The following is a 125,162-nucleotide window of genomic DNA, read 5'->3' as shown; positions in this document are numbered from 1 at the left end:
AGTGAATTTAATACACCAAGTTAAACATAGAGTAAATTGTAAACTTACACCTATAACTATACATTTCAATTTGATAAGCATTATGCCTACTTTGTTCGAAATATTTTTCCATTCGTTTTAAGAAATAAAGATGCGCCAAACTTTCCCTCCAAAAATGAATACTTTGTTTCTACCAAACAAAAAGGTTTACTGAAAACATCGAATATGAAATGTTACGCATGGATGATTGAATCACGTGGTAATATATTTATGATGATATTAAAATATTTATAAACTCCAATAACGGATATTTCGCGTCTGGAAATCACCGATGATTGCTGACCTCTCTGATAAGGTCAAAGAAAAACTATTTACAAGGAATAATACACGCGACCACGAATGATATTAATAGTGTGTGTTTTACAATTACAACTTGCCGAAATGGCAAAAACAAATGTTTACACTGTAAAAACCTATTTCTTTTGTATAATTGATTGTAGCTTCACAGTCGAGTTTAGGCCAATGTCATAACGCGCATCAATATTCATAGTCCCATGGTATTGGTAATAAAATAGCGACAGTCTGCGACTAAAATACTTATACAACTTTGTACAATACCAGCCTAGATTTTACAGTATAATTATTCTTTAGATTCAAATAGCGGGTTTTATTTGTGTTTAGTATTATATTCTTTGTCTAACGTATTTCTCCCTAAAGTAAACGGAAAACGTTTTACCAAAACAGTACCGTTAATAAAATAACACTACATATATAATTATTTTTCCCAAGCTAAATGTATTTGCTTTTCTCTCAATTGTTGCTTTTTGTACAGTGTCTCACCTCAATTAATTTAATTTATTGTGTTTTATTATATCTTTGTCTAACGTATTTTGTCCTGCCAAAGTAAACAAACATAAAAACCGTTTTTTAACTATAACAGCATTACTAATATTTAATTGCATTAAGAAATAAAACTATTTATAGTTATTTTCCTGCAAGTTAAAATTATTTTTGCCTTTCATTGTAAACTAGCTTTGCTCTTAAAGTCACGCCTCACCTCACTTTGTTTTAGAGTAAACTAATTTTACTCTTCCCTATAAACCCAGTAACATAATTTGAAAAAGATCGAGTTATCTGTATTCAGTCCTTTTTTGTGTAAAATATTTGCATAAGTAATAGGCCTATAATAATAAATAACTACCATAAATAACTTATGACGTGAGAGCGGAAGATCCAGGATTTTTTTTAACGGGGAGCGCTAAAGTATACCGAAATATTAATAGTCTGTCCAAAACAAATATAAAAAGTAGTTCATAATTTAATGTTGTCGCCAAAGTGGGTGGAGCCTCTCTTGTATTTTTAAGTCTTATAGTGCAACTGCATTGTCAACTTGACATGCATTTTCTTTGATCGAACACTACTTATAAATAAGACCCAGCATCTATTACGCGTTCTTTCTTGTTTTCCTGATCCTAAGACCAAAATATAGGACAGAGTCAAAGAAAATATCGTTTAAGGCGGCTTAACTATTTACACGGTTTTACCGAAATAACTCGCGGATTAAAGAAGGCCTTTACAAATTGAACAAAATATGCAAGATTTCTATTTTCTATGTTATTCGCTTGTAATCCATTCAAATATTTCTTTCGTTTACATCTGTCTTTGGCCATCTTTGAATACAATGATCTCAGCCATGGGGTAGTTGGAACAACCCCTATTCACTATCACTTTAAAAAAGTCAATTGGTTCTAGAATTGTTTAAGAAAAGCTTGCGGCGTCTCATACCAAATTAAGTTTATTTGCACACAGTATTAATAGCACTAACGTCAAAATACGATGTATCTTTTGTGTGCACTTCATCCAGTGCTATGATAGATTCCATGGGTATTTAACCTAAATCTTACTTAGTTTTACCCGAGTCTAATTTATTCATGCCTTTAAAAACATAAAGAAGTTTTGACGGGTATATCAATAGAAACAGTAAATAGAAAACAGGCTTTTGTTTTACCTATATCCGTAGGCCTAAGTCTATTGTCCAAATTTAATTTGTTTTTATTCAAGTTGGGGGTATTTTGGCGATTTGTGAACCCTTTTCATCGATCTTTTTACCCTTGCGTGACCATTCCTTTCTTTACCAAACTCATATAATCCTGAAAATATGGAGTTACGTAAAAAACACTGATCAGTAGGCCTAATATGGTTACTGGATTAAAATACGAGATTTAGGACAATTAAATCGATCATTATTTGTTGTGTTTGATATCGATTGTTGTAGGCCTACTGTATAGGGAGGTCGCGAGTGATCAAGTCGCGTGGATGGTGCGTTATCACCGGATTAGCAAAGCCATTGATAGTTTCTCAATACGGATGTTACAGTAATAAAGTAATCTACAAAGGAAGATGGTGTACAGTATGAATTATCAATGGGGCATATTGATTAGTTTCCACTATTTTTAAAGAAAAACAAAGGCTAAATACAAAACGGCACTGTGTATTACAGTGGCTTGTTTAATTGTCGGGATAATGCCTATTGGAAAAAATGACAAATTCGTCAAGCTCGTGCGGCGCTAAAAAAAGCCCTTTATGAGGTAGGCCTACATACCACACAACGAAAACATAGACACTGTAATCATATTATATGGACACCTATTATTATTGAGGACACCCTGAGGGGAAACCTTTCCGTGAAACGAACGGGGGAAAATATACTTTAACACTATGAATCAGGGGACACTCCTATGAAGTGGAACTTTGTTTGGTATTAAATGTGTCAACTGTACATGCTTTCTGTATTACAATATTATTTTTTGCACATTCACCTTAAGATAAATAAAATGTCATGATTCGTGTTTGTAGGCCGATGCTTTAAACTTTATTTTAAACCAAACAGTACGTTTAGTATCAGACGGTATATCATCAAATCAAAGTAGTGATGGTATCATAAACCTGATATTCAATTGAAGTTTTGGTTATATTACGTAGGCCTACTTTCTCCAGGGCGGTATATGCATTCACACTGCTTCACGGACTGTTTAAATGTTCTTTTGGCTTAAAGCACTTGATACGATTTACAAGTACCGTACTAAGCACAGTATTATTTTTTAGACACGCGTGTCATATTGTATTTCTACGCGCAGCTGCCCCTTCAATTTCCCCGCGTAAAATCTGATCACGATTTTTTGTTTTTTTATCCTCTTAATTTTGATTGTCTTAATAGACAATTAACACCTAATTAGATAGTTTAATAATACCTGTATAGCACCTGTATAACACCTCGGTATACGGTGTGAATTTCTACAAATGAAGGGTACTCGATTGATTGCACTAATGAGATGAATAAATCGTATCAAGACCGATTTCAAGAAATCGTACGCGAATCAACGTGTGCCGATTTTAATACCAAGTTTTTGTTAATGATGTTAGGTTACTCGCTTAGTACATAGTAATAACAAAGGCATAGCTAATGTAAAAATAGTGAACCTACACCTACGCGATTACAAGTACCTTTGTTGTGGCTTAGATGTGAATGTCCGTATCGTGATTTTAAAATGTGAGCATCACTTTTTTTTATTGTGAAATATAAAAGAATAAACGTCATGACCAAGTGTATTTTGTTTTGTAGGACAATTGAAAATATGCATTTTAGAAATGCATACCACATTTCAGGGTAAACCTTTAAAAAACATAGTAAACTCCTGAATGTGAAAACAATAAAACTTATCATTAACATCAACATCATCGTCATTATCACCATCATCATAAACAATATCACCACTCCCTCCAAACTCATTCTCGTACTCGTAGTCTTCATCATCACCATCGTCATCATCATCGTCGTTATCGTCGTCGTCATCGTCATCATCAACGTCGTCGTCATCGTCATCGTTGTCGTCGTCCTCATCGTCGTCGTCGTCATCATCATCATCTTCATCATTGTCATCATCATCGTCGTCATCATCATTGTCATCGTCATCATCATTGTCATCATCATCATCGTCATCATCATCATCTTCATCATTGTCATCATCATCATCATCATCGTCATCATCATTGTCATCATCATCATCGTCATCATCATCATCGTTATCATCATCGTCATCATCATCTTCATCATTGTCATCATCATCGTCGTCGTCATCATCGTCGTCGTCATCATCATTGTCATCATCATTGTCGTCATCATCGTCGTCATCATCATCGTCGTCATCATCATCATCATCATCATCATCTCATAAACAACATCATCAACCTCATCATATAGTACTCGCCATCTTCATCATCTATATATAAATTTACGTAAGGGCAAAATTCGATAAATGGCGGTTTATTTCTAGAATTTTTACTCGATGGTATATAAAGTTGGTTCGTACTTTCGGTACTGATTTTAACCACCTGATGTAACCCTGTTTACTAATTAAATTGAGTTAGATAATTAGTTATTGACGATTAAAACGAATTTAGGTTCAACGATTTGCCCCAAATAGGGGTGTTTTCCGATCGTGGTATACACTGTCTAATGGATGTCCAACTTGAAAAATACCCGCACACAATAATACTAGGACGCTTCGCATTTTCCTATCTCCTCCTACGATAATTGTTTTTAATAGCTGAAAACCGGTTGAACTGCCCGAGTACAGCATCATAATGTTGAAGACAGGCCGATTTTCTTAAAAAAATACTATTTTGATAGATTTAATTTACGTTTTTACAAATGTATTGATTTGCGATGAATGGAACATTCCAATCTTTCAGACTCCCAGTTTGTAGGTAAATTAATGAGCCCTTGGTTTAACACAAGTAGGTAAATTTATGGGCCCTTGGAGAATAAAACTTATATATATAGTATTGCAATACTTTGACAATATTGTAAATACTGTACGTATTAACCATTTTTGGTCGCCATTTGAATCGAAATTGTCTTACTGTGAATGTGGTTACTGCCCGGTTACTGTTAGATATATAAACAAAATATACAAAGAACATTTATTACTGTGACTGTGGATAGATTACTGACAGTTGCTTCTCAACGTTTTTGTATTAATTAATAATTATAAAATATATAAACGTCGTAGTGGTGTATCGTTACAAGTACTTTTTTGGAGGGAAACCTCCAAATTTTATTACTTTCTGGGTGTTGCCTCTTAATTATTTATATTTAAATTGTTATTTTGTTTACTTTGAAATGATAAGAAATAAATGTTATTATGAATGAATGAATGAACTTTACTATTTCAATCGACTATAACAGAGACAGTCTTAAAAAAGTATTATAAATCGTAAATGTTTTACTGTGTTTAGTGGTATAATATTGATAGGCCTATAAAACATTTAAAACAATATTTCGTTACTGAGTGGATAGAGAATATATTTAAAAATTTTTCTTCCCATCCTCTTCCCCATTGGACTCAATTTTAAGACAAGGCCTAATTCCTAGCGTGCTAATTTTACATAAATCATCGTGTCTTTTTATTCGTTTCTGTAAACGACAATGTACTATAGTCCTGCGGTACGTTCATTTTTGACGCTGAAATTACTGTGTATTCGAGAACCATATGTGGATACGACCTAGATGGTACGCGAGCGAAGCGAGCGTACCATCTAGTCATTATAATTATCAGCATGTTATCATAATTTCTCATCCACCACCTTCCTCAATGAATCGTATCAATCACTATCACTAACATTTGTGTTGTTTTTCACAAATAAATAAAAAATAAGCTTGCATCATTTCTTTACCCCTTAAAACAACAAAATATATATTTCAATCATCATCATCATCACCGTCATCATCACAAAATCATTATCATAACCACATAATTTTTTAACTTGACACAAATTACATATTTCGTAATCATTTCCCGACATGGCTACCCTGCCACATCAATCACTTTTTTTTTATCAAAACCAATTATATAATGATTATGTATCTATTGTGAGCACCTTGCCTTTGGATCTCCGCAACAGTAAACTACCAAGGACACATATACATATATAGAAAAATAAGATTCAGCGGACCTTTAAGATACAGCACCGATAAGATTTTTTTCTGCGTAGAGGTGAGGCCCAATTTTGAACCGCGTCCCAAGAGACCTAGGACTTAAACGATGAGACAGGCATTTAGGACCAGTTAACCTTGAGGATAGAACAATTATTTAGTCTTGTTTAACCGTTGAAGAATTACTATAACAATTCATGTCGCGTGCGGCTAAATTTGTTGATCAACAAACTGATATTAAGCGACCATATTGTAAGAAAAGATTGGCTCTAAGAAACAATTGAAAACCATTAGGCCTACTAATAAAGTTGAGTTAGATAATTTAATTTTTATTGACGATTAAATCGATTTTATGATTTTCCCCGAATAGAGGTGGTTTTCACAAATTGTTTTACATTATATAAACATACACGTCGTAGTGATGTATCGTTACATGTACTGTACTATTTCAATCGACTAGGACGGTGATAGTTTCAACAAAGTGTTACATAGCAATGTTTTACTGTGTTTAGTGATATATTATTTGTAAAACATGAAAACAATTAATATTTCGTTACTAAATGGATAAAGAATATATTTAATATATTTAAAAATTGTTTCTCTTTGCACCCACCCTCTTCCCCATCCCTCACCCCTAATGTTACATACAAAACACAAATTAAGTTTGTTTAAATTTGACTTAAACAATTGGTCTCATTTTGTGACAAGTTTCTCTTTCGGAAGTAATTCTCAGGGTGCTAATTTTAGTTGAGTACATAAATCAGTGTCTATTTATTCGTTCCTGTAAACGACATGTATTATTGTACGTACATTTGAAATCGCATCTGAAATTATTATGTATTCGAGAACCATCTGTGGGCACGACCTAGATGGTACGCGAGCGAAGCGAGCGTACCATCTAGTATATATAATTTTATTTAAGTCGCAAGTAAGTTACTATAATTCGGGAACTGATTTGTAATTATTGCAACATAATTTCCCAAGTCACTCATAACATTTAAATAAAATGATTTAATATTTAATACATTTTAAATGATAGTTTGAGTATCCTGTTTGATCTTCACCCTTTAATAGTGACATGATGTTCCGATAATCATCATAAATGATCATCTTCTGTATTGCATATTTTGATAAATATTTAATCAACAAACTACGTTATGAATTTATTTTCTTAATTTACAGGCGGTGGTTTAATCAGGCCGTTACATCCTCTGTTAAATAGGATTTTACAAAAATAACGCGCCGCACGTGCCAGTATAATTAAGCCGTGGTTAAAGCACATTTACGACGTATTGAATGGTTTAAACACAAACCTACGGATTAGCACGATTTACACAACACTCGCTCAACAACATCATAATTAGTCCTCATCGGGGTCAATGATTGTGGTTAAGGTCAATTTCTATTGATGTACTATTTCCGGTGTTCTAGTCTTATCGATTTATGATATTATGCACTCGTGGTTCCCTAGGAATCAGGACTTCGCTAGGCTCAAACCTTTGTTATACTTCTCTCTGTGATCATACCGTTTTTTCGGGGTTTTTTATATTAATGTTGACCTGGGAAAACGATGAATATTCATAAAAAAGTCGGCACATCTCTTTAGATAATTGAGAATTTATAGGAATTTAAAAAGTGCAGTTGAACTGTTGAATATTAATGTGATACGTTCAATATTTACTTTATAAAGTGGTGCCTGGAATACTAGGGTAGGGTGACAATATGCAACATAGGCGGATTTTTAAGAATTAAAATGATATAGCATTATGCCCTTCCTCCCACCCCACCACTATTTCAAAGTCCTGGACCGCCCTTCCAAGTACACGTAATCACGTGGCCATTATTCTAGCAACCAGTGATAGTGAATCAGGCGTGGTGATGATGACGACATCATTGACGGTGTGATGTCATGTTGGTTTTTTTGGAAATAGAAAACAATATGTATAGGCCTATTTGGGGGTTTTCACATTACCTGCTGCTTTTGTGGAATTTAGGGTTTAACATTATTAAATAAATAATATTACCTGACTTTTTAGTCTCTCTTTGTTCGTCTTTGCGTTTTGTTTGTCTTTTGTCGGCATCGTCAGTTCGCAAACACCATTAGATATTGCCCTATTGTACTGAAAGCGTCAGGCTTATCAAGAAGCCACGCGAACAGTGATAAACTGAAAATGCTTCTATACGTACTCAAGTGGTCGTTATCAAAAACAACCCTTTGCAGTTTGTTGTAATTGTTGACTGTAGTAGTAAATATATAGTTATAATTTTAGTACTTAGATTGGAGGATAATTTGTAGACCTTTCCTACAATGTAGATGTACAACAAAAGGGTATTATTGGGTCACCATCATGAAATTGGCTTTTTTTTTATAAATACTTGTTCAGTATCATTTATATATATGTCATGATGATACAACGTCATAGGGGCCTATGTGCGTCACACGTCACGTTTTTTGTAAAAAATACGGGTATAGGATAAATATAACGTCACGTGATCTTATGATACGGACATCACATGTGATATTCATAACGTTAATTTTTAAGGTAGACATACTAAACACTAAACAATAAAATCGATTTGGTTGATTGTGGATGTGTCTATATTCTTATCCATCGTCTATATTTGTATAGTAGACAATGTAGGCCTAACAACTCTCTGATGAGGTACTGTATATCTTTCGGGATCATTTTAAGGGGCTTAGTTATCCTGGTCGGGAGGCCTTATTATAATAAGTATGTTTACATAACTAATTTCAATTTACACAAACAAGTACAAGGTCTAGTGTATAATTGTTTGTATATATTCAATTTAGGTCTACATGCTTGTATTTATTACCATGCCGCCCCCTTAATATGTGTCTTCCGCGCTTAGATATTCCGGTCGTGAACGATACATTTGTCCACACGTACACTATAGTATGGAACGCCGTTTACGCAACATTTCGATGATATGAATTTTATGACGCGATATGTGAATGAAATGCATCGGTATGAATTGAATGGCGTGATATATGAATGAAATGTTTTGAATTGAATGCTTTGAATTGAATGTTTTGAATGAAATGTTTTGAATGAAATGTTTTGAATTGAATGTTTTGAATAAAATGTTTTGAATGAAATGTTTTGAATGAAATGAAATGTTTTGAATTAAATGTTTTGAATGAAATGTTTGAATTGAATTGAAAAGTCAAACTATTGGCGGCGTATGTCATTCCCGCTCGCGATTTTTTGTCAACCTCTTAATAGGCCTAACTTCATGGGTACCCTCATCTCCTTTCAACGCTGTCATCAATATGAATCCTTTACAGAGAGACTCCCTAACAGACCTGAAACATTGGAATACATATTTCCGAACCCAGGTATGTTAGGATTCTCTGTAAAGGCAGCGTGGAAGAAAGGAGATGAGGGTACCCAGTTAGGCCTAAGAGGTTGAGAAAATAATCGCGAGCGAGAATGACATACGCCACCAATAGTTTGACTTTTCAATTCAATTCAAACATTTCATTCAAAACATTTCATTCAAAACATTTCATTCAAAACATTTCATTCAAAACATTTCATTCAAAACATTTCATTCAAAATATTCAATTCAAAGCATTCAATTCAAAACATTTCATTCATATATCGCACCATTTAATTCATATCGATGCATTTCATTCACATATCGCGTCATAAAATTCATATCATCGAAATGTTGCGTAAACGGCGTTCCATACTATAGAGTTAAACGACGTGCTTAGAACCGTTGAGCTGACCTTTATAGGCCGTATAGTGTTAATCCTGCTCCTAATCGGTGTCTGCCGCACTTGATTTTCCGGTCGTAGAACGAATACATGTGTTCACACGAACTAGTCGTTAACTACGACAAAACTGGTCTTCCGATAGATGTTAGAGATAGACCTATGATTACACTTTTGAACGCAGTTAAACCGGAATATAAAATGATACAATATATTATAATATTAAAAAAAAACACGTGACAGGATTTTAATGACGTATGAATAATTTCGATAATGATCTACAGGCCTGATCAAAGAAATCTACCGTCAAAAGATTAGATTTAAATAAAGATCTGCAGAAGTCAATAAGTAGATTAATACTTAGTATTATTATTTCACCTTTAATAAGTCAACACGCGCTCTGAAGATTAAGTTGTTAGGTTGTTATAAACAATAATTTTATAATAATATTATGTAGGCCTAGTTATGATGAGACGTTTACCACAGGAAGAGGGAGATGAACGATATAAGTAATTATTCTCTGTACACAGGCCGAACCATTTTAATATTTTATATCGAAATATATGAAATTGTTCGCGTATTTTTTCTGGGATGCATAAATAACTTCTGAGAGTTTGTGAAAGTAAATCGATAGGCATGTGTCTGTACAGACCATTGTTATTATTCATGTATTTGAATTAAATAAAAAATGCAATGGTTTTTAAACATCAGCATACCATTAACATACATACTTATTTGCAAATTGTTAACAGTAAATTAGAGAAAGAAAAAATATCGATCCTGCCAGGACTCGAACCTGGAATCCCCTGATTCGTAGTCAGATGCCTTATCCATTGGGCCACAGGACCTGTTGTGGGTTAATTTACACACTTTGAATAGGCCATTTTGCAGTTTTAATGAAGTTGTTCACTTCCATAAGAAAAAAAACGGGGGACAAAATTATTTCACCTATAAAAAGACAAAATAAACAGTTAAATTACCCAAAAACTCATTGTCTTTCTGACAATTTGACCATTTTTTGCTTTAAATTACATTTTTCTCAGGTAAATAAATGTTGTTCAGACCCAATATTTTGTGAGAGTGAATAACTATTATGTGACATTAAAATAACATATTCAACAAAAAAATTTAAAAAAAATATTTTTTTAGGGGGACAATAAATCTTTAACATACATACTTATTTGCAAATTGTTAACAGTAAATTAGAGAAAGAAAAAATATCGATCCTGCCAGGACTCGAACCTGGAATCCCCTGATTCGTAGTCAGATGCCTTATCCATTGGGCCACAGGACCTGTTGTGGGTTAATTTACACACATGTCAATTATTAATTGACATTACCAATTTAAAATGTGTTTAATGTTTAACTTTTAATATTATGAAACAGTCAGCATTCATTGTATTACCGTACTGTAATTTAATCACGATGTGATGTATTTTGGCCCAATAAATAATGCATATGATTTACGAATCATGGAATTTCAGGTTCGAGTCCTGACTGGATCGCAAGATTTTGGCATTTTTTCGCAAAAGGAACTGTGGCTGAAACTGCAAGACTCGAAGATTACTGCACTTCAATGGTGCCCAAAATTATGTGTGGTCCACACCATTGCCACATTATTGGATTAATACCCAATGCAGTTTATTGGTATGGAATAATTAGAGAAAAAAAATTCGATCCTGCCAGGACTCGAACCTGGAATCCCCTGATTCGTAGTCAGATGCCTTATCCATTGGGCCACAGGACCTGTTGTATTCAGTGAGGTTTATAATGTCAATATACGGGATTTAAAGAAATTAATTATTAATTAATTACCAGTAATTTCATGACAGTTTGGTTAGACGTTGTCTGATTAAGCAGAGTTCATGACCTAGCCAAGGAACTCCACAGTTTTCCAAACCGTTGTTTTTTTCTGGATATTTATCCAATTATATATTTTCGAGTTTTTCTTTTTCATTATGTATGTTTTAACATTCGTTACTTTAATTACTTTTAACTCTAAATCGTGTAACTGGGCCGTTTTGAAAAGCAGTACTATACGTTATTGAAATGGCAATCCAGTCAAAAGAAAAAATAAGTAAATAATAGTATAATGAAATAACAGGTCCTGTGGCCCAATGGATAAGGCATCTGACTACGAATCAGGGGATTCCAGGTTCGAGTCCTGGCAGGATCGATATTTTTTCTTGATTAAAGTGCTAATCAAAATTTATTTATTTAAAATAATGTTTTCACTTCACTTTTTTACTTCATTAGAAAATATATTACTATAATAAAGAGTTTTTCTTATATGTTATACAAATTTCAATATTGGTAAACCTTTCCGTTGTGACTCCTATTCAGTAAAATGAACAAGAGCATTTATGTTTAAACACTAAAGCCAATCCCAGTTATCAGGAAATTCCTCATTAAAAAGGGACGTCACATCGTTGGGTCCTGAAGGTGGGGTATAGGCTACTACTCTAACTATAAAGTCAAACTCAATGTGAAGATGATGACGAAACATTCTACAAGATAAATAAAAGTAGGTTCTAGAATAATAATGAATGTATCAAATTTAAAGTAACACAATCTTTTAAAAAATAAAAACAAAAACGATTTTATTACACGTTCAGCGTTAATCTAAGAACCTCCCACTAAATCATATTTCACGCTTGATCTACGCCCAACGGTTATTAATTTAAGACAAATGATATTTAATCTTAATTCTACTAATTGATAATCGCTCGCGTGGCGGCAGCTGCGAAAGATCTTGCTCAGATTTACGACAGTCATAAAGTAAAGTTTATGAACCAATAATGCTGTAAAAGTTAGAAACCTATAACTTAAACATTTCATACATCATACATTAAATCAATTTATCTGGTTCCAACATACATTTCTATAACTAAAATAAGTGACGTCTTGTCGACAACCTGTCGACTTCTTTAAACTAATGTCGATAGTTTTTTTAATTTCGTAGAAAATCAATAGGCATCAATAGGTCATTTTATTTCTACATCGATAGGCCTAAACGCAAATATGTTTGGCAATAAGTTGTTCTACTTACAAAATAATAAAATAAAAGTACGTAAGTAAACTTCAAACGATTTACAATAGGCGTATGTATGCCTATAGTTTTTTGTTTTGTTTATCAACACTGCATAAAATCAGAAAATGTCTAATTAAATTGTAGACTTACAATCAATGTGCAAGGCTTTCTCAATTCGATTTATTAAACGTTATGTAACCAAATATATGATGTGTCCATATTGTACATGACGATGTCATAAGCCTATCACTACTATAATGGGATACCACTTCCATATTTGGGTATATCACACTTTTTTTGTCAATCTGGTTTGATAGTGTAGAAAAATAAAAAGTACATTGTTTTTTAGTTGTTTTTTTTTTTGTCCACAAACTTTTGTGCTGTGCAGTGCTGTGTGATGTAATATGAATAACAGAATAAATAATAATAAGTCTCCTAGCAACACAAGACCATACGCAAAAATCAAATCCGCTACCACGCTTACGAAACGTCAAGGAGTCCTTATAACGTAAACAAATGAATAAAACAAGCGTGATTAATTAGCGAAAACAAACACTTTCGACTAATTCACTTGCTAAACTTTGTCACACTGCAGCTGGGTAGGTAATATTCTTACGATCTATTATTCAATAATCCCCCATAGGCCTACGTCAAAATTATTATTATGATTATTGCCAAACAATTGCTTTTAGCGTATGATGTTCATGTCACCTCCACGTGAAACATAAATCATTGTACCTGACCCCTACCTCAACTTCTTTTAAATTAGGCTAGTTGGATATATTTGACTATTACTATTAGCAATATTATAATAGTATGAATCTCAACACATGCTTGTGCCCTGGTATGAATTGTTACCGTTACAATGATCAACAGTGATATTTCTGGGCCTGTTCTCGTCTAGAGACAATACACAGCCTCGAAGTATGTAACTCTTACATAGTAGGCATACCGTGTATAAACCCACTTACTTTAAGAGCAGTTTCATTAACCAATCCGTTCATGTTTTAATAGTAGAAGTTTCAATAAAACACTAAAAACATTAAATCAAGAGAAATTCTTATTTGCACCATTCACTTATAAGTGAGGCTAAGTGAAAAACTTATGGCCTACTCTTTTTTAAAAAGTTAATGTAATACTTGAGAAAATCTTTATGACTTCAATAAATTACCGTACTAGTGAGTATTTAAGAAATATATAAGAATTTTGATGGGTGAATATAATATACAATAAATCTTTAAAGTAAAAAAAAACCGGGAAAAAAAATGTCATCAAACAATTTACCGTCCTGTTTTTCAATGTAAATGATATATAATAACATACACTATTTCTGAATAGAATTTTATTTATGCTTCTTGTCTATTATTGGAGACATTAGAAGAAAAAAAACCGCTAAAAGATGATTTAAGCCTAATATGTAATGACAAGGTACCGTTCGATTAAACGTTGTCATTTGTTAAACTCATCAATTTGTCGAAACGAATGGTTTTGAAATTAACCTGAGTTTAGTAATGACAGAGCCCGAAGCATCGTCATTTCTAAGGTGACTGACGCACGTCCCTGTCAACCTCGACCTTCAGATATTATTTTATGAAAAGCTCCCGATTTCATAAAGATATTTTGATAACAGTTCCACACAAAGAAAATGACTCTAATTAACAACTTTCTGAAATCGGCACAAAATAAAGAACACATTTTTAAATAAAGATTTTATTTTTATAAAAATCACGTACTGCTTTATAGTTATAGTTTTAGTTATTATTGTAATACAGTTTGATTCTCGGGACACAACAAAGTGTTTTCTTATTAGGAGTGTCCCCTGAAATGGTCATAGGCCTACATCATTAATACTGTCCTTCATTTTTGCGAGAAATTGTCACCTTATTCGGGGTCTCCCAAGGAGGACTCCACTGCAAAAATAATACATCACAGTAAGGTATGTATTTCAAACATAATTCAACCAAAATTTTATGAATGAAGTAATATGGCAATAATATAATCTTTAATATGAAAATATTTAGAGGTTTTGAAAAATAAGAAAATTCGAGGTTCAATTCTCTGTTTAGCTCATTCTTCACGTGCACAATCGTTACAGCAACATTGAGAGCAGCATTTCAAAATTGTCACTTTTTCTCTTTTTTTTACGTCACTCAATTATATAGTGACACTCTCTAGAGGCCCATAATAAAAGAAACCTGAAATTGTTCTCTGTGTTATTTCAATTCAGTTTCATTAGAAATATATACCTGCATCAAAGTATATCGATTAAAATAATGATAATAATAATTAATAGTTAACGTTCTACATTTGCATAAATGTAGCGTCCCTCATTGCAGGTAGTGTACCAGGAGCGTGTGCATTTCAGGGGTTCAACTCTTCGCCGCGCGGCGTTATAGCGGGCGCGTGCTGAATGAACTATAACTCCGCCCAGTGTTGTTATGTATGGAGGTTGGGTGTCACCGATTTTATCATATTTGATTTTCAACGCTATGCGGTGAGATCAAAAGAGTCTTATCAACAAGGTATAACCACGAGAAGTTTGTCCATCAAAAAATTGATACCTAACGCTAACCTGTCGTAGAGGCAGTATTTGCTTATGCCACGTGTACACGCGTGCCAATGTATGTCTATGATGTTTTATCAAAGGGTATGTACCTTTCCTATCACTTCAAGAGGTACCTCACTTTAGGCTAAGCAAATACAAAAGGACGCTACAATCCCATCCAAAGTTCACCTTACTGGCGCTGACTCTAGCGTCTCTTTGTCTTACATCGCTCGTGGCTTATCCAGGACTCGCGTTTCTCTACCCTCGCTTCCTTGGGGACAAGATTATTCTGGAAATGTAAGCCAGAATTATTCTTGAAAAGAATGTATATTAAGAAAATACGATATGTCTGTCAATTAAAGATTTGAAGGCTCGTATTCAAACCCTTGATTTCTTCTCGCTTTTTATGACATGAACTCAACTTTTTCAAACAACCGTTATAAAAGAAACAACCAGAGGGGTAGATACATTGGGAGAAAGTAGGCTACCCTGGTTTTGATGTTAAGTACCTTCGTAAGTTTTAACTAGAGTAAATAAAGTAAAGGTTTTTTTTTTCTCTTTCGCGGAGTTTGCAAAATAAAGTATTATATCAATTAATAGGCTATACGTTTACACGTCGTGGCTACCGTGGCACGCAATTCGTAAGGAAGGAATCCACATACAGTCATTCCAGTTGTCCACACGAACGGCTTTCGTTATAATAATAAATGCCAGTAAATGCAATATCGAGGTTCATGTGTTGTACTCAGACATATAAAAATAATGTATATACATATACCTTTTTTTCAATCCATGTGGATAGGTGGTAGTGGGTAGTAAACCTAACACAAACTGCTCCCGTTTCTCACTAAATTATTATAGCCATTTCTCCGATTTACCATAAATTATTAATTTTGAGGACTTTGAATTTTATATACATTTGAAACTCAAATATCTGTATCTAATACACAAACATTGTCCCATTTACTATATCACTATAATTTAAGGAAGATTTATTTTGTTATCACATTTTTTAAACTTAAAATATTGTGCCACTTTAATACACGTATTTTTCACAAAATAATAGTTCATGATACTTTTATTGGGATGAAAATTCGTTAACTTAGCTATGCAGTAGTAACCTACCTGGTTACTCAAATCTGTACGGTAGGCTAATTACTATACACTGCCTAGTATTGGTTGGTTCAAATTCATCCAATACCCGTTCGTGTTTTTGATACGGTTTTAATGCTGATAGGCCTAATATTAGTTTATATAAAGTGAGTGGTCTAGGCCTAATTGAATTATGAAATTAATGTTCTCGTAATAAGGGTACTAAAATTATATACTTCATCGCATTTCCGCTTAACAAGGTCGTGTGAACCTGGAAGAAAACCAATATATCATCGATTGAGGATTGTTCGTACTGCAGTAAACTACAGCGATTCTAAGTAGAACTTAGACCAATCATTTTAATACGAACTTATGGGCCCGTATAAACAATAATACAATGTCGAAACAATTCTTAGAAAATGTATAATACTATTAATTAATATAGGTTCGTTGTTGTTACAGTTACAGGTATTTTTCGATTATATTATAAATATTAAATGTATGTTGGTTGCAATTTGAGTGAACGTGACGTCAGTAACATCATGTCGTCGGCTACTTCACGGTGTGGAATGACGGTATACTGGCACCCGGTCATATAATATACACATTATTGAACATTTTTTTCTTTGATAGGTTGCATCAATTCAAATTCTTTATTCATCCCACGTGGGGCAATTTCAACAAAGACTGAAAATACATTTTCAAATATACATAGTAATAATCAATTAAAAATACAAAAATCAAATCACATTTAAAGGTAACCTCTTAATTAAATCTACAAAATCCATCTTATAATGTTGCTGATTTGTTGTTAATAAGAATAGGCTTCTCTAATAATGTCCACATCTTTTGATATTGTCCCCTTAAAAACAACATTATTACGTAGGACATTTTATGCCACAGTAATAGTTTTTGACCTCAATTGGACCAGGTACTGATTAATTAATGCTCATCCGGAAGCCGGTTGGAAGTACAGTTTGTGGGTTTAAACGTTATTTTGAGTAACTAACTAAATTTATACTTTAAAAAGGGGCCTATTCAAAATTGAATTTGTATTCATCTTTATCTTTCATATTTATGGGTGCAATAAACGATGAGAGGCCATTTTTATTATCCAACAAAAAATTATCTTGAAGAAGTAGAAAAATTAAAATGTAAACCATTTCCTTATTTACTCTCCACGCATAAACAAAGACTCGGAGTAAAGTTCATTTATAATTTAACAAACAATATCTTTAATCAATAAAGTTGTTATTCGTTGGCAGAGTGCCATTTATATTCCTTTATTATTAGTTTTTTCTAATCTGTAAGTCAATAAGTCAGCCGTGAGGCCCTTCCAGCGTGGATTAGTTTCCACGGACATATTCAATATTTATTCTGTGCACTAGGCCTATTCGTTACTATTGGGTTATTCATTTTCACACTCGACTCGAGCTTCGAGAAATTTAGAAAATTCTAGGTTACGGGAGGTTAGTATAAAGAATATACTTACTTACCAAGCCCTCCTTAATGATTGTGTAGGACTAAATGAAAAATATTAGGGCTTATATTTAGGCATATGGAGGTCCTTATGATAAAAATACTATTGAGAGCCTATACATGTTCTTGACATCCCAATGAGGAATATGAATGTATATTTATTTCCTTCAAACCAATAGCCTACTAAAATTAATATTATATTTAAAAAGGCAGATTTATTGTTTTAAGAGCATAGGCATATAACACAGTTTGAAATAGTTATAAATAGTCATGATAGTTTATTTTTAATTTAATATTTTGTTTAGCATAACAGAGCTGTACAAGCATCTATATTCGTTCACGTTTTTTCCAGTCAACCAAACAACAATATCAACAATACCGTGCACGTGACATGGCGCCAAACGTTATGATATCGATTGCCGGTTAACGATAACAGGACATATAATGAGAAAACGATATTATCGATTTTGCTTTAATTGAGAAATATTTTTTTTTGTTCGTGTTGTTTTCGGTCACATTTTACCACGGTTGAAATTATTTCCAGCTAAATTATACTAATTTGATCGTTCGTGAGTAAATAAACTCCGTTGAACTGTGTTTTTTCAATTTTCTATTAAAAATCCATCTTTATTGCAATTTTTTATCTTTATGAAGAAGTGTATGCCATATATACAATATTTACCATGCGGAGAAACTTTTTTCTATGGATTAACCTATACCCGCAAAAACTTAGCGGAAGGCAGCTAACGGAATACGGTATCACTTTGCCGGCGGAAAGGCGGGTCGTAGTAACAGAAATAAAATGGGTGTTACCTACCCACATACCGCGCGCCGACAAACATTAGGAGGCGTCCCTTTACAACGATGCGTCCACCCACCGACCGTCCGTACAATACCATAATACGGAAGGCGTTACCCGCTGTTTTTGAAGAGTCTGTACTTTTACCCGCATACTCCATCCTCTAAAATTAAAAAATAAACAATTTATCTTTAATATTTTATTTATAATTCATTCATAATATAGTCTATCAGTACTGAAATACTGAATTATGATAACACACTACCACGAACAACCCCTATACAGGGGAAATCCTTTCGTCATGTTATATGCCTATCGTTTTAATATATAGGCCTATAAATGCCTATATAAACTTTTATTTCGCAAATTCATTGCATATAAATATAGCATGTTGAATAATATATATAAATTTAGAGAGTGATACAAATTAATTGTAACATTTTTCAAAATGATGATTTATAATTCAATGGGAGCTGTCTTTCCAAGAAATCTAAAAAAGTTTTAATCAATTTTTAATTATTCGAATCATTATAGTAATTTTGAAAACCCGCTTCCTCCCTGTGTACTCTCAACACATTATATTATAATATATGAAAGTTTCGTTTATTTATGTTTATATCAACATTGTAGTGTCTCACAACACATGAGAACCCCTGTTAAGGGGACATCTTCGGGCTAAAACTGGGTTTGCCTTTTAAGTGTTAACACACAGGGCTATTTTTCCACGCTCGTTTCACGGGAAAGGGGATGTTCCTTGAATAGAGGCTGGCCTAAATAGCTCCTGAATAGGACTTTTCAAAAGGAGGGGTTATTATGTATGATAAATCCAAATGTTATTGTTGCCTCAGGTTTTAAATTCAGCCATGCTTTCTCCATCCGATAATCATACTGTTGTCTTAATAGACAATGAACTGCTGTAATATGCCATATATATTATAATATAGTCACCGTTCTAAACAGTTTCTTTCTCAGTCTTTTTTTCATTCGTCATCTGTCAGTCATATTCTCTCACAACTCACACATTCGACAAAAATACAAACAGTTTTTTAATGTATTTTGTATAAATTTATTTTCTCTGATTGTATGAAAATACAAAAGTACCATTCTGTGATTAAATTCTTTTGTCTAATATCTGCCCGCAGTAGAAATCTTAGATTTTAATCTTATATAATTTAGAAGACAGATATAGCATATTAAGTACCTTAATTATCAGTTCATCATCACAACGATACTTGTTATAGAAATAGCAAAAAAATATATTATTATGTACAATATTTACAACTGTTAAAAATTAACATAGATAAAAGATTTAAATTTACAAGTTACTTTTAAAAAGTAAGGTGGAAGAAAGTGATTGAATAGTTAATTATTGCATAGAGCAAGTACTAAGTAGTTAATAGTAAAAATACAAAACAAAAATTAAGTAAGTGACCTTGTTAAGGAGTCCAAACACATAACAAGAGTATATGAAAAAAATATGAATACCACAATTTAGCACAGTAATTACAATAGCGTATTTTTAAGATTCGCATTTGGATCTCTAAATTAAATGTTTAACATACATTTTGATTTGACGTTGTTTATTTTAATTAATTTACTTTTTATTGTTCATTAAAGATGATTTTAAATCATAACTTTAATTCGTATTAATAAAAAATAACTGAAGTTGGCGCGTAACAATAGTAAAACTTAATTGTTTAAGTTCTTTGTTCGCTTGGCTGATTTTGATTGGTTGATCAGCTATCTTCTTCGGCCTGTCATTGCTTTGTCCTCGTTGATCATCTACCTCACGTGATCATTAGAGCTGCGAGGCCACGCCCACCACGTAGTGTACGCGCGACGGCGGCTTAACTTCTTACCCAGGGACTAAGTACACAAACTTGTCCTGAAAACAAAGAAAAAAAAGAAATATATTTAGATAAAAATTGCATTAAATATTATGTTTCTGTTCATTTTTTTTAATTATTAAATTGATTTTTTTTTACTAGTAATTTTAAATTTGTTAGAAAATTATACGTAATCTTTTATCGTCTGTGATGACAGAAAGTTATTTTTCAACGAAATTTGAATTTTAGATTAAGGTACAAATTAATGTGTAAATTCCGGTGAACTGAATTCGTGACTGTGTTAGCAATTCTTATTTACACGTGTAATCAACCAATTATTTCAAAGAACCTACTTAAAGAAATTTGTTTTCGTTTAAACCGTACGCATATTCTTAAATTTTCCACTTTGATAGTTATTAATAATATGCTTCTAACGGATTAAATAAGTAACGTTTCACTTTTAAAATTATATTTGAAAATAGAACGTAACGAAATAATTTTAAGTGTAAACGAATTAAAGCATATTTTACAAAATGTTGATATCTTTAAAAATGATTAATTTGATTAAATTATAATGAAACAAATTCTCACCTTTTGGATAGACTCGTTCAAAACCAAGAACTTGCAAAACTCATAAGTTCCTCTTCTTCTGGTGTTAACGGTCCAGTTTCGTGATCCGAAACGTACGAATGCGCCGGTGATGCACTGCCTACGGACGAATCTGGCGGTGATGCCGACGATGGATTGAATACGGCATTGACGGCGTCGTTTTCGTCGAGTAATTGCTGGAGTTGTCTAATGTAGTCTACTGCAGATCTCAATGTCTCTACTTTACTCATCTTCTTCGTTTCCAAACCGTTCGGCAGTTGTTGACGAAGTGTGTCGAATCCGGTGTTAACGAGCTTAACACGATTTCGTTCTCTTTCGTTTCGTCTTGCTACGGATGCCGTTTGTTGATGTGACATGGTGTAGTTAATTCCTCCGTAATTTAATCTTCGTTTGCATCTAACCATCTCGGTATGATGTGCTTCAGGATGATTCTGCAACCGTTTTACAGTTGTAGGACGTCTCGTTGCGTTCATTGCTAAAAATTTACAACTTGCGGCAAGAAGTTTTACTGTTGAATTTTCCATTTCCATTTTGTTTCAGAATTGTTCCCAGTTGGGACGTCGCAGAGGTAAAACCGAAGTTAACTTGTTGAAGTTTGAAAATGGTAACTCTTGAAAGATCTTCGATTAATAAAGGCATTTCGGGGTATTCAGGTACGAGAAAGCGTGCCGAACCATGACGCCCCGCCCTTTTGTACTTATCAACCAATCAGCGAACACCGTTCGCGTGGCAGACTATTAATTGTGGAAGTTTACTGGTGCAGAGGCTTGCGTCCCACCACGGCCTATTGATTTATTTCGACATCAATCGTTAACAATTGTTCCGTAATGTTTTTTTTTTTGTAGCGTACGGTGGGCTGTCATTCAGGAGGATTTCAGAAAGGTTAAGCGTTCTGGAAGAACTAATCAGCCGTAGGTTATTTGCGTTGTACTTAGGCCGATTGTTTCTAGCACTATACATGCGTAGTATAACTAGTAACCTGATCTAGCATCACCACTTTTCTTGCCCTGGTCTTAATTCAGGAAGCCAGTAATCCAGGACCGTACGCACCCCCCAAAACCCGTCGAGAAATGGCCAATGGGTTATCCATGGCTTAACATGAGTTTGAACTTGTTGCTCAAAACACAAGTTCAATAACTTTAACGTTTACATTGCAACAAAGCTCTTGCATGTTTGGTTATTCGATAGGAAAAAACAAACTAATTTAAATATTTATGAATTTTTTAAAAATATCAAAAATTCTAGTCTTATTTTGTGTTTGAATAAAAAATAATAAGTCATGCCGTTTGTCAAAACCTCCCGGTTCTTTAAATAAAGAACCAATGCTCTTTTTATTAGGCCTCCGCCGCTCTAAGTTTCCTTTACTATACCTTAATAATAAATCTCTTAATAATAGTGTGTTCAAATTAATAGAAAATGTTAAAAATAAAAAATATATATAAGTTACAAATGAATCGTAAGAACTGAGAAATATAACAAAAAATATAGTATGTCTTACGGTACTTTTTTTGAGAAATAATATATGTTATGTATACAGTGATTTCAATATAACTTCGTGTATGGCACATTCCACTTATTATTAGTTAAAGGCCATTTATTACCAAAACTTTTGTTATTTGTGTTATGAGATCATATTCCAAAAACTTTGTACTGTTTGTATTATGTGTTTGTGTTCTTTATGCCTCTTATGTGTTAGACCACGCTATACTCCATCTTATACTCATAATTCTTTACACCGGTAATTGTTGTTTGTGTTGCTTGATCATTCATTTAAATTTAGTTGATTAAATATTAAACAATAGAGCAAACTGTTGTTTACCTAACTTACACCTCCATGAGTTTGAATGAAGTGTTTTATAATGTATTCGATAGAGGGCGCAATCCATTTATCCACATACAAAATGATCAAGGCACCAATTAATTGTAATTTATTACTAAGTATTATTGATATAACTTTTTGATAACACAAACCAAAATTTGTTTCATTCTTTATTAAATGTTTGGCCTAAACAAAACAAACAGATATAAAGGACAAGGCGAGGCAACACAGATACGAAAAATACTAGTTGGTCGATCCGAAAGAGATAAATAAAAAAATTAGTTACGAACTACGATTACAAAATCTACAAGAAATTAAACAAGAAATATTTTCAGCATTAAAACAAAAAGAAATAGTTCTCAGATATTGAACGCGCGCGTACAAAAATCGTAACGTATATATCAGATAATGAACGCGCGCGTACACAAGTCGTGACGTACCGTATTTATCAGAATCTGACTTTTTTGTAGAGCCTAAAATACTTGATTGTAGGCGTATTAGTTCCACGTACTTTACGTTGTGTATACTGTCATGGTGTGTAGAAGTACAACTTGATTCATAACTGTACTTATTTTTATATGAAAAACAGTTATCGTATAATCAAAGTACACGTGTTTTAACAATGGAGCAGACTATACTCCTCGCTGATAGCATGGTTTACCTTACACTCCTACAAAATTCAAAACACAACAAATCTACAAAAAAGCGGGGTCCTTTAATAAATAAAACGACGCGCGAACGGCATGTTAATTAGCTCGCTTTATGGGTTCATTAGACCAAAATATAATAGAACTAATTTACTCTTCGTGAGCTCTGTATGCGGGTCATCTTTATTCTGTTAAACGGCGCATTGTCTCCTAATGAGGCTCGTTTTGGAAACGATGATCCCAATGTCCACAATCACAAACCCCATTCATAAGCCTCACAAGCTTAGGTTTTCTTTTAATCCTCAAAAACAATAATACAAGCTAAGATTTGAGCGGTTCTTTTCGAAATGCCAACTAAATGAACCACTCAATAAAACTAATCAAATGAATAGACGTGTTTTAAACACTACATTTTATTATTTTATTTTGCACTTAAGGATAGGGATTTTACTGTGTGTTTTTTGTAATTAAATCCCGGCACGCGATAAGCCGATTTTCCTCCTTTATAACCATTTAATTCATTCATATTCGGCTTAACGTCCATTTATATAATTCAGTCATCATGTTTGTCACTTCTTTTATATATTTTTTTTAATCTCAAGTTGACTTTTTTATGTTCTTCTTTGTTTGTAACCGTTAAATGCTATAATATTATGGTTTTTAAAAATACGATTTCGTTCTATAGGCCTATATAGTGTAACGCAACCTACCACTGTTAGGCCTAAATATAAAGTTATAAAACACATTTTTACAATACTATCAATAGCATCATATTATTCATTTATTGTCGTTTGGCCAGTGTACAATTGTCGTAATGCAAATGATGCATCAAAAGAGTGTAGCCTATTATTATAGGCCTATGGTTTTTTTTACCGTACTATAACAACTGCACCAAAATTATATAAAAAATAATAGGCCCTATATTAATATATTATAATAAAATAACTATTAAACACAAACATCTTTATCCTTACATGTAGTAAAAGTATTTAATACAGCGAGAGTTTCAACAGATGACTTGCGATAGTTAGTTAGAATCTATCTTGTGACAGCTGATTTATCCAATTTCTCAATAACTTAGGCCTATAGATTATTAAAATGGTGGTTACCTGTTTTCATTACACATTTTAAAATCAGGTTGGAGTTTATTAAACAGAAAGTGTTTTAGAAATCTATGAGGTGCTAAAATTAAAGTTTTAGCACCTTAAATTTGACAATAGGCCAAAATACATTAAGAGGATTATCCAATTCGAATACATTAATTGACGATGACAATACGGTGTAACCGTTAACTGCCACGAGCCGCAGTCGGGTTTAGCGCCAATTATACCTCATCTTGTCTCCTTTACTGTTTTCTCCCAAAACTCACTCCTCGATTGTTCTCCTACTTTTTCCATTTCTTTCTTCCGCTTGTTTTCTCTCTCTTTTCTTCACTCTTCCATTTTCTTTCTTCTGCTCATTTTCTCTCTTCTTCCTCACTCTATTTTTTTGTTCATGTTGTTGTTTTATTTCCCCACACTGTTTATACTATACGTTTCATCTTTTGTCCTCCATATTATGTATCTCCTTCTTCTCGCACGATCCACACTCCTTCAATTCAATTATTTTACCGTTCATCTATAATTCTTTTTTTTTTTTCTAGAATCGCCGGATCCACTTTCATACATTTTGATTATAAAATCAATAATTTTTTTTTTTTAACAGTGGTACGCTTTCTCATGAAAGTGATATTTAACCAAAATTAATAAACAAGAAAACTTCGACCGAAGTATTACTAAATATTAAAAGTAATACAGAACTGAATTGCTTTTATTTGTTTATTTTTTAAATTTCAAATAAAAAAATAGAGTCATCAAACTGTTATGGAGATCATTGTTGTGAAAGTGTTGGGAAAGTTACTATGGGTTACTTATTCTTAATACATTTTGTTGCGTATAGTATTACCTTCTTTGTGAGACACTAAACGCGGTCTCAGTATTTCGCTAGGCTACCTGACTGGGGATTTTAGGTCATTAAGTGCATGAAAGTAGGGTATTTTGTTGTACTATTGAATTGGACACACAATGAGACGTTAGTGTAAGCGTGCCTTGAACAATACAGGCACGTGGAACCAGCTCTTTTATCAAGACATTTCACTGATGTTTGAACGAGTCACACAGTTGTAAGATTGGCCCTCAGGAACGGTTCAGTTGTTAAAATCTAGCGAGGTAGACATACCGGTTAAGAACAACACCCGTATAATGGTAAAAAAAAAACACACTAATAATCATTGGATTTACAAGATACAAGATAGATACAAGACTTTGCCAAAATCTTACAATTTTTAGGTATGTTTTGTACCTTAGTAGAATCATTAAATAATAAAAAGTGATATTAATAATTAAATAAATGATAATAGAATTCCTATCTATTAAAGTTTGGATTAAATATTTGATTGAAATATTTATATGCATAACATGAACAGTAAACCCATGCGAGGGAGAACGGTTGCAGTTGAGAGACACGAAACTGTAGGTCTTGTTTTTACTTTATTTTATTTGGCAAAAAAGTTACAAACAGCAATATATGAACAACAAATCAAAGTTACAGTAAAATGTTATTCATCCCTCATTGTGGAAAACTAAGTGGTGGCTACATATCAAAATACAAAAAAAATATATAAAAATACAAAATGTAAATAAAAAAAGAACAAAATGTTCAACATTGAAATTATAATTATGTAGTTTGCCAGATATCTTCTTCTTCAGGGTAATCCGTAAACGTTTTAAAATAGTAATTTCCAAAGACATGGGAGAAAAAAATTACTAAAGTTAAAAACTACTTTGAGTACAGTTGAATATGTGTCTGTTATACATAATATCGTACGATTTCCGAGGTGGATAATGTATAGTGCAGCAAACCTCAAATGCTGTTGACCCAACTGCTTTTAAAAATAAAAATTACAAAAAATGAACTTCATTATTTCTAGCATTCACTTTTGTCCTGTAATTTATAATTTAAGCAAAACCTTGTAAATTCCCGTACGGTATATTTTCAATTAATTGTTTGATATCGTTTGATTAAACTCCTAAATTAAACAGACACTTTGTAGTCTCTCAGTGACCGATCGCAATTTGTAATTCAATTCAACTTTATTTAACCACGGAGGCCCAGATCAACATGTCGTTGTTCTGCCTTATGCACAACAAAATACCAATACAATTTAAGCAGTGTTTTAACAATGTTAGTTGGCCTATATAATTGTTCCATTCAAGTGCACCTTAATATACAATGCTAGGTTGCATTAATTCAGTATTACGTAAAATTTAAGTGACTATGCTTAGGGTTGAATATATTATTGAAAAAAATAAATGTAAGTGGTATATTACAGTTTACATCCGGGTTTTCTCATCTATTAAGTCAAACGTGACAAAACAGAGCATAAACATGGATACACTTTATACGTTAGAAAATTAGCAAGATAAGATTAAATATTTATAATAAAAAGAGAAAGAAAGACGGGAGATGGGGGGGGGGGGGGCATACCACTGATTTCCACTTGGATGCAACGACAGCGCATCCAAAGTATTTTGACCAATCACAAGCCATGAATTATCCAAAAAATTAAATAGATATTTTGATCTTGAAGAATGCATGTTTTTCATATGATAAGTGTTAATGACCTTGACTTTGTTTGCTTAAGATATAATATTTTCCCGCTTTTTATATAAAATGTGTATTTTACGCCTTTGTGCGCACATCTTCTGTTTGTTCGTTCAAATCACGTCTTCGTCTATTGTTTGTATAGGTTGAATGTCTTAGTGACAAAAGCCTATTGTCTCTGGTGGTGGTGATTTCGAAAAACCTGAGATTTTATAAGTGTATTTGTGTTTCTTGTCAAATGTATTTATATTCGGTTCTTTATAATTGGAGCTTTATGTTTAACCAACGGCTCAACGTCCCCAGATCGTACAGTCCCAATTACAAGGTACTTTCTATTACGGTACCCGTGTCAACTTCATATGGGAAAACATGTTTGGCCGAGGCATCGGTTTTTCTTCGTACCTTACGTATTGAACACAACAGAAACAAATATAAAACATCTGAACAAAATGTGCTGGCTTATTTGTATTTATAAAAGTAATACTGATTGTCGGCTATTTTAGCAGTGTATTGCAGCATCGAACGTATTATAGTAATGTATCTAATGATATCATAAAGCAGGTTAGTTTCCAGGGGTTGGATCGATTGAGCTTGTTTCAAAAACAAGTTTAAACCAAAGAAAAATAAGCAAACAAGTCCGTCACATAAGATGACAAGACAAGAACCAGTTTTATAAATAAAGCATCATTCATGCACTTAAGTACTTTTTAATTCTGACTGATAATTTTTTTTTCCTTACATAAAATGGTCGCTTACGATAGGTGGTCTGGTCGATACAAGAGATGATAGTGGTTGTTTAAGAGAGGTGGTCGTCGCTTAATGTGGTCGATTATGAGAAGCTATCTCTTACGAGAGGTGGCCGATTATTAGAGGTCGCTGACAAGGGTGATCGCCGAAGCTGGATAATCATTTTACCTGGTCAGAGCCTAACATTCTCCTCGTCCGAAAACGCTAACCAACCTGTCGTATCATCATTACAATTTGGTTTTCAGGTCACATAAGTTAAGAATTTTAAATATTAAGCTTTCGGCAATTAGGCCTAGTTTTTGTACCAACAAACTAAATAAACTACAAAACTCTTTAAGACGTTTTTTTTGTAAATTGAAAAAGACTTGTGTTAAATAGAGCAGAAAACAGTAACGTGACCTAAATATTGTTGGAAAGTTTGCTTCCATTAATTTGTATATACAAAGATTTGAAAGGTGCCCCATCCCACTAGGGAATATCAGTATTAAGGGTTGGCTTTATTTTTGTTAGAAATTGATGCCGAAACTAGGATAAAAACAAGGCAAAGATATTAGTACATTTGAACCTAGAAGACGTTTGTAATATGAACCCCATTTTATATTATAGGTCGATTTCAGTATCTGTAATATTCCTGTAGCATTAATATTTTTAGAATTATTTGACGACACGCGACAGCTTCAGTGCTGTCGACGTAGTCGATTCTCGGTATTCTACTCAGTTGCATAGTCAAATTCCTTGATACAACATCACATATGATGTATCATAGACTCTTAACCATAATCATGTGATCCACAAAGGTGATGTATTGCGCAACGTGGAGATACATCACTGAGAATCGGATATCCGATGGTGCTATCGTCAAGGTACTAAACATTCTAAAAATAACTAATTACGTAAGTTTAAACCAAGAGGTACCTGCTAAACACTGTAGACAATATTAGTCGTATTCCGAGGCAGTACACAGCACCCCACTATTCTGGGTTCTAGGCGGAGTTTATAATATTAGTAAAAAGATCAATTTTTATATAGCGTTTTTTATATGGCGTTTCTTACATACTACTTGAGATTGAACTGTAGTTTTCAAACATCAAAAATCCGACTAGTGAACTAACATAAAAAAAACTACAGACTTGGGGCAAGTCTAAGTCCCCCAAATGAATTTCTATTCATAATTGTATTTACTATTCGCGTTTTCATAAATTATCCGAATAAATCAGTCAATGGCCAGTCACAAATACAGAAAATGAATTCAGTGAAAACGAAGTTTCTTGAACTTTTATTAGAACAGGTGATACATTACATTTTCTAAATTGTATTAATACTCCAGAATTGTAATAATTTGTTTTATGCCGTGTATTAAAATATTTTCTTTATTGCAGACGATAGCTCGCTGCGTCTTAGTTTGCGTGTAAATGTTGATGAAGGTATTTATCATAAAGAAGCAGATGATTTCGACTCGAAGTATTATCAATTATTTGTTTAGGTTTACGTAGAGAGGAAATGACATCTATTTTTGCAAGGTTACCTATCGTTAAAGCTAAAGAAATCAGATTCTTTTCTGAATAAAAGCACCTGTCGTCGACTCGCCAAGTTCATGCATACCCTCGCACTTACAAGCCTGCAAATTACTGTCGCATACTGCATCTAACCGGCTAACAATCCGAATACTTCGTAATTAGAAGTTCTAAGTTGGTATCTCTGGTTTTCTTATACATTTTCAATAAACCTGTTTGGCAATGTATCAACAAGCTAGTGAGCCGTTATGTATTTATATCAATTAATTCGAATATACACACTCTCTCACTAAGCCGTCTAATTTCCGTCAGTGTTAAGCGAATCAGAGGGGAGTTAAGTTTGCCGTTGGGCTAATTACAATTGTTCTACTATACATGTGATGTTTTAAGCGCTTTTGTGCGCACGCATAACCAGTTCAAAATAATGTGTGAATGGCAATGATAACAATAGATTCACCAAAACAGCAATTGTATCAATGAAAAACTTTAGGAAATTAACCCTTGCCTGATTTGAGATATAGTAATTAAAATCATCCAGGTTTAGTGATTTATTCAGGAAACGAAGGATGTCGGGAACGGCACAATTAGAAACAATTTCAACGAGTTTTCTGAAACTGAATGCCATCATTGGTCGACCATAAAATCGCCTGTTGAAACTTAAAGATATTTTTATTGACACCGTTGTATATAAAGATGCGGAAATTTGCGCAAAATGCCAGTAAGCGACGAGAATCCACAGTAAACGTATACCTAAAAGATTTAGCAAACATTTGTGTTAGGTAAAGATATTGTTTTATCGATTTTCATAATTAAAATCATTGATAGGTGTAATGGAAAATTATTATCCGCATTAAAGACTATCGGTAATACTGTTTTGATTTATCTGGAGAAAGTTGCGAGCGATATACATCGAATGAAAATGGCCATCGAGAAGGTAAATGGTAACGTTGAAGTCAAATTAAATTCACGCGAAAACGAACTTACAACCGAAGTGTTTTCCATCGAAAAGACAGTAAAGCAATCAACAAAAACATCTTCGATGAATAAACTACGTCGCAAATCCAATCGAAACGAAAATGTTGAAAAGAAATCTTCAGCAGCGGCAACGAGTGCTAAGGATAAAGAACCACACCTGGTCGCTAGGCGAAACGCACGCGAGCGGCGACGTGTTCAGCTCGTCAACGATGGCTTCTTACGGCTTAGAAAAAAGATCCCGACAGAGCCTAAAAATAAGAAACTTTCCAAAGTTAAAACTCTACGTTCGGCAATAAATTATATCTTACATTTGCAACAGTTGGTTGATGAAGAAAACGAGAGACAACGGGCGTTGCAGGAGATTCAACAACAACAACATCAACAACACCAGCAACATCAACAACAACAACAACATCAACACGCGATGTATAATAATTGGAACCATTACAACTTACATTCGATGGTATGTACAATATTTTCTTTTATTTCTGTTGTTGAATATGACATTTTAATGACACATATTTTTATTCAAAAATTGGACCAAAACAATTATTTTCCTGAAAATAAATGTAATTTTTTTAACTAGCAAAATTGTCTTATTTTATTTTCAGGAAAATAATTGTTTTGGTCCAATTTTGTTTGGTTAAGTTTAGGCCTAACCGTTTATTTTGTAATTTTTTAAGTGAAATCGTTATTTTTTCGTTTTTTTAATGGAAGTTAATAACTTGATTAACACGGCAAAGTGGAATATTCAATGTCTGCTTTTATCAATCTTTTTTTATATTTTTGGGAGACAATACTATCTTTGATATACTATGCCTTGCACTTTATTTACAAAATATTAAAGAATCTGTTTGATGTTTCAAATAAACGAAACAGATTTAACGAATTATTAGGTAAACATATCAATTTAATTTTGTTTCCAGTGTGTAGGCCTAACCACATTTTTCTATGTTTCTATAATATAATAATGTATAATACAGTTTTATACAATTTATTTCACACATTTTCAACAAAGAATAGATCATAGTTACATTTTTTATTTAAGATGTTTTCTTCAATTACTAAAGTATTTCTTTATAATTTACATTAAACAATCCAAAATGAATAAGCGATTTAAAAATATTGTTTTAAATGGTCGGAGTAAAGATTTATTGATCCACTTTATTTGAAAACTATTTTCACAAACCACAATACAATAAACAATTTTACAAGATAAGTGTCAATATCTAAAAGTTGCCAATGCATAAAACATTCATTACTAAAATATAACTGTAGCGATTTTAAAACACAATCAAATACAATTTTCAAATAAAAATATCTTTGTTTGTAAAGTGATATTATTAAAAGCATGTTTTCTTTTATCAAATAAATTTACCTAGGCCTAAATTTTACTATTTATTTTACTTATTTTCTACTACAGTATACCTTCAAACTGGTGGTTGATTGAAATCATTGACCTGTTTTTTTTTAGTTGAACAAAACTTGTTTATCGTTTCGTAAATTATATAAATGATGCAATATACATGAAAAATAGTTTTATTGTTGAATGTCCGCCAAGCCACGCGAATTGTATCCATCAGTACACGCGATTAATTATCTTGTAGAAACAATAATAATTTACAATCAAGACCCCTACCTAGACAATATAACGAGAGTAGAAAGAAACAATGCGACTCCCCACCTAGGAAATACATCGCTAGTTTCTTTGCTTCATACAAATCAAGAAACTAAAAACTCTTCATTCAATTAATAGATTATACGATCCAATGAATAAAAGAGAAACAAAAACACTCGCGCGTGCCGCCTTTTATGTCGTGCTTGTCGGTCAACAATACGGTATTCACAGCGATCATAGGATTCAGACAAAACAGCAATAAAATGAAAACAACCCCGAAGATGTAATTAGATTTCGGAAGAAAAATAAATACATGTCGTAAAAAAAATGGTGTAAATGAATTGATAAAATAATGGATTAACTATAGTCTTAAAACTAAAAGACTATTACTTTGATGGTTTCCTGTTCTGTCGGTAACTCAGCTCTAGTATTTACCAAAACCTAATTTGTAAATTATAATTAGCAAGTACGGAATGACTAAACCGTTTTTCACGATGTGGCTTTCTATGTTTATTCCAGAAATGTTTTGTTTCATTGCGTCAGTTCAAAAATCGCATAAAACAAACATTACAGAAGAGAAGAGTGAAGAAATTGTCTCTTAAAAAAGCAATTGTTTCGTTCGTTTGTCATGATACAAGGTTACAAAAGTTGACACTAAATCTGCACATTCCTCATAAATAAGTATTTTAATTAAACAATAATTGATTCATTAAATACTGTAGGAAAACGAAAAGATTTTAGCTTTTGAAAGAAGCCGACGCCCAGTCTAATTAATTAAGTTTCCCACTCTTGTTGTATTACAATAAATACAAACAACAGTTAACAAGTTTATTTCAGATTCACTATGGGTCTAGGATGCATTAATATTATTTTAAGTATAAGAATAAGTAAATCATAATTTTGTTTCAATCACTTTTATTCAATAAACAAAAAGACAAACTGTACAGAACACAGTACAAAAAGAAAAATAAATAATTTTAATAATGGTTTTAACACTTTGACTGCCAGAGGTTTTTCAAGTTAGAAACTGCCACCGCCAGCGTTTTTAGCCCAATTCGATGTTTATATTAAAGCTGATTGAAACCATTTATGTGATCTGATTTATATTTAATTTAGACTAAAATAATCATAAACATTTTAGCTTTACAATGGTATCAAGAACGATTTTTAAATCACAATATGTAAATCGTAATAGTAAAATGAAAGTAACCCACTTTTTGAGTTTTTCGTAGTTTCGCGCAAGAAAGTCGAGATATTCGCGATTTTGTGCAAGACATTACAATATGAAAATATCGCCCGGTGAGATCAACAAACAACGAAAAAGTTACTTACACGGCACCGATAGGCCTATAAAAATAAGTTATCACTATCGAAAAATGTATTACATTTTATAAATCATAAATCTTATATCAATGTTTCGCCAAAATCCACATAGTAAAGACACCAGGCCTAGTTAACCAGGCCTAAAGTTGGTCCGGAACCGTTTTACGACTAGGCCTAGGCCTAGGCTAGCCTAGTACTACTAGCCTAGCCTAGATAGTAAACTGATGATAATATCCATACCATTTCAAAACAAGTTTGTTTCGTGAAACTCGGTCACTTTCAGTAAAACACCAAAACAATTAGGGTATACATACAATAATAAAATTAAAGACTTCATATTGAAAATGACTCCATTATTTTTTATTCAGATAACAAACAAACATGTCAATCCACAAAACCTTTGTAATGCTTCGGCGGCATAGCTAGCGCGCGACCGATACACAATGCGCCAAGCCATCGCTCTACGCGCTACTGTGATGCGCGGTGTTTGTTATTTCGACAGGTACCATTTTGACAATCGTTCGTAACCAGATTAGTTACTTTCAAATTGTAAAATATTGACGGTCCAGACCGAATATAGTGTTCATATTTATAGTATATACCAATAATTAACCTATCTACCGGATTTCGTAAAAAAACGCGAAAAACGAAGATCTTCGTGTTTGGCAGTCAAACGTTGTGTTTCCAAAAACGAAGATCTTCGTGTTTGGCAGTCAAAGTGTTAAATGTGTGATCTTTATAAATTTTAATTTTTCACTAAGAGACACAAACATAACGTGCTCATCATTTTTTTTATTAAATGCGAGAGTCGCGAACTTTGTGCGCGTGCGACACGACTTAGTACGCGCGCGTCATAACTTGTGTACGCGCGCGTCACGACTTCTGTACGCGTGCGTTAATTTTTCGGCGTTTTCAATTTATCGATAGATGCGAAACTATCCACAAATTTGGATGTATTAAATAAAACTATTGCGTAAAGCAACATACTTTCAATGAAAAGAGATCACAGACCCCAATAAATATTCATCCAATAAAATAAATTAATAAAAGATAATGAATGAAAACCCAGCGGTTTTTGTTTTTATCTATCCCTTTTATAATTGGTACCAGCACTCGGATCTTTCAACATTTCGACACCGTAGACACATTGACTGGTAATTCAATAACTTCTAAAGAAAACTAATTTGATAAGTTTATCGAATATCACATTTTAAAGCATACAAAGCAGTGTTATTATAATGAACGTACGTTCGCGATCATTAGTTTGTGAGTGACTGATTTCTTCTTATTGTTTAACCGAATCCCATCAACAAGTTTTATAATTCCAGTAACAAGTGATTGGTTTCAACATTATTGAGTGTTGGGGTATGCATTGGAAATTGGTTAGAAAGCATATACGATTGGCTGCGTTGAATTTACAAGTTAAAAAAAACGCCTTTTGTCCTTTTCTAGGGTGGTTCAATAAACAAGAATAAAAAGATGGTCTTTGCCGCGGACACCTGCATGCTAAGCCACGAGTTGTAATAAATCATGGTTGACGGATTTCGCTTTATTCAATAATATAACTTAAGCACGGTTTCATATCTAGTCCTAGGCCGAGTATTTGTTTTGGATTTTGTCCAGGGACGCAGCGTTTCAAGCGTCGTCGTGTGGGTTACAATGGCCCTCCACACGTTCAGGATAAATGAACGTAATAGGGTTTACTTGGAGCTTTGTTAACATCTTATTTCTCAGGCTTACGAATAATAGATGTTTACATTCATGTCAGATATTCATGTTGAATGAAAGACCTAGTTATTATTATAAAAAACATCTTTTATTGTAAAATTACTATTGTATTTAATACGGCAATACTTCTGTACCGTGTCACTAGCACGCACCATTACTTATAGTAGAGGTGTGTGCGATAATTCTGTGGCATGTTATTGAGGTATTGGTTGCTTATCTTTTGGCATGGAGAAACTAACACTTTATGTAATGTTATACGAAATATTTCCGTTTATTAATAACTTTTATTCGCAATTCCCATACATCGGTAAAATGTATGTCAAATATTATATTTTCTCCCCAAATTTATACATGATTTAAAAAAACATATGATATGATAAAGCATGTTTGGCATATATCACTTCTACACACCCCAAGTATATTATAATATTTGAGGTAGTGTATTTTTTTTTTTTTTTTTTTTTTAAATACCGTATTTATTAATTATTACAATACCGTACTTATTATCACAAAGCAATTTACAATTTAACTAAAAGTATAAGATATGAACTGTTTAAAGGATTGAAAGTAAAAAACTTATCTCGTGACAATCTTTTATACAGAAAAAAGAGGAAAACATGATGTTGCCAAATTATTAATGGTTGTTAGCCATTTGTTATCTGCATTTATTAATGCTTTCGCTCAGTATTCGCTTAATTTATTATAATTTTACTGAAATAGTTTGATAACCTAAGCAGTCTTGATTTACAAAGAACGGATTTGAGGACAGGTGAACAGGAAATATTGCGATGGCATTTTGAAATCTCAAAGAAATGTTGAATAATAATAATTGAAATAGTGAACAATTGCATCAGCTAGCTCATTAACATAATGTTTCTTATCCAGTTCATTTCTCAAATCTCCATTTGATTGTAATTGAGGTACATTGGAATTGAAGAAAAAAAAAAAGAAGAAAATCTTGTGACCAAAAAAAGGAATCCGAGCCAAGGATAGAAATAAATTAAACACATTACATTTTGATTAATAAAACATAATTAATACTTTGGCCAAAATTATCATTAATTGATTTTATACCGATTAGTGTTTATTTTTTTAATAGAAACAGATTAGGCCTACAATTGAAAACATTAATATGCCGATGTCTAAGTGGTTCCTCATAATTTCGAAACCTTTTCCATTTTTGCTCTGTACTCTGTACTTACATAAACGAATTATTTTACAGAAATAGGTGATAGGATTCAAGGTTTTATAAAACCAGTACCAAAAGTGTTACGAAGCATGCTACGAAGCCAATGCAATGCAAACAAGATTATTGTACCTCTTAAGTTATAGGCTACGTCAGAATGTAACGCAAAGTACCATCTATGATAATGTATGCTATTGTTAAATTCATAATTAGCTTTCTTTAACGACGTCTTACCCTTTTTGTCTTACAGAATAATCGTAATTTTAACTACAATGATGCTGGAACTCCATATGTGTATTAAACTATACTTTACAGACAACAGGCACTATCGTACCGCTTGCCGAAAATGGCGTCACAAATTGCGTTGGCACAGTGTCGATATTATGCTGTTAACTAATATTGCGTCAACATTGATACATTGAAAAATCTTGGTATTATGTAATTAATTAAGTCCAGGAAGATGTCCACTCTTTTGCGTCAACATTTGCGTCGACGCATTAAGGGCATTGTGTGTAAGGAAGATATCCTGTCTTTTTCTTCAACTTTGAGTTTACACATCCACGATATTGGTGATTAGATAATGACGATATCTTTTATGCGTCAACAATTGCGTTAGATTCATGTCATTGAGCTCAGATTTCGGTATATATGGTTAAGAGACAGTACAGACAGAGAAATGACAAAAACAGGCCTGATTAATATAATGTAAGCATTGTGACAATTACTACACGTGAAATGTTGGATCAGAAAGTACAATATTAAATACATTCAAACCCAACTGAACTGAACCAGTATACTCAGCCAGGCCCATCTTGCCAATGTCTCGCAAAACAACCACCGATATGATTGCATGCAATTGAGTAAAACAAACACTGATTGCTAAAATGCATTTGTTTTTCAAAAATATCAAGCACTAAATGTAAATAATACTATGTTAATTTGCGATCAGAGCCCTAATATCAGTATCCGGTGTAAGAGGTTGAGATGTTCCGACTTGTTGATAAACATCGTCTTTTGGAACTATGCGGATTTAGAAATAAATGTACTGCAACAATGCACTAATTTCGGTTGACGAAATTTATTTTTGTATATAATATAGGCGTTGCTTTTGAGAATCTGAACTTATATTAATATTGCTGTAATTATTATTTAAAATAATAATTATGACAATTTGTATTATTATTTATTAAATTGAAAATGCTTTTCACTTTGTTTCGGCTATTTCTTTAATTGTTCATTATAGCAATTAGGCATGTCGTTTGTGGCAATTTAATCGATTAAGCAAATATTTGAATAGTAAGAAACGGACAAATTTCAAAGAGACCAAAATACAGAGATCCCTTCTATAGGGAAACACCGAGACCCAACGAAGTGTGCTCTACTTATCAGAGGTGTGAATAAAGGATAGTCGTACAGTAGTAAAAAATAATATTTCCCCTCATAATTCGTTTTATGAGAAGTTAATTGAGGGGTTTTACAATAACCATAATTAAAAGAAAGAAAATTATTGATTAAAAAGGAGTAAGTATTTTTTTATTAACAATATGGAGACAAGTCTCCTGGAGAGGCCAGATAGTCACAAAGACAAACATTATACACAAGATGCTACACAAACGAAGTCTTAAATATAAGTCTCTGAGAGTGGAGTTGATCCTGTCATGAGAAAAAATAAACCTGGCATCTGACAGGATTTGAACCCAAGACCCAGAATCGGTAGCCGAGCGACTAAACCACAGCACAGTCAATTTTTCGATTGACGTGTAACCTTTAAATGGTAAATTGCTTGCTGAACAAACAGACATAGTTCACTCGTATGCATGTCTCGTAGTTTTAAATCTCCATGTTGAGACAGTTCTCTGTTTAATCCTTGTCATAACATTGTATTTTAAAATATTCTAGATAATATCTAATACGGATTATAACGACAAGCTTTGACCGCATCATGTTTCTCTAGAAAACCATTTATTTTTGTTTGCAAAACTTAAAATGACATTAATATACCGCCCTCACATTGTACTGACTCGACCACATGACCTCACCCAGTAATAATTATTATGGGATTGGGACTTTGCGCGACTACAAGCTTCTTTCTTCTATCCTGCAGTACTGGATAAATGTAAATAATATGTTTAACAGGCTTTTCAAAATGTTGATGGAAGAATTTGCAAAATTAGTTGTAATGGATCATCATAATTGTCCCGTGATTGATCAAATAGATTGCGTTAAGCTTTGTTTCCATTAAAATCGTTACAGCGTTTCCATTAAAATCGCTACACGCGCAGATGTCGCCGACGCAATCGGGAAGGCTCCCCGATTCATCGCAGTCAAATCGGCAAAGTTCAACCATGTTCAACTTTGCCGATTGTGTCGGCGATGAATCGTATAGGCGTACCAAAGAATATTTAGTGCTCGCGTACTAGATCCCCGATAAATTCTAGCGTTTCCATAGAATCGCTACGCTCTGTCGTGTAACGATTTTATGGAAACCAGGCTTTACGCATTTTGGACGGAACCAATCTCAGTATCTATTGTATCATAATCTATCTATCTAATATCTGACTATGTTGATTAGTGTAGGCTAGGTCTATCTATTTTTCTTTTTTGTCTTTTAAATAAATAACAAATCTTTTTCACATTTTTAGAGGAGGTAAATTCTGTGAGTTTGATTGCAACGAAAGGGGCGAGCATATATGCAACGAAAGTATATTAACCAATCACAGTGGCTCATATCATACTGATTTTCGATTGTGATTGGTCAAATGAATTTCATTGCGCGTCTTGGTTGGATCCGATCTATTATCAGTCTATATCTCATACCACTATCAGTACTCTAGTACCTAGTACTGGCAAATCGTCACGTTTAGAGAGTCAACATACTTTCTTAAGCACGTGCGACGCTACATGAACAAGAGTCAAAGACCGGTTTTTTTTATAGTTTACGTCTACGCGACAATAATGAAATTTAAAACCTGAAAGAATATTTACATAACGCTAATCAATATTCTAACGTATTTGAATTTGTTAACCACTACTTGCATGATAGCTGTTTGATTGGTTTGAGATACGTGATTATAAATAAATTAGCGTGTGAACGCTATGATGTATAGACACGTGACTTTCTCCATTTACACACCACACGTGCCACGCTCAAGCTTAATTTTTAAGTTGACTGGTTTGTAAAGATGTTTGTTTAATTCAATATTACCGTGAGTATTATACGGGGCGCCTTCCGAAACATTACATATTCTTATATATTCTTACATTGTAAGACAGGAGGTACTGTATATTTTGGCACCCCGTAATTTTAGGTTAACTTGTATACGCAGGCAGGGCTTTTAATATTTACTTTTTATTTCATTCAACAGCGAGCAACTCGCTAACAGGATGGATAAGCTATGTTATGTTATGATTTATTAACTCCACTACCCACTGCTACAATTATGGAAAATAATTTAGCCTAAAAATATGAAATGATTGGTTAACCATAACAGGGTGGAATTGATGTAATTTATTTATCGATTTATCGTCATGACAATCTCAACCAAAAATTGTTTAAATCAATTTTCCTATTGTGATGATTAATACATTTTTTGATATTTTGTGTGTTATAGAAAAAAGAAATATTTTGATTCAGCATCTCCATATTCTCATTATTCTCAATATCGACCATAGCAGTGAATTTCACTGAAATTGCCAATACCTATTTCGTTATTGTTGCCAAGGTTTTTTTTATAAGTTGACTGAAACTCATTGGTCTTCATCTGATTCATAGCGGGCGCTATATACATTTTTACTTTCTTTACCATACTGACAATCTGCGCTCGTTGATTTTCGTAGAATTTTCGTTATACCATTCATACGAAATTCAAAGGAAAAATAGTAAACAAAACAAACCAGTTGAGTACGATAATTTACAAGTTTTCCTAAAGATATTCAAACTTTTAATAGTAGACATGAGAGAATGGTGAATGGCCGAACTGTTTGGATTTGAAAAGTTGTTTGTACACACATTTGTACACAGTAAAAAATGACATAACATCTCCATTGTTTGTACAGTATAATTTTAATTCCATCTCCACAAAAAAATACAAATAGAAATATATTGATATATAATACAACATGATCACAATTATCGAACAAAGCTCTGTAAATTGAAAGCCCATTGTCATAATGAATACCACAACACAATATTAACATTACTACTAGTTCTGCCATTGATTTTAAATCAATCATTGTTTATAAGACTTTTCAGCCAGACCTATATAATAACAACCGTAAGAAAATATGCTTTTCCTAAATGTTGATAATATTTTTGATAGCATCTTTAAATTTAGGATTTAAGACATCATTTTTTATAATAACATAATTTGGTTGTTTTAATTTATGAGGTCCATGGTTTGATACTGTAAATGGATTGTATAAATTGAGCAAAAAGACGAATAATTGCCAGTCCGAATAATTTTGTTTCCTTTTTTTTGTTTTAGACTAGAATTGCACATTCCTGCTGCTTCGTCATTCTATACACAGCAACATTCACACCAGGTAAGTCACTTTGAACATTTTGTGAAGATTTTCGAAAAAAAAGTTTGCTGTTTCGGTGACTCAATGAAGTCCCGTGCTAGTACGCGCGCGTACAAACTTTGATACAAAATATTGGCGTTAGTTTATTACGCTCGCGTCAACTTCGTGATGTCACCTCCTAAAGCATACTAAAATCGGCCAAAAAAATCTATTCTTTCTAGTGTATTTATGTGTGCTTTGTTAACTTAACTAAAAACGTGACTTGAGCTTTACAATACTATTCTTCCTATTTGTATGTTATAGGCCTACTATTTACTCGCAGACAAGGTATACCCGCGACTTATACGTTCCCTTTCAATCGTTTCGTTATAATGTATTTGCTAGCCTATATAATCTATATATAAATTTACGTAAGGGCAAAATTCGGTAAATCGCGCTTTACTTCTAGAATTTTTACTCGATGGTATATAAAGTTGGTTCGTACTTTCGGTACTGATTTTAACCACCTGATGTAACCCTGTTTACTAATTAAATTAAGTTAGATAATTATTTATTGACGATTAAAACGAATTTAGGTTCAACGATTTGCCCCAAATAGGGGTGTTTTTCGATCGTGGTATGCACTGTCTAATGGATGTCCATCTTGAAAAATACCCGCCACAAAAATGCGAGGAGGCTTCGCATTTTCCTATCTCCTCCTACGATAATTGTTTTTAATAGCTGAAAACCGGTTGAACAGCTAGAGTACAGCATCATAATGTTGAAGACAGGCCGATTTTCTTTAAAAAATACTATTTTGATAGATTTAATATACGTTTATAGAAATGTATTGATTTGCAATGAATGGAACATTCCAAATTATTGCATACCTCCATGGTTTAACACAAGTAGGTAAATTTATAGACCCTTGGAAAATAAACAGAAATAGTATTGTAATGCTATACAATACTGCAAATAGGTATTACCACTTTCGATCGCTATTTGAATCAAAAGTGTGTTGGTACTGTTAGATAGAATATAAACAAAAATACTAATAAACTTTATCACTGTGAGTGTGGGTAGCCCCTGCTTTTAGATTATAAACACATAATAATATAATACTTTATTACCGTCAGTTGTTTCTCAGCGTTTGTATTAATTAATAATTACAAAAATATAAATGTATTAGTGGTCATTAAATGTACTTTACTATTTCAATTGACCATGAGACAGTGACAGTTTTAATAAAGTATTAAATCGGAAATGTTTTACTCTATTTAGTGGTATAATATTTATAGGCCTATAAAAAAAATATTTCGTTAATGATTGGATAATAAAGAAATATAAAGAATAATTTACCAAAATCGGGTTTGTTTAAATGAGTACAAATAACAAATTTCGACTCATTTTGTGACAAGTTTCTAGGTGCTAATTTTGGTTGACTACATAAATCATTGTGTCTACTTATTTGTTTCTGTAAACGACAATGTTTTATAGTCCTGCCGTACGTACATTTAAAATCGCCAGTTTTTTTACGCTGAAATTACTATGTATTCGAGAACCATCTGTGGGCACGAACTAGATGGTACGCGAGCGAAGCGAGCGTACCATCTAGTATGCCTAATAAAGAGAACATTAACTTTAAAGAATTGAGCTGAAGTTTCCAAAGTGTTTGCTCTAACGGTATTGATCTCTATTGTGTAATATTCACTTTAAAACGTACACGTATTATCGTATTGTAGGCCTATTTATTTGGTTATTAAGGAAGTATTTGTGACGGGAGTTGGGCTATGTGTGCCGCGAGACGTCCTTGAGTCTAAGCACACGTGCCACCTATTGTGTACGAACCGTAAACAGTACAGCGTTCTATACGTTATGTTTCAAATCAAAGCTTTTTCAAACTACTCATACCGAGCACCTGGACTTTAGAACAATATCGGGACCTTTTATTTCAGAAGAAAAATAACAATAACTCATTTATATGTTTTTGTATGATATTATATGTTAATAAGTAGACCTACATTAACATGAATGTTTATAATTACATGTTAACATACTGTGACGTAACTACTGTGATTTAAAGAAAAATTAATGGTTACCTTAACAGTTGTTCATTAATTCTATTACAACGTCCCTCTGATACTCTATTACGTAGGGCTATAGTCTCATTTATATTTCTTTTTAATTAGTGTTCAATTTAAACATTAGCTTATGTCAAATTGATGTTGGAGGTAGACCTGTCGTCAGCTTTTGTGTTTGTTGTATTGGAATTTTGTAACCGAAGTATACACAGTAGAATCCTTTCATTGGAGTCCTTAATTTGAACGCCCCAATTAAGGACATACTTTCTCGTGAAATAAACAAGCGGAGATATTTATGATAGCATTACAGTCATCTCTTATTCGAGGTATACACCCTTATTAATAAAGGTACCGTTTGTTGAATGTCACCTTAATATGTGGTTCTACTGTTATTGATGGAAGTTTACCCCGTACACATACTATTAAACACATTTTGACGTTTAATTTGTGAAAATGTCAAAATATTGCTTGAACTAAATTAAAAAACCACACATCACAACATTTGTTTGCATTTAGCGCAGTTTTACCTTTTTTTTTTAATGTAAACGCGTTCAAATTAAGTAAACATCGATATAAACGCGTCTTCATTTTCCGATATGGTGACGCATTACGCATTACGAAACCTATTACTGACACTCGGTATGTGTTACAAGAGTCGTTCCGTAACTATATTACACATAAAGAACAAATAAATAAAACTCTGTAGCAAAGAATATATTAAAATATATAAATACATCAATATTTCGAAGACAGGCTGGTGGTGATGCCAACTTTACCAAAGTGCACAATTCAGTAATCAGTTTTTCTCCTCATAATTACCAACCACCCCTCCCTGTTCTATTATAACGTTTATCTGAGTTTACGGCACAGTGTTTTGTAAAATTCCTTGTCTGCAAATGACATATCAATATCTTTGTAGAGGATGCCACATTGCAATTGGTTTCCTAGGTGATGACATCATTTGTTGCCAATGAACGAGCGCAGCGCCGCTAGATGATGGACCAATCAAAACATGGCCAACACTTGGTGCTTTACTTGAAAGTATATTTTCAGCAACAGTAATGCGAATAGTTAATGCCTTAAAAAAATAATGATTATTATATTAATACTTTCTGGAAAAACAATATTAAACGCTAGATAATATGGTTGCACTAGAATCCTTGTTATTCACACCTAGGAACCTAACAAAGCTTTCTCTGAATAGGGGTATTCACTGAAATAGGGGCTCTCCCTGAAGAGGAATTTCCCTTGAATATGAGGTTGCCTGGCCGCCCTGAATTGAGGTTTCCGTGAATATAGAGTGTTATATACTGTATTAAAATACTGTATTAAAATATATATATATCTCCTATGTTCGTTTCACGAGAAAGTGTCCCTTCAGGAGGTTTCCCTTTATTAGGGAGAGATCCCTATACATACAGAATGTATTGCAGTGATTGTGATGCCTTTCCAATCTTGTGGGTTTTATCAGAGACGTGGCATAACGTTTTTAAGAACGGTGCATTAGTAAATGGCCTATTTTAACATGTAACGATTTATAACTCAGACAGGCAAATATCCGTAATATCCTTCCAGCCAGATATGAGAAGGTTGTAATAGTCAGTAAATGGTTATACCCTTACCTCTAGGAGTGATGGTGGAGCCGAGAAGATCATCGCTTCATTATAAATAGGACAAGATTCTGATCTCTTAACCGACGTTCGTTTTTTACTAATCTTCTTTCCATCTTGTAACAGATATACTTTCACAAAGGGATCTGTATTCAAAAAAGCACAACAAATACACACGTAATTTGTTTTAAAATTCATTTGAAAAGTGTTACAAGAGGCAGATAAATTAATAATCGTACGGTCGTGGTGTATGACTGGTATGTGATTTTCGATCATGTGGTTAACAGCCATTTTCCCCGTATGATTCGTAACTGGTCCTGTGGCCCAATGGATAAGGCATCTGACTACGATTCAGGGGATTCCAGGTTCGAGTCCTGGCAGGATCAATATTTTTATGTACATATATTTATAAATCATGAATAATACCACCAAACTTGCGAGTTAGGATGACTATAACGAGGCATTTAATATGTTTATGTTTTATTTATATATCATTTACGCATGGTATTTACGCATGGTATTTACGCATGGTATTTACGCATGGTATTTACGCATGGTATTTACGCATGGTATTTACGCATGGTATTTTAAGGTGAATAATTACATTTTCACTATGGTTCGGTATTACAAACAAACAAACAAACAAAGGTATACATTTTTTATTTACCATTGTTTGAGTCAATTATATTTATCTACCCTCATTATACATTATTTGGCATGGTTTCTTGTGACTTAATTAGCGGCTTATATTCAAGCACCCACAGAAATAATAAATAAATGGTATCATATTTCTTCTAAACGTGCTGCCTAATTAATGTTTAACGTGTACCATAAATCAAGTCAGCTTTCATAGAATATCTAATCAGTTTAAGATATATCTGGTCCTGTGGCCCAATGGATAAGGCATCTGACTACGAATCAGGGGATTCCAGGTTCGAGTCCTGGCAGGATCGCATGATTTTTTTTTCTTCTGTGTTTTAGGTTAGCCACTGAAGCTGCTGCGCACACTCATATATGTTGGTACCCCAAAAACATGAAAAAATTATAAATAAAATAAAATGAATAATAAAATCAGAAAAATGTCCTTTGCAGTTTGATTAAAATAAAGGCAATCACTTCCAACGTACCAAAAATAATGATTTTACTTAATACAGTACAAAGACAACCTAAACGGTAAAAATGTAACAAAAAGTCATCGTCTGACAGAAAAATGAATATTACTAATAAATATAAATATAAATTAAACATTCATCTTTATTATTCTGAATTGCAATTTTGTTTTAAGATAAAAACAATCCGATCCTGCCAGGACTCGAACCTGGAATCCCCTGATTCGTAGTCAGATGCCTTATCCATTGGGCCACAGGACCTGTTGTCTAGCCGAAGACGAGCTTTACAATGCTAATAATATTAGCATTGTAATAACGGTATTATGATTAATTATTAAATACCAATTTTACGCAATGGAGAAGTTTTCCTGAGTAAGCGTTCACAACGTATACTATCATAGAGTTATGTATCTGGTCCTGTGGCCCAATGGATAAGGCATCTGACTACGAATCAGGGGATTCCAGGTTCGAGTCCTGGCAGGATCGTGTTTTTTTTTTTACTGTTGCACAATGTTTGTGTTTATTTATTTATCATGAGAGTAAATTATAGCCTAATGCATTTCAACATATTTATCCATTTTGGTAAATTGTATTCTAGATCTGTAGGTTTCTGTAGGTTTCGAGCAGTTACAATTTAGTGGTAAAACCACTGTATCATTCGAATTCCATTTTTTAAAAATTCATTTATTTATTTCATATTTGTAAGATAATTTAAAAAATCCGATCCTGCCAGGACTCGAACCTGGAATCCCCTGATTCGTAGTCAGATGCCTTATCCATTGGGCCACAGGACCTGTTGTCTAGTCGAAGACAAGCTTTGTAATGCTAACATACGGTATTATACGATTAATTATTAAACACCAGTAATTTTACGCAATGGAGAAATTTGCCTGAATTAGCGTTCACAACGTATACTTATACTATCATAGAGTTTCGTATCTGGTCCAGTGACCCAATATTAAGTTGATTTGGTATTCGAATCCTAACTTTAGTAGGAAGAACAACACTCTCGTGAAATCAATTTTTGTTTTGTAATTATAAGGTTGGTTTGGGATTCGAACCCACACTTTAGTAAGAAGAACAACACTCATGTGAAGGCACTTTTAATTTTGTAATTATAAGGTTGGTTTGGGATTCGAACCCTAACTTTATTAGCAAGAAAAAACACTCATAACGTGAGATAATTTGTTTTTTGTTGTTGTAAATATTAGGTTGGTTTACGATTCGAACCGGACTTTCAGTCAAAGCACTCACCTGCGGTTTCTTTTTGGTCTGTCCATTTTAGGTTTCTCGCCTTAACTATTATTACCATTAGTCTGGCTGCCGTCGGTAGGTAACTCAGCGATATCAATACATCTCCTAAGTCCATGGTAGTCTAAGATATAAATTAAATTAAATGTTATCATAATACTTAGCCTAATTAAATTAATACATTAAATGTTATACCCTGGAAGTGCATACCAAAAATATCCTACGAGCCGTAACGATTGTGTTCTTTATATCAGCTCTATCTTTATTCTAAACGTTATATTTATAAAAAATATTTGGACACATTTTTTTGTCATATAAAGTTTGAGAGTGTAGACATAGCATTAAAATAACTAATTTTATTAATAAAGCATATTATTTTGTAGGGAAAAAAATAATAGTTTAGCTCGGCCTTCTTGTGTTTTTCTGTGAAAAAAATCGTTTATTCGCAAGCAATAAAACAGTAATTTGCCAAAATCATCAGCTAACTAGTTTTCGATTAGAAAGAAAAAAAAAAACAATTTGCTTTCCAATAAAGGGAGTGAGACAAATAATGTCAAAAAAACATTTATTTAATTTATTAATTTTGTATTGCCATGGTTAAGACATTGATTTTGTCCCACCTTTGAGCATGATCACTCATGAAAAGGGCGCTATATAAATTATTATTATTATTATTATTATCCCTCCAAGTTTCAGATAAATGTCTCATTGTTATATAGTTAAGAATTACTTAATTAATTGGTGGCGCTGTTTACAATATTTCTCAGTAGCGAAATGTTTATATTAATAATAAAAAATGAAATGCATTGCCGTAGTAAGATATTTACATTATACATGATTGTATCGGAATAGTTATGTGTACTTTTAGTGGAGGTTATTGTACTGTGGGCTACTAATGTACATTAAGTAGGCCATTCCAGCTTAGTGTTGCGCTTTCGCGTTTATGGCAATGCCAAATATAAGGCCAATTATCGTAACATGACTTAATTAAGTAGGCCTATAGAGTGCTTACCTCATCATCCGACATTTCAGCTAGGTCTAACCAAGCGGTGAATGGGTTTGGTACGAGATTGAGGTCGCTTAATCGAAGTCTGCAAACGCCTAGCATTCCTATTCGCGAAAATCGATCACAGCTTAAGACAACTAAACGAAGAGCACGATAGTCCAGTTCAGCTTTTGGAATGTTGAAAAGAAATTTCTCGTTATAAATGGGACTGAGGCAACGATTTGCAATCTAAATAAAGTTGAAATAATATTATTAGAAAAGTTGCTAAAATACACAGAATTCAATTAATTAGGAAAATGCTTAAAGCGTGGTTCCCACTAGCGACGCAACACAAGGACGTAACGCAACGCAAGTGAATTGACCAATCACAAGCGATGGCTTATTCGCTTGTGATTGCTAACTGTCAATAACTTCGCTTGTCATTGGTTAAAACGCTTGCGTTGCGTTTACGTCCTTGCGTTACGTTCTAGTGGGAACCAAGCTTAAGGGAGTAAAATAACTCCCTGTCTAAAGTTGCCATTTGATAAATATTATACATAATACACAACAGTTAAACTTAAAATCTCAGTAAATAGGAGATATATAATAACTAGATTCCATCCCCCTTCCCCACACACACACAACCCACCCATCCACCCGGCCGTGCTCACTAACTAATGTGGACACCCCATTTGGACAATAATATGAAACTTAATCCTATAGCAAATGTTTAGTTATGAGTGTAAATTTCTGTAGAGAAAATGTTAATCATGTTGTCAACATTGATGGACAGCCGTTGCACATTGTGAACAATACTACAATCTTAGGCGTTAAGTTAACATTAGTTCTGATCTTAAATGGAGCTCTCATATCACTAAAGTGCTTAGCAAAGCAAAGCTAATGGTAGATTATATATGTTGAAAGTACTTAAGCGATTCAAAATGCCAATTGTTGACTTATTAACTATTTACACTTGGTATGTCAGATCCTTAACTGAATACGCTGCTCCTGTGTGGCATTCTGGTCTTACCCAACTTGAATCAAATATGTTAGAGAGAATCCAAAAGTGAGCATGTAAAATTATTCTAGGAACTCTGTTTTCACACTATAATCTAGCTCTTGATCAGTGTAACTAATACAGTTAAATGTTCGTCGTAATGAAATTTGTAGCAAATTTTTTGCCTCGTTAATTTCTAGCCCAGGTGAGTGTATTCCACCCAGTAGGTTTGAGTCTCATGGCAGAGACATACGAAGCGCAAACAAACTTACTGTCCCTGTTTGCCGGACTGTCAGATATGGTAACAGCTCCATTCCATACATGATTAGGCAGCGGAACCGCAACTGATTTTACTTCTGTATTGAAAATAATTTTATCCCTCTGTATAATATATGTTTGAAGTAATAAGAATTAAATATAACATGTTAGGTAATTTAGTCATTTAGATTTTTACTGGTTTTGATGTTGTGCTCGTTTATTTTAATGTTTTTATATGATGTATTGTGTGGATCTCAATTTTTGATGTTATTTTATGCTATCTTTTTAAAACATTTTAAATATTTTAAGTACCTTTTAATAATATAAAAAATTGTCACAATTCAGTTTTTCTGTGAAGATGATTTTAATAAATATACCATTGTGAATGAATGAATGAAATCAGAGGACGTTTCAATGGAAATTATTTCCCGTAACGAACGAAAGGAATTATGCTTTATAAATGGCCAACCCCTTTTGTTTATTGTACTTATTATTGATAGCTTGTCTTAATATCAAAAGAGGCGTTTATCTAGGCCTAATAAGTAATATATCATATTAAATAATTCAATCTCCGTCGTGATGTGTGATTGAGTACGTTTAGAACTTGAAGTTGAACTTTGTTATTACAAGTTCTTCTATTATTTCTAAACTCTTTTATTGACTAGATGCGTTATTCTTTCTTTCAAAATAATCATAAGTCCATTTCTAAGAAGTACAACACAATAGACTAGACAAATCCACCGCATATGTTCATTTTTAAAAACATTTCAGTCTGAAGATGTCTGAAACCCCTATTCACATTGAAAGAATTGAAACAGGTGTTTTAAAAAATAAAATCAAGTAAACAACCCATCAGGTGTAAACTACAACAGTTCTTTGAAGTCTTTTTGTGTTTAATATTCGATAATTGTAAAGTGTCATATTTGTATCTTTTTTGTAAAGGAGAACGTTTGTTCGTTAAACGAAAGTTTGTCTGTTGCACGCGATATTATGCACATGGCAGAATGACTGGAATGACCCTGTATTTTGTATCTTCTTAGTACAAAATATAAAGACATTTCCAAGAATCAGTATTAATTCAATCGTCGATGTTCCTGTTGATGTAATTACATGGCCTAGTTCTTTCTCATGTTGGTTCCCATTAACAAAAGTAAACCTTATTATGCAGAGTGCTTCAACCCACAATTAATGTTCTTAATTGGTATAAGATATTATCTTGGTGCGCCGAACCAACCTTGTTTTTAGTCGCGTGCAAACTACAGCTCACTATGTCGGTTGGTCGGTCGGTCGGTAAACACTAACTCAAATTTACGCACGCGACTGCAGCTACGTATATGGGATTGTTGAACTTCGTTTTAGAACTAAAGCTTAAGTTAGTGGTAGTAATAATTAGTGTAACTCACGCAAAAATGTATTTTAATTTGTTTTTTAATTTCACGGGCGCTTCTCCCAGACCCCACGATTTTTTTTTTGCTGTATGTTTATGTATATAATTTGAATGCAAAATGTAAAGGGAAAGTGAAGAAACATTGAAATTCACATAGTGTTATTAATAAATTAATAATGCCGCCATTAAATTGTGAAAGTTGTAGGCTTATTATAAAAATGTAGAGTATTTAATAGTGGGCAGTGTAGTAGTAGCGTAACTTAAGTAACGCTAGGCCTGAACAATAATTATTTTCTATATAAAATAAAGAGTCTTAGAGCTCTAAGATAATACATAATAATAATAATAATATAATACATGCATCAGCCTAATTACTTTTCTGTATTTTATAACAAACTTCTATTAGATATAACGCTTAACTGTTGTGTTGTTAAATAGAAAATTCTATAAGAAGATTCTAAATACAGTTCGGTTAACATTCAGTTTAAATGTCAGATAAGTTTGTTATCGATTTCTGTCACCTTTGCAATTTCGTATGCGACTAGAACAAATGTGTAGAAAACGTTCCGATATAACTTCTCTCTTGTGTAACGTTACATCTGTCATTCCGCTGATATGCGTAGGTGAAGTTATCGAATGGTTATGATAACAACAATTTTTGTTTAGCTTTTTAGTAAACTTATCGACGTCATCTGAGTAGTACGCGTAAACTATTACGAGTATTTTGCGAGGATTATTCGAGTATGTCTATTAATCCATATACATTCGACCTCGTCATATAAGATAGAATGGATCTTAATATTATTTAAGAGTGTGGTTTTCGGATAATTACTATTGACGGTTAGGACTTCACATGTGGAAAGATAGCATTTTACTTGAGCTAAATAAATTATTTTGAGCTACTATTCAGGACACACATTAAGTGGACAATCAATGGGTTTCTATTTACAGCTTGGTTTTAACTTCTGAGTTGACAAATCACAAGCGACAGTTCGAATAGTCCATCGCGTCGTGATTGGTCAACTTACTTGCGATGTGTTTACGTTAATGATTTTGTGTCCAATGGGAACGAAGATGTATAATACTCGCCTTTGTGTGTGCTTTTGACTCTTCATCAGGTTCGATGAAAATTTTTACAAAAGTGTCCAATGGTCTGTGCTGATTGGTCATCCTTAAGTCACGTGCTTGTACAATAGTTAGTAATAAGCAACCAGAGTCCTCTAGATAATTAATAGTTATCTCTAATTGTCCAGTTCTATGAAAACGAACAAGTTAAACTTGGCGTTAGAAAACAATATTATTATTATTTTTCAAAAAATGCATTGTTGCATAAAAATCTTAGAAATATTTGTATGTGATGTGTTTTTACAATAAATACAATTTAAATAGGTCATTTGATATGGTTCAGATCTAAAAGAAAGTATGGTGCGCCCAACTGTCATTATATTACAAAGAATACACTATTGCAAACCAATCTTAGAAATATTTGTATGTGGCGTGTTTTTACAATGAATACATTTAAATAGGTCATTTGATATGGTTCAGATCTAAAAGAAAATATGCTGCGCCCAACTCTCGTTATTAACAACAACACGCGCAACAAAGATCAAACCGATACGCCCTCAACTTTTTAAATAGAGTTAGCCAGCTCTCTTAGTTTTAATCTATAATATAGGCCTATCTTTATTTCCGAATAAATAAGAGCTTGGCGCACCATACAAATTATTTTTTTTTTTTGTCTTGTGTGGGGTCTTCCCACTTTTATTATAATTCTCAGATTTATATGTATATATATTATATATAAAATAAAGGTACATTGTAGCAATTAATTATTTGTATGAATATTTCTATTTCTGTTGTATATTACTAAGATTGTTACAAGTTAACAAGTAGTTAAAAAGTAGGCATATTTACATAAAAAGATGATTGATTTCAATATAATAACCATGCTTTCATTTACAATTTTAAAAAGATGTTAATTAAAATATAAAGATAAAAGATGGTAATAAAAGTCTATGAACTGTCATTAAAAACGTACTTATAAAATCTTGTTCATGTTCTGGTAGAGAGGCTATAAACTCAGAGGAGGAATATAAAATATCCTCCCTTTTCACCAAGACAAAAAGGATGAGATGAAAAAAGAGGAATGCAAAAGTTTGAAAACTAGATAAGGATGATAGAGTGGAATGAAATATTTAAATGAAAACCGTAAGGTTAGAGTCCATACACCGTGCAAGTCCAAGATGCCATTTTGGCTCTGTGTGTATGTGAGACGCTTCATACCCGATGACATCTTATTATAATACTACTTCTACTTCTGTATACAATTTGTAATTGGGAAATAAACAAAACATATTGCATTTTAGAAAACATGAAAAAAACACTTCATACAGATTATATTCATGCTATCAATTGTAACAGAGTTTCATTTTTTGCACCCCATTTACGTTGTGCCTTAATGAAGTTACACATATGTTCATTTTCTATTAGATTTTTAACTTCAGCAGTGAAAAGAATCCAGAATCCATACAAATTATTAATAAACTTACGAACTCGATTGTCCTTCTTCAAATATTGATGAGTCGGAAGCAACGGATTCAAGAGATTCGGCAGAGCCGCATCGTCCCAAGGGTGTACGGGCAAATGTCATCTCATCGCCCTCATACAGCGGTTCGCTACTTTTACCAGTCGGCGCTGCAGATTCGATAGGTGTTACCGAAGTATTATTAGGTACTACACTCGTATCTTCAGAAACCTAAGTTTAGTGAGCAAATAGAATATAATCATGATTGACATAACATAAATGTGCCGACAATTCAACAGAAAGTACAACATGTACTGCAGAACAAACAGTGCTAATTTGTTGATTTGCTAATATTGAATTACTATTCGTGTTGCAACTCAAGCGAATTGACCAATCGCAAGCGACAGTTATAATAATCCATCGATTTTTATTGGTCAGTTCGCTTACGTCCTTGCGCTGCGTCTTAGTGGGAACCAATCTTAATTACAGCAGACTCTATTAGGAGAATACCACCTTTTCGAGGCCGACCAAAGTGTCCCCAGCCTTATAAGGGTGTTTCAAATAAGGATTTGCCGTATAGTGTTAATCTATGACTATCGTTCGTTTCACAGGTGTGCCCTTAATAGAGGCGTCCCCTGAATAGTACACTCCCACTGTAATTCTTTCTATAAAGACTGCTTTAAAAATGATACCACGCTTCCATAGAACTAGTAAATTGACCATTGTTGTCTAGTTTTAAAAAAATCGATTTGATTTGAAATGCATAAACGCCCTCTATTTTAGGAGGCGCGTAGTGAACAATGTTTTGACTATGTTGTCAAATGTAGCAAACAGTGTCATTCTGGAAATTTTCTAGAAGTTTGATGCATTGTGGGTGTACGAGTTTCTTCATTCCGTCAGTTACGCCCACAATGCATCGGTTACGATAGAACAACGTATTTATAATAATTTAAGGCGTTTAATAAACATTCAAAGGGTATACCGTGCATCCCTTCCACCCACCCCAATTCACGAAACACCCATATTGAGACGAAACTTTCCCGTAATAAACAAACGAGAGGTAAAATATATACACCAATCAGTGTTGTATCACTACCATTATTTGGGCACATCACACGTTGTTTGTCACTAGTTTGATAGTGTAGACAGAGCTTCATCCATTAATCATAATATCCTCAGTAATAATACACATAATATCGTACACCTTGTGATTGACGGAAACACATAAAATGGAAAACTAATTGCATAGAAATGTGAAAGAAATTTAATAATTACAGAGAGAGTCGTGGTAACTCGAGGTTATCACCCCAACAACCAGGGACTCGAGAAACCCCACGCACCATTAACCCAAAATCATTTCAGAAAATAATTGCTGTTATATATATATAGCGTAGGATGGTCTATTAATAGCATTTCGCATCTTATAAATATAAATTAAGGAAAATCTAAGCTAAAGTGATTTTTTTTTGGATGGATTTTTAGATAATTATAAAAATTACTTTACACAATTCTAAATATAGTCGCGTGTTATTCGAGCGAGATTCGAGATTCAATTTTATATTTTATTTTGCCTGTTTTATCTATAGTCACGTTATGCATGTTATACGCACGTATTAAAGTGAAATAATGGTAAAAGATATTTATGGAAAATGACTTTTACAAAATTGTCCTATAGGTTCATCGTGGTCCCACTTGGATAGGATAAATTGATTTTACAAAATGAATTTCAAAAGATAGTTTTAAAAGCATTAACAACACACGCAGAATACTCGCGTGTATTTAGAGTGATATAAATTTAACAAACTTGTTTCGCTTCTTCTGTTTCATATTATCTGTTCACTTCTTCGTATGTCATGCACGAATTAATGGCAGAAGATAATTATATTGTAAATATAAAAAAAGTGTCCGAACCATTGGTTTATCGGCTGTTCCATACGTGGTACCCTCTTCTGTTTTAACAACTTCGTTCTCCATTTTACTTGTAATTCTCATAAGATATTTCTTCATGCGGTCAGACCCGCAGAAGTGATTCCAGGCAGCCGCAGCGCCAAACCCACTTGCGGTTATGGCACATAGCACCACAGCAACAACAAGTACACCCATCACACAGCGTACCTAGAAAAAAAAACCAAAGCAAACATTCAGGCTAGATTTTTCACGGTGTAGTGCCGCCTTGTTCCCTAGCTCCTTTGAAATGTAGCGCATAGATCTTGCTTCCCACTTGGACGTGACGCAACCAAAGGAAGAAGCGCACCGCACGTAAATTCGACAAATCATGAAGCGTGGATCATCCTAACTGTCGCTTGTGATTGGTCAACTCACTTGCGTTGTACAAACGTCGTTACGTTGTGTCTCTTGGTTGCCTATAGAGACGCAAACGTAAGGACGTAACGTTTAAATAATCTATCTAAACACTTACGTCTTCACGTTGCGTCTCTAGTGGGAACCAAGAGACGCAACGTAACGACGTATGTACAACGCAAGTGAGTTGACCAATCACAAACGACAGTTAGGATAATCCAAGCATTTTTTAAGTAGTTTATATCACCTGCTGCTTTTACGGATTTTTTCCAGAGCTTTTGCAGCGTAAGAATTCATTTGACCAATCACTAGCGACAGTTCAGATAATCCGTCTCTTATGGTTGATCACATTACTTTCGTTGGACGTATTACCTGGCGTTGCAGCAGCGATCAAGAAGCTTTAGAGAAGTAAACAACTTTATATACACACATACACAGGAGTCTTTATTTTGATGTAGATGCTATAAGCCTGACATAAACATATGTAATTGTGTGTCCTAATAAATGTTTAGCGGATAAATACACCCAATTCTCTGTCGCTATAAAAATACATAGATTAATTCTTATACAAGGCCAGTTCCCAATTAATTGATAAACTTTCGAGCCGGTCATGTGAGTCTTGTGTTGGTTCACACCAAATTGAAAGACAGGTAATTGTATGGCCCAGGGCTCAGTACTGCATAATGTGTCTAGTGTGAATGCATCGCTAGAAGCGCAGACGACAAACCACACTAGTATAGTGTAGTGATTGATCATTATCAGACGATTTTTAAATTATTGTCTGACATCCATTGAGCAAAACATACAAATGGTCGTAATTGTTCATGTACATACAGCAACTACATAACAAGGTCGTCAACAAGTAATTATAATAATATAAAACACAAAAAAGAATAAAGCCGTTTAAAACATATGCAACATTGTCGACAAAAAGTTATATCGCGTATTTAAGGTGATGACATGTATTTAGTACACTATACTTGTGTAATAAATTACCATTCCCTAACATATAGAGTAACATAGTATTTACATGAACATTCTAGAATTAGATGTTTTGATTTAAGAAACCATGTATAATTAATAAGAACAATCAAGAACATTCCAGAAGTCCTATTAATAGAAACTGTAATCATGTAATAATGAGAAGTAGGCCTATAAGGAATGATCTAGAAGGTTATGAACATATTGTATATAAGGGGAAGTATGACAATTGTAAGGGGGAGAAGGATTTTGATTGAAGCATTTATTTTGAAGAAGGTTGTTGGATTAGAGGTTGGATGTTATATTGTAAAGTCATTGTGAAGCTGTTGTTTAAAGTGCTTACTGGATTGTTAAAAGTTGAAGTTGATTGAAATTAAAGCTTTGTTTTTGAGTTATTTTACAACTTTGTGGATTTTGTGTGTATACTTTTTATGTCACAAGGGAGTTCCTAAAGTATTTTCAACTGCTCGGAAACATACGTGAGAGGAGTTCGTGACATAATTTGGTGGCAGCGGTGTTCAGCCTAATTTGGCGGCAGCGGTTATTTCGATCTACTGTTCGACTTAACTGTGTATTTATCTACGGTTGTGATATTTTGTGGTGTAGCAGTTTGATCTACTGTATTTTGCCATAGATTGGTGGCTGTTTTAGGATCAACTGTACTTTATTGATATTTTGTGAAAGCGGTACTTACGATACTGTGATATTTTACGGAAGCCGCGGTGCTACGTTTTGTTTAATCGTAAGAACACAAACATTGTTTTAAGAACAGTACATTATTTATTTGGAACAGTAGACTTGTGAACGTCTCGGTAACTACGATTAACTAGTAACAAGACCCTCATCCAGATTTAAAATATGGCTGATAAACAATCAACAACAATATCCGGTAAAGTGTACAGCAGTACAGACTTTTTGGTGTTGTTAATGAAGCAACAAATACAACAACAGAGTCTTCTGAAGCAGCAGATGATGGATAACCAAGAACGTTTACATCGGGAAGATATTGAAAGGAAAGAAGGTTTATGTCGGGAAGATATGACGGTCTGTAAGGACGGAATTTTATTTAGGCATGTTTTTACTAAACACCAGACAGAACCCATAGAGAAATTACTGGTTTTATATCATTGCAGTAATAGTGTTTTGAAATTTTCACATGATATTTCGTTGACAGAGTATTGTAAAGCCTCAAAGTATAAAACTAAATTTAAGGATTTTATGATTCCTATGTCCGTAATTGTTAGTGAACCATTCCGACAAATTTACATGAATATTGTTTGTTCATTATTAGTAATTATTAATGATTATGTTGTATGTTATTATGGCGTATTTAAGTTTTATAGAATAGGAGTGGGTTAACTTTTGCCACTTTCGTGTATACTTGCCCTTCAAAACTCCAAGAAAGAGTTTTGAGCTCAGAAAGAGGGGGGAGTGTAATAAATTACCATTCCCTAACATATAGAGTAACATAGTATTTACATGAACATTCTAGAATTAGATGTTTTGATTTAAGAAACCATGTATAATTAATAAGAACAATCAAGAACATTCCAGAAGTCCTATTAATAGAAACTGTAATCATGTAATAATGAGAAGTAGGCCTATAAGGAATGATCTAGAAGGTTATGAACATATTGTATATAAGGGGAAGTATGACAATTGTAAGGGGGAGAAGGATTTTGATTGAAGCATTTATTTTGAAGAAGGTTGTTGGATTAGAGGTTGGATGTTATATTGTAAAGTCATTGTGAAGCTGTTGTTTAAAGTGCTTACTGGATTGTTAAAAGTTGAAGTTGATTGAAATTAAAGCTTTGTTTTTGAGTTATTTTACAACTTTGTGGATTTTGTGTGTATACTTTTTATGTCACAAGGGAGTTCCTAAAGTATTTTCAACTGCTCGGAAACATACGTGAGAGGAGTTCGTGACAACTTGTTATTCAGTAAAACTGATAACGATTTTTATATAGTTGCCCGAGGTAATATGAATTAAAAGATTTAAAATTGCATTTAATCCAAATTGAAAATACTCGTTGAAATTGATTAATATTATCTAAGATATCAGTTTTAAATGATGTAATTTTGACTGATTGATTGATAGATTTATTGATATATGTATTGGTAGATCTATTGGTAGATTTATTGGTAGGCCTATATTATTGATATATTTATCGGGATTTACTAATATTTTTATTGGTAGATTTAATATAGATTTATTGATATTGGTAAATTTATTGGTAGACATTGGTAGATGTATTGGTATTGGTAGATTTATTGATATATTTAATGATAGATTTATTGGTAGATTTGTTATACATTTATTTGTAGGTCTATTGTTTATTCATACCTTTATTAATTGTAAATTTATGTATCGATAAATTTATTGGTAGATGCATTGATAGATTTATGATAGATTATTTGATTGATTTACGCAAGAATAGAGATGGATTTGTTCCAAGGTTAAACTGTTTACATAAAAAAGGTAAACAACAATTTTACCAAGATCATTATTTCTAAAAAGGTTATAAAAAGAAATTGTTGATAAAATGTGAGAAAATAATAATATAATTACTTGGCAGACTACAATGCGTTTGATTAAGGTAACATGGTTACTATGGATACAACAAGCTAATAAAGTGCACAAAGTGTTTTTTTAATCTCAGATGTTACGTATTAGTAGAATACTAATAATGTGCCATTGAACAAGTGAATTAATTCATCATTATGATTAGCCTTAATGACACCAAGGTTAGTACCAGTAACCTTATTATAATGGTGTACCGGTTAGGTTACTGTCTTAATCATAATAGAATGTCTTCTGTTCCTAAATTTGCCTTCATGTACGGTACAAGATTCTCAGTATTGTATTTCTTCTAGTATACCATAGGCAAATTTTCTAATACAATGTCATAATATATCACATGTTATGCGTGTATTATATCACCCATCCCATAACATTAGCAGTTGTAGTTACAGCGCCACATAACGTCACTGTCCTTATCATCAGTATCATATATCATCGTCATCAATATCATATATCATTGTCATCAATATCATATATCATTGTCATCAATATCATATATCATTGTCATCAATATCATATATCATCGTCATCAATATCATACATCATTGTCATCAATATCATAGATCATTGCCATCAATCCCATATATCATCAGCATCAATATCATTGTCATCAATATCATATATCATATTTATTTCTTCTTTCAAATAAAACGTAAACATTTGACAAAAATAAAGTATTGAAAATAAATAATTAATATACTTTTGTTTAAAAATAACCATCAAATTGTTTCTCTATGCAAAAAAAAAAAAAGAGGCAAGAGCCCTAGAATTTATACATCAATTGGATTACTCCACTCGACACTTGTACAATAAATGTAGTCATCATCATCATCATCATCATCATCATCATAATCATAATCATCATCATTTTATAAACCACCTACAATTCGCATAATATGTTGATAATTTATTTTTATTTGTTTGCGTTCTTCGCTTTTAAATTCAATTTCGATTTTCTCGAAAAGAATCATTTGGTTTCAAATGATTTATGTTATTAAGTCTATAATAGCAATAGTAAGTCTATTTTATGGTTTAACTGTCTTTCAAATATGATAACTTAAAATATCTGGTGATTTTTAAAAGCTATTAAAAGGAAATAGGATGCGGCCAGTACAGTACTATAACATGCGATATTTTTCTATAGGTTGTTTATAATTATATTTCACATGTGTACACACAGGTTCTCGCGGACGAACGAGTCTGTAAGGAATAACGTATTATTATCTTACTTATTTCATATTTCAGTAGTTATTAATCAATTCAGTACACTATAAATAATGCATAATTATTCGATGGTAGCTAGAGGCAACTGGTCTATTCACATTTGCGTAACTCAAGCTTTCTTTCGACTACATGATGGGTTGTATACGCAGAAAATTAAGTAAACACATCGACTAATAATAATAGATGAATCATTAAACATCGTTTTTATCAGCTTCGTAATCATACATTATTTTGTTATGGATTATAGATTATGAATAAATATACCACAGGTGATTAATTTGATAATGCAGTATAAATGTATCTTATATTCTAGTTGGTAATTTGTTATATCAATACAGTGTACGAGGTATCCAGTAACGGCCAAAACAATAACATTCTACTTGGGACATTAGAGACGCAACGCAACGAGGGATATGACCAATCACAATCGATGGATTATTCGGACTGTAGCTTGTCATTGGTCAACAAGTCTATGTCATTCAGCCAAAAAACTGACATGCCGAAAAGTCGAATGGTTACTATGTTTTCATAGGCATATTCATAATGTGCTCCCTAAATAGGACGCCCTCAGGTTTTAGAAAAAAATATGACATTGTCCTGTAAGGTAATTCCGTAACACACAATTGCATGTGTATTGTATGAAACATATTGCTAGCTACTATTGCTACTGCACAATAGAGTTTTAAATATTTTGCTTAATCTCACTTTGGTTTTTTTTCTTTTTCTGTCTCAAAATGTCATTTTTTTGTTATGTAATGCGTCCGTCTATGTTTTATGTTTATGCTTGAGACTACAAGACAAGCCACTTTGGCTTCTGTGTATCTTAACCCATAAAACTGTTAAATGTTGAATAAATGTTGTTATTATAAAAATGTGTTGTCTGTATCATGAATGTTAGGTGAAGGTCCCATGATACAGGTGTATTTTAATATGATACTAGACAACTTTAGATAGTTACGAATAAAATATTTTTTAGAAACCTGAAATGAAAAAGTTCCTTTTTTTTGTATATATAATATACAGCTTTTGTGCGCGTTTAACACCCATAATAATGACTTACATTGAGAAGGCTTATTGCCTATGATCGGAGAGATCCTGCTAAATGTCAAACATAATCTATACGTTTCAACGATATAACGTATGGGTTACTCGCGGTAATGCTGTATATCAAAAAGCTCTTGACCATTACTATCCTCCGAATCATTTACATTTCTAAATTGTATTCTAAATTTTGTGTAATATATAATTGTGAAGTTCATATGAAGCAAGCAAATTAAATTTATTCATTTTGTTTTTCATTTTGTATCAAACACTCATTCCTGCATTCGTCTAAAGCGTGGTTCCCACTAGCGACGCAACGCAAGGACGTAACGCAACGCAAGTGAATTGACCAATCACAAGCGATGGCTTATTCGCTTGTGATTGCTAACTGTCTATAACTTCGCTTGTCATTGGTTAAAACGCTTGCGTTGCGTTTACGTCCTTGCGTTACGTTCTAGTGGGAACCAAGCTTAAGCTCTGTTGCATACGTTGCGCTTACGTATTTGCATTGCGTCTCGGTGGGAACCAAGCCTACACTATCAAACCAGTTTGACAAAAAATGTGATGTACCTAAATTTGGTAGTGATATGGCTAAATATATTCATATTACTTAGTGAGTGAGTGACCGAGCGGTTAAGACAGTGGAACCGTAATTACGTAGCCATAACATCGGCAGGGGTTCGAGGCTCACTCACTCCATGGTTCTGGTGGTAGAACGAGTCTTCTCGGATAAGGACTATAAACCGTAGGTCCAGTGTACATCTAGCTCGTGTGCACTTTAAAGAACCTAGTACATCTTTCGAGACGAGTAGGGGGTTATCCCGGTGTACTAGTACATCACAGCCACTGATCACCAACTGGGAGACCAGTCTTTGACTGAAGAGGTTACCCAGTATAAATATATATTTCAATTTCAATTTCAACTACATCACGTATTGTTGTCAACAGTGTAGACAGAACGTTAGGTTTGGGACGATGTATGAAGGAGGTAGTTTACCACAGACAACATAGTGTGTTTCCAATTTATATGAATGAATATTATTGGAATGTTACAAAAGAATAGAATGAATTATATTTTTTATTATTAAGCTACGTTTACCCACTTCAATATCAAAATTATGTCTAAAGTTTTGTTTACACTATCAAATTTAACTCTTCCCTGATAAAACTAGTTGGACAAAAAAGGTGTAATGTGCCTAAATATGACAGTGATATGCCCAAATACGGTAGTTATATGGCTAAATATGTCCATATTACTACATCACATGTTGTTGTCAACCGTGTAAACAGAACTTTAGGTTTGGGACAATGTATGAAGGCGGTAGTTATCACACTGATATCATTGGAATGATCGATTATTGGAATGTAACAAAATAATTAATATTACATTTTGTATAATGAAGCTACGTTTACCCACTTCAATATTAAAATTGAACGACCGAAACGATGTGAAAGTCTAAAGTTTTTTCTACACTATCAAACTAGTTCAATTCAATTCAATTCAAAGCAACATTTATTTTCTCCTTTCATATACAAAATAGATTTCAGTGATCAATAAATATGTAAACAAAAATTCGAAAGAAGAAGGTACACGCCCAGAAAGATGAAAAACACATCTTGTGGAGGACGTACCTATTACAGACACAGACAATGAAAATTTATAAAATAAAAAAAAATATATAAAATAAAAAAAAAAAATTAATAAAAAAAAAAAAAAAATTAACCGAGGAAAAGTTAATATTTGGCAATAAGGTGACTTTTAAGTTTAGATAAAAATGATTTACTAGAAACAGAGTTTAAGATGGGGAGTGGCAGATCGTTCCAAAAAGTGGGTCCGGAATACCTAATGTTGTGTTGAAAGTGGTTGGTTTTATGGGTTGGAATATGTATTTTTGAACAAATACGGGTATTATGATAATGAATTGAAGAATTTGGAGTGAACATGAAGCAGAGATGTTTGGGAAGGTTGGAATTAATAGAAGAAAAGATGAACGAGCCTTGTTGGGTTAGATTGATATCGGAGACTTTGAGAAGATTAAGCTTTGAAAAAAGTTGAGATGAATGAGACAGGGGTGGGGCGCCAGATATAACCCTGATGGCCTTTTTTTGAAGAGTTTGAAGTTTTTTAATACGGGAAGGATAAGAGTTGCACCAGACAATATTGCAATAGTTAAGATAAGGCAGGATGAGGGAGCAGTACAGGATACGAAGAATGTTAGGGGGTGAAAAAGAAGAAAGTCTAGTGATGATGCCAAGACTTTTTGAAATTTTATTCTCAACAAAATTGATGTGATTTTTCCATGAAAGTCGACTGTCAAGATGAACTCCTAAAAATGTAGCAGATTGGACTGAGGGAATATCATGATTGTTAATAGAAATGTTATAGTTTGCAGTATCAATGTTTTTAATTTTCTGAGGGGTCCCAAACAGGATGAAGTTACATTTTTTGTGGTTAAGAGAAAGTTTGTTATGCTGAAAAGTATTGAGACATAAGGGTCAGATTGGTATTAACAGTATTAAATAAGGTTTGAATATCAGGGTCAGAGTAATAAACAGTGGTGTCGTCAGCATATAGAAAAAAATTAAGAATTGGACAAAAAAAGTGTAATATGGTGCCTAAATATGGCAGTGATATGCCCAAATACGGTAGTGATATGCCCAAATATGGTAGTGATATGGCATCATCATGTCCATATATAGACACATCACATTTTGTTATCACATAAAGTTAATCCACTTCAATATTAAATTGAACAAACGAAATGATGTATAAATCTAAAGTTTTGTCTACACTCAAACTAGTATACAAAGTGCTTAAATATGGTAGTGATATGCCCAAAGATGGTAGTGATATGACATCATCATGTCCATAGACACATCACATTTTTCTGTCACATAAATAGTGATGACAGAGTGTAGCTTAACTCATACTTATATATACATACATTATAGTTGCGTTGGTCCCAGGTAGGAAGGCATTTAAAAATGGAAGTGTTTTTATAAACATTACCATGTGCTGCATGCTGCCAAATGTCAAAATGTTTTCAATTTTCTAAAGACTACGGTAAGTAGCAGATTAGGTACAGAGAACATAAACCAGGTTCATAGGTCAAGTGGTATTGCAATAACATGTATCCACAGGCAAGTCTATCAGAATGTTTTTGATTTCTTATATTGAACCTTCAATTATAATATATTGATACAAAATACGTTTGAAATAGACAGACATTCATCATCGTCAATGCGAGTGATCCTACAGATCCTATACAGATTTCAAGTTTAATTGAAAAGGCGGGCTGTATATATTATGTATATATATCTCAGATACATTAAAAGTTATTACGTTGGCGATCGCAGTTTATGGTAAATAAAAAAGAAAAGTCTCTGAATAAAATGCTGTATATTACCTATTATGACACCAACATTACCTTTATGCTTGTACACATCTTCAGGACCGTAGCCACCATGAGGCAGACGAGGAGCTCGCCTCGTCTGAAATTTTCATCACCCACCCCAATTGCCCCACAACAGATCGTCCTATTTTATATTAATAATTCAATTTAAACCATCTTTGCCTCGTCTGCTTTTAACCTCTCGCTGTGGCCTTGATCTTGTGTCATTTTTGCCCGGAAGAGTAAGATTAGGAAATAAATATGAACTATCATGATCATTACATTTAATAATAATTATCTATCCCGCACCCATCTCTTTCGATGGGTTCAGGATTTATCATTTTGTAAGGTACTTTCAATATCAATATACGATATTTTACTAAATGAGTTGTTCTAATTTATCACTCGAATGATGGGTTGATAAGTCAAAACATGAGACAATAAAGATATATTGCTATACATAATTATTAAGAAATATACGAAGATAAATTTTACAAGAAGAATTCTCAGAAATATCATGAAATATTAACTTAAACCAATTTCTTTTACCATAATATTGATCTAGTAGGTATGTGACTATGGGCGGCTTTTAGGGCCAATTAGTACTAGCCATACAGTATATTATTTATTTTCCATTTCAGCTTCTCAAATACGACGTCATCATAGAATAATTGTCGCTTATTTTTGATCTGTTGCATTTTAGAGGAAACATGATCACTCCGTTTTCTAATTCCATCGGTTCCGCTTCGCTGGTATCGTATCCATTGTGAAGATAGATTGATAGAACTATATCTTTCAAGTATTTGGCTATTAATATCATTTTCATATATCGTATCAATTCTTCTAGAATATTTTAGTCTCTCTCTTCAGATTATTTTCCTAATGGAACTCTTTTAAACGTGAGAATAAGCAAACGCGATTAAGTAATTTGTCGAGAAAGAGGAATTTGCAGCGATCATGTCGATCGCATGATAACTCAATGCAGTCCACCCGTGGAAAACCTCAGTTAAATGTTGATGGCTGGTTACCGTGGATTAATTGTCAAAAAATCTGATGGACATTGAACATTAATTGTTTCATCGATTATAGGTACCGGTACTGTATCGAGAATTTTCCAGATCTTAGGAAAATTACGTAAAACATCATTTTTCACATGTCGCCAGTATCATAGACAATTATTCTAAGCTTATAATACAGGCCACATGTGATTCACATGAGATGCTGTATTACCGAATTGTCCTATGATACTTGGAAAATATTATCGTATGTGGAGATACAGCACTGAATCGGGTATACCTGAAACGGCGAATAAATAGTTTATTGATTATTATTTAAAAATAAAGTACTTTATCAATTCAATTAATTGGATAAGCCACAGTTAACACTGACCTTGATGAAACGTGTTGCGATAATGAAACATTTTAATTGAAATTCACCTATACGTTTTATATTAAGAAAAATGTGCGTACTTTCCCACGTTATCTCATTAATTTTAGGTTCATGTCTACGGGGCGCCATACGCAGCAAAAGTTGCATGCTAAAATCAATCATTAAATTATAGTGTATTTCTTCAAACATAGGATTGTTAAAATACAAAATAAACTTTTGCTGCTAATTGCGCCCCATACATTTTCTTCATTACGCAACCAGTACATTATATTCACACCCGTTTATGATGTAGGCACAGAGGCCTAATAAAAAACATATACTGTAGTACAACCAAGGCAATCGTCGTTAGATTACATTGGTACAACATGATGGAATTTAAAACTGTTAAAATTATAATTATTTAATAATACACGCGTTTTTCATTTTCGCAACAGCGTCCTAATATTGAAAAAAGCAAGACACTTTTATATAAAATAAAGGCAATTTAATCTGGATCGAATGTGCTGACATTTTATTCAATATTTTAATATTGCATTTCCATTACCCCTAATTACGCGCAATTTAATGTCGCCTTCGGGAATAGTAGCAACTTCTGTTTACATTGCAACTATAGCCCTAAGCAAATTGAATCGTTAAGTTACTGCGCAGTAGTCATCAAGCACAGACCCAAAAAGTATAAAACGAAAACATTACGAATAAAAACACTAACGTTTCGTATTTAGAATTTAAAATAAATATTGTGTGATTCTCAATTCAATAGTAAAGTTGTCACCACCAGTACACTCTTACGAAACTTATATACAAAATATACGGCATATTTTTAAGCCGTGTAAATAAGATATAAAATATTTCGATATTCTTAATCCTACCCTATAAAGCAATAGAAAAGCTGAAATAATAGTAGATACGGTATATTTTTATGCGCTCAGTTTTTGCTTCCAACAGGGTATTAGAGAAATCCTTACATTCAGTAGTCTCGTTCTAAACTGTGTTTCGACTTAATTATTAGTAACAAGATAAAGGTTTTGGCATATATGGCGTTTCACACGTAAAATACTTTAGCTCGAAAACACAGTTTTCAGAAGACATACATGGAAACGCAGATATTACATGGGGCAAGTTTACACAATCATAATGCCTACTCAATACGTTTTTTGTTGTTTTCAAGTTGAAAGATCTCGACGAATGTTATATGACGTCATTCCTTTAACCGACATCTTTCCTGGCGTAAGTGAAATTTACACTTTGTTGTAATTACAAATTCCCCTTGTTACATGTCTTTTGTATAATCGTTAAAAGGACATGATGAAAACCATCGAAGCGTGTGCGGTGGGATAGCTAAAACATTAATCAGTAAGACTTAGCGACAAATTGATGGTAATTACGTAAGTGCTCAATTTGCATCGGTGAATAGATAGTACAAACAAGAGAAGATAATGGGACTCAAAGTAACATAACATGGGCAGGTTGACATTCATAATGTATCAGGTCGATAACCTGTTTTTGGGGGGTTTTTTAAACAAGAAAAGTAAATGTTTCACATTTCGTATTTAAAAGATTATCGTAAATGTGTTGTCAGAAGTTATGATTTGTTTAGGACGGATTGTGATTGATTAAGCGAGTTCTATTCGAGGTGAATTCGGAGATATGCACATGCGTATATAAGCCCTTCTTACGCGTTTCGTTCATTCAGAACTGTATATTTATAGTCAATTTTACGTTCGTTCTTTGTCTATCGGAAGGGAAGCTTACGTGTTCACGTGATACAACTCAATTGAATTACATCAGTGTAAAAAGAATGTCATAATGTTCCCTGTATTTAAGAGATTTCTTTGATAGGCCTACAAATACCATTTGCCTATAGCTCATTTACTATTGAGTAAGCTTACTCCCATGCATTTACGATTAGGTCCTTGGCCGACCGGCTTAATCGTAAGTGTCAATGGGGAAATAATAAAATGTCTTCTATAGTAAAAACATCTACACTGTACTTCGTCACATGCAATAATCAATGCAAGTATAGAAATATATATATATCTCATACATAATCTTCTCTAACATTAGACAATCACAACCACCCGATCCACACCCAACAATTAAACGATGGCATATTTTACAAAGATTTTCTTCTGTGTTAATACAGTCAGGTACGATACCTTTGCAGTATAGAGAGTATCGAATAATATCAGAAAATAATATGAATAATACATAATATTATGAAGGGCAGCGTGAAATATAAACAACGGAGAATAGAAAATAACTGGGATGAGATGCCTGTGTACTAGTTTCCAGGATCACTATCAATGTATGTTTTAATATTTACATGAATTCACATTCTGTTGTTTACCGATACTTTGTGCTTAATCATGTAATCGCGATGGCGCTAGTTAAAATCCGTTATGCACGATTAATTAATGAATGGCGTAATGCATAAACGGGCATAAAAAGTTGTATTCGTGGTTTACTGCAAATAAGGGAGTCCTAACAAGCCAGATATGTTGTAAATAAATGCGGACTAGGTTTGAAATTTTAAAATAAAGTTTTTTTAATCTAAATAATAGACCCTTCCATTTCTCCTGCAAATAATTTCGTCCCACTTTTAGGGCCGGATATAATTATTATATTCATGTTGAAAAAGTGGGGTTATTCGATGTCGACGCCTTTTGCAATTAACCTGTTGTTATCTTTAGATTGATTAGATTGTTGATCGTTAGAGAACGGTAAACGTGTCACTTTCAATTAACAGCCCATTTTGTTAATATATCTTCATTTCAACATTTTATTTCATTGAATTATACTAATTTGTCTTCTCGTTAGCACGTCTGCACTTGTCGTTACATTTCTTCACTCTAGGCCTTATACTTTATTCACTTAGACCTTAGGCGCAAAATTTGAGCTTGATTTGTAAAAGTGCTGATTGTGAAAACTTAACGTCCAAATTATATATATATATACATTGTGATAATTATGATTATGGTGACAATCGTAACAAGAACAATATTGAATAAACATCATATTATAACATTGATTATTTTCCTGAAGGAAATGTTAGCTATAATAACTAGAAATATACACAATAGAGGTTTTTAGAATTATAAACATGTTTAATAATGTTATAAGAATAGATATTTTAGATATTGTAATTGAATCTATATTATATGATAAATAATGATAATTAATAGCAATTCACTGAAATTGGAGCTTAAATAATAAAGCATTAAAGGCTAGTATAATTCTGGTGAATTATCTTTCCTCCAAATTCAACCATTTACCTAACGGATGTCACTTACATGATCCTTACCGATATACTTAATAACAATCATTTGATTTACTGGCTCCTGTGACAACACACTGGACCTTTAATACAGAGATGTCATATGAGTGGTAGTCCCTAAGAGGCCAAAATGTATCAAATCCTCAAAACAAAACAAAAAGTAAGATTCTACTTACAAATAAAGACATTCTATATAGTATATTATTCGTCTTATATGCGTCCACTGCTGGTAGTCCGTGTAAATAAAAAGCAGTCTTAATGGCGTATATTTAGTCCCTTTTATCGTCTGCTGTCAGGATGTTGGTGCCCGACCATGCAAAAGTTGCCGCTCAACTAACATTAACTCATCCCCAGAGACCTTCTATGTAATGTTAACAGTGGAACGATAGATAATGACTATAATAATGCAACGATATTTTAAGTGACACTTTTATCCTCGTGATTCACATAATGTACAGTAGTAATAATATATATACATTCTGTTTTTTTTTAAAGCAATATATAAGAGTACTTTTAGATATTATGATTCAGCAATTTGCTCACCCGATTATCTGCCGTGGTCTGTCCCTAGATAGATGTTCACTGACTATTGACAGTCATATAGATACAAGTCTAGGTGTATTTAGTACTTTTTGTACATGTTATCCCTGTCACTAAGTTAGTCCTAGCAGAATCGGGTGATATGCTACAAAATATGTAATGTTATGCGAGGTCAAAGTCCACCACTACTATAATGCAATGAATTGTTGTGCTTAAAAGGCTTTCAAACCCTTGAGATTTGTTTTTCTTTCAATAGAATATATAATCTTACTATCAAAAGACGTACATGTCCATTATTTCTCGATCTAATCCACCGCATCACGCTTAATATCTCAGTATTGTTATAAATTGATATTAGCATATCATTCTGTGGCTAGTATAAAAACCAATCCATCGTGACTCATCATATGAATGCTAGGCCTACTTTATAAATAAAATAATAATTTGTTACTGGGATTAAAATGCTCTCTGGTTAATTAATAAACTACGTCTATGATATAAGCCATAAGCTGTGTTATACCCATTCGTTTACAATGCCAAAGACACATTGTAATTTCATCTGAAGGAACGAGAGTCGTTCAATTCCCTTGTGGGTAGCTATTGTAATTGCATGGAATACTCAATCGTTATTAAATGCCGTCAAACAATATTAAAAATTGATATACATCGAGTATGATAACAGTGTCGACTGGTTAATATCATTCCGCCAGTCTGAAAATCAGACAACATTTAAAGTACATTATCATTTTTCTCTTTTCTTTATGAGATAACATTTGAGAATACATTACTTGCGATAAAATCCATTCGATAATGTTGCAAGACATTTTATATGTTGTTTTTTTTTTTCAGATTTGGAATTTACAGTGACGTCATATCCTATTGGTTGTCACGCCCCTATGTGCCCCTGGAAAAATCTGTTTGACAGTTTGTGTAGTCTGATGACAGTTTGTGTAGTCTGATGACATTTTAAAAAGTAATGCTGAAAACGGCCAGCCGTTTAAAATATATGCATACTGTCTGTCTGTGTATTTGAACATAGAGCCATTCTATCTCTACAAGAGACTATATTTAGACCAAGATAAAACAAAAAAGAAATAAATCAATTATTATTAAACACAAAAATAAAAGAGTAATTGGAGGCGTACCCTATCGTTATTCCTCTCACGAATTATTATTTAAAGAGAATAGCTAATTGATGTGCTTATCATGACTGTAGTCAATATCTATGTAGATATCGAGATTTCATGCCCATATAAGGTTAATTCATTTTTAATGGTTTGAACAACGATCTGATTTCAACAAGTTCCTTCCATTTGCTTTCTCGTGGATAAATATTGTCGAGAAAGCTGACAAATAAAGCTGGCCGATGGTCATATTGTATTAGACGTGTTTATACCGTGCCCTGGTAATATGTTAATTCACTTCTGCTGGCTTCATTTGCATATTGTCGTCATACACAAAAACTAATGGGAAAATTATACTGGATTGGTTTCTGTATATTATTGAGTAAACAGCTTAAAGTGCAGAAATTGAATTGTGTAATTTAAGCTTTCGTTAAAATTGTAGGCTGTGACGCAATTCTTATTAGTACTATTGTCGAATAATGGCATTCTACGCCACTGGCAGATACGCATTTTATTTTTCGCCAAACTGGTGGATGCACGTTAGAAGTTGGATACCTTATTATATGTTTGGACGTTAATCTATCTTTCCATCAGATGATACACAATCATTATCACACCCAGGGCCAGGAAAGGAGGCCTAAGGTAATATCACTCTTCTTACCCCACATACATTTAATACATTCATATGCCAAATTCCTTGCCTGACATCTTATTTAAACACAAAGTGAAACGTAAGTTGAAAGACTACAATATAATTTGCACAGTCAAATTAATGATTTAAACAACATTTAACATCACGCAAAGAAACACAACACTTTTACATACACCGGTGTGTTGTATGTATGTATACTCCGAAGATTGTCAAGGCGATGTGAAAGGGGGTTAAGAGAAGTTATAGGCCTATAGGTTAAAGTGCGTAGTCGATTAATTTTAGAACGAATGCTTTAAGCACGTCTGTGCAAGTTAGTCTATGTATTGATATAGCACATTGTTTATACGGTACACATATCAATTTACATTAACATCTAAGTATGGTATATCTTGTTTAGCTAAGCGTGGGATTACACGTGAGTTTATATAGCATTAACATAACCTACAGTCTACAATCCATGTTCGAATTTTTGCTAAATGTGGTTATACCTGTTATTAATGTTGCTGTTTTAAGCCTACGCTAAAAAACTTTTTTAAAAAGTATTATTTGTAACGAAATGGTTATATAGATTAAAATAAGGCTGCAAATTATAGTATGTTGTACTAAGGCAATCCAGCAACAGGATTCTGAGCTACGGAGATCAAAGAATTTATCTGTGGCTGCGACACGTACAGTTCCACTCCTCTTAACATACACCGCGGAGAATGTGTACATAAGTACACTACTGTTTGCATTTGTCGCAGCCAGACATAAATTCAAAGGACTGTTACGAGTTCATATCTTGGCAAGGTGAGCTCAGTGTCCTGTTGTTAGATTGCATTGGTTGTACGATTTACTACGGCCGTTCCCGAACTTTGAAACTGGGAAAAGCGGGTAAATAGTAAAATAAAGTGCTGAATTATTTTGACCCAATGATATATCGCTTGCATCGTCATTTTAACAATTTAGATGAGGGTACGGTGGGGTGGATACCTAGTCCTCCGTCACCCGCCTTGCCAACCTGCATGGGGTATTGTAAATCGTATATTAAGAACATATATTTAACAGCAATTTGAAGTATCATCCTACCATTTTGTTTATAGAAAATTTACCCAACAATATTTAACCTCATAACAAAACATGATCAATATTTTAATTAGACAAAAAGCAATCAGAAAGCAGTATACAATCTGTGTTTTTATGAACGAACACAATGCAACCAATTACACTGTAAACTATATAAATTAAATAGCGCCCTCGGTTATATTTTTGTCATTGACTTTATCTACGCTGCTTGTATAAAATTTGCATTTTCGCAACAATGCAATATTACTTGATAGTTATTGTCATGGTAACGGATGGGTAATTGCATTATAGATGCGCCTTTGGTTGTATTCGTTCTCCTTCTATTTTTGATTGATTGATTGATCGAGTCAAGCGAAAACAACTACGCTTGTGAATAATATGATATCCAGTATTGGAAAAGCTTTTGTACGTTAGGGAAAGTAGTAAAGAAATATCTGAAAATATATGATTGTAACCTTAATGGGTGAATCATACAATAAAAGCACTGTTAAAAAAATACGTGCCCAAACGGATTGAATCGAGGAATGATTAGAAACCTGCAGTATCATCTGTAGGAGTACACGTGTTTTTTTCTTGTTCGGTTTCTAAACCATAGTGGTTCACATTGGCTCTTCGTCATGGAGAGCTATATCAGTACTCCTCCTTAATAGTTGCATCATACTATAAAGCATTGTTTAAAATAACAATGTGCCAAAAGGGATTTTAAACCACATTAGGCCTACACACCATGATTTTTTTTTTTTTGTTTCTATACGCTAAGTGGTCCGCTTTGGCTCTCCGTCATGTAGAGCTAGCTTTGTTTGTGTTCTCTTCTTTAATAGTTGTATCATACTATAAAGCAATGTTTAACAAAAACAATGTGCCCAAAAGGATTTCAAACCACATTAGGCCTACACACATGATTTTTTTCATAAGTTATGTTAGTATGCGATAGAGTCGTTGTTTTTAGTAATTTTTTCCCGAGGTTTTAAAAGTATGAGGGATTTCTGTCACCAACAGAGTAACAGATAGTTTCATCCCTTAGTAACAAGGTAAGTAGGACGGTTTATATCCGAATTACACGAATGACGCAATAACACAGTCAGAGACACTATTTTTACACGCTCGCTCATGTTGTCATTAATATGTATATTGGTTTTGTCGCAGCATTTGTTTATTTTTGAGAGGCAGAAAACAGCAAGCCCTCAAATATTGTCGGTCAATATAATTAGGCAAATGATCCCTTAATTACATAATTGATGTTGTGGTCATCTAGCATATATACCATGCTAAACCTATTGTCCGTTGTCGGTGTAGACGAATTTTGTGTTATATTAATTAACAAATTTACGTTTCATGCCAACATATACTCTGTTCTATTTGTTTAAACAAATGTACGCAGTCGGTTCTCGGACGGTATCATGTCTAGCGCCAATACATATCCTGTAGTATCGAGTCTGCTGACGACAACAGGCCCATAGTACTAAACTACTAAATGTTACAGTACAGTACAGTGAATTTAACCCTCTAAATAATCTCTCACTATACTATATAGTATCACATGTGATCAGAAGATGCAATACTGCAGGATGTGTACTGTCGCTAGAGACATGATACTGCTCGTGTATCGGATAATGTACGACCATCATTAACAAAACAATATCTTTTTTTCATGTATCTGCAGGGAAGCAATTTAAAGTAATTTATCATAACATATTCATAGTTTACACTAAGACTTATTAATCAAATTGTCAATGAAATGCGAAGCCTAATCAGGATTAAGTTTCTAGATATAGATTTGGGGGCGATGTAGCGAACTAGAATAATTTATTATTCTGATAAAATTTGAAAGAATTCAGCATGTAATGTGTGGATATTGCTAAAATCATAATAATTAGAATGATACGGTTAAAGATAATATTTAATGTGTGCGAAGATGTGTGGAAATTAGAAATGTGATCTTCATCTTCATGCATACCAACAGAATTCATTTCAAGTTACCGCGCGTGCGATATTCATCAAAGTTCGAACGCGCATATAAATCGTACTAAAGCCGATTTTCCACTAGGCGAATTTGTTCGCGCGAATCGAAAGCGTCATGCTCTGCGCATGCGTATTCGAGTTTCTGTCTGTCATACTCCCTTCTGCGACGAATTCTAGTTCCTTGATTTTTCGCTGCAGCGAAATTTACTAGTTCGAATTGTTTCTACTTTTTGCTAAGCGAAATATTGCGCAACCAATCACAGCTCAGGAAATGAGCTATGACGCTTTCATGAGCAGTCATGCGAATCGAAATGCTCAGCAACCACGCGAGGAACATGAACGTCGCAGCTATTCGCTCATAGTGGAAAGAGAGTATAGGCGATTTTTTTCTCTTCGAAACGTTTGATTCGCGCGAACAAATTCGCCTAGTGGAAAATCGGCTTTATACCTTATTTAATTCGCACGTACAAAATGGGTACTCTTTCAACATAATTTTAACGCGCGCGTACAAACAGGTAAACTTGTTATCGTTATTCAAAGTTGCGCGTACACAGACGTACATTTTCATCAGAGTTTGTACGCTGACAAAATATGTACACGTCGTCGTTGTTTATGTTCAGTCGTATCGCCATAATTACAGTGGGATTGAAATCCCTTTACGTGAATGGTGCTTGGCATTTTAGTAAGGGTCTGATTTAAAAAACATGGATTACTCCGAAGTAATTCATTATTCCATCTATGTCGCATTTTATCACGTGGTTCAAACAGACAGCGTGACATTTTGGAATAATGTTCGGATCGATTCTATCAAGATATTCGCCAACACAATTATAAAATGTGATATCAATTTTCTTGTACATTCTCGAATGTTGATGTTTTAAAAGTATGAAGTCATATTATCATTACCAATGTATCATTGCTAAGCCAATTTAACCTTTATTTTCATTAATTTAAAAACAAGGAATTCGTACTAGAGTGGGAAGATATGATGAAAGAATAAACAAAATAAAGATACGTGGGAACACAGATTTAAAAATACGTTCCAGATCCTGAAAACAGATCATGACAAATAACCGACATGCAGTAGCCAGACCTACTACTACTACTCATTGTAGTAATAAGGAGTCTGTGGGAAAACGTTAGGCCTACTGATATTGTATAAACCAGTTGAAGAGTCTGTGGGATGTCACTGATGTAATAATATTGAATAAACCAGTTCAATTGAAGCCCGACACTAAGTGATGTCCTACCCGAAATCGTATACAAACTCACCCGATTCTGCAGCTGTCACTAGGTAGATCCTAACTTACTATTGACAGTCATCTAAATACGAGATAACATGTATTTGTATTATTATTTCAGATTTATCTATATACAGTACATATAAAAATATTAAACGTTAGCAATTGTACTAAAAGTACAACTAGAATCATATGTTAATGACTGTCAATAGTCAGTTATTATCTACCTAGTGACAGCTGCAGGATCTGGTGACAAATTCGGTTTATTTATTAAGTTAGTCTTAGAATAATTCAGATTTATCCTTCCAGACTGTTGATTGTGTAGATATTTAAAAGCATTCGTCTTTTCAACATTCGGTTGAAAGACAGTCATAATAACTACTGTTTCTCGTTAAATGCTATTTATGCTGTTATGTTTGTAATTGCGACGAATTCATCACGTTGAAACACGAGCTTGCATTACGCATGTCACAACGATACATGATAGATGAGTCACAGCAATCCAAACAGATTAGATGCTATTCAATTGATGATTCAATAAAAAAAATCTTTCTCAGCTTGTGATTGGTTGAAATAATAATAATATATAATAATATATACGAATTTGTAAAGCGCGAATTCTAGCAACAAGTGTTCAAAGGCGCTGTGAACTTTTCAACAACATTCTTCTGCCCTAAGGTCACATCGTGTCATCGGCAGCCAACTACGGCGCCATTACGTCTTTCCACGACAGTGTGTGTGTGTGTACGAACTATTACACTGGGGTTACCCCCCTCTCCCCACTCGTCTCGAAAGATGTACTAGGTTCTTTGAAGTGCACATGAGCCAGATGTACACTGGACCTGGTTTATAGTTCTTATCCGAGAAGACTTGTTCTACCACCAGAACCATGGAACGAGTGAGCCTCGAACCCTTGCCGGCTATGGATTACGGTTCCACTGTCTTAACCGCTCGGCCACACCACACTCAAACGTTGCGCTTACGTGCTTGCGTTGCGCTTTAAGTTTGGTTCCCATTTGAACGTAACGTATCGTGGGAACCTAGCTTAAGAAGAAGTATACTCATTGTATTGAGTATGTTGCAGGCATTTACACCACCAACTAAATCCTATCCATTAGCGAACATATTCGCGTATCAATTTTTTTCACGTCACAAAAAAGCTTAAAATAATATTACGCATGCGCATTAGTTAACTCTTTCGATTCGCGTGAATAAATTCGCCTAGTGCAAACAGGCTTTAATACTCCTTGCTAGACTAAAAATACTCGATGGGTTAATGACATTCGTCCACACGACGAGTTCACATTGAAACACTAGTGATTGTTACCATTTAACGAAAGGTTCATCTAGCCGGCCACGTCTTGTTTTGACAAGCAAAATAGATTTTCTGGTTGAATTTATAAAATAAATTTTAAATGTCATTTATGGTAATTTTACTTGGGTCATTTTTAGGGCAATAGTCTAAAGTATAGTTACTACTTTTCTAAGAAATCTTACATAATTCTTTTAACGACAATATACAGAGTGTAATGCGCCAAATATTGGATAGAATAATTGAGAAATATGGAGATGATGAAGCGAGGTGAGTCCATATATACTTTGTACTAAAACGTGATTAATCGTAGCCCAATCTGGTAGTTATATAAGAATACGATTGTAACAGAAGTATTACACTCCATTATCCACAGTGTTAATGTTATACAGCGTCACATATTCGTCACATGTTATAACTATGAATCTAGTGTATTATCTTTAAGGTTAAGTGCTTTTTTTCATTCGAGTTGACAAATCACAAGCAACAGTTCAAATAATCCATGGCCTGTGATTGGTCAAAATCATCTGTGCTCTCTTTTTTGTGTGTTTTGTGGGAACCAAGTCTTATGCTAAGATTACGGTCAACGCAGTGACATATGAACTCTTTATTTAATAATTTTCATATAATACACTTTATGACATTTTATTTCAAACAATTGTAGAATTGGCAGTATTGATCTTTGGGTTATAAAAGTCAATCAAATATAATGTTTAATATAGTAACAAATTAAAGTTTGTCATTAAACTATTGCACTGTATATTGCAGGTGACTGACAGAAATATTACACAAACACAAACGCATCATCAAGTTGTTGTATACATTGCGCAAAGCGGTTTTCTGTAATCTAGCATTAGGTCTACAATAGTCGATGCGTTAAAAAAACAATTAAATATTATTCTCTTACCTGCGTTGCTCTCTCACTTCGATGATATAACAAACAGCAAGTTACGATAGAAGAAAAGAATATCAACAAATCGCGTTGATTGTAAGTAAAACAACAGTAAGTCGAGAAGAGTTTGGTTTCCCTCCTTGCAAACCGGCTTCCGCGCGTACACACACAGATAAAAATTGATGATGATCGATTCGAAATATTATTACTTCTTGTTGAAATTGAATTCGTCGCGACGACGAGAAAGATCTCTATTGCATTAATATCTTTACGGTTAAGGGATGTGTGTCATAAGGAAAATGCTGCTGTTGGTTGATGCAAAGCTTCCCTGGTCAATCGAGGTGGCGCTATGATGATCTGAGTATTAGGCATATTATTACGAGACAGACGAATTTGTTACTTCATCTTGCATGGTCACTGGTGCGCGCCAAGCATGTCATGAATTGATTGTCATACACGATAATGGTCGGTTCGCAAAATGCGCCATATAAGCATCATTGTCTCATTGGCGGCGCTATGATGAGTATTTTACGAGACAGACAATGTGTTACTTCATATTCCACGATCACTGGTGCGCGCCAAGCATGTCATGAATGTGTTGCCATACACTATAATGCTCGGTTCGCAATATGCGCCATATAATTATGCTTTCGTTGTCTCACCAAGGCGGCGCTATGATGAGTATTTTATGAGACAAATAATTGGTTGCGTTCATCTCATTTGATGGTGGTGATATTCCACACTTAAATGCTCGGTTCTCAGAAATGCTATGAGCTTTTCGAACAACTTTATTCAAGATTTACATGTGTTCTTGGTTTCGATATTCTGGGATGAGAATGTCTTGATAAGGATCTGTACTACTCTACTTTTGTACGTTATATAGACTATGATTTTTATGAATCGTGTTTATTATTTCATCTCTGACTCTCTTATTTCTTATTACCAAAGAATACCTGCCTAACTCACTATGTTAGTTTTCGGCACATTTCAAAATTTATACATAGAAAATGAAAGTATTATTTGTTTAACCATACAAATCTGTTTTAGGACATCCTGACAGTAATGTTCGTGTTTATAGATCAAAAATAAAATATCTAATATCTAAATAATATACTGTATATCAATATATGAGTACTTGTAAAGATCTTTGGTAATGAAAGGATTATAGAGGGCGGTGTTCTTTTTTTGCATGATGGGAAGACAACAAAAAAATAATACAATCTCGTGATTTCATTTCATCAAAACATTTACAAAGATGGACAATTATACCGGGTTTAAATTGTCTCTTTTATTTTGTATAATTGTATTATCAAATACTGCAATGGTAAGGAGCTATTTTCAGTTTAAAAAATGTGAAAATACTAGGCTTGGTAAAATATAATAAAGCTAGGCCGAACAAAAATCTTTTTATGATGATGGTGGTGGGCTGTGTTGTTGTTGGGCTGTGCAGTTGGTGGGCCGGGTGGGAAGGATCATCGTGACCTGGAGTAGCCACGACTGGGCCTAGGAAATTGTGGTCTATTGAAACCTTCTTTCCGTGCTAGTATGAGCGAATTTCAAGTTTGTTTATTAAAATCTCCTCTATCTAGCTAGGGCCTAGCCTAGTCCCTATCTATATTATTATTATTATTTATTTTATACCGTACAAACATTTTATATAAATAAAATACTGTACTACTATAGCCTAGTAGGCCTAAGGCTAAGGCCTAATTAATAAAATTATTTACAGTACTACTACTAGGGCCTAGGCTAGAGGGCCTACCTAGCTTACTGGGCTAGTATAAAAATAAACTGTATTTTATTGATATTAAATAAATTTCACTCTTCCCTGTGATAAACTAACATTAATTAACATGGATACAACCCAGTGTACTGCAGCGTGTTTATTTGTATTGTAGTAGGTGCATATTCACGATTTTTATTGAATGATTTCAATGTAATATGGAATATAAATAAAAACAAAATTAAAATGTGTTTTTCAGGCTCAGTTTGAAGATGTAAGATGCAAATGTGTCTGTCCGCCCAAGAAAAATGCTAATGAATCAATTGACGTCAAAGTTGTTGATGTGGAAGCTGAATTTTGGTAAATTATGATATGATGTTATTATATAGTTTCAACGTAATGCCTTAAAATAGCCTTTTAACCTAAAATTTCACTTTATCTCACTAGTGTACATCAATTCAAATTGTTATTTATTATAGTACACTGTATGCTCTGTACAAAATTATTTTTTTCCTGCATTTGTCATTTGAAGCTGATCATAGAGAGACTCTCAGAACATAAAACAAAATAATAACATTTATATATCTTTAAAAGGGATTTAAAATAAAAATTTTATTAAAACCATTATTGGATAGTCATTTTCAATTATTTTCCAGAAAACATAAATAACACATAAAAAACAAGTATACATGGCCATTTGAGAGCGTAATGATATTGTAGGTGTAGTCTTTCATACGGCCTCATGGAATAACACATTTTGTTGTGAACGCCCCTCCATTTTAAAATATACATTTTAATATTCTTAAGGAAGAGTAAGATGGATATTGAAAAAGACTTCTGGGGATTTAAAAATCACAGTTAGTGATCTTTTGTCGTGTGTCCATGTGCCTCATACAGTAGTGAGACACTTGACAGTAATTTTGCCAACAATTGTGATACTGTACTTAACTTTAAATTTTTCTTCACACAGTACCTGTTTAAATATTATGAATAGAGATTTAACGGAATGTGCAAACTGTGAGTGTAAACATGAAAGCAGAAATACCATGACAATAGAGGTATGCATATTTTTCATTCATTTTATTCATCAAAAAAATATATGTCAAAGATAAAATGCATAAAAGATGAAAAGGATCAACAACAAAAAGCTAAAAGCTTGTACAGGGTTGAAGACCTAAAATAACTAAACAACTATAAAACAGCTAAAACTATAAAGGAAATATACAATATATTAAAATACTGTATATAAAAATAAAATAACAATGACATCGGCAGAAATTAAGATTTGTTGGCCCACCGGACTAGTTAACAATATTATAGTTTTTTTACTAGCCTAACTCAACATCAAACTGTATGTTGTTGTACTAGTCTTGGGTACTCTAATTTATCTGCGAAAAGATTGACTAGTCTATAATATATGTATATTTATGATTTTAATATATGTACTCTAGGTTACTTATTTACTAATGATCTGTACCTCCCCTAGTTTTGACACATATAAAAGGGGACATTTTCCTGTGAAACAAACATGGGGCAATATATGCTTCAACACTACGGCCAGCCCCTATTAAGGGGACACCAGTATTAAGGGGGCATTTTATTGGATCCCAAAGGTGTCCCAATATTAGAGGTTCTACTGATTCAACATCAACTACACTGTACTAAGTTGTATATTTTGTTTTTCTCTCTAGATTGTGACAATGTTCATCATTGCATTGTTGGGATTACTGTTGATTTACATGATATTTCTGATAATAAATGATCCTAGTATTTTAAAATCAGCTCCAGACCAGCCTCAATTCCACCTCTATCAGGTACAGTACAGTAGTCTTGTTATTACCATTTGTAATGCTATTTATTCATTAATATTAATATTAATATTGTATTCATTGATTAAAAACCAACCCTCTCGTCCATAAGCTACCAGTATTATTATTATGTACATGACAATACAGAAAATGCACATACATACATTCAATTAATTTGATTTCCATAAATTATTTTCTGCTAATATTTCTCAACTCTTTGTACTTTAATTTTTTGTACAGATAATTGTATTTGTATCTTCATACATGTTTATCTTCAGTAATTAACTGTATTTCCTTTGTAAAAGTTTGATAAATAAGACAAATTAAAAAGTAAATACTGTACAGAGTTAGTGAAAAGAGCTTAAACAATAGTTTTGTTTAATATTTGAGGAACTATGCATAATACTTAATTGAATTCATAATCATTTACAAGACTTAATAATTAATTAAGTCTTTGATAAAAGAAATATTTCTTTCCCCATACATCATTTTGAAAATATTTTTCTTATTTACTGATAATATTGATTTATCTTTGTTGATAGGGTGCAAGAACAAACGAATCAACAGCAGGTTATATGCAAAGAATGGAATCAGCGCAGAAAAGATGGAAAAGACAAGTGAAGGAACAGCGCCAAAATATCTATCAACGACATACACTGCTAAGTTAATTGTTTTGAATAATATGTAATTTATTTATCAACTTTGTCAAATGATACTTTAGTAATACTGTACCTATTTACAGTATTTCATTGATTTTGAATAAAGGCAGTCAGTCAAATTTGATACTGAATAATTTAAATTGAACAAAAGCACAAACATTTTATTTTTGTTAAAGGATATTTAAAAATAGTATGCATTCGAAGAATAATATAGATTAATAAATAGTAATGGCAAGCAATAAACTATGTGTGATTGTGATAGGAATACAGCCTTTCCAAAATAAATGGTTTAAAAACACATTTTTTGCACTAAGCTGACATGCAGCCTCAGTTTATAAGACTCAAACATGACAGGCGCCCTCAGTTTTATAAAGCATAAAGTGACCAAGCTGACATGTGCCTTCAGGTTGTAAGGCTCAAAGGTGACATGCACCCTTAATTTTGGTTGTTTAAATTATGAAAATTAACTGTTATTTCTGAATATGTTTTTGGGCTTGAATGGTTAACATCACCGACCACTATAATATATGATTATAAATTTACTATTTAACTTTTTTTTAACTTTAATTTGTATTTTTAATATGACTGCATAGTTTTGTCCGACATAATTTGTATATTTTGGTATGAACATTAATAACAATATTATAAGACTCAAGAGATTTAAAATTATTATCTTCACAAAAAAATATCAATCTGTAGTATTAATTGAACCTTGATATAAGATAGAGATAACTTGTATATATTTGATATATTAATGTATTTTTTTTTTTGCATAATCTATATAAAATTATGATTAATTCTAAGATAGGCCTGTATAATACAAACACTTTTGTACAGATCTTCTTCTTAGATACCTACACTATCTATCTGTTATGTTCTGCAAAAACCTAGATTTGGTAACTTTTGAGTCAGAACATTTAATGATAATGAAAGTTTTATACGTGTATTTCCACGTATATGTAAAATAGTTGACATACTCTAGGTTGAAACTTTTTGAAGTTTAAACAAAAGAGGAGCAAAGATTTAGAAATAGTAGTACCTTGTAATTAATTACTTATGTTATGACCTAAATATTGGTGCTCTGTAACTTCGGAATAGCACAAAATCCATTTCATGTGCATTTTTTCAATACAATTTCTATTCAACATTGCAAACAGATTTGAAAACAAATAAATTGCAAAGTAATATACCATAATACAAAATTCAAAATATTATAAAATATTTATTTCATGTAACAAATTAAAGCATCATATAACATATATAGTTTCTGAAGTTTAACAAGTGTAAAAAGATTAAGAATATTTGATTGTTGATTAATGTTGACTGTTCATTAGTCCAGATGTTGACTGTTCATTAGTTCAGTATAATTCCTTCTAGACAGTGCAATAAATTGAAAACTATTGTTTTCACATCTATTTCAGTATCTTTTAGCAATAAATTTATTTTATTTCAAAAAAACAAATTTATATTGCATTTGTAAATTAGGCGAAGTTTGGACCATATACTCAATTTGTGCATACATGAGTACATAAGTATGCGATAATATTGTGTTATCATCCTCTTATAGAGCCATAGAAACTAGTTATGTCAAAAAATAAAAAAGGCGAAATTTTGCCATTTTTCGAAAATTTCTCTGTAATTTCTCTTTTTCGAAAAATGGCAAAAATATCCACTTTTTTAAATTCAATAATTATGCGATAATATTGCCATATATGCACATATATTGTGTTATCAACATCTTATAGAGCCATAGTAACTAGTTATATCAAAAAATTAAAAGGTCAAAATTTGCCAATTTTTCGAAAATTTCCAGTACTATAGTACAGGGATTTTTTCGAAAAAAATAGCCAAAATATCCACTTTTTAAAATTCAAAAACATCTTATAGAGCCTAGCCATAGTAACTAGTTATAAACAAATAATGAAAAAGGTCAAAATTTCTCGAAATTTTATTTCATAAAGTAGCCGAAATATCCACTTTTTAAATTTCAATTATAATGCAATAATATTGCTATATATGCGGATATATTGTGTTATCAAGATCGTATAGAGCCATAGTAACTAGTTAAACTAGTTATATAAAAAAAATAAAAAGGTCAAAATTTTGCCATTTTTCGAAAATTTGCCAGTACTATAGTACAGGGATTTTTATGTCAAAAAATAAAAGGGCTGGTTACTATAGCATAATAAACATGCGCAGAGTCGAATAATGGGCTCTGTGCGTGTTTATTATGCTATAGTAACCATTTATGTAAAAAATAAAAAGGCTGGTTACTATAGCATAATTGACATGCGCAGAACCCATTATTCGACTCTGCGCATGTTTATTATGCTATAGTTACCAATTATGTCAAAAATATAAAAGGGTCGAAAATTGGTCATTTTTCGAAAGTTTTCCTGTACTATAGTACAGGGATTTTTCAGAAAATGGCCAAATTTCTACCTTTTTATGTCAAAAGATAAAAGGGCTGGTTACTATAGCATAATTGACATGCGCAGAACCCATTATTCGACTCTGCGCATGTTTATTATGCTATAGTTACCAATTATGTCAAAAATATAAAAGGGTCGGAAATTGGTCATTTTTCGAAAGTTTTCCTGTACTATAGTACAGGGATTTTTCAGAAAATGGCCAAATTTCTACCTTTTTATGTCAAAAGATAAAAGGGCTGGTTACTATAGCATAATTGACATGCGCAGAACCCATTATTCGACTCTGCGCATGTTTATTATGCTGTAGTAACCATTTATGTCAAAAAATAAAAGGGCTGGTTACTATAGCATAATTGACATGCGCAGAACCCATTATTCGACTCTGCGCATGTTTATTATGCTGTAGTAGTAACCATTTATGTCAAAAAATAACAGGGCTGGTTACTATAGCATAATTGACATGCGCAGAACCCATTATTCGACTCTGCGCATGTTTATTATGCTGTAGTAACCATTTATGTCAAAAAATAAAAGGGCTGGTTACTATAGCGTAATTGACATGCGCAGAACCCATTATTCGACTCTGCGCATGTTTATTATGCTATCTACTTTTTAAAATTCAATAATTATGCGATAATATTGCAATATATGCACATATATTGTGTCATCAACTTCTTATAGAGCCATAGTAACTAGTTATACCAAAAAATAAAAAGGTCAAAATTTGCCAATTTTTCGAAAATTTCAAATGCGCAGAATCGCATAATCTGTTATGCGCATGTTACCTTAAGCTACAGTCAATAAGTCGATATCATGGTCAATTTTGCCTATCCAATGTTCCAAATATTTAGTGACGTAATTGCGGTAATTTGTTTATGTATGTTTTAATTATATGCAAATGATACAATAAATAGAAATAAAATTAACAAAAACAACAGTTATTAACGCAGCACTTAGCTATACGGTATGTGATCTTTTTATTGTAAAGAGCAGGCCTGTTACAGCATTTTTATAACTTTACTATATCATAACATAATCTTATTTTATTATAATCGTGATATATTCTTTTGTTTAGTTGTAAGTATTTTATTTCTATATCAACGTAAAATATTCTAATTAAAAACAACATTATTGTTCTCGTTGCTAAATTTGTAATTATTATAATGATTTTCTTTTCATTCTTTTAAATGATAAACAAATACAACAAAATATAATATATAATATAATAACATTTTTAATTGACGCTTCTCGTACAATTTGCCATGTATTACATTACGGTGGCTCCAGTTGGGCTACCATTCTTCAAAATAAAATATTCTGTATTCATGCAAATCGTTCAAACAACGTTTCTTGCCTACATCATCTTGTGTACTTCATCGTACAAATATAGTATATCTCGCGGTACCACATTACGATGCTCAATGCCCGTGCCTTCTTCGTAGAAGTCTTACTTTACGTGCATCACCTTTCACAGTTCATCCGTAAATCTACAAAGAAGAATAAACGGAATGAATACAATACAGGCAGTAGGACATCATATTCAAGGGACACCTAAAAGGGACATTTTCCCTTGATACGAATGAACGTGTTGTCCCCTTAAGGTGTTTTACTCTTGCATGGTGAGCGGGAAGTGCATAGATTTCATCATAATACTTATGAGTATTTTAGTGTAAATTTACAAATAAAGGAAGCTTCGAGTAAATTAGAACTATGGTAGAACCGTAAAGGTCCACTAACCCGTTACATTTTACAAGAAACTGGACTCAAGTTTTCAAACTTTTGCATTCCTCTTTTTTCATCTCATCCTTTTTGTCTTGGTGAAAAGGGAGGATATTTTATATTCCTCCTCTGAGTTTATAGCCTCTCTACCAGAACATGAACAAGATTTTATAAGTACGTTTTTAATGACAGTTCATAGACTTTTATTACCATCTTTTATCTTTATATTTTAATTAACATCTTTTTAAAATTGTAAATGAAAGCATGGTTATTATATTGAAATTAATCATCTTTTTATGTAAATATGCCTACTTTTTAACTACTTGTTAACTTGTAACAATCTTAGTAATATACAACAGAAATAGAAATATTCATACAAATAATTAATTGCTACAATGTACCTTTATTTTATATATAATATATATACATATAAATCTGAGAATTATAATAAAAGTGGGAAGACCCCACACAAGACAAAAAAAAAAAGAAACTGGACTCAAATTAACCTTGTTTTTTTTTTTGTCAGCAATACTAATCTACTTAAATCTAAAAATAAACATAATAATATGTATGAATAGGCCTACCTATATATTTCGCAATGCATCTTTATAATGGGGGGAGACATATTAAATTTATAGGCTCCTGTATTTGCACGAATTAGGAAATCGAAAGAATAAACGAACGTGTTAGGCCGAGAGTTTTGACCGGCGTCAACGCTCTCATACCACCTGGTTGTCTGCCAATTGTTTTTGTGTCTAACCCGAGTGAATTAGGCCTAGAAATCAATTCAGCACATTGTGATTGAATACAGTTTCATTGTGTTAGTGTTAATAATTACATGTTTACGTAAATTACAAAAACACTTTTGAGAAGAAATTGTTAACCTTATTTTAGGCGCTTATTCGAATAAAATTCAACTATGTAGGCCTCCTACACTGTATTTTGTCCAGAAAATATGCTTTTATAAAAATGCATCGTGCTGTACTTGGCAATATTTTATTTGAAACCCTTTGTGCTAAAACAGAAAATCTGTTTACATATTATTAGTTTTATTCGAATGATAAACGTTACTTAAACGTTAAAACTAAACTTTGAAATAAATTTGCAGCCAAAGGCTGAATTGCTGAATTTCTTACAATAAAATTGCAATACTTTACGTTAAAACGACATCAAAACGACATCAAAAAGGTAAAATTTAAATATAAAAACCTTTATTGAGAAATATATGTAGCCCAATAAAATGGCTTTTATTTTCTAAAGTTTGTTCGTTAAAAACAAACTTGGAAATAAAGACAGCATAAAATACTAATAGGGGCCTTTGGAATGATATATTATTATATATGCCAACTAATCTTGGCAATGCTATATAAATACTGCTACTCTTTTTGTTTCTAAGAAAATTGTAACACGCATATCAATGTAATGGGTATATAAATATGTTATTAAAAGAAAAAAATCAATTTAAGTATGAAATAAATTAAATTTATACTTTGATTAATTCTTTATGACAATTTGAAATTTAAGTTGACGACTTTGTTTGTTTTCCAGAATTTGCTGTCTCCGCCCAATTGATTTAAGTTTAACAAAGTTACCCCGAGTCCAATTAAGAGGTACAGTCCACAGGTGCGTCATGTACACAATTGGACATGTTTGGCACAAGGAATTTACATTGTATTCTGACCACTGTAGGCAAGGAACACGCGACGAATTTGCGGTAAAGATGCATGGTAGATGTAGCACTTTAGGCCCGGAGGCGCCATCCGAAGGGAGATGCCAACGTCTTGGGCAAGGTCTGACGGGGAGCTGTCGCGTGCCTGTGTCGGGGGAGGCCTAGTGTCTAGGCTGTGGACAGGGTAGTCTTGCCCTAGGTCAGCTTCCAATTGTCTTTTCTTTATTCAACGTTGGCGGTCTGAGATAAGAGTAGAAATAGCTTTACTTTCGTTTTTGGCATGTGGAACTTGTTGAATTGGTATTCATAAGTACTGGTTGGATTAATTCTGTATCGACCTCCATGCATTTGTCATTTCATATTAAGTTAGGCTTATCAATGGCACAACAATGTAAAAGTCAAAAGCACAGTTTCATGTTCTTTCGAAATTTTAGTCCAACATTGATACGCGTTTCAAACGTTAATTGAAAAAAATAACCACAGTAAGTTGCCGGTGATGGAAAACTCATTTAACCTAATCTAATCTACACAAACCAAGATTACTGTACCGAACTTTTGTTTTGTTTCTTATAGCGTACAATTTTCAGATTAAAAACCATTTTACTCTTTTTTTTAAATATAACTTTTTTTTATAATAATTTTATATTTCTTGTCTTTTCTGCTTTTCATATCAATCTTCATTTATGATTCTTTTTCTTCAACTTTCAACTTTTGATGCATTGATAAGCTACACATCGCTTAAAAAAAAAACATTTACCAATAAAACAATACAACATAGTAACATTAGTGACTATTAGTTTTAACAGTAATACAGTTATCAAACTAGCCACTTAAACTTATCTTTATAAAACAAAACCATCGCGATGTTTTGAATGTCCTAAGCAGAATGCATGCATGCAATATTATGATAAAGGCATGGATAGATGCAACTACCAAAAAAGGAAAAATTTTTTCTTCTTTGTTTATAAACGTAATACGTTATAAATAGAAGCTTACGCCTCAATTATTTTTCAGCTTCACGGCGCCAATAAACGAAATTTCTTTCGTATAAATTTCCTTGTTTATCCAGAATAAGACTCCATGAGGTAACACGAGTTGTGTATTTTTACAGGTAATTTATTAATTGTGTAGACGTATCACAATTATCTTGTCGGATAATTCACTAGCCTATATCGAATACTGATTTACTTTTAATTTCATGTTAATGATTGAGATTTAAAGGTTAATAAGGAACGCTGGCGCCCAGAGATTTACGATGTATGAATTAGGCTAACACCGCAAAATATTCGAACTTACGCCTCAGAAACACCGCGTCAGTTGCCAAGATGTCCTCATCACTACGTGCTCATAAAAGGCAGACTACTTTGAAAAATTGAAATACGCATGCGTACGCATGCTCATTTCATATACAACAACGCTGTGGCTATCTGGGTAGTAACAAAATCTTACTTTCATACAGAGCGCCCTCAATGCATTAGCAAGAATTTATATTTAATATTAGAACATTAAACATTGTTTTAAATATATTGGCTTTCACGTTTTATATTATTAATATATTAATTTCATTATATTATTAAACGAAAACTAATGATAATAATTCGAATTTTTCGAAGATTTTGAAGACTTCGTTGATGCAATCATGAAGTAACAACACTCATAATGTAATAAATCTGGCGTTTACGTTTTAAGCCTATGCGAGTATTATGTGTTTTACACGAAAGTATAGTCAATAATTTGTTTTGAATATTGGTAAGTTTGTCATGTGACGTTGAATTTATTTACACCTGGGTATTTATCAGTTTCTACCCTCAAATGTTATACAAAATATACAAGCTAAATGTGATTTTTGGCTTAAAAAATATTATTTTTCTTTTATTTATGAATTCAATGGAGATGAAATGGCAACAGCTATCTATGGTCGACAAATTCTTGCAAATTAGTTGCAATTACACTGCCTCTAATCTCAGCAGGGCGGATGAGTGTTAAACCTGTCACGCGGGGCAGGCTGCTCCGGGAGACAGGTGTGGACATCGCTTAAGTTTCCGTCGAAAGCTTAACGGCCTAACTTTGTGGCCTAGCAAATCACCGGGGTTCTAACGCATACAATTCGAAACACCGCGTCAAAATGCTGAAGCAACATAGTCCTACTGTTTTCAAAGTGGGCTAAAATAGTTGCAGAAACAACTTCGGTGACAAAACGTGAACTCTAAATATTTTACGATGCTATATAAGCTAAAAATATTATACTTTTTAAATGCTTATTTATTTATATTTTAAATCATAGGCCTAGATTGTTTTCATTACGTCTAATAATTACTAGCTATTTATAAATAACCAGTATTCGTTGGCCTACGGTTACCCCCACCATTTTCCCATCTCAAAGATTATATCGAATTAATTACTGCTGCTACGGAACCGTACATGATTTATTAACTTGAATTGTCCCCAAAAACATGAAGAATAAAGTTTAATAAAATCAGACTTTGAATATATTATTTTGTAGTTTTGATAGGCCTAAAGTTAATCACTTCCGTAGAAAAAAAAAATGTTTCCACTTGTAAAATGACAGAATAAATGGTTAAATTCAAACAAAAACCCATTGGATGGCAGCCAATTTGACTATTTCTTGCTTTAAATTACAGTTTTTTTGTAAAATACAATTTTTAAGAATTATTTTTTGTGGGGGACAATAAATCTTTAACGGAATGTAGAATAAAACATCGAACGTAGCCTCAAATACATATCATTTGTTGCCTATACCTAAAATATAATAATATATTTTAAATAATGAAAAATTATTCTTTTTAAAATTGTATTTCATATGTTGATTAAGCTAAGAAATCTCAATATTAATAAATTATTTATCGAAGATTGTAATTGTAATTTTCTCTCTATATTGAAGTTGTTATAGTTATAATTATTTTGTTTTCATTGTTTCGGTTTATCTTTTTAAATCGAATGTTTATGGGTGTGCCGTTCAGGCTTAGTACCGTTATTTACCCGGGTAAGTCCATGAAACTCATGCTCAATAAAGACTCGATTATTTTTTGAAATTTTGAAACAAACTGTCATATTTCATCAAAGCAAGACCACACCCAATGGCGTCCCGTACCTTAAAAGATAATCCGAGGACGAAAAATGAAAAATTCGTTAATTTTACTAATTCAGAACTGTCCAATCAAATCGTAACATATTGACTTACAACTTAACGCATCTGGAAAAAGAGCGCCGCGATTGTTTACGGGTAATTTTTTCATCAATTTCGATCAATTTGTGTTTTTATAAAAACATAAAATGACTCGCGGCAAGCCTGCGGAACCTATTTTGCACATCTGTCGTCTTTCTGACCTATTCCTCTTTTATTAATTTTGGGTTCCGTTTTTTTCGGTCGCGTCTTTAGATAGAGGTTACTTGTGGTATGTATTCGTTAATATGACCATCTGCGGTAGGCAGACGGCACAGCTGTGCGATTGAAACATGGCGGCTGGTGTTCCATTTAGGTAACATGAACAAACGTTAGGCCTACATAATAATTTTTAGTAATGATACTGTTTGTTATTTATTATCAAAAGTTGTGTATTATGCTGTTCATAATGCAATAATGGGGTATATTACAATATTTAAAAATAAACATAAAATATACAAATAATTGTAAACGAAATGTATTGCATAATAATTATTCTCAGCATTAGAGCAAATGTACTTGCTGCGCTAAACACAAGTGTGCATTATTGTATATATTTAACCGATTATTACAGTGACGAGTCGCAAATATTAGTAATGTATTATCACTCCTCGTTACAAATTATTGTATTAATTCAAAATATTACTAAAATTAACGAGTTTGTGAACTACATAAAATGAAAAGAGCTGCGCTTAACACAAACGAACATTATAGTATAATCTTTAGAACGATTATTTGAATGATAGTAAGTATTCGCATGGGGGTGCAATGCGCAGGTGCGTTGTATCAAGCCCGTGGTTAACGGCGCTTCGTAGCAATGGTATCTGCTTTAAGGCAAAACAACCGTCTTTTACATTACCGCCTGGCCGCCAATTACCCATCATATATTATTCTAAATAATTCAACAAATAAATGCATTATTGTTTCTTCATTAAATTCGTTCTAACCGTTCATGTTTCGTTTACTTCCTGTCTATAAATTAATTTGAGATATTGTGTGACTTCGGGGTAATTTGTTTCTTATTATACAATAATAAGTATAAGAAAAGTGTGATGACCTAACATAACATTCACTTGCAATTATCGCTTTGTAAATTATAAATACAACATTCATAATATCAAACACAATCAATCAAATTCCTAACCCTCACAACTAATCAAGACGGTTCGCCACACCCTCCTGGTCCATAGCGTCTACTTACCTTGTATTACCTGATAAGCTTTGTACCCAGCCACTTGATCTTCTACGGGGTTTACCGGAACAACGTGCCATATATTTACATCTCGGTTAATACCTGAATGAACAGCACAGTTTTAAAAATGTAAATAATTTACGTAGGCCTGGAAAAATTCATTTGTTTTTCCATATATCATGTTGTCATCTTATTGATATAAAATAAAAATAAAATTGAAATAAAACAATTTGTTTATGAAATGATGTTTTTATCTCAACCCTTATTTGACTTTTGTAAGCGACAAAAGTACCTAATCAAAACAATCATATGCAATGTGTCTATTTGTCCGGAATTAGAATACTGGAGGGACTAGTGATTTATAGTACCGTAATATTTAACGCCGGACAAAAATGACCACACTTTTTTTGTAACCCGTGTGTTTACGTTGCCATGGTAACAGAGTATTTACTAACCTGTGGATCGATTTTGGTTCATGTCGTCCTCCCATAACGTCTGTTCCAATTGATGTATATAATCAATCGCAAAACGCAGGGTATCCACCTTGCTACACCTTCGACTCTTGGATCTTTCGATGCCTGGCAGATGCTTCCGAAGATTTTCAAACCCCGAATTTAAGTTGCTAACACGTTCTCTCTCCCTGGCGTTAGCCACCCTTCTTTTTTCTGAATTCGACTTGCTTAGTTCAGAGTTTGCCGCCTGGGCAGCCCTTGCTCGGATTGATTTAACTCGTTTGGTGCACCTTAGTGGTGAGAAGCGGTAACTGTTAGAGAACCTGGCTTTGGCTTTAAGTAAATCTCTCACGCTAGTACTATGATACGAACGAGGTACAACCCTCTGATGTTGAGGCCTGTAAATCTGAATGTTTTCCACGGGTGGTTGGGGTTTGAATAGGGAGGTTGTTGGAAGACCAACGGGTACAAATTGTCTAGGCCCTGCGAACGTGGGGGCTGGAACCACACTCGGCATAGTAAACACGTTTGGTTGGGGGTATGTGGGGATTGTTATAGGTGGTTGATACTGAGCTGGTGCTAAGTTCACATGAGATATAGGTCGAACGGATACCGGTGGATGTACGTCTGTGTTTGCTATCGTAGGTAAAACAACCGGACTGTAATCTTTAGAGGCAGAGGAAAACGGCAGCCTAGGTATATTACGAGACACAGGCGGTGGGTCTCGTATCACAGGTCGTGATTTCCCACATCCGTTATACGGTCTACTATAATTGCTATCTACAGCACAGTGTTGTTGATTGCCCAAAGTACTAGTACTCGCTTCGTTTGTACTAACATGTTCATTGATACTATACAATCCACTATTTGTAGGGTAATGTTGTCGAATTGATTCCCAGAAGTTTTCGTAAACGTCACCTGTGTACGATGTTGGGTCAGCATAACTAGCTGTTCGACAATAAAAATCAGCTGGGCCTACACCTATGTTAAAATTTCCCTGAGTATGTGATTCGGTTGTACCGTGTGTAAACGTTCCATTCACCGGCTGATGTTGCCAGCCCATGGAATGCATTTTAAACAATCAACATTAGAATACTTCACACTTGAAAATCAGATAAAACCCGTAAACATATTCCAATTAAAACGTAACAATTAAATCACCGGCATGTTAAGTCCACTATGGCTAAGAATACGTAACCGTGTTTACGTGGTTAATTCATATGCAAATGTGTCTGGAATGCAATCGAAGCGTAGCTCATTAACATAATACATACACACCTTACGTACACATTTTTGGTAACTTTCGCATTGTTTTAAAAGTTTACTTCGATAGAAAAGTGTCTGCGTTATCGTCCCAGATTCGGTGAAATGGTAATAGAAGCGTATACTTTAAATCATCCTAACAGTCTTCATTGAAACGCTATCTACCTCTGGTTTATAACATTGGAATGTATGTCTTTTAAATTAACTAAAAGTTCTGTGGTATGTTTGACTCCATTTGGACCCCTACAAACTTATTAAAGTCTATTACAACATACACATATAGAAATCGGGTCAAATGTTGACCCTACCGCTTTTACTCCCCTTTGATTTGAGATGTCATAATGCATGTAACTAGGTTAATTTTCTGTAACTTAGAGCGGGATCATGTGATATTTTTAGAGGTATATGTGATGAGCCCTTGTTTTCTCATGTTTCATCTGCTCATCAATCGGCCCCATAACCTTTGACATTTACATAATAATTGGGGACAACCGGCGGTACAATGGATGCTTTATTTCGATAATCTGATATAATTTTTTTATTGAAATTGCTATTTGTCGTATATCCTTCCAAAATTGTACGATTATTATTTAATAGAAAAGCATTATCAACGAATTCTCAAAACGTATATATATTTTCATATAAAGTTTTTATTACAATTTACTGTAGGATATAAAGAATCTATAACTTACATAATTTAGTATAGCCTAATATAATATAGTCGGTTATGTTGATAACAATAACAATATGACAATAACAGTGACATGTAATATTGTGAAAATATTTAAAAAAACTAGTCAATTGATATTAACAAAAATAGTTTAGTAAACAAAATAGATTGTACTAAAGAGATTTATTCGTAACATTTCGTAATAATATCAAGCAAATTATCAAATGCAGTGGAGCAACTTCACTAAGTTCGTGAGCCAACTTTTCCATATAGGCTACTATAGAAAAAAAGTACTAAACATTTTAATATTTATAACGTCATATTTTAAAAGAAAATAACAAATATACCATTCATACCAGGAATCTATAGCTATATTATTGAAATATGTAACCATTATCATAACGTTTATTTATTTTAAATATTTACAAGTGACAAACTAATTAATATGGCCTGCGTAATTAGGATTACTCCAAACACACGTTGTCCATTTGATTTATTTTATACCTATTTACAAAAAAAATATGAAACTATTCCAATATAATATGTACATAAAAATTATAATCCGACATTATGCCTACAACTTATATTACTTGATATTATAACATAGGTTGCGGGAGTGCGCTTTAATAGATGCGTAAGTCGAGTTCCGTAAGTTATAACCGAATAAAAATGTAGCGCAAGGGACACAATTTGTAATTATTATTTGAAGACTAAACTTCATTTAGAGCAGGCAATGGTAATCTTACTTTCTCTTTGAAAGTAAAATGAGAATTCGTTTCTAAAACTTAATACAAAAACCTGAGATGGATACAAAGACATAAAGATGAAATATTTGTCCTGATTTCGTAATTTGAATCCTAGATACGGTTACCTTTATATCATAATTTTCACATTAATATTTATTATTCTTATTTAATATGTATCACTATGAATTTCATATGGCAGAGAATTTCAAAAATAGAAATTATGTCATTATCTTTTCAGAAAAACACGCGTGTGCTTAAAAAAGACGATAGTATTACATTTCACATTTTGTAGGCGCAAAGCAAAGCCTCTCTACTAATATTATTTTGCTTACCAAACAGTACTAAAATATGAACATTTACAATATTGTTTTGAAATTATCAAATTAAATCGTATACAAGGTTTAAATAAACCAGTTAAGAAGATTATTACAACGATACAACAGTGTGACAATCGACAATGTTGTGTTATCACCAAACACGTCATAAATAAAACTATAAATAATAAAAATGATTATTTTAAATGGTTTGTACACCAGATTTAAATACTGTCTAAACCACAGAGAGAAGCGTAACATTTCACTCTCCCTGATTAAGATTAAATTATAGCCGTGATATTTTCGTTTTATACGAATATATAAAGCTAAAATAAATTTCAATAATTGGAAATGTTCTTATTAATAGACCAAATATTTAAATTTAATCCATGGAAATTTCAAGCTATCGATAACGATATCCATGGAATACGGTAAACAATCATTTATAGCCGTGACGATTTGTATTATTACCAATGATATATCTAAGGCTAAATAACATATATATCTGTAGGCTATTAGGCCTATAAGTATAGACCAAACAAAAATACAGTTTGAATATATTCGTATGTTAGCGGCCTAGAATTATTATACACACAACGATTTGACCTGGCTACCGTTTCATATTCGCACGGATAATGAAAATAACCAAATGGATCTGAGTGTCTTTAGAATACGATCCAACTGGCTTCACAGTAAGTCTACTTTAGAATTACTGACCTATTAACCCATATATAACGGGTGTCCTGCAATGTAACATAATATTATATAATATATCTTGCTATGAATGTCACTACGCTGTCCATCGTGTGAGTTGGTATCCACTATTCGCATGGTTCTTTAATTACAAAACTCATGCAATATCATTGTAACGAATACTCGCAAAATAAAACAGAATTGTTGATATTTTTATTATTATCCTATTTTGAGTTAATCAAAAAATGATCGTACATAATTGATAATTTAATAATAGAATAACAAATGTATATATAGAATTCTCTTTTATCTTATTGAAATATTACAATATCATAATGATATGTCACTAACTTATGTTAAGTAAACGTGTTTATTATTATTTTAAATTCATAAAACAAAACTCTGTAGGGCCTATAGTTCTAGGCCTACTGGTATTTTGTTCAAATGCCACTTTTCCATTTCGATGTGTTTTCTTATACAGCACGTCGTCACTGGTCGTATTATGGATGAACCTGGGATAAAGAAAAAAACGTATAGACCTTATATTAACACATTTCAATAATTTGTTTATTTGGTTTTCGCAGTAGGCCTACATATCATGCATGAATATCAATGGGTAGATTATTCAATTCAATTCAATTCAATTCAACTTTTATTTCAGACAATTTTCCATATGGTATAATACATTACAAAAAAAAAGATGAAGGAGAGAGGACCAAAACTTTTATCTATTGGTATATAATGCCTCTCTCCATTTGTAGTACATGTTTGAATCCATCAACAAATTATTATTTGATTATTAAAAGAAGCGCCCAAAGATACATGAAGTCATCAAGTTCAATAGTATAATAATGACCATGGCTTAGCAGAAAATAAAGATAAGATGTAGACAAAACAGGTTCAAATATGTACGGTTTAAATAATATTAACGGTAAATAATATGTTCGGCGTAATGATGATTTAAAAGATAGAAAATATGTATGTTTACAGAATATATTAGATATGAGTTTAATAAAAGTGGCGTATACTACAAAAAGCGTAAACATAAAAAGAAAAATAGGAAAAAGAAAAATTAGAACATCAGTTATCTTTCTCGTCTATTATAGTAGTACTGTCCTCAATCGAGGAATTTAACCAATTTACACTAATTAATTTACACAATAAGGCTACATTACGTTTCTTCGAACGCAAACAAATATTAGGCCAAAACATTAATCGTATCCGCGTTAGTGGGTATAGAAGTCATGCATTCGGTTCAACTGATTTATCTAACAAACAATTAACGAAAAAACAAACAATAGGCCTATATTATCATTGTAATAAAGTAAAACGTGTGTGTTTAACTTTAATAATCGTTGCTCAGGCACCATACTGTAGCCAGCCCAAGGTGATCGCGTGTCGTAGGTATTTTACTATACACCAAACAAGCATCGCTTCCTCTTCACGCGGCTACGATTATTACCAACAATCGTGGCCTAGCACGTTTAGGCATATTTTATTTGATCACACTAATATTATTTATCTAACCTAAGAATGTTACATGGGGGTAACCAATTAGTATTTCAGTCAATCATTACCGCATTTGATTATTGTTTTCCTAATTTCGTTGTTTTAAAATTATTTAAAGCACGTGCGTCCTTGTAGGCCTATGTATTAGGTAATATTGAGGCTTAATTAAAATTAACGAATTTATCAGAAATGTAGCTATAAAATAAAATAGTATTCCATATTTCAAACTTAAGTTTTATTATACATTTTTATGTTGTAGGAGTCAATTATCTAGTTTCGTAAAATAGTAGCTGTATAATCAACAACAGGAAACATTTAGAAAGTAGACCATAGCCAACTACACAAAACAAAACTAAATTTATCAAAAGTATAACAAGAAATACAATACAAGGCAAAGTTTCCTACTAAAAATATACAATTTACTATTTTTTAAATTTAAGAAAGTTCCCGTGATGAACAAGTTTCGTTAATTAACGCTGATTATCCCAATTATTTAATAGAATAAGCCTATTGTCCGTTAACAATCGAATACGCTAATTGTTATCTGAAAATAGTTATTATCAAAACACCCATTGGTAGACTTAAACTTCTGTGAATCCTTCCTAACTAAGCTACTAACGATTTTTGAAAATATTCTATCCTTGTGTTTCCAGGCCAAATTATATTACGACGACCGTGTTGCGTTATTTGAGGAGGTGTTGGTTCCAGTGGTATCGGTACCCCGCTAACTGATTGTATGTGCTTTCATGGCCCCACACCTTCGATCTAGAGCTGGTTTCATTTATTAATGTTGATTAATCGGAGTTTTCTTTCAATAAATGCATATAGGCCTACTAATAGTATTTAAATTAAATTCAAAATTAAAACACTTTTTTTGTCGAATAAGTTATAAAAACATAAAGATTGGTAATTCGTTTTTTTGTGTGTTAATATTCCAATTTTACTTAATTTACTATTATTCGTATAGATTTTAAGTGCAATTTTGTAAAATATATTATGGTCATTCATGTTAGTTAAAGTAAAGATTTTACGAACTTTAATGTACAATGTACAAACACATACATTGAGTTTAGGTATATTTCCGCATGACCAATTCTTATAGTACAATAACTATTTAATTAGACAAAAAGGGAAAACGTTCAGCAAAAATAATTGAATGAACAAAATAAAGAAAGATTTAAAATGAGCAAAAATGTATACATTAGCACACTAAAAAATCATCCTCAATCAACCTAGACCGAAACAAAATGAAAACAAAAAAAAGACGGAAAATACAGTCATATCATTCTACGCAACGTTAACGAATTATAAACAATACTGTTAACAAATGTAAAATAAATTGAATGACATTATTAAATATATATTTATCATGCTGGTGAAATAATTAAGTAGTCGTATAAACATTTGTATTTGTTTAATTCGTTATAACTGCAAGCTGATTTATTTGTAATATAATTTGGGTCGTTCTAACGGGTTTGCAAAAATGCACATCGTAGGGCAAACCTAAATGTAAAGTAACGAACATGCATTACTATTTTATATTAACATACGGGACCAATTGTGTTATTTTAGATCTGATTAAATTTCATATTTTAGGGTTGACAAGGCCATTTAGTCACGTCAGCACGACATGTCTTACGCGGGACAAATAGGCTCGCACCCGCGACATTCACATTGGCACCTGATACTCAGCAGGCCTAGTTATTCAAAGTGCAATATATGACTAAGCTTCTGAAAAGAACTGGTATTAGAATGTTACAAACTAGCTTTGCACATGTATTGGCAATTAATTGTTATACTTATAAAACGGCTAATATCGATGCAACAACTGCACCAATACATAAACAGATGCGTCGCGTAATTGAAAGAAAATTTACGCCGGAGTAGGTCGTTGCTGGGGAAATTTTGAACGAGGCATCGACCCTTGGGTTGGTAACAGCTTCAATGGAGGCAAGCCGCTAAGGTCAGGGTTCCACAAACGGATTCTAAGTGGGAGAAAAGATCCCGGTCTTGCAAACCCCGAGCATGCAGAGATAGCTCCGATCTATTCTGACCTTCAATTTCGATCTAATTTCCCGTCTTGTATTGATGTCTAATACAGGTGAGGAATATGGTGACGCTTTAAAATAAACGAAGAACATTAATTACCACTATTTGTGTCCATCTTTGAGAATCTTAACACATCTGGTGTGTAATAAGCTTTCGTAAATTATGGGCCTAACTAATTTGTTCACACTCGAACATACCGTGTGTGTTCAGATGTGATCTAATCGACTTGAAGCGTGACTTTATTGAACTTGAACTAGAAACGCACGCACGACTTTGTTTGAGGAGCAAACATTATAATACATAAAGCCAATTTTAAGGGGGCCCAATAAGGGTCAGTCGTAGTGTTAGAAATCATTATTGGCCTCCGGTACATTATTCGTTAATTCCTAATACCATATATTTTTATTTCATTCTTCGTATTCTATTGTAATTTTCCTAGTTCTTATTAATTATATTATTAAAGATATCTTACCAAATTGAATATATTTCATTTTAACAATCAATTTATCTATGATTAATTATTTTTAGGCCTATTCTATTTTGTTTTATGACAGGTACTTCCAATCCAATAATTTGTAATATCATTTGAATAAGCGAATTTAATACGCCATTCACAAATCAACGAATAATTCGAACTTAGCTAATAATTGCCAGCAAATTCATGTTAATAACATATACAAAATATAATAATATTTTATAAATTAAACAAAATGTATATTATAATAGTTTAAAGTACTTTACTGAGCTAATAAAAGTTCGTGTACTTATTTTTCAAACTCAATGACAGTAATACGCTGGACCTCCCTTGTTTAAAATTGCATTGGTAACATTGATTAAACTGAAGGCCCACTGGGTATATATCGAACCACTCGACCTATAGAAATATCTAGTTACTAGCTGACATATTGCTTGCTACATCGCCGCGGTATGTCTTTCTTTCTTACTCGTAAGCCTATCAAGAATAGGGCAAAACGAATTCATTCCATTTCTGGCATCAATTCTCAAACATCTGGGATAGAAAGTGTTATTTTGTTAGGAAAATTGATATCCGTTTGGGAACCGCGATGGGCAAACAAAATAATGACATATTATGAAATAAAAGAACTGATGAAAAAAACCTGAAAAGTTATAAGGTTGTCAGGTTTGCTGTTTGTCACTGACACATTTATCACGAAACAGAGAGAGTGATCTCTGCATAGAGTATTCAGAACGAAATTTCAATTAACGAACTTTTTTTATTTAATATTGATTTATCAATAATATTAAAGATACATTATATTTTTCTCCTGAAAAAATATCTTTAATCATTCTGTAGGAGATGCCTACACATATTTAATACAACTATAATTAGTTAAATTTTTTATTGGAATATTTAAAAAATAAACATTTCAGTTAACGAACTTTTTAATAATATTGCTTTATCAATAAAATTAAATATACGCCATGATAAATTAACAAGAAATTATTCTTTAGAATATGCCAACACATATTTAATAAAACTATAATTAATTTAATTTTTTAGTGAAATATTTTAAAAACAAGAAAATTGTTTAGCCTATAAAATATATCGTACACTCTTTTGGCGAGTAAGAACGCCTCCTTTAGTTCGTCGGTTAGTATTTAGAATTTGTGTTGTAAATGTAGTACCATGGCCTAAAGAATAATTTTAATTTCAATAAAACCTTTAATAATAAAATAGTATTATTTATACTGTAGGCCTAATCATTGATACTTTGCGATTAGAGTTGAGCGTACTTTAGCGAAAATAAAATCGCAGCTGAAACTCGTTTCAAATCTAAGAATAAATTCGTTTGGAACGCGTTTCACGAGGATTGCCGATGGCTTCGAAACACACAGAGTGAACAATTAGCGAGGTAGGAGGTATGAAATGTATTCCAATCTAATATTGATACGGCACGTATTACCTAGAAACAATTGCCAAACGTGAAAATACAATCGATCCTATTCATGAATTGCGCCACCAAATTGTAATTCTTAATTTGTGGACGAATGTAGTGAATTAATATAATGGCGAAGTTTCTGAAATGTAAAGTTAAACGAAATGGCTTTGGGAGACAATCGAACTTCCTATAATTTTTTTATTTATTTATGTTTAGATACTAAAGCTTTATTTCCATATCTTACACAATGAGTTTATTTCTATAGAGTTTTTTTTTCTTGCTATAATCCTCATTCACAAAACCAACCCTATTAATTCAGAAGACATTTTCATGTGAAAATAATGATGGGCAATTATATGAGAAACACTGCGCTCGACTCTAATTAATATAATTTTAAGACTAGACTTTTGAAGGGACTGTAATAAACAGAAGATGTTTTTATATAAATCTTAAATTTCTGGTATTTTCTGGTTTTCATGTTTATTTTTATTGAAATGATTTTATACCATTTTAACTCTCATTCTATTGTTTGTATGAAGCTCTTTTTTGTATATGTAGGCATACTGCAGTTGAAATTTAGTTTTGACCAAATTTATAAATAAATGAGAGTTACCTAAGAGGACACCGAATTGGTCAAGAGTTTACACTCATTAGTAACATTATGGTCAGCTATGTCCAAGTTAAATAACACTACAAGTGGTCTTGAATACTACACCGATTGGCACGCGTCGATATCAAACGTGTTTTAAACGCGCTCAGTTGCACGCACTAACCGGAAACTTTAACTCGTATGAATAGCTGTAAGACCTACGGGGTGTTTGCCGCCGTGGAAATATCTTTATAGTTGCATCATTTGGAAAAATGATACGCGTCCGGCGACACTGGTCTTAAATTATGAATTTATAATTGATCATCTAACACGATCATTGTCACCGGTAATTATAGCATGAACGGAAGTGTCTATATTTATTCTTCCTTTTAAAAATTCTTATTAGCACATTTCAGACAAACAAGATACTGGCAAATGAAAAAAAACCCTGAATAAAAAAAAACAGGAACAGGAAAACGATGACCACAATTGAAATAAGTTTTTCTTTAATGAGTTAAATAAAATAAAGTGAATGTGTTTTATGCTGTATGCAAAATATACCGTTTTACTTAACTATATTTAACTCTTTTTTTTTCTATTTTGTTACTATCCCGGTAAACTGTCAGTTGTTTTGCTTTACATTTTATACGGAACATTTGCTGGTAAACGTGTTTTCTTTTCCCTTAGTCGTTTGTTCAAGTTAAAATACAGACATATTACACGGCAAAATAAAATCCATTTTGTGATGATAAAGGCGAAGATGGTGATTCCGATAAATGATAGAAAATCATAATGTTACTGATGATGATATTGTTGCTCTTCCCTTTTTTTTAATAGTTTTTTATAATACCCTTTTAACATGTGTTTTTTATATGTCTTTCACATTTCCATATGTCCTTCTTATAATTCCTTGTTCACTTTCACATCTCCGATTTCTCTTGCAATGGACCCCATTGGAAATAAATTGACGATTTTAGCCAAAAGGTCGTCCTTGAATCCATTCACTTTGGTTTAATTAAATTTTAATATTCCATGAATTGTTTGTATTTTTTCTTTGTTATGTATTTTAGATGTATTGTTGAATGGATGCTAAATGAATAAATAAAAAAATAAATAAATAAAAATGATGATACTGATGATGATGGTGATGATGATGATGACGATGATAATGATGACGATGATAATGATGATGATGATATTATATTGATGTTGATGATAATTATGATAATAATAATGATGATGATGATGATAATGATGATAATGATGATGAGGATGATGTCGATGATAATGTTGACGATGATGTTGATGTTTATATTGATGTTGATAATGATGATGATAATAATGATAATAATAATGATGATGATGATGATGATGATGATGATGATGATGATGATGATGATGATGATGATGATGATGATGATAATGATGATGATGATGATGATGATGATAATGATGATGCTGATTTTGATGTTAATGTTGATAATGATAATGTTGATGATAATGATGAAGATTACGATTACAATGATGATCCATTTTTTTCTCTCTTAGGTATTTTTTTTCACCAAGTCGTGTGCGTTTTGAAGAGTCAACTTAGCTGGCGTTGATGCACACGTAAGACTTTACATGTGGCAGAGTCAATCAAACATTCGACATCACATTTCCTATATTTATTGTGTTTTTTATGTTCCGTTAACACTGACCTAAATACCTATAGATAGACCTCCTTGATTTTCTGACAGCTTTGATGTTGTCTACCATTGTCTAAACCAACTAAAATAAAATTACAGAAACTATTCCTAAGCCAGCTGAACTAGGCCTAGCCTACATTCGATGCCAGCACGAGCGATGTACATACAATGCGGGGAAATATGTTATATTTCTAGATATTTAGATCATCGCGTTGAAGTCACGTTTGACACTGAGCGAAATAATATTATTGCATAAAATGAATTCTGTGACCAACATCTTCCCGCTGATTTATAAAGCGTCCGGACGTTCCCAATAAAACACTACGCCAATCACTACATTGTGTTTATGTAGCCCTTTAATTAAATAAATTATATAACAAAACACACACGGCTCCTGTGTCGGTTGGTTGTGTCTTGTCTAGGTCTGTATTTAGAATTTGTGTTTTTTAGACCTGAGTATTTCTTTACCCTATTTAACATTATTCTGTTCGTGAGATATGAAAGGAGGTTAGCGGCCTAGATAAGCCATCAGGAGGAGGGAAAATCTGTGCAAGTTGAATGTTTCGAACTGATTCCGACTGATTCTACTGAATGTGTTAGGTTAACATTACAACAAACATTAAGTGACCTACAAATGTTGAACATAATGTGGCACTGATATTGAAATGAGTGAGAATAGGCTAATTAACAAACAGATTATGCACTCATTCCATATTCCAGTAATTATTATTATACAACAATATGATACAAATTATAAATATATATAGGGCCTATAACATGTAATTATTGGAGAATTTTGTGTCTCACTTGTTTCATTTATTCATTTATTTGGTAAAAATCACTTTCAATAACAACTAAATAACATTTACAAGGAAAACTGTACAAGAACAAGATTTCAAGTAATATACTTGAAATGGGAGTTGAAATAATAAAAAACTTAATGAAAAGCAGAAGATACGAGACCAAAGATTAACAGATAATAGTTACAGCTATTTTTATTGTTAAAACAATGTTTTAAAAAGCCAGTAAACAATAGACGTATAGATTTTGACCAGGATAGCTTAAAATAACTATTTCCAAATTGCAAGTGGCTACATAATTAAGAAAGAAACAAAAGTTAAAAGAGAACAACATTTTGAATCATTTACTTTTTTTTATGAATACTTAGGCCTATGCTTTTAACTAACGGAAACAAAAAACCATGGCCTATTTCTCTTTCGTAGAAATTCAGTATGGTCACAATTTTGGTATACTTTTATCAGAGTATTATAACAGCAATTTGTATTTAAACAAAACAAGAAGCAAAGTCTTAGATCGGATTCAATTCGTCCTCACCAAACTTGACCTCTGACCCTTACAATGACATAATGACCCATACATGTAATGTTTGTTCAGAAAACGTTGCGAGAGAATCCCTAACGATACATATCACAGTGTGAGAGACCGAAATTCGACCGCGTTTGAGTTGGAACGACAATGCAGAGACTTATGATAAACAGAGTAAACGTATTTATACATCTGCCAGTATGCGTATGACGATGATTAATCGACGCGGACCAGCCTTATTTCAGACGTCTAACCCATGCCAACTATACGGGCAACCAGAAACATCTAAATTTCAGGAGAAAACAATACATAGAACAAATTATAATACAGCTTAATTTCAGACTTTGCTCCGATCCTTACCTGTTGCCTCACACTTCCAACCCATAGCATTATCTTCAAGGTATTGGTTATAATTAGGAGTTCTACTAGAAGGACTACATTAGTAATGGCTGTTTATAAACTAGTACACCAAGATAACCCATTGAAAGATGTACTAGCATTCTGTGTACACAGAACCTTTATTATAGTTTATAGTCCTTATTTTCCAAGAAAAAGAGCCGCATTTAAAGGAAACCATTTTTAAATGACAGTTTTGTTGGATTCCGAAGATGTCTCCTTAACGTACTATATTCTATCAGACAACTTACTGATAACTTTGGCCAATCAGCATGCAAATAGCATTCGCTGTATGTTTCAATAACTATTCAGTCCCATCCACTTATCTAATATTATCATTATTGTTATTTGAAAGTAGACACGATTTACTATAACTAAGTCCACAAAAGCGGTAAACAGTTGGACATCGGCATTCCAACACCAATAGCCAGTGGTCAGTACAACACGTCCAGTTTATTCCACTACACTACGTCCAGCGGGACAGATGGGTAACACCTGCGTAAAGTTTTTATTTCTCGCAGGGTATCACTTAGACTGACTGGACTTTTAAAAATGGCCGAAGGGGCTGACCAAGTTATCAGAAGTGTGCTCCTTGTTATTTATCTTATCTGTGATCAGTAATTTTAGCTGGTTTTAATAATTAATAAACTAATATCGGTAAGTATTTATTAGTTTATCTTGGTGTGATAACACCAGTACCTAACCACAACAATACGAAAAAGTAGACGATATTGACAGCAATGCAAATAGACAAAAACAATGTGGGTTCACCAACGGTTCTTATTTTACACACACAATTTATCTATTCTATGGCAATTCAAAAATTATATATCGTCAAATATTGTCTAATTTAAAATTATAATAGAAAGGTAGACTATACAATAAATTATGGAGCAGATTTAGTAAAGTAATTAATTAATTAATTAATTCAGGGCTGGTTAATTGAAGAATATTAAGGAAATAAAATGTCTTGTATTAAGATAAATGGAACAATGATCCACAATATAACAGTCTTGTATCAGTGACGGATACAGAAAGTAAGCATATAGTGGAGTCTGTTAGGGCTGAAATAAGGGTGTTTGGTTCAGTTTCTTCCAAAAGCACCAAATTTGGTATACAGGTTGCCCACCCTATACAAATTCAATTTTTGATGGGCGCCAAGCAAAATGACCCCTTGGGTCACCTAATTTGCATAATTTAAAATGGCGGACATTTTCGCTTAAACAGTCTATATCTCTAAAAATATTGGTCATAGGGAGTTGATTTTTAGCCCAAAATGTTCAGAACATAAACATTCCTATTTACTCTAATGAAGTATTTTTGAAAAAAATGACCGGAAGTAACAGTTTTAACCTTTGACCCATATTTTAAGGCATTGCCATATCTCAGTAAATAGTTGTCACAGACAGTTTATTTAAGTGTCAAATTGTTCAGAATATATATGTTACTATTTAATTTAATGAAACATTTTATCCAAAAATGACCGGAAGTACTCAGTTTTGCCTTTGACCGTTACGGTGTAATTACCAACCTTGTTACGGTTAATACATTTTGATATCCATAAAACTACTTGTCATAGAGAATTAATTTTGGTGTCAAAATGTTCAGAACATAAACATTTCTATTTACTATAATAAAGTTTTTTCTCAAATAATGACCAGAAATACCATATTTGACCTTTGACCTGTTTTTTCAGGCAAATTGCCATATCTCATTATTGGGTTGGAGTGGAAAGTTCATTTTGGTGTCAAATTGTTCAGAATATATATGTTGCTATTCTGCTTAATAGAAGATTTTTCAAAAATATTTCAGGAAGTATAGTTATTGACTTGTTAAATACATAAAATTTATAAATTTGTTCAGTTAATTGTATAGTTAACTGTATATTTATGATATTATTTTGCAACCCACTTTTGAGCACTTGTCGAAGATGGCTGCTTGCATGTGCAATTGAACAAAGTATACTGAACAAAATTGAATAGATTGTCCTATTTGTAGTGAGTCTAGAGTAATGTAAATGAGAAATGAGAAAATTGTATATACAAAAAATACCCAATATCATCTAATCGAGTACTTAAATGAAGTCTTCCACATATTTAGCAATAATGTGTAGGCCTACTGATGAAATCCAGAAAAAGTTTTGTTTTGGAAAGTTAGTGTTTCCGTCACTTGTGCTTGCTGTTGCATAACAATTTCATGTTGCTACATTTCTCTTTGTTGCCATAACACGAACAACCACTGAATGGGGAAAAGACACCGAAGATTTCTGTCCTCCAGACCTAAGTCATCCAAGGACCGTCCAGCTTGGTGGTTCTCAACGATTTTCAAATAAAAAAAAAAAAGAAACCGACCATATACAGTAATCATCTAGAAGAGATTGGATGAATAGGAACAGTTTTGTTACTAATGACATGTTACGCTCTAGTATCCTCTTTTTCATATATTGCCCTTTTTTCAAACTTAAAATGAACTCTGTATTGCATGTCCTTGACTATGTGAACAATGCAAATTTTATGAATGGAAATGTTGTGCAAAAATCAACAAAAAGGTTTAGCCTCATTTCTAAGAAACAATATCATACTCAAGCTCAGAACATGATGGGGCATTTCGTCTTTACGAGAACACTGAAAATATTACAATTACCATACATGTGCTTATGGTGACTGAACCAACCAGACTGTTCAAGGATTGCTAAAGAAGTTTGAATAAGCCATTATTTTCCAAATACTCGATATGAGAAAGGACACATCATTCAATACTTTGAAAATGTAAAAAAAAGAAATGAAAGTAATAAAAGTAAATCTGTTAATGAGGTTAAAACAGCTCATCAATACATTATGTTACACAAGCCAAGAGTTGTTACCAATTCCAATATAACAACAATTTAACATTTACTAATCAACCAAAAATCAAGTAAAAAGGCTTAATGAAAAAGATGATACTAAGGCGTAATGTCATAAGTAACAAAACTGTAATACCCAAATCGTGTCCAGATGATGGCCAAATTTAAAAAAATTAAAATTCGAGAATTCTGCCAAGTTTGGCGGACCAAGGATTACTTTAGGTCTGGTGGAAAAAAATATATATTTCAGTTGTGGTTCGTGATATGGCAACAGTAGTCTAGTTTTTATATTGTGCATCCCGAAAATGTCCATCCTTTTAATTAGTAGGTTATACCCCAGTTTGAAGGCCCTTTAAAGAAAGATACTCAGCGAAGCAATGCAATATAGGACAATTACCCTGAATGTAACAACCAAACAAACACAAGTGATGGAAACACTAACTTTCCAAAACAAAACTTGAATAGATTTCATCAGTAAACATTATTGCTAAATGTGTAGAAGACTTCATTTAAGTACTCGATTAGATGAGAATGAGATTGGGTATTTTTTGTCTATACAATTTTCTCTCATTTGCGTTACTCTAGACTCACTACAAATAGGACAATCTATTCAACTTCATTCAGTATACTTCGTTCAATTGCACATGCAAGTAGCCATCTTCGACAAGTGCTCAAAAGTGGATTGCAAAATAATATAAATATACAGTTAACTTGAACAAATTTATAATTTTATGTATGTAACAGGTCAACTGTACTTCCTGACATTTTTTGGAAAAATCTTCTATTAAACATAATAGTAACATATATATTCTGAACAATCTGACACCAAAATGAACTTTCCACGCCAACCCAATAATGAGATATAGCAATTTGCCTGAAAAAACAGGTCAAAGGTCAAATATGGTATTTCTGGTCATTATTTGAGAAAAAACTTTATTATAGTAAATAGAAATGTTTATGTTCTGAACATTTTGACACCAACATTAACTCTCTATGACAAGTAGTTTTATGGATATCAAAATATATTAACCGTAACAAGGTTGGTAATTACATCGTAACGGTCAAAGGCAAAACTGAGTACTTCCGGTCATTTTTGGATAAAATGTTTCATTAAACTAAATAGTAACATATATATTCTGAACAATTTGACACTTAAATAAACTGTCTGTGACAACTATGTACTGAGATATGGCAATTCCTTAAAATATGGGTCAAAGGTTAAAACTGGTACTTCCGGTCATTTTTTTCAAAAATACTTCATTAGAGTAAATAGGAATGTTTATGTTCTGAACATTTTGGGCTAAAAATCAACTCCCTATGACCAATATTTTTAGAGATATAGACTGTTTAAGCGAAAATGTCCGCCATTTTAAATTATGCAAATTAGGTGACCCAAGGGGTCATTTTGCTTGGCGCCCATCAAAAATTGAATTTGTATAGGGTGGGCAACCTGTATACCAAATTTGGTGCTTTTGGAAAAAAGTGAACCAAAATATCCCTAACAGACTCCACTAATAGGAAGAGGATATAATATAACAACGACATAATGTATAACACAGCATACTGTAATAATTAGATCAGGATTGAGTGGATTAAAGTTGACCCTAACCCGAAATTATAGTTGTATTTATTTATATAAAAATACGTGTGGAGAATGTTTTTTTTTTTTTCTTTTTCTTTTGTAAGATTCACTTATTTGTATTTTCTTTATAATACACATATCACTCACATACATCGTAATTTTTTATAAAATTATACATTGTACTTCAATAAATATTGTTGATACTTAAAATGTGTGTTTGGGATAATGAATGAAATTGTAATAAATAGTTTTAGGCAACAATTGTGATGTCTGTATTTTTTTCTTTTGTATGTGTTTTTTCGGTATTAATGTTTTTATGACTGTTTTAATTGATAGTAACAAGGCGCCGAGTATTACATTTTATATTTTACTGTATTATGTGACAATAACATATCTATGTCTATATCTTGATTTTTTACTTGTAGTGTAATTTCTATATTTATAAATTATTATATTGTATATATATTCACTGCCATAAACAATAATTGTAATGAAATATAGCTGGCATTTCATGTGATTTCTGTGTGCACAGGTGAATTCTCAGCTGCTTTGGTCACGCGTTCATTCTCCGTTTATTCCAAAATTCGAAAAAAATCTGCCTAACATCTGCCGCTAAACAAATACTTTTCAACTTCATTATCTGGGATAAAGATGCGTATGCTTTTCTCATGTTTCTATAGTTCAGAGGAGGACCACAGCGCCACAGTCGAGGGCCAGGGTGAAGACAAGCCCAAAACAAACACAATGGGCCGTTTACTCTGGTGGGAACACATCAAATCGTCAGTCACCCAGCCCGCTGTCGTAGTGTCGCAGTCTGATAGGCTAAGAATGGAACTTCTCAAACTAGGCTCTAGCTAGTAGTTATAGACAAATGAGCGCGTACTTACTGGGCGATCGGCCCGAGGGAACAGGCTTTGGTACTGGGTGGCTCTAGCACCATACGACCTCTTGGTAATTTATATCATTAACCTAGGCCTAAACTATGACGAGAAGCAGAAAATACAAAACTGACGATAATTGATGCTCAAAAGCTTGAATTAATTGTGGAAGTATTAGAATTCCCAAAGGAAAATAGTTTAGTATCAATTTGAGGACATTCACCTAAATATTAGTACAAAAGCCTAATGTTTTGATATCCACATGATTAAGCATACTTAACTAACTATTGTAACAATACTTGAATATCAAGGTTGTGTATAGACCATTATGTTTTACCAATCGTTTGGCAAACCTTTAAATTTAATTTGAAAAGAACTGTATAAAAAATAAATTAGTAAAAAAGTACGGGACATTTAATAATTAATAAGCCATACTCGATTTATAACTTATATATTTATTTTACAAGATGTGTTTCAAACAATCTATAGTAAATGATACTTATGACGAATGCATAAATGTGATTGAAAAAAAAAATCACTGAAAACTGCTCTATGACGTCGGTTTACTTGAAATCAGAAAAAAAAAATAAATGTTAATACAATTTAACAATTAAAAGAAAAATAATTATTATAAAATTATAAAACAATAAAACAATGAAGAGAATTAGACAAAGATGCGACGACTACCCTATATATAAAATATCAATACAAAATAAAATCATTCATAACATTTTAAAAAGTCCTACTCTCTAACTATTGGTGTTTTGTTAAATATTACAATGGAATTTTCCTTGTAAACATAATTATTTTTTCTTTATTAAAAGCATGTAAATTATCACGTGATTATTTTTTACACATGCTGTATTTGAAGTATGCGTTCATTCACAAACAAGTGGAACATCGTAGTCTTTCTGTCTACACTAAAATACCATAATTTCTAAAAATTGCTGCAAGCATTCTTCTGGTTACTTACAAATACTGGACAATTGTCACGTATTGTGATATTACTGATTAGAATTATTACTTCATATTTTAATAGATTCAGTTACGAAAACACTGGGTTTGATTCCTAACAAAACAAGAAATCTGGGTTACAAGATAAATCCTATAATGATCCATAATTGTTTTCGTCTAATGAGAAGTAAAACTCGGATTAAAAAAGGCATACTGCTACTGTTTTCATATTGCCTTATCTTTGTTCAAAGTTAGAAATATTTCTATTGTTCACTAATATATGATTGTTAATGAATGTAGAATGAACACAAGTAATGAGACAAGATGTGTTAATCTCCACAAAAAAAAGAAAAACATCAAAACAAACTTTCCAAACTCATTTCGAAATCCGAATATCCGAAAAAAGTGCTTAGGGAAAAAAGCAACTTAACATTGGGTGATTCTATAATAATAAAAATAATTCGTTTGATAGTAAAGGCTCAGTTTTTCACTTAACTATTCTTAACCATCTTAATTTAAGCAAAATGGCACCCAAAGAATTGAAAGTAAACCAGGCTTTTTAAATGTTTTCTTTTTTGATTAACTGCATTCTATAAAAGCTAAACTTTTTTGGAAAATGTAATAAAGTGGTATGTATGAAAACCCAACCATCTTCCATACCCGTAGGCCTACATTTCCGAAGTTTTAAAGTTCATCAGAAAACATAATTCATAAATAATGAAAATGTATAAGAACCCGTGAGAGAATAAAATAAGTTGTCATCATCTAGAATAAAAAAATAGAACTCCGTATAATATTAGTATCAAAATTCCATCTTCCTTCTTAATATTTGTAGCCTTAAATTAGTATATTTTCAGGAGGTAGCGATAAAATTTAAGTGACATCTTTGACAAACTATATTATTATATGTTAGAGCTCCCGTGTTTAACAATTCCTGGATCCGCCCCTGAGACATATTTTGAAAGAGAAAAAAAACAATAAACAGCCTTGTGTAAGTCGTGAGCATTTGTTACAGTTTAGTGTATCTCAATTTTAGATTCTACTTTCTTGGAAACAATTTGTATTTGTTTGATAACATCTTCGCGGTTTATTAAACAGTGGCTTGTATTCATTATAACATTAGGCCTATCAAATATAACACGCTATTGATATCAAGCATAACACGCCATTGATATGTATCTAAGATAATAATAATCGCCAATGACATAAATTGTGACTTATTACATATTCGTATCATTTACTAAAATGCTTACATGCGTTGGATGGATTCAATTTCAGAGATCGTCAATTCTCTCAAATGTGTTCTCTATTGTTGCACCAGAACATACTGTAATGTAAAACGTTTGGGAAGTTGGGCCTAGCAAACCCTCAGTTTGTATTGGGATATCATACACCTCTATAAATACAGTACGCCTGCAAAGTGTTTCTATACATATTCTATAACTAATTTCTTGTAAAGGATTTACAAGATTTCAGATTACGGTTTAAAACCTCACGAACCATTTAAATTTAATTGTTTTACATGTAATATATGACATGTAAATAATAGTTATACCGATTAACGGAACGGGGTATCGGTTGGCGACCAATGTATGAAATTAGCTACGTGAATCGTACGTGCTTTTTTAGTTCATTCGCCAAGGACCCCGGAATAACAATAGCATATTTAGGCTGATCACACTTGACATAAAACCAACAAGAGCCGAACAGAAAATATATAATGGTATGACAATGCTGCCGAAAGTCTACGGACGTTGATTCGGTTCAGATGGAATCATGATAAAATCATTGGAAACATGGCATCTGTGGTTAAATTAATTTCTACTGCAAAAATTTGTACTGATAAATAAAACGGTAGAAATACAATAACGGATAAACAGGGTATATGATAATGAACAAAATAGTACAACCTACTCTAAACCTGGTTTTAAAGCCCTTCCCTTCATTAGGATATTGTAGATCTTTAAAATATGTTTTTAAAAAAACAATACAAAAAGGAATGTTCAATATCTATCAATTAATAATTCTAATCTGACAGACAAATAAATCATTAATTTATTCACTTTTTAAACTAGTAAAATATATGCAACATCAACGTATGAAATGACAATAGGGAAAGGTTTAACAGCCCTCTTAACAGATCCAGCAACATTACATTTGATATCAGACGCCTTAAAATTAAGTTATACTCTTCAAGAAAATTAGATGTAATCAATCTCACAAAACATTTCTTCGAATTAACCCTAATATAAACATAAATTGAATTCCAAGATAAAACTCTTTCATAACCAATTCTAAATGTTCCTAACATACAGTAATGTGAGGTATAATTTAACATAATAATACGAATGTTAACATAATTATTTGACCATGGGATTTTGTTATGCAAATTCATCGCTAACTTAATCGTTAAATATGGTTCTATGATTATTTTATTATTAAACATATAGACATGTCAAATGGATTTAGTCAGGTTTTAGATGTCTTAAGTCAATGTAAAAGTGAACACTAAAAATCAATGCTTTAATTTCAAGTTATGGTTAAAATTATTTTATAAAATAAAGTTTATGGAAAAAATTTGTCTTTGTTTTATTTAACCAATGTTATGTATGTGATTTCACGAGATTTCAAGATAATAGATAGACATACAGATTAACAGAATGGCAACCAAGGGTAGGAAAGAGGAAAAGAGGAAGACAAAAAAGAAGGTGGAGAGATGATCTAACAACATACATTGGAACGGCTGCATGGACTAGGATAGCAAGAATTAGACAGAAATGGAAATGTTATGAGGAGGGCTTCATTCAACAATGGATGAACTAATGCCTAGATAGATGGATAGATAGATAGATGTATGTGATAGAAATGGGCGCTATAATACATTTTTCTTTGGGGTCTTGCATGAGACAAGAATTAATTGTGTTTCTTATTATGATAGGCCTACCTAATAATTGTTATATTCTTGTGTTTCTGTTAACCATACCATACTGTTAACCATACTACGTGGCAGAGTTTTATCTACTGTTGTTGTTTTTTTTATTATATATAACTATATTTTTTTTATAAATAAATCCAAAGGAAAATTACTGAAAAAATAACAATGATGTGGGTATCAGTGGCTGGATCTCAATAGAGATTCAAAATAAAAGCGAAAAGCTAAATCAAAACGAGAAGTAAAACAGCTAGAAAAGTTACCAGAGCTTTCGGGCGACACCAGCCCTTCATCAGTGCAAGATGTATTTATAAATAAATAAATAATTTTTATAAATAAAAATAATGATTATCTCTTGAAAGAAATCTTTGAATCGCAATACCTAATTGTTACAGATATCATTTTGCCAATATTGAAGTTAATAAATGTTCCTGAAAAGTAACAAAATAAATATAACTTACTGGTGCTGATATTTCTGTGGATAGGGTTGGCATAGGAGCCGTTGGTCCAAATGAAGGCAAATGCCTAGGCCGTATAAAACTGTACGGATGCATTGACTGGAATGGAAAAGGTTCCATTGCTGGACTTCGGAAAGCTGAAACAAGAAAAAGAAGGACGTACATAATTAATTAGTTGCCAATTCCCTCACAGAAACAATTTAGAATAGAAAAAAACTTTTTTTCAATTCGATTAAATTCTCGTTTATTAAAAAGAAGTGGCATTAATGATTTGGTCAAATTTATATTATTCAGTCATTCATTCATTCATTTCATTTATTTCGGATAGTACATCCATATACAAATCATCAACATTAACCAGGAACAATTAACAATAGCATCTTCCACAAACAAACCTAAAATATCCTAGAATATCAATTTGCAACAACGCTGATTTAGGTTGGATTGTGGAAGTACATTATAATATAACAAGTATAAACATATAAAAATTCTATTTATTTCAATTATTCATAATTAAAAAGTAAAACATATAACGTTACTAAACAGTGGTACCGGTATTAACATCATTTGTTGTAAAAGCTGCAAGCGAACTATATTTATAATGAATTTGCAAATCTAAACTAACGTTAAATATTTTTTAAAGAATTTAATTGGAATAAAGTTATTAACTAAATTTAAATATATTTAGATCCTTACGTTATTTAATTTCGTGTAAGAAACTCTGCTAAATGGAAAATTATTGAATTTCCATTACAAAAAAAAATGTAAATCGAAGAAAATTACCAGTAGTATGAGTATAGTGAACAAAGATGGTAAAATACATGTATATAATATGTGATATTACTTTGGTATAAATCTAAATGTTAAATATTTTGTTCAATCTTTCTGTAATACATTGCATTTCCAAACAAATATGAATTGTAAAGATCTTATGATATCAACTGTTTTATTTATGTTAGAATAATTATAAATCTACAATAATTAAAAACAAACTTACCATTATGACTAAAGCCTACAGATGCCTGTGAATACGTTTGTAAATGCGTAGCCCACTCGGCGTCCCATAATGTTTGTTGTAAATGTCCAATATAAGCAATAGCTGCCCTTAGAGTGTCCACTTTGCTTACCCTTCGATTGTGGTTCATCCAGGGTAAAACTTGACGTAAGTTTTCAAAACCAGAATTAAGATTACTAACTCTCTCCCTTTCTCTAGCGTTTGCCTGTTTTCTTCGTTCCAATGCATCCTCCGGGTCCTCGTCCGAGTTGTTGCTCTCCGTACTCAAATGCCTTTTTCTCGTTGTTGTCGTACGCTTAGCTTCAGAACGAGACGATCGTGTATTTTCAGCATTGTTCTTTTCTTCATGAGTTCCAGAACGGAGATTTAAAGCATTTCTAGCCCATAGTTGAGCAAGGTGATGAGGGCCTAGGTTTGGAGCCGTACCCCTAGGCCCATCTTGATGTGAAAGTGGCCTTAGTGGTGGTATATGAGGGCCGGGTACCATAGTCGGAAATACATGAGAGTTTATATTTGGGTTAAAACATGGTCGAACAAGGTTACATGTTGGTACTGGCCTTATTGGTGAAAAACCTGTTCCTGGTACATTTTCGGGTAGGGGTTTAGATGCCGTGTGGGGACACGGTGTTTTAGAATTTGGTGGAAACATAAATGGTAGTGGGTAAAGTCCTAAGGCTGGAGATGGTCGGCTTGAACGAGATATGGCCGGAGTGGCCCCAGCTGAATTCATAAGTAAAGAATACGGATTCAAATGAGAACTAGGTAAATACAAACAACCAGGAAAATTCGATGAATTAGCAACAGATGAAAAAATATTATTAGGTAATTTAGTACCGGATAGAGACTCAAATGAATTTCTTCTAGGCCTATCCGTTTTACGGTTAGCTGTATCTTTGACGTGAAAACCCAAGTTGGTCCGTATTAAAGTCGGGCCAGGCTGTGTTGCATCTTTTATAAGACGGTCATTTTCTTCCAACTGTTCGTCATCGGTAAAAGATGCCGAAGAAGATGACAAAACAGCAATTTCTGTGTCCTCTTCACTGCTGTTACACACATCAACATGAAGATGCGACTCGGTGTTGTCATATCTTACATTATCTGACATGTTTGCCCGCTGATGTGTCAGGCCCTCATCATCTCCATCTTGTCTCTTTAAGACCGCAACCTCTCGCGGGGAATGGTGATCCCAATCGCGCATATTTAGTTTATCACCTCCGTTGCGTAAACTGTTTTGTTTTAAAATTGTTCGTTTCTCAGTATTATCAGATGGTTTAATATTTTCATCCAAAACCGTAGATGTCAATATATTTAATTTACTTCGTTTTGGCGACTGTTCTTGTATTTTCTGTCCTTTTAAATTGTTGTGTGAAATATGTGCATGTGTTGAGTCAATAACCTTTTGTCCTGACCAAATAGTTTTGCTTCTTTTATAATTAGCGTTAACATCCAGGTTTGTTGTTGGTATTCTTGTTTTCTTGTCCGGCTGTAGAAGTTCTTCCACACTAACGTATCCCCCTCGTTGATGACGACTGAGATACGATGCTCTATGCATTGGCATTCTATCCCGAGTCAAAACCTCACTCATATCTTTAGGTTAAAAATCGTACGTAGTTTTGTCGAAATGCCCGTTGTGAAGTTGACAGGCCGGACAATAAAACGTACCGATTGAACAGACGACTTGACGATAACACACCTGATCCAACACGTGCGGTTTAAGAAAAAATATCACACAATACATCTACATAGTAAGAGGCAATGTCAAATTGAAGTCACAGGTTTCGATTTATCACGCGTCATCAGTCGTCATATCTTCGATTGGTAATGTCCACTGGCTTATTGGTATTCTGACCGGCGCGTAATAAACATTCAACCAATGCGCAACTCTCGTGTGGACTTCACTGTCCTTGCAATTCTATTGGCCGAGAAGTTTCTAATTATATAAATGTTTTGTCTAGGTTAAGTAACAGCAATTCGTGTCAACGTCTCCTACTATCTTAATCAACTAAAATAACTTTGGAATTCTGAAATGAATTCGGACGAATCGTGGCCGTTCGATATTTAGCTAACCAGACGGTAACCTTTCCCGCCACGTCTGGACGATATTGAACTATACAAGCACTAACAAACAGACCACTCATAACATCCACTGTACTTAATCGAATTTCATTTTTTGTGTTTCTCAAATTGACGACGGCCAAGTTTCTATATTTGACTTGTAGTTGTCCGTTGTTCAGCGCGAAATATGATAGTCGAAAATTGTCGTCTGCAATTTTACATGCAGAAAACCAGCATCGTATATTGATGGTAAATTTGTGCTCCGGGCACTGCCCTTGACTCGTCAATATTTAATCATTACCCACCACACCGTGGCTATCGGATTCATATGAGTCATTATGAATGTTGCTAAGCTTAATTGTATTAAGAAAAAATAATCAATCAATATAATCATTGTTTAAAATATCCTAATACACGAAAGAAGTTATAGACTAAAATCAAATACAAATCAAAGTGTTAAAAATGGTAGTAATGTTATAATGTAACACATGTTACACTGTAACAAACTTATTTTAATATAAGTATTGTATAAAACACGTAGATTTTTGCTCGCATGTGCTCTAACGTTTAATATTTGTTTTTTTCGTATTTTAGATATTACTTTAGAACCTCTCCTTGGGACATCCCTATTCCACTGGTACCTATTCAAGTAGGTAGGGGGGCATCTTTTTAAATGATTTTTTCTGTTAGATAAACGTGGAGTAATGATAATAGTAATAATAAAATGCGGCCAATTCAGAAGAAGCACTATTGAGGGGATAACATGGGGAACTCCGTAATAGGAGCCTATATTGTACCTTCATAGTTTTAAAAATAATTATAAGATGACAATTATATATTGACAAGGGCTTGTAAAATTAGAGTTGGCCCGATAGGTCTATAACAGAATTTGTATATGTATTTCATCAGGTGCATCTCATTTAAAAAGGCCTAAAGGAAAACAGTAAACGCAACAAATATTTAAATTTACTTTGAAATGCCGCCAGGTATAAAAACCTGTTTACCTGTGGTGATTTCATTGTTGTTCTATTTACCTAGAAAATACTCATCAAAGGGCGAATGTTTCTATGTTTACTGAACCTAAAGGGGTGAAGGTGTGTAGGCCCAGAGGTTTTCGATTATCGTCCTTTATTGTTGGACATAGCGGCACACGAAAGCTACCTGTGGCACGTGCGACAGGCGGTTCTGGTTGTCGTCTACCTGCCACAGGTGGGCTAGGCCAGATATAACTCGATATGTCAAAGTCAATGTCAATTAATATCGAAAAGGTTTTAATTATACAGTAGCCTGGATAATGATTGGCGGGTATGATTACCTAAACGTGCATAATTAAACAGAACTGATTTTGTTTGTGTTATTAACGTATAACCTGGTCCTCAAATTCTAATCCTCTTCTCAAATATATAGACCTACTGAATGCATAACTATTCAGTCAAAATTGCAACAGGGAACACCTTTAGGACTCAACAAAGTATCCACTTAATAGGAGTACTGTATCCCTTTAATATAGGAGAGTCCATTTAGACGTGTCACCTAAATTTGAATTTGTGTTGCTGTAAACACTAAAGATAAACAACGGTCTATAATATGTTTTGGTATACTATTGGTCATCTCTGTCACCCAAAGAAACTTTTTTTTTTTTTTGTGAGACACACTAGCCTTTATTTCCATTTCATTAAGCCTGGTTTCCATAAAATCGCTACACGACAGAGCGTAGCGATTCTACGGAAACGCTAGAATTTATCGGGGATCTAGTACGCGAGCGCTAAATATTCTTTGGTACGCGTATACGATTCATCGCCGACAAAATCGGCAAAGTTGAACATGGTTGAAGTTTGCCGATTTGTCTGCGATGAATCGGGGAGACCTTCCCGATGCGCGTCGGCGACATCTGCGCGTGTAGCGATTTCAATAGAAACGGTGTAGCGATTTTATGGAAACCAGGCTTTACTGTACATTTAGTGAGAATAACTATCATTGTAAACATACTGTATTTCAAATGTTTCATTCATACAATAATAATAAAATGCCAAAGAAACTTTGTAACCTCTGTAACCGTAATAACTGTTTTGTATTTGGTTTTACAAATTCTGTTAGTTCTTGTAAACTGGAACTTTTGGCTTGTGAGGTATACATGAGTATAGAACTTCTTTGGAAAATTATATGAAGACAACATTATTTTAGAAAAACAAATATTATGTTATGTTAGCGGTATGCAATATAATATTCATTCATCAGTCTTTGCGGTCATCGACTTTTCTATCTTGACCCTGGGTCAAATATTTCATATTCATAACATGTGTTCTTGTATTATCGATGTACATAATTCCATAAGACATCTGCATGGTGTAGGATTTACATTCAATGTAATATCGATAATTGTATTTAATTGGGTAACACGACACATAAAGAAACTCGTGAACACATACGACTACAGTTACCAATGCGAGTTTACTGTATAAATAATAATAATTAAAATCAATCATTATTTTAAATATTTATTTTAAGTTTATAACAATTACTTTTTGTACTCCTCAATAAAATAAATTGATTTTTTACCTGACATAAAATGCGTGTAAAATTAATGTTAACGTTTAACAATATTACCGTATACTATAAGTCAGAACATAGGTTTAAGTTCAGGGATTTCATTTTACAATGTTTAAGCCCTCCCTCAATTTCAATGTTTAATTTCAAAACCATGGATACGGTTACTATCATTTACTATTTATTTAAATGTATAAATCAATTATAATACAATAATAATTATCAAATTTAAAAATTAATGCAATATTCAAGGGACACGTCCAAAAGGGAACACTTTCTTGTGAAACAAATCGAAACATGGTATTGATATGTCCAATATGGGCACATTACATTTTTTGGTCACATAAAGTTTGATAGTGTAGAAAGATCTTAAGGATTATTAATCCGGAAACAACAATCATTATAACATGACGATTTTTAAAATTCGCATCTTATATCAGGGAAGAGTTAGATCACAGCTTATATACTGTTAGAAATAAAAGGCGCGAACCGGGATTTTACTGGATTAAGTTGGTTTCTATTGCCCACCAAATTTAGCAAATGTACCCGGATAAATCAGCCTGGACAGGACTGGGTCCTAAGATCTCTTTGTTTTATAAGAGCACTTGCTAACGAATTAAGAGCAAAGTGTGAGCCATAGCGTAACAGTACAAAATACAAAAATGCATTATCAATTTAAAAATAACTTTTTTAAGCTACTGAAAGAATATGATGGAAACTGACAAGTAGGGTTTACTTTTACTTTTTATTTGTTTTTATTTATAAACGTTTGATTATTAAATTACGTATTCCCATTGTCGTTTAGAATTGAGGGCGGAAATTTGAATAATATAATATATTATTCAAATTTCCGCCCTCAGTTCCAAACGACAATGGGAATACTCATGCACATCTGATATTCTGAAACTGAATTGAGGTTTAGGCCTATATTATTTTAAACCTTTCTTTTGAACGCCCTTATTCATGTAACACCCCGATTGAGGGAAACGAAGGAAGGGTAATGTTTAACATTATGACCAGCCCCTTGATACTTGATATTTTTGGGTCCAATTGTGTCCGGGGTGGGTGGATGGTCCCTTAAAACTACAGGCCGACTACTTTAGTACAGTCATTGACCATTGGATAGTGGGAAGAATATGCCTACATTGTTCCTATTTTTGGTGGACACAGTCTGGAAAACATAACATCGAACCATTCATTTCAATTTAATCAATCCATGTTGATGTTAACTAAAACAAGTCAACACTGTTTTAAATCCGTGCCAAAGTACCTCTTGCTTCTACTACTAATTGAGGTCGCTGTATCGGTTTCAACGAACGTCAAGGACATATCGCTTATTATCGCTTATTAGCAATTTTATTAATTACGTATCTGTACCATCAACTAATTAATGTTGACTATCATCGTATGTTTCAATTTATGTTGTTTTATCAAGTAATGCGTTAATTTATCACTAAACGAGTTAATTGTTCTTATCTGGTATATATCGTTTGAAATCGTTTAACTGTTTTACTTGTTTGCGAGGGGTACATTTCACTCTTTCCTGTTTAGAAATAACAATTTCATTTGATTTATTTAACTAAATGATTATCAGTTTGTTATTTTAGTCTGGTACTAGTAGATCTTATAATGCCAAGTTCGTTTAACCTCCAAGTTATGAGTAGGCATAAAGGGTCTTTCACACTTGTTTGGTCCGGTGAATCGAACGGCAATGTTTCGTTTTCACAACGCCTATGCGCGCGGCGCCAATCGATATGAGGGTGGGTGGGGGTGTAGCGTTAAATTACCTCTTATTTCTTTAAGAAGCCTTTAATCACCATCAGTTATGAAATGATCAATAGCAAATGTTCTTCTTCTATTTAATTATGTAATTTCCAAATATAACATGTTTTATTATATTTTTTCGTTAGATTATGATTTATGATCTAATCGGAAAGCTGGTGACAATGCTTTTCTTGTCAACGCTCCGCGGATCTTGAAGGCTGTCAATTTGAGAGGAGCGAATTCGGAAACTAAAATTTAGTTGCCGAACCAATATTTAAACGTCAACTTAAAACTTTTCTTTTTAATTAATTACTAAGTATTGTTAGGCGCTCTGTTCTTTGTAGGGCGCCATATAAAAACGTGTATAGAATAGAGTAGATTAGATGATTAGAAACTCGAGTTTTATCAATTAAAGTTAGTAAGCGTTTGAGGGCGTACTTCAAAAAAACTTGACTGGATTAAATGGTACGAATGAATTTAAGAGAAAGTTGTCGTAATGAAATACAATATAGAATTTATAAATGATTGTTACAGTAAAAATGTAATACAATTGACTAAACATAAACAATTAATAATTAGTATAGGACCTAATGTCAACAAGTTGCTGATTGTTGGTGTTTTATAAAAAATAAAATAAAAAAAATAAAAATTAAAATAGATATAGATATTAATAATGGGTTGTAGATTTTGTTTGTTTATTGTTTCATTTGTAGTTTATATGTTCAAAAGATCACAAGAAGCCTCCTCTTTGACTTTGTAAATCTTATACAGTCCGATCTCCTAGTACCGGACACATTCGGGCTGGCCACATATAGGCCTATGTCTGGTTTTCGGGAAAGTCTGGTATTCAGAATGTGTTTTTAATGGTTAAAGGAATTTGGTCCTCAAGAAAGTCTGGTTTTCCTGATTTTCAGAGAGTCCTTGTAGGTTTTTGTTTATGCTGAGTTACCAAAATTGACACGTAGTTGGCTTCAACGCATAACATGCTAGGTCTTACTATGTTTCTTCACGCATGCCAGTTCTGAGAATCTCACATTCATCCGCAAGATAAGACACTCGCATTAAGTGACCTCAGCTAGACCATAAGTATTGTGTCTAAATCTATTAAAATAGACCTAAGAAACAGTGAATTTGTCACCGTTATTTCGACCTAAAACATGTAAAATAAATATACACAAATTTAATTGGATTGTTAAAAGTGCATTATTGGTATCTTCCTATGAAGATGAAGAAGAGACAAAGACATGAAATTATTAATTATGACATTACAACTGAATATTCCAGGAAAGGATCCTGCGATGGGAAGAGGGTGAATCGTCCACGTCCACGCCACATCTGGAATGTGTTTATCCTATCATAATACGATACGCCTATATGGTGTTATTATTAGTGTTTTATTAATACTGATATTTTTAGGTCGGCTTATTCGTAGTTATGGTATGCCTCTCACACGTTACATTCGTTGACCCGCGCCTGTATGGAGGCAGCGTATACCAACCTATATCACCGTTATTACCGAACCAATGTGGCCGTTAAAACCAAGGCAATCAACCGATCACACGTCCGTATGCCTACCGTTTGCACAGTCTACAGAATAATATACAAATTACCATCAGCCAAGATTATCGAAGAGAATTCTAATCAACGTCGAACGTAACAGCAACAAACCTGCTCGTAACCCGGTCGTGTTACGCCACATGGTGACTTGCTTTAGCTTAAGAACGTAACACTGCGTACCGTATTTTTCTGTATCTCAAAATAGATATTGTCAAAGAAAAATTGTATATAAGTTATAATGTTTTTTGTATTATTTTAGATTCTATCGATGTCAAGTATTGCAATACATACCCACTGACGCCTCTATTACCTTCTTGATACGCTTCCTACAGTGCATACAGCAATGATGTATTTAGCCAAACGTTAACTGCCTGCTTAAATACAACGTTGTTGTCATAGACGATGTGTTACGTAATATTGCGCAGACGTCGTAACAAGCAGGTTTTGGAATACCGTTAATAATAGAGCATTGAATCAAAAGTTTCGGCTTAGCATCACTGTCAGAAATGATATACGTTCTAGTCTTATTTATTTTAAAGGCCAAAACTCGACAACCTCTTTTGTTTTGTCTTGTCCTCCTAAGTTATGACTTTATTATGTAAATTTGAGAAATAAAACAACAAAGATGAT

The 125,162-nt window shown here is 32.9% G+C and overlaps 5 protein-coding genes and 9 non-coding genes across 14 annotated transcripts; 5 read left to right on the top strand and 9 right to left on the bottom strand.

The window, feature by feature from the left end:
* Nucleotides 1–10,488: 10,488 nt before the first annotated feature.
* Trnar-acg (transfer RNA arginine (anticodon ACG)) lies at nucleotides 10,489–10,561 on the bottom strand. The gene has a single exon. It is a non-coding gene; the product is annotated as a tRNA-Arg (tRNA).
* A 373-nt stretch (nucleotides 10,562–10,934) lies between these two features.
* Nucleotides 10,935–11,007, bottom strand: Trnar-acg (transfer RNA arginine (anticodon ACG)). Its single transcript has one exon. It is a non-coding gene; the product is annotated as a tRNA-Arg (tRNA).
* Nucleotides 11,008–11,387: 380 nt separating this feature from the next.
* Nucleotides 11,388–11,460, bottom strand: Trnar-acg (transfer RNA arginine (anticodon ACG)). Its single transcript has one exon. It is a non-coding gene; the product is annotated as a tRNA-Arg (tRNA).
* Nucleotides 11,461–11,816: 356 nt separating this feature from the next.
* On the top strand, nucleotides 11,817–11,889 carry Trnar-acg (transfer RNA arginine (anticodon ACG)). Its single transcript has one exon. It is a non-coding gene; the product is annotated as a tRNA-Arg (tRNA).
* An 8,248-nt stretch (nucleotides 11,890–20,137) lies between these two features.
* On the bottom strand, nucleotides 20,138–21,715 carry LOC140039516 (achaete-scute homolog 1a-like). Its single transcript, XM_072085125.1, has 2 exons — nucleotides 21,077–21,715; nucleotides 20,138–20,544 (listed from the first exon to the last, which is right to left on the bottom strand). Exon 1 carries the CDS (start codon nucleotides 21,622–21,624, stop codon nucleotides 21,094–21,096), a length of 531 nt encoding a protein of 176 aa, XP_071941226.1. The 5' UTR covers nucleotides 21,625–21,715; the 3' UTR covers nucleotides 20,138–20,544; nucleotides 21,077–21,093.
* Nucleotides 21,716–42,405: 20,690 nt separating this feature from the next.
* Nucleotides 42,406–78,381, bottom strand: LOC140039515 (synaptotagmin-12-like). The gene is made up of 8 exons (XM_072085124.1): nucleotides 77,982–78,381; nucleotides 54,907–55,110; nucleotides 53,021–53,226; nucleotides 51,561–51,726; nucleotides 47,857–48,078; nucleotides 46,848–46,968; nucleotides 44,497–44,630; nucleotides 42,406–43,952 (listed from the first exon to the last, which is right to left on the bottom strand). Exons 2-8 carry the CDS (start codon nucleotides 55,096–55,098, stop codon nucleotides 43,779–43,781), a joined length of 1,215 nt encoding a protein of 404 aa, XP_071941225.1. The 5' UTR covers nucleotides 55,099–55,110; nucleotides 77,982–78,381; the 3' UTR covers nucleotides 42,406–43,778.
* On the top strand, nucleotides 44,798–44,870 carry Trnar-acg (transfer RNA arginine (anticodon ACG)). The gene has a single exon. It is a non-coding gene; the product is annotated as a tRNA-Arg (tRNA).
* On the top strand, nucleotides 45,365–45,437 carry Trnar-acg (transfer RNA arginine (anticodon ACG)). The gene has a single exon. It is a non-coding gene; the product is annotated as a tRNA-Arg (tRNA).
* Trnar-acg (transfer RNA arginine (anticodon ACG)) lies at nucleotides 45,782–45,854 on the bottom strand. Its single transcript has one exon. It is a non-coding gene; the product is annotated as a tRNA-Arg (tRNA).
* Nucleotides 46,007–46,079, top strand: Trnar-acg (transfer RNA arginine (anticodon ACG)). Its single transcript has one exon. It is a non-coding gene; the product is annotated as a tRNA-Arg (tRNA).
* On the bottom strand, nucleotides 46,315–46,387 carry Trnar-acg (transfer RNA arginine (anticodon ACG)). Its single transcript has one exon. It is a non-coding gene; the product is annotated as a tRNA-Arg (tRNA).
* A 789-nt stretch (nucleotides 78,382–79,170) lies between the features above and the next one.
* On the top strand, nucleotides 79,171–83,579 carry LOC140039514 (putative protein 2). Its single transcript, XM_072085123.1, has 5 exons — nucleotides 79,171–79,290; nucleotides 79,949–80,049; nucleotides 80,660–80,747; nucleotides 81,381–81,503; nucleotides 82,040–83,579. Exons 1-5 carry the CDS (start codon nucleotides 79,222–79,224, stop codon nucleotides 82,163–82,165), a joined length of 507 nt encoding a protein of 168 aa, XP_071941224.1. The 5' UTR covers nucleotides 79,171–79,221; the 3' UTR covers nucleotides 82,166–83,579.
* A 2,130-nt stretch (nucleotides 83,580–85,709) lies between these two features.
* Nucleotides 85,710–93,925, bottom strand: LOC140039513 (uncharacterized). Its single transcript, XM_072085122.1, has 3 exons — nucleotides 92,808–93,925; nucleotides 92,362–92,454; nucleotides 85,710–86,075 (listed from the first exon to the last, which is right to left on the bottom strand). Exons 1-3 carry the CDS (start codon nucleotides 93,874–93,876, stop codon nucleotides 86,050–86,052), a joined length of 1,188 nt encoding a protein of 395 aa, XP_071941223.1. The 5' UTR covers nucleotides 93,877–93,925; the 3' UTR covers nucleotides 85,710–86,049.
* An 870-nt stretch (nucleotides 93,926–94,795) lies between these two features.
* LOC140039512 (uncharacterized) lies at nucleotides 94,796–117,378 on the bottom strand. Its single transcript, XM_072085121.1, has 3 exons — nucleotides 116,592–117,378; nucleotides 115,598–115,731; nucleotides 94,796–97,002 (listed from the first exon to the last, which is right to left on the bottom strand). Exons 1-3 carry the CDS (start codon nucleotides 117,337–117,339, stop codon nucleotides 96,991–96,993), a joined length of 894 nt encoding a protein of 297 aa, XP_071941222.1. The 5' UTR covers nucleotides 117,340–117,378; the 3' UTR covers nucleotides 94,796–96,990.
* Nucleotides 117,379–125,162: the final 7,784 nt, after the last annotated feature.

This window comes from Antedon mediterranea, chromosome 2, assembly GCF_964355755.1.
Source record: "Antedon mediterranea chromosome 2, ecAntMedi1.1, whole genome shotgun sequence".
NCBI classification, from domain to species: domain Eukaryota; kingdom Metazoa; phylum Echinodermata; class Crinoidea; order Comatulida; family Antedonidae; genus Antedon; species Antedon mediterranea.
This window is presented reverse-complemented; position numbering and strand designations above follow the sequence as displayed.

Excerpts from the sequence above, each read along its gene's own strand:
- LOC140039516 (XM_072085125.1), bottom strand. The coding sequence starts at position 21,624 with ATGGAAATGGAAAATTCAACAGTAAAACTTCTTGCCGCAAGTTGTAAA.
- LOC140039513 (XM_072085122.1), bottom strand. The coding sequence starts at position 93,876 with ATGCATTCCATGGGCTGGCAACATCAGCCGGTGAATGGAACGTTTACA. Across the intron at positions 92,455-92,807 it reads GAACCAAAATCGATCCACAG|GTATTAACCGAGATGTAAAT; the intron begins GTTAGTAAATAC and ends CTGTTCATTCAG. Across the intron at positions 86,076-92,361 it reads AGCTTATCAGGTAATACAAG|ATTTACGGATGAACTGTGAA; the intron begins GTAAGTAGACGC and ends TCTTCTTTGTAG.
- LOC140039512 (XM_072085121.1), bottom strand. The coding sequence starts at position 117,339 with ATGAATTCAGCTGGGGCCACTCCGGCCATATCTCGTTCAAGCCGACCA. Across the intron at positions 115,732-116,591 it reads TGTAGGCTTTAGTCATAATG|CTTTCCGAAGTCCAGCAATG; the intron begins GTAAGTTTGTTT and ends TTCTTGTTTCAG.
- LOC140039514 (XM_072085123.1), top strand. The coding sequence starts at position 79,222 with ATGGACAATTATACCGGGTTTAAATTGTCTCTTTTATTTTGTATAATT. Across the intron at positions 79,291-79,948 it reads TATTATCAAATACTGCAATG|GCTCAGTTTGAAGATGTAAG; the intron begins GTAAGGAGCTAT and ends TGTGTTTTTCAG. Across the intron at positions 80,748-81,380 it reads GAAATACCATGACAATAGAG|ATTGTGACAATGTTCATCAT; the intron begins GTATGCATATTT and ends TTTTCTCTCTAG.
- LOC140039515 (XM_072085124.1), bottom strand. The coding sequence starts at position 55,098 with ATGGGTGTACTTGTTGTTGCTGTGGTGCTATGTGCCATAACCGCAAGT. Across the intron at positions 51,727-53,020 it reads GAAGAAGGACAATCGAGTTC|AACTGGACAATTAGAGATAA; the intron begins GTAAGTTTATTA and ends TCGTTTTCATAG. Across the intron at positions 46,969-47,856 it reads CTGAAATGTCGGATGATGAG|ACTACCATGGACTTAGGAGA; the intron begins GTAAGCACTCTA and ends TTTATATCTTAG.